Source organism: Petromyzon marinus, chromosome 59 (genome assembly GCF_048934315.1).
Source record: "Petromyzon marinus isolate PM22_M1 ecotype Great Lakes invasive population chromosome 59, UKy_Petmar_22M1.pri1.0, whole genome shotgun sequence".
Classification (NCBI taxonomy): domain Eukaryota; kingdom Metazoa; phylum Chordata; class Hyperoartia; order Petromyzontiformes; family Petromyzontidae; genus Petromyzon; species Petromyzon marinus.
In genome coordinates, this window is record NC_133725.1 from 5,257,832 (window position 1) to 5,359,224 (window position 101,393).

A 101,393-nucleotide genomic window follows, 5' to 3' on the forward strand; every position below is an offset into this window, starting at 1 on the left:
CACGCGGTGGAGGAGGCGACGGCTCTTTGACTATATTTAGACGTGGGCGTGGGTGTGTATATATATGGGCAACGTGAGTGGGCGTGGAGAGGCTGCAAGGAAATGGGCAAGTCCACCTCCGAAAGGAATTTCCGTCAGCCCCCGCCGCAGGGAGTGGCAGAGAGAGAAATACGGCAGCTGTTTCCTACTGCCCCTCCACCCTCCTTCCTTAGAGCCACACACACCAACAGCCACACTCGCTAACAGCCACACTCGCCAAGAGCCACACGCACACTCACTAACAGCCACACTCGCCAACAGCAACACTCGCTAACAGCCACACTCGCCAAGAGCCACACTAACAGGCACACTCACCAACAGGCACACTCACCAACAGCCACCAACAGCAACACTCGCTAACAGCCACACTCGCCAAGAGCCACACGCACACTCACCAACAGCCACACTCACCAACAGCCACCAACAGCCACACTCACCAACAGCCACCAACAGCCACACTCACCAACAGCCACACTCACCAACAGCCACACACACCAACAGGCACACTCACCAACAGCAACACTCACACACTCACCAACAGCCACACTCGCTAACAGCCACACTCACCAACAGCCACACTCACACACGTAGCCACACGCACACCAACAGCCACACTCACCAACAGCCACACTCACCAACAGCCACACTCACACACGTAGCCACACGCACACTCACCAACAGCCACACTCACCAACAGCCACACTCACCAACAGCCACACTCGCCAACAGCCACACTCACACTCACCAACAGCCGCACTCACCAACAGCCACACTCACCAACAGCAACACTCACACACGTGGCCATACTCACCAACAGCCACACTCACCAACAGCCACACTCGCCAACAGCCACACTCGCCAACAGCCACACGCACACTCACCAACAGCAGCACTCACACACGTGGACACACGCACACTCACCAACAGCCACACACAGCCACACTCACACACATAGCCACACGCACACTCACCAACAGCCACACTCACCAACAGCCACACTCACACACGTGGCCACACGCACACTCACCAACAGCCACACTCACCAACAGCCACACTCACCAACAGCTACACTCACACTCACCAACAGCCACACTCACACACGTGGCTACACGCACACTCACCAACAACCACACTCACCAACAGCCACACTCACCAACAGGCACACTCACACACGTAGCCACACGCACACTCACCAACAGCCACACTCACCAACAGGCACACTCACCAACAGCCACACACACCAACAGCCACACTCACACACGTAGCCACGCGCACACTCACCAACAGCCATACTCACCAACAGCCACACTCACCAACAGCCACACACCAACAGGCACACGCTCACACACGTAACCAACAACAACAACCGTCATTCGCCACTAAGTGGCGGTGACGTCACCATGGCGTTTGTGCCAGGCTATGTGCACCTTGAGGCCACGTGAAGTATCGAACGCCCGCTGGCAGGAATTCGCGGGGCAGACCCAGGTACCACGGGTCGACTAACTGAGATGACTGAGACGACTGGCTGATGCACCACCTGTGCCCCCTACTGTGCCAACCTGCTGTGCTTTAGCCACCCGGCGCTACCCTCGTTGTTGTGAGCGTTGCTCCTCCGCCCTCCGTTGTTGTTGGAGGGCGACTTCCTCCAACTGCCCAGTAGCGTCCATCACGAGCCTCCTATACAGAGGCCGATCTTGACACCGCTGGTAAAAGTCATCGGCAAGTCCACTCAGCTCCACATCCTCCTGTACCACATCACTCCATCTCTTCTCTAGCCCGTGCCGCGCCCGTTTAGCCCCTTGATCCGTGTTTAGGCATGCGGTGATTGGGCATGCGGGCTACATGACCCAGCCAATGCAGCCTTGTCTGCCGGAGGAGCTTACCGATGGGACTTTGCCCAAATCTTTCAAGGATTTTTGAGCTCCTCACACAATCCAGCCTGGTTAAACCCAGGATGGATCGTTGGCAGGCTAGCCTAAATGTTTCTATCCGGTGAAGATGTTCCATTAGGGGGGTCTGCGTTTTGCCAGCGTAGAGAAGGGAGGGAATGACCGTGGCCGAGAAGACCTGAAGCTTCATGCGGAGCGACAGACCAGGTAGCTTCTACACAGCGTTATGCAACCGATGAAAATATAATGCCGCTCGACTGATTCGCAGTGAGACCTGTGCTGTCAAACCGGAGCCGGTCATGAGCACACTGTCCAGGTATGAGAAACTCTCCACTCTATCCACAACTGCCCCATCACCAATTGGGAGTTGTGGGGGTGGAGTGTGCAATGGTACAAAATACCCAAGCAGGTGCTTAGTTTTGGTGGGGCTGATGGTAAGGCGCCATCTCTTAGTGGAACTCTCCAGGTTCAGCAGCAGCGCCTCCAACTCCTCCTCTGAGTGAGCAGCAATTACCAGATTATCGGCATACATAACGTGGTTGACCAATAGGGAGCCATCCCTTGACCGCACCCGAGCATCGATCAGCCTCCCATTGTATCTGTACCTGATGGGAATTCCTCCGGTACAGCCATCGGAGGCTTCACGAACTACGTGGTCAAAAAAGATGTTAAATAATGTGGGAGCCAGAGGATATCCCTGTCGCACCCCAAGGTGTACAGGGAATGGGTCCGACTCCCGGTCACGTAATTTTACCTGGGCCCGCTCACCATCATGAAGGTCCTTAATGATCGTGAGCAGCGGGTCAGAGACTCTGAGAGCACGAAGAACAACCCAGAGCCCAGGCCTACTGATGGTATCATAGGCATTGAACAGGTAAAAAAAGCAGAGATGTAGGTCTTGTTGGAATTTCCTACACCTCTGTTGTAGCAGACGGACAGAAAATATAGCATCTGTGCAGGACCGCCCTTTCCTGAAACCGCATTGGGGCTCCGCAAGCCTCTCCTCAAGCGTGCCTAGCAAGGCGATGTTGAATAATCCTTGCCAGGACCTTTCCCGGCACACTGAGGAGTGAGATTCCCCTGTAGTTGTTACAGTCAGTGCGGTCCCCCTTCTTAAAGAGGGGGACCAACAGGGCATCCTTCCAATCCTGCGGAACCCGTCCAGTGGTCCAGACTGTTGTTATAATGTCATGTAGGGCAGTCTGTGCAGAAACGCCACCCTCCCTGAGCATTTTGCTTGGGAGATCATCTCTGCCCGCTGCCTTTCCTGGTCTCAGACTCCGGATCGCCTTCAGTACTTCCTCAACAGATGGCACCTCAGCCAGCCACTCACAGGGGGTGACTTCTTCATTCAGTATTTAAGGCACCGCAGCCTCAGCAGGGTCATCCCTACTTTGTCCCACGATGTTTTCCATGCCGAGGGATTTCCCCTCCCCCAGGACTTCACAGAAATGCCCAGCAAATCTGCAAACCTGTTCCTGGGGGTCAGAGATTGGATCACCGTTTTTCCCCTAATGATGGTAATAGGTGTGGAGCTGCAGGTTACTTTTTTGATGGGGTTAAATAGAGATTTGTGATCGCGGGCCACTGAGGCAAACTCCATCTCCTCAGCAACCCGTGACGACCAACCAACCTTGCAGCGCCTCACGGCTCTCCGAACCTCCGAGCGAAGGCTGCGGTAAGCCTCCTCATTCTCTGACGTGGGATTCTGTAGCCGATGACAGTGGGCCTGTCGCTTTTTCTCAACCATCCTGAACACCTCCTCTGTCAGCCAGGGTCTCTGGGGAGGTCTGGACTGTGTACCCAAAGCAGCCATTGCAGCTGCATGAGTCACAGTCCTTAACCTCGCCCATTTCCCCTCGACATCTGGAGGAGTGGGGGACGATGCCAACCCCAGCCGCAAGCGATGATTAAATTCTCTCTTTCAACTTTCATCAGCTAGCTGAGACCAAGCCACCTTGGGTTTGAATGGGGTCCTGGGTGTACACCCACCACCGGAGTGGAAGAATGGCAGGCGCATCTTACAGATGACAAGTCGATGGTCAGTGGGCAGATCAGCTCCACGGTAGGTCCTGGTGTCAAGTACATGGGCCCGCATCCGCTGTTCCGTCACTACGTAGTCCAGCAGATGTTCTTGCTTGGACCTGGCATGCATCCATCATGTTATGTGGATGCGCCGATGCCGGAACAGCGTGTTGGTAATTACAAGCCCATGGGCTGCACAAAAATCTAGCAGCCTCCTACCGTTGTTATTGAGCTAATCTGGCCCATGCCTTCCAATTACTCCAGACCAGGTGCCAGCATCATGACCAACTCGGGCATTGAAGTTGCCCAACAGGATGACTCTATCCCGAGGCCAGCACCTGTGACAGGAGGTCATCGAAGCCATCTGACTCATCGGCCTTGCCTGGCATCCCTCCATGGATGTTCGTCTTCGGGGGGGGCATGAGTAACCACGACCACCACTCCTCGCCTCTGGTTGATGGGAAGGCGAGCCCAAAGTAGCCTGGGGCTTACCGATGCCCACACCTCACCGCCACGTTCCCACGCCCTCTCCATTATTTTGTTTAGAAGAAGAGCCACTCCCTGTTATTTGGTAGTCTCCTGCCCCGAGTTGAACAGGTAGCCACACACACACCTACATCCACACCCTCACCAACAGCTACACCCTCACCAACAGCCACACACCAACAGTCGCCCTACAACAGCCACACACACCAACAAAGACAAAGATCTCCCCGTATAGCCTGAGCAGACCGTTGGGGCAAGTGCTGTTAGCGAGCACCTATGAAGGCACACGAGGGGGTGGGTGGCCAGGGCCACGCCCGGCCGCCTTTGTCTCCCGAGTGGCGATGTTTACACATCGCACCGGGTGCTCATTTGAGGCTGAGTCGACCTAGGGGACGCCCGGGACCGGTTCAAATAATCGTCACTGGTGATGGCCGTGAGCGGGAATCGGACCCGGGTCGCCGGGTTCGTAGCGCAGTGTAGCGCTAACCGCGACACCACCACACAGCAACACACACACAAGCACACACAGCAACACACACAGCAACACACACAGAAACACACGCAGCAACATACACCACCGCTCATCCACAGACAACATATTTGCACACCCAGTCGCACGCACGCACGCACACACCCCACTCGCACCCCCACATCACCATGACAAACACAAAGCGAACAGCTGCCATCCACCGCACGCCAAGCTGAAAGGAAATTAATATCCGCTGTCGTTTGGCAGATCGCAGCAGCGTCCCATTCCTCGCCAGTTGCCCAGTCGCGGCGGACGGGCACCCCAGGATCAGTTCGGATCGCGTTCGCCACTGATGTGAGCCGGGAGGGCAGGAATAATGCCACCGGAGTCACCGCGTCCCTGGCTGTTGCGCCGTGTAGGCCGCGTGGCCCGTGACACTGACCCTTCCCCACGTGGCCCGTGTCACTGACCCGTCCCCACGTGACCCGTGCCACTGACCCGTCCCCACGTGGCCCGTGCCACTGACCCGTCCCCACGTGACCCGTGCCACTGACCCGTCCCCACGTGGCCCGTGCCACTGACCCTTCCCCACGTGGCCCGTGTCACTGACCCTTCCCCACGTGGCCCGTGCCACTGACCCGTCCCCACGTGGCCCGTGCCACTGACCCTTCCCCACGTGACCCGTGCCACTGACCCTTCCCCACGTGGCCCGTGTCACTCACCCTTCCCCACGTGACCCGTGTCACTGGCCCTTCCCCACGTGACCCGTGCCACTGACCCTTCCCCACGTGACCCGTGCCACTGACCCTTCCCGACGTGGCCCGTGCCACTGACCCTTCCCCACGTGACCCGTGCCACTGGCCCTTCCCCACGTGACCAGTGCCACTGACCCTTCCCCACGTGACCCGTGTCACTGACCCTTCCCCACGTGACCCGTGTCACTGACCCTTCCCCACGTGGCCCGTGTCACTGACCCTTCCCCACGTGGCCCGTGTCACTGACCCTTCCCCACGTGACCCGTGCCACTGACCCGTCCCCACGTGGCCCGTGTCACTGACCCTTCCCCACGTGACCCGTGCCACTGACCCTTCCCCACGTGACCCGTGCCACTGACCCTTCCCCACGTGACCCGTGCCACTGACCCTTCTTCACGTGACCCGTGTCACTGACCCTTCCCCACGTGGCCCGTGCCACTGACCCTTCCCCACGTGACCCGTGCCACTGACCCTTCCCCACGTGACCCGTGACACTGACCCTTCCCCACGTGACCCGTGTCACTGACCCTTCCCCACGTGACCCGTGTCACTGACCCTTCCCCACGTGGCCCGTGTCACTGACCCTTCCCCACGTGACCCGTGCCACTGACCCTTCCCCACATGGCCCGTGTCACTGACCCTTCCCCACGTGACCCGTGCCACTAACCCGTCCCCACGTGGCCCGTGTCACTGACCCTTCCCCACGTGGCCCGTGTCACTGACCCTTCCCCACGTGGCCCGTGCCACTAACCCGTTCCCACGTGGCCCGTGTCACTGACCCTTCCCCACGTGACCCGTGCCACTGACCCTTCCCCACGTGACCCGTGCCACTGACCCTTTCCCACGTGACCCGTGTCACTGACCTTTCCCCACGTGACCCGTGCCACTAACCCTTCCCCACGTGACCCGTGGGGAAGGGTTAGACTGCGCTGGAGTGAGTCTTCGAGACAGTCTGGTCCCTTCACCTGATGAAGGCCGCTTGTGTTGTGGCCGAAACGTCGTGATTTTTGTTGTTTTATGTTTTTTTTACCTACGTGACTTTACCGAATAGAACCAAAGAGTATGGATCCTTGCAGTCACGAAAGCTTCAAATCTAGAATTACCTGGTCAAATCAACAATAGTTTTACAGTACAGGAGTTAGCTTACCACGTGGCTTCACCCCACGTCACTGCCGAGTTCACGAACCACGTGATCAGCTGTCCTCATCACTACCGAATCAACGAGCCACGTGATCAGCTCACATTTGTGACGATGTGTGACGAGGAGGGGGGGGGGGGAGTTTGAGAAATGTGACGTCACATCAAAATGCGCAACTTTAAATAAATATAGACAACACGTTCTACTTAATTAAGTAGACTTTTTGATAAATGTTTTCTCCTACAACATCAGAGTGCAGCGCCACATTAAATACGCACTACAATGACAATACTTTAAAGCGATTTGAAGCATGTTTTTTTTTTGGGGGGGGGGGCGGGCAGAGCTTTGTGACGTCAAATTTGAGAGGGGGGGGGTCTGACTTTTCGTGACGTCGTGCGACGAAGGGGCGGGGGTCAAAAATCGTCCAAAATCGCGTGACGTCATTTATGGACGGCCCCATTAAGTAGTTAAATGTGCGCAGATCGCACCACGGTACCGGGAGGTAGTGCGTGCGACATGACGCCCGGTGTGTGCGTGGCGGTACGGGTTAGGGAAAGCACTGCCAAGCCCGTGCCAAGCACGTACTAAGCACGTGCCAAGCCCGTCGAATGCGGCACCACCATCTGCCGGTGGTGTTGGTGGGCACGGCCGGCGTCATCAGCTGGCGTGATGCGTCACGCCGAGCGCGTGGGATTGGATTTCACCGCAAACCAAACACAGGAGGCCCAGTGGAAGAACAAACGCAACCGCTGTGTGCCGTACTGGCAACTGATCGGCACGTTTTTTTTTGCGTTTTATTTTTTTACGTGACACAACCAAAAAACCAAGTTGGCTGTGTCGGGCGGTGGTGGCGGGTTTCACGAACGCATTTCTATTCACGGCGATCTGACCCCAAAAGAAAACCTCTGTTATGGAAGCGGCTTACCATCGCGTAGAGCAGCAGTCAAATGTATTCGGAACGCGCGTTCATTGTAAACTCGGAGCGGAAATAACCGGAGGACCCGGAGAAAAAATCCACCCGGCCACAGCGGGAGAGAGAGAGAGACACACCGCAAACTACAAATATACAGCAGGGGTCGGGATCGAAACCACGACCTCCTGTACACCGGGCGAGGTAGTCAACATCTCCTAGCCACCGTGATGATGATGAGAGAGAGAGAGAGACCACAAACTCTAAATATACAGCAGGGGTCGGGATCGAAACCACGACCTCCTGTACACCGGGCGAGGTAGTCAACATCTCCTAGCCACCGTGATGATGATGAGAGAGAGAGAGAGACCACAAACTCCAAATATACAGCAGGGGTCGGGATGGAACACACGACATCCTATATACCAGGCGAGGTAGTTAGCATCTCCTAGCCACCGCGGTGAACCATCAATGTGGGTGCGTCACATATCGACTCACATTCAACCCCTGCTAGAAAGTGACACGGTGGTGAATCTGTCTCGTCGCTCTCTTGTCCACGTCTCTCATTCATTTGACGACAGACCATCCAACGGCGAGGATGAACTCCAGGCACACCGCCGCATCGCGCCGCGCTTTCAGACGCGCTGCTTCTGCGGCCGTCTGGAACGCTCTTTCCGTTCGATGTTAGGAAGCCCAATGGGAGCTGTGTGTACTTTTATATCATCGTCGTCTAGATTGACAAACTCGTTTCCTTATAACTGCTTCTTGTGTTTAGTTTGTTGTCCTTCCCCCCCCCCCCGCACCTCCGATTAGCACGGTTGGCTACGTACGGTGCGAAAGAAGTTCAACGTATACACACACGCAAAGACAAATAGAACACCAAAGACCCCCCCGTATAGCCTCAACAGACTGTTGGGGCAAATGCTGACTGCGAGTAGCACCTACGAAGGCCGGAGGGGGTGGGTAGCCAGCACCACGCCCGGCCGCCTTTGTCTCCCTAGTGGCGATTTTTCTTTTTACACTGCACCAGGTATTAATTTGAGGCCGAGTCGACCTAGGGGAGCGCCAGGAGCGGTTCAGATAATCGTCACCGGTGTGGGCCGTGAGCGGGAATCGAACTCGGGTCGCCGGGTTCGTAGCGTAGCGTAGCGCTAACCGCTACAACCACCTTCATAGGTGCTGCTCGCTAACAACACTTGCCCCAACAGTCTGCTAAGGCTATACGGGAGATCTTTGTGTGTAGGTGCTCGCTAACAACACTTGCCCCAACAGTGTGCCAAGGCTATACGGGAGATCTTTGTCTTTGTGTGTAGGTGCTCGCTAACAACACTTGCCCCAACAGTCTGCTTAGGCTACACGGGAGATCTTTGTCTTTATGTGTAGGTGCTCGCAAACAACACTTGCCCCAACAGTCTGCTAAGGCTACACGGGAGATCTTTGTCTTTATGTGTAGGTGCTCGCTAACAACACTTGCCCCAACAGTGTGCCAAGGCTATACGGGAGATCTTTGTCTTTGTGTGTAGGTGCTCGCTAACAACACTTGCCCCAACAGTCTGCTTAGGCTACACGGGAGATCTTTGTCTTTGTGTGTAGGTCCTCGCTAACAGCACTTGCCCCAACAGTCTGCTAAGGCTACACGGGAGATCTTTGTCTTTGTGTGTAGGTGCTCGCAAACAACACTTGCCCCGACAGTCTGTTAAGGCTACACGGGGGATCTTTGTCTTTGTGTGTAGGTGCTCGCTAACAACACTTGCCCCGACAGTCTGCTAAGGCTACACGGGGGATCTTTGTCTTTGTGTGTAGGTGCTCGCTAACAACACTTGCCCCAACAGTCTGCTAAGGCTACACGGGAGATCTTTGTCTTTGTGTGTAGGTGCTCGCTAACAACACTTGCCCCAACAGTCTGCTAAGGCTACACGGGAGATCTTTGACAGACTAGACTCTGCACTATATCACAAACAGCACGACGACAACAACATTCACTGATTCCTTGACTGTAAAGTGGGGTGATTGAATGCGTGTGTGCCGTGCCAGTCTTAATGGGTGCTCGCTAACAGCACTTGCCCCAAAGGTCGGTCAGAGGCTATACGGGGGATCTCTGCCTTTGTGCGAATTAGGCCAATGCGTGTTCATGTGATTATGAGTGATCATTTGTGTCTGTGGGGGGGATCTTGTGTGTACGCCTGTGTGTGTACGCTTGTGTGTTGGGGAGCGGTGGTGCAGCGGTTAGCGCCACGCTGCGCTACGAACCCGGCGACCCGAGTTCGATTCCCGCTCACGGCCAACGCCACCAGTGACGATTGTCTGAACCGGTCCTGGACCTCCCCTAGGTCGACTCGGCCTCAAATGAGCACCTGGTGCGGTGTGTAGTAAACATCGCCACTGGGGAGACAAAGGCGGCCGGGCGTGGTGCCGGCCACCCACTCCCTCGTGTGCCGTGCCGGCCTTCATAGGTGCTCGCAAACAGCACTTGCCCCAACAGTCTGTTACAGGCTACACGGGGGGCCTTTGTCTCCGGTGAGCGGTAGTGCAGCGCGCTGCGCTAGGAACCCGGCGTCCCGAGTTCGATTCGCGCTCACGGCCAACATCAGTGGCGATTATCCGAACCGGTCCTGGGTCTCCCCTGGATCGAATCCACCTCAAATGAGTATCCAGTACAGATGTATAAATATCGCCACGAGGAAAGACAAAGGCGGCCGAGTCTTGGCGTTGGCCACCCGTTCCCGCCTGCGAGAGAACAGCCCTTGCCCCCCACGGCCTGTTGAAGACTATATGGGGGACCTTTGTCTTTGTGCGCGTGTGTGTGGGGGGTGGGGGGTGTGATCTGCGGTTCGGTGCGTGGGTGGTGTGGGTTGCGAATGCACGTGAGAGTGAGTAAGCAACTTTGTGTGACTTTGTGTGTGTGACTTTGTGTGTGTGTGACTTTGTGTGTGTGTGACTTTGTGTGTGTGTGTGTGACTTTGTGTGTGTGTGACTTTGTGTGTGTGACTTCGTGTGTGTGTGTGACTTTGTGTGTGTGTGACTGTATGTGACTGTGTGTGATTTTGTGTGTGTGTGTGACTTTGTGTGTGGCTTTGTGTGTGTGACTGTGTGTGTGTGACTTTGTGTGTGTGACTTTGTGTGTGTGACTTTGTGTGTGTGACTTCGTGTGTGTGTGACTTTGTGTGTGTGTGTGACTTTGTGTGTGTGACTTTGTGTGTCTGTGTGTGACTTTGTGTGTGTATGACTGTGTGTGACTTTGTGTGTGTGTGACTTTGTGCGTGTGACTTTGTGTGTCTGTGTGTGACTTTGTGTGTGGCTTTGTGCGTGTGTGTGGCTTTGTGTGTGTGTGGCTTTGTGGGGGGGGGGGGCTGTGTGTTTGTGTGGCTTTGTGTGTGTGTGTGACTTTGTGGGAGGGGCTTTGTGTGTGTGTGTGGCTTTGTGTGTGTGTGGCTTTGTGTGTGTGGCTTTGTGTCTGTGTGGCTTTGTGTGTGTGGCTTTGTGTGTGTGTGTGGCTTTGTGTGTGTGTGGCTTTGTGTGTGTAACTTTTGTGTGTGACTTTGTGTGTGTGTGGGGAGCGATAGTGTAGCGGTTAGCGCGCTGCGCTATGAACCTGGCGACCCGGGTTTGATTCCCGCTCACGGCCAACATCCAGTGACGATTATCTGATCCGGTCCCGGGCCTCCCCTAGATCGACTCAGCCACAAATGAGTACCTGGTGCGGTGTGTAAACATCGCCACTGGAGAGACAAAGGGGGTCGGGCGTGGTGCTGGCCACCCACCCCCTCGTGTACCGTTCCGGCCTTCATAGGTGCTAACAGCACTTGCCCCTACAGTCTGTTACAGGCTATATGGGGGATCTTTATCTTTGTGTGTGTGTGTGTGGCTTTGTGTGTGTCCGGCAAAAACAACCCCCTACCAATGCTGTGGTTGGCAGTGCCGTAGGGGGAGGGCCAATTTCGATTGGCCTTTCCCTCCATGGCCTTTGTAACCACCACAGAGGCCAAATGGGGGCTCTACTCAAACTGTAAATGTTGTGGATTCACTCTTCAACACACCGGTGGGCTAGAGTAGTGAACTAATTGTCTTTTGTCAACGTGACACTTTTTTGCTGATTGGCCGTGTCGGGTGGTGGAGGGTTACGACACATTTATAAATAACGCGATCTAACCCAAAAACCTTTATTATTAATTGCATAGTAAAGTAATTGTATTTTTTCAATGGCTATACAGCCGCATAATATGACAAATCGCTAACCTTAAACACCAGGTCGTTCATAACAGTTGAAGACGGTATAGTACTATAGTAATAGAGCAAGTGCAGAATCACTGAACCGGAATTAACAGCTTGAAAGCATTTAGCGCGGGGCCCTATCCATAGACTCAGCACTACCAATAGACTCAACACAACCCATAGACCACCACTAACCATAGACCAACACTACCCATAGACTAACACTACCCATAGACTAACACTACCCAGTAGACTCAACACTACCCATAGACTCAACACTTCCCATAGACTCAACACTGCCCATAGACCAACACTACCAATAGACCAACACTGCCCATAGACCAACACTACCCATAGACTCAACACTGCCCATAGACCAACACTGCCCATAGACTCTACACTACCCATAGACTCAACACTACCTATAGACCAGCACTGCCCACAGACTCAACACTACCCATAGACTCAACACTACCCATAGACCAACACTACACATAGACTCTACACTACCCATAGACCAACACTGCCCATAGACCAACACTACACATAGACTCTACACTACCCATAGACCAACACTGCCCATACACTCAACACTGCCCATAGACTAACACTGCCCATACACTCAACACTGCCCATAGACTAACACTGCCCATCGACTCAACACTGCCCTTAGACTCAACACTACCCATAGACTCAACACTGCCCATAGACTCAACACTGCCCATAGACCAACACTGCCCATAGACTCAACACTACCCATAGACCAACACTACACATAGACTCTACACTACCCATAGACCAACACTGCCCATAGACCAACACTACCCATAGACTCAACACTGCCCATAGACCAACACTGCCCATAGACCAACACTACCCATAGACTCAACACTGCACCATAGACTCAACACTGCCCATAGACTAACAGTGCCCATAGACCAACACTGCCCATAGACCAACACTGCCCATAAACTAACACTGTCCATAAACTAGCACTGCCCATACACTCAACACTGCCCGTAGACTCAACACTACCCATAGACCAACACTGCCCATCGACTCAACACTGCCCATAGACTAACACTACGCATAGACTAACACTGCCCATAGACTAACAGTGCCCATAGACCAACACTGCCCATAGACTCAACACTGCCCATAAACTAACACTGCCCATACACTCAACACTGCCCGTAGACTCAACACTACCCATAGACCAACACTGCCCATCGACTCAACACTGCCCATAGACTAACACTACGCATAGACTAACACTGCCCATAGACTAACACTACGCATAGACTAACACTGCCCATAGACTCAACACTGCCCATAGACTAACACTGCCCATACACTCAACACTGCCCATAGACTCAACACTACCCATAGACTAACACTACACATAGAATCTACACTACCCATAGACTAACACTGCCCATAGACTCAACACTGCCCATAGACCAACACTACCCATAGACTAACACTACCCATAGACTAACACTGCCCATAGACTAACACTGCCCATAGACTCAACACTGCCCATAGACCAACACTGCCCATAGACTCTACACTACCCATAGACTCAACACTACCTATAGACCAGCACTGCCCACAGACTCAACACTACCCATAGACTCAACACTACCCATAGACCAACACTACACATAGACTCTACACTACCCATAGACCAACACTGCCCATAGACCAACACTACACATAGACTCTACACTACCCATAGACCAACACTGCCCATACACTCAACACTGCCCATAGACTAACACTGCCCATACACTCAACACTGCCCATAGACTAACACTGCCCATCGACTCAACACTGCCCTTAGACTCAACACTACCCATAGACTCAACACTGCCCATAGACTCAACACTGCCCATAGACCAACACTGCCCATAGACTCAACACTACCCATAGACCAACACTACACATAGACTCTACACTACCCATAGACCAACACTGCCCATAGACCAACACTACCCATAGACTCAACACTGCCCATAGACCAACAACGCCCATAGACCAACACTACCCATAGACTCAACACTGCACCATAGACTCAACACTGCCCATAGACTAACAGTGCCCATAGACCAACACTGCCCATAGACCAACACTGCCCATAAACTAACACTGTCCATAAACTAGCACTGCCCATACACTCAACACTGCCCGTAGACTCAACACTACCCATAGACTCAACACTGCCCATAGACCAACACTGCCCATAGACCAACACTACCCATAGACTCAACACTGCCCATAGACCAACAACGCCCATAGACCAACACTACCCATAGACCAACACTGCCCATCGACTCAACACTGCCCATAGACTAACACTACGCATAGACTAACACTGCCCATAGACTAACAGTGCCCATAGACCAACACTGCCCATAGACTCAACACTGCCCGTAGACTCAACACTACCCATAGACCAACACTGCCCATCGACTCAACACTGCCCATAGACTAACACTACGCATAGACTAACACTGCCCATAGACTAACACTACGCATAGACTAACACTGCCCATAGACTCAACACTGCCCATAGACTAACACTGCCCATACACTCAACACTGCCCATAGACTCAACACTACCCATAGACTAACACTACACATAGAATCTACACTACCCATAGACTAACACTGCCCATAGACTCAACACTGCCCATAGACCAACACTACCCATAGACTAACACTACCCATAGACTAACACTGCCCATAGACTAACACTGCCCATAGACTCAACACTGCCCATAGACTAACACTGCCCATAGACTCAACACTGCCCATAGACTCAACACTGCCCATAGACTAACACTGCCCATAGACTAACACTGCCCATAGACTAACACTACCCATAGACACGTGCAGGGAGCCCTCCCACGTGGGTGGGGGGGAGGAGTCGACTTTTCCCCCCTTGTCGTCGATGGTTGGAGGGGGGAGGGCTGTAAATTCTGCGTCGTGGACGCGCGGAGTGCGAGCGGTGATCGTCGCTGTGAAATTTGCATAACCCCGACCCACCCACCGCCCCGTCTCACCCCCACCCACCCCCTTCTCACCCCCACCCACCCCCCTTCTCACCCCCACCCACCCCCCTTCTCACCCCCACCCACCCCCCTTCTCACCCCCACCCACCCCCCTTCTCACCCCCACCCACCCCCCTTCTCACCCCCACCCACCACCCCCCCAGAGCAGCTGTTGACCCGGAGATTCAGGCAACCCCCCCCCGGCACCACGAGTATAAGGGACTGGGGGTGGGGGCAAACGAGAGGGCAGCTCCTTACCCACGTGGTGGTGGGGGGGGGCAAACGAGAGGGCAGCTCCTTACCCACGTAGTGGGGGGGGGGGAAATGACGGGGCAGCTCCTTACCCACGTGGTGAAGGGGGGCAAACGAGAGGGCAGCTCCTTACCCACGTGGTGGGGGGGGGGGGGGCAAATGACGGGGCAGCTCCTTACCCACGTGGTGAGGGGAGGGGGGGCAAACGAGGGGGGCAGCTACTAGTCACATCTCGACATGCGTCTCCTAGTCACATCTAGACGTGATGGTGGGCATCTAGACATGCCGTGGAGGAGTGTCTCCTAGTCACTGCCAGGCATGTCGCGTGGCTGTGTGTCCGCACTCCGCCTGTACCGACAGGCGGCTGTGACTCCTGGGCGGTTACACCGAGACACGCATTTCGCGCTCGTCTGGTTTTTCACCACGTGGCAAAATAACAAAGACAAAGTATCCCCCCCTCCCCCCCCCCTAATAGCCTCAACAGACCTGTTGGGGCAAGTGCTGTGAGCGAGCAGCAGCACCCGATGAAGGCTCGAACGGCACAAGAGGGGGTGGCCCGGCCGTCTTTGTCTCCCCCAGTGGCGATGTTTACTACACATCGCACCAGGTACTCGTTTGAGGGCTGAGTCGACCTAGGGGAGGCCCAGGACCAGGTTCAGATAATCGTCACCGGTGTCGTTTGGCCGTGAGCGGGAATCGAACTCGGGTTATAGCCGGGTTCGTAGCGCAGCGTGGCGCTATCCGCTGCACCACCGCTCCCCACCAACACTCAAACCAATACCACCAACACCCGCCATTCGCCACTAAGTGACGGTGACGCCGCCACGGCGCCTGTGCCAGGCTAGGTGCACTTTGACCGGCAGATGCACCACCAGCTGTACCCCCCACTGTACCAGGCTAGGTGCAGGCAGAGGTCACGGGACAGACCCAGGAGGTGGCGTGGGTTGACTGACTGAGATGACCGGCAGATGCACCACCAGCTGTACCCCCTCTACTGTGCCAGGCTAGGTGCAGGAGGTCTCCGGACAGACCCAGTAGGTGCCGTGGGTTGACTTACTGAGATGACCGGTAGATGCACCACCAGCTGTACCCCCTCTACTGTGCCAGGCTAGGTGCAGGAGGTCTCGGGACAGACCCAGCAGGTGCCATGGGTTGGCTGACTGAGATGACCGGCAGATGCACCACCAGCTGTAACCCCCAACTGTGCCATGCAGCATTTTATCCGCCCGGTGCTCCGCTCGTGGTTGTGAGCGTCGCTCCTCTGCCCGCCCACCCACCAGCCACTGCTGTCGACCTCGTGGTCACAGCAGGGGCGGAGAGGGGGAGGGGCAGTGCCACATAGGAGGATGCTAAAAAAAGCCTTCAGTTAAAAATATTTACTTAAGGTGTGCGTAGCACCCGCCCACTCACCCACCCACTCACCCATCTACCCACCCACTCAACCACCCACCCACCCACTAACCCACTCACCCACCCACTCATCAACCCACCCACCCACTAACTTGCTCACTCACCCACCCACTCACCACGCAGCTCACCAGGAATTTCCCACCTCCACCGTGGGCTTTTTGGAATTGGGGAAAACACGGGGGCGGGGGGGGGTCATTGAGGTCACCGTTTTGCTCGGTGTTGAACCAACTGCTGCTAGGTACTCGCGGTGGGCCGCATGGATGACGTGATGGGTGTTGCTGGTGTCCTGTTCATGTGGAGGGACGGATGTGGGACGCAGGAGGGGGGACAAGAGTATGTCCGCCTCTGTGCCGGAGGGCAAGAGGGAGTGAGGCGGTCTTGGCGCCTCAGCGTCCCTCTGGGTCTGGGTGGTGAGATTCTAGGGAGGGTGACAGCAGCAGCAGCAGCAACGCGATCCCACAGGCGATGAGATCTGTCTACCAGAAGTGACTCACCCACCCACTCACCCACCCACTCACCACCCCACTCACCCACCCATTTACCCACCCACTCACCGAAACACTCACCCACCCACTCACCGTCCCACTCACCCACCCCACTCACCACCCCACTCACCGACCCACTCACCGGCCCACTCACCGCCCCACTCACCGCCCCACTCACCGCCCCACTCACCACCCCACTCACCCACCCACTCACCCACCCACTCACCGACCCACTCACCGACCCACTCACCAGCCCACTCACCGTCCCACTCACCGCCCCACTCACCGCCCCACTCACCGCCCAACTCACCGGCCCACTCACCGCCCCACTCACCGCCCCACTCACCGACCCACTCACCGACCCACTCACCGACCCACTCACCGGCCCACTCACCGCCCCACTCACCGACCCACTCACCGCCCCACTCACCGACCCACTCACCGACACACTCACCCACCCACTCACCGACCCACTCACCGACACACTCACCCACCCACTCACCGACCCATTTACCCACCCACTCACCGAAACACTCACCGACCCACTCACCCACCCACTCACCGACCCACTCACCGACCCACTCACCGACCCACTCACTCACCCACTCACCGACCCACTCACCGTTCCACTCACCGCCCCACTCACTGACCCACTCACCAACCCACTCACTGCAATGCAGGTCACAACACTCCACGCGTCTTCTCACGCACTGCTCCATTGTGGAATTCCCTCCTTCCATCATCATCATCATCATCTCTTCACTCCCCCACCCGTCAAGCTCTCATGAAACTAGACAACTTTAATAAACCTTTTTGTTATTTTACCCAGGTACGGCCCACTGAGCTGCGTAACTCAGAAGCGACCTGGCCATCACAAATGACAGCTCAATCAAGTGGCGTTATCATCATCATCATCCTCGTGTGGAAATTCTAGTAGCAGTCAAATACTCTAAACGCGTGACGTCGATTCTTACTGTGAAGGGGAGAAAACCGGACGACCACGGTGAAAGACACGCAAACTCCGAATATACAGCAGCAGGCGTCAGGGTTGGGATCGATCCCACGACCTCCTGTACACCAGGCGAGGTAGTTAACATCTCATAGCCACCGTGATGATGATGATGAGAGAGAGACGCAAACTCCAAATATACAATAGCAGGCGTCAGGGTCGAGATCGAACCCACGACCTCCTGTACACCAGGCGAGGTAGTTAACATCTCCTAGCCACCGTGATGATGATGAGAGAGAAACACGCAAACTCCAAATATACAGCAGCAGGCGTCAGGGTCGGGATCGATCCCTGGACCTCCTGTACACCTGGCGAGGTAGTTAACATCTCATCGCCACCGTGATGATGATGAGAGAGACACGCAGACTCCAAATATACAGCAGGCGTCAGGGTCGGGATGGATCCCAGGACCTCCTGTACACCAGGCGAGGTAGTCAACATCATCTCGTGGCTCAACTCAAAGCGTTACCTCGCACCCATTACAGTCTTCAACGGTGCTGTTTGCTGCCGGCCGTTTAGCGTTTTGGGTACAGATTCAAATTCACCGCACAGTACACAAAACAAGGTCGATGTTGTCGCTTTAATGACGTAACGAACTGAAACACACATTCGTCAACAATTAGATTGTGTGGCCTTAAAAGAACAAAACCGCCATAATATTCGACGTTTCGGGCACCGAACCCTTCTTCATAGCCCCACGCGACGTCATTTCAGTGTTGGGCCGTGGCCAGGCCAGCAAACTCGGAATCATAATATTGTATTAAAACTGCAGGAGGAATCCGATGAGCTATAAAGCTCTTTTACACAAATGCCCAGGTAGGAACCACGGGGTCAGAACGTTACAACAAACTATACAAGAAAAACACGTGATAGGAGGCCAAATTATAGGCGAGTTAAACAAATAAATATAGATTTGAAGTTTTCGTGACTGCAGGGATCCATACTCTTTGGTTCTTTCGGTAAAGTCCACGTAGTAGGTATAAAAAATAAAATAAATTTAATCACGACGTTTCGGGCGCAACACAAGCGTCCGTCATCAGGTGGGACAACCACAGCAAAAAACAAATACTGTAACATAAATAAAAAAAATACTGTAACTTTAAATATACTGAGATTCTATGGAGGCTGAAATATAAAAAAAACGATGGGTTTTTTTCATTTTACTAGATAAAGCCCCCATTGAGCTATATAAAAATATACACACACAAATCTAATTTAACTATTTAAATACGAAATATGATGTAAAGCTCTTTTACACAAATGCCCATACATATTTCGTATTTAATCCGCGCCTCGCACAGCGTCGTACCAAAATGCAAGCATTCGAGAGCACGCACACACAGACACACACCATAGTTCCATAGTTCCATTTATTTGGTATAGCCCTGTGAGCCATTCGGCTCTTGAATCTGGTGCAACCGCAACAAACAAAAACAAGAAAACATCTTAAAGTGATTACGTGACTGTGCAAACAGAAAATCCAGGGAAAAAAAAACATCACACACACAGACACACACGCACACACACACAGCGGTTACGTAACAAAAAAAACCACCCGTGACGCCGTTGAAGCACCGACACGTGGCCACTCCGCCAAGCGGTAACACCGCGTGCACATTCCGGCTCTTGCCAAACAACCCCCGACTACTGCTCCGCGCGTCTCGGAAAAAAAAGTTCCGCCCTGCCCTGTCCAAGGCCGTCTCCGTCGAACCTTGCCCCGACCGACAGCCGTGGCCATTCTACCCACGGGGAGTCACGGCCACTCCACGTGCTTCTGGCCGGGTGGGCGGAGGCGATTGGCGGGGAGCCCCAGCGTTGGTGACGTCACTTGCAGCGTGCGTAACGGTGACGTCACAACCCCCACCCACCCGCTCCTGGGTCACCATGCCCTTATAAAGGAACATCCGATTCGGTGTGACGTCATGCGTTTCCAAACATGGGGGGGGGGGGGGGGTGGTGGGGGAATCCACAAGATGCGGGCGATGCACGTCACGCCCATATAAGGAGTGTCGATCCGGCGTGACGTCACGGGCTGTGTAAGTCCACGCTAGGATCGAGAGTTAAAATAATGTGTTCGATCACAATGTTGATTTGTCGTGCTGGAGGAATCCGATAAGCTACGAAGCTATTTTTTTTCCTCCCACAGACGTCCAGTCGGGCCGGGTGAGAGTAAGACAGAGAAAAGTAAAGCAAGTAACTTAAACAACTTTGAATTTAATCTCGATTTGAAGCTTTCGTGACTGCAGCAATCCATACTTTTTGGTTCTTTCGGTAAAGTCACGTGGGTGGAAATAAAATAAAATGAAACAAATCACGACGTTTCGATCGCAACAAAAACGGCCTTCATCAAGGTGGAACAACCGCAGCAAGAAAAACTAATTTGAATTTATTTCACAAAGACAAAGCTTCCCCGTATAGCCTCAACAGACTGTCGGGGTCAAGTGCTGTTAGCGAGCACCTATGAAGGCTGGAACAGTACACGAAGGGGTGGGTGGCCAGCACCGCGCTCGGCCGCCTTTGTGTCCCCAAGCGGCGATGTTTTTACACACCGCACCAGGTACTCATTCGAGGCTGAGTCGACCTAGAGGAGGCCCATGACCGGTTTAGATAATCGCCACTGGTTGTTGGTAGAACCCGGGTCGCAACGCTATTGCTCGCCACACAGCCCAGATATTAGTTACGTAAGGGTGGTTACATAAGCCGTGATTGCAAACAGCGAGTATCAGCACAGCACAACGCTTTGCCAGGGCTGGACATGGGAATAAATTACGAGTGGGGAACTCATTAATGATTCCCCCTCACTCGATGTGGATCGCACACTGGATCTGAGCGGGAGGACGAGAAGGAACATCGCTCCGTGTGTGGGTACCTGTGCGTTCATGTGGAGCTTTATGTGTGTCTGTGGATCTTTGTGTGTGTCTGTGGGTCTGTCTGTGTGTCTGTGGGTCTTTCTGTGGGTCTATGTGTGTGTGTCTTTGTGTGTGTCTGTGGGTCTTTTTGTGTGTCCGTGGGTCTTTGTGTCTTTCTATGTCTGTGGGTCTTTCTGTGTGTCTGTGGGTCTTTGTGTGTGTGTGTATTTCTGTGTGTCTGTGGGTCTTTATGTGTGTGTGGGTCTTTCTGTGGGTCCATGTTTGTGTGTGCGTGGGTCTTTCTGTATGTATGTGGGTCTTTGTGTGTCTGTGGGTCTCTGTGTGTGTCTGTGGGTCTCTGTGTGTGTCTGTGGGTCTTTGTGTGTGTGTATTTCTGTGTGTCTGTGGGTCTTTATGTGTGTGTGGGTCTTTTTGTGGGTCCATGTTTGTGTGTGCGTGGGTCTTTCTGAATGTATGTGGGTCTTTGTGTCTGTAGGTCTCTGTGTGTGTCTGTGGGTCTCTGTGCGTGTCTGTGGGTCTTGCTGTGTGTCTGTGGGTGGTCTTTGTGTACACTGGATCTGAACGGGAGGATGACAAGGAACATCGCTACGTGTGTGGGTACCTGTGCGTTCATGTGGGGCTTTGTGTGGGTCTTTGTGTGTGTGTGTATTTCTGTGTGTCTGTGGGTCTTTCTGTGTGTGTGGGTCTTTTTGTGGGTCCATGTTTGTGTGTGCGTGGGTCTTTCTGTATGTCTGTGGGTCTTTGTGTGTCTGTGGGTCTCTGTGCGTGTCTATGGGTCTTGCTGTGTGTCTGTGGGTGGTCTTTGTGTGTCTGTGGGTCTCTGTGTGTGTATGTGGGTCTCTGTGCGTGTCTGTGGGTCTCTGTGCGTGTCTGTGGGTCTTGCTGTGTGTCTGTGGGTGGTCTTTGTGTGTCTGTGGGTTTATGTGTGTCTGTGGGTCTCTGTGCGCATCTGTGGGTCTCTGTGTGTATCTGTGGGTCTCTCTGCTCGTCTGTAGATCGCTCATTCTCCTAGTCTAGTGGGGGGGGGGGGGGGGGGGAGTTTATCCGTGAGTCAAATATATTTTAAAAAGATGAATCCTTGATTTCTTCTGTCCCACCATGGCGCCCCCCCCCCCCCCCCAAATTCCACACCACTGCACTTCTTTACACATTACAGAAACTGGTCGAAATCGCATTTTTTTGTTATTTGAAAACCACGTCCAGCCTTCTCCAAGCAATTAACGCCTCGGTTAGAAAGAGCATCTTGAGCTCCTGGAAGAATCACGGGGGGCCCCCTCATCCACTCTCTGGCAAAACTCCCCTATTCGCCCGAAGCAGCTTTAGAACACCCGAGTCTGAAACTGAGGAATGGGGGAGAAGGGGAGTTCACCCAGATCTGGGGCGGTGGGGGGGCCCTTCGTGACTGGCACTCCAGAGACCCTGACTTTGCTTGACTGAACCTAAAATGAGACCGACTCTCCCCTTCCCCCACCATCCCTCTGCCATCCCTTCCTTCCTTGCCCGAAGAAAAGGGGATCTGAAGCACCACGTGGTGCCACGTGGTGCTACACGTCCCCGTTGGTTGCCTGTCCGAGCCGCCTATCCCACTATGCACCGCTCATCTGTGTCGGAAGCTGGACACCCCCCCCTCCACCACACACCCCCCCTCCCCCCAACGTGGTTGTATCAATAAAAATGATTTACAACAAAAAACACACACACAGCCGAAACATTGTTTTTTTTTACGAATAACATTGAAGGAAAGTTAAAACACAAAATGCGTCATTCAACAAAGCAAACAAAATCGATTGCTTATGACACACACAGACTCGGGGTCACGGCCTCGCGGGCCAGCGCGTCGATTGCAAACCCCACAACAGTTCCACGAGAAGGAATTGTTGAGTTTGAGGAGTGAAACAACGGAGGAGTGGAATCGACGGAGAGGCGAAACGACGGAGAGGCGAAACGACGGAGAGGTTCCATTTCCATTTATTTGGTATAGCCCTGTGAGCCATTTGGCTCTTGAATCGAGTGCAACCGCAACAAGCAAAAAAAACGACGGGGAGGTGAAACAACGGAGGATTGAAACAACGGAGGATTGAAACCTCGGGGAGACCCAGGACCAGTTCAGATAATCGTCACCGGTGTTGGCCGTGAGCAGGAATCGAACGCGGAGCGCCAGGTTCGTAGCGCAGCGTAGCGCTAACCGCTACACCACCGCTCCCCAACGCACAAACACTCACATAGACACATACACATTAGTTTATTGTCGATTTATTTCACGAATGATCCCGTTTGGCCAGCTGCGCGGCAACGTGACACGGGAGATCCGTGGTGGCGTGAGCACAGCAGCAGCAACAACAACAACAACACAAACATCATCAGCATCATCATCAACAATGCATGTCAACGACGTTGCCATGGCCTCGCTAAGTTCAGCTGATCGAGGGGACGGACGGCCTCCTCCGGGCTAAATATAACCCGGGATGATTCTATTTCTGTACCGCAGGATGATGATGCTGATGCTGCTGATGCTGATGCTATATTTAGCCTGGCTAAGCACGGAATGTTAAGAGACTTACGCGGGTTGCGTAAGAGTGGCGGAACTTGAACCAGAAATTCGTGACCGCTCCTTGGCGCATCCCATTCGTCGCGCCGACCCGCCAGTGCCGGATGAAGCGATGTGCGGGGCCTGCAGCACATTGTTGTTATCAAGGGGCCCTAAATAATAATTTAACAAAAACACGTAAATATTAAAACACGTAAAAAAATTACTTGCACAGTATAGTAATTGTATTTTTGCAATTGCTATACAGCCAGATAATACGACAAATCGCTCACGTTAAACAACCCGGTCGTTCATAAAAGTTGAAGGGCGGTGTAGTACTATAGTGATAGAGCAAGCGCAGAATCACTGAACCGGAATTGATAGCTCGAAAGCATTTAGCGCGGGGCCCTTGAAAGTGCGGGGCCCGTAGCATAATTATGTAGCTACTTGTGCTACTAGGATAATCCGGCACTGGCGTGCACCCCCAGGTTAAGAAGAAGGAGGAGAGCCACTGCTCTAGGGGTACACATAAGGTGATACCCCCCCCCCCCTTTTATCCTCGGCATCAACGCAAACTCCATCGCCACGGAAGGGCGTTCTCACAACCCGTGCAGCACGCTCGCTGATGAGATCCAGAGGGCTCCGGTTCGACCTACAGAGATATATAGAGACCCACAGGGACACATATAGAGATAATAGACTCATAGAGATGCATAGAGACACATAGAGACCTATATAAATAGACTCGTAGAGGCCTTACAGTGAACTCACTGTGGTCTGCTCTCCTTGAACAGATGACGAGGAAGAAGGACACGACACGAATTATCTCTCTGCTGAAGCCCTCTCGCCGTGACATTGGCACATCGAGCTCGTGAACCACATAGTCGGTGGGTCCAGTGTTAGTCTGTGGGTCCAGTGATAGTCTATGGGTTCAGTGATAGTCTATGGGTCAGTGTTAGTCTGTGGGTCCATTGTTAGTATATGGGTCCAGTGATAGTCTATGGGTCAGTGTTAGTCTGTGGGTCCATTGTTAGTCTATGGGTCCAGTGATAGTCTGTGGGTCAGTGTTAGTCTATGGGCCAGTGATAGTCTGTGGGTCAGTGTTAGTCTATGGGTTCAGTGTTAGTCTCTGGGTCAGTGTTAGTCTGTGGGTCAGTGTTAGTCTATGGGTCCAGTGTTAGTCTATGGGTCCAGTAATAGTCTTTGGGTCCAGTGGTAGTCTATGGGTTCCAGTGATAGTCTATGAGTCAGTGTTAGTCTGTGGGTCAGTGTTAGTCTATGGGTCAGTGTTAGTTTTTGGGTCCATTGTTAGTCTATGGGTCCAGTGATAGTCTATGGGTCCATTGATAGTCTATTGGGTCCAGTGATAGTCTATGGGTCCAAGTGATAGTCTATGGGGCCAGTGGTAGTCTGTGGGTCCAGTGTTAGTCAATGGGTGTTAGTCTATGGGTCCAAGTGATAGTCTATGGGTCTAGTGATAGTCTATGGGTCAGTGTTAGTCTATGGGTTCAGTGATAGCCTATGGGTCAGTGTTAGTCTATGGGTTCAGTGATAGTCTATGGGTTCAGTGATAGTCTATGGGTTCAGTGGTAGTCTATGGGTCAGTGGTAGTCTATGGGTTCCAGTGATAGTCTATGGGTTCAATAATAGTCTATGGATCAGTGATAGTCTATGGGTTAAGTGATAGTCTATGGGTCAGTAATAGTCTATGGGTTCAGTGATAGTCTATGGGTTCAGTGGTAGACTATGGGTCAGTGGTAGTCTATGGGTTCCAGTGATAGTCTATGGGTTCAGTGATAGTCTATGAGATCCCACCAACAGCCTCGTCACACAAACCAAAAAAAATATTTCTGATTCAACCACATTAATTGATCAATCTAAACAGTTTTCGTTGAAACCTTCTGCTGCCAGGCCACCAATATTATACGGCTTACCAAAAATACATAAAGTAGATACACCCCTTCGTCCCATCGTCTCTACTATCAACTCCCCCACCTACAAACTGGCTCGTTTTCTGTCTGAATTCCTGCGTCCTTTCACTAGAAAAAAACATCTCTGCGGTACAAAATTCTACTCACCTGGTATCGACAATCAAGGGTATTTCCCTGTCCACAGACGACCTGCTTGTCAGTTTTGATGTAGTTTCCTTATTCACCAAAGTTCCTGTACCTGACACCACCACAATCATTGAAGACTTGGTTCATCAAGGACTAAACACTGAGGTACCCCCCCTGGTGAGACACTGCTTAACCAATACATACTTCACTTGGAATGGAACTTTCTACAAACAAAGTGAGGGCACCCCAATGGGCTCCCCCCTATCTCCGGTTATAGCTAACATTTTCATGGAGAAATTTGAGACTGACGCCATCCAGACTGCCACTCTGCGCCCAACCTTATGGAAGAGGTACGTGGATTACACTTTTGTCATCTGGCCACATGGCCGGCTTGCTCTAGACCAATTCTTCGACCACATCAATTCCATACACCCAGCCATCAGATTTACCATGGAAGTCGAAAAAGATGGCAAGCTACCTTTTTTGGATGTCCTAATAAAAAAGAGACCTGATGGTTCAATGAGCCACTCTGTCTACAGGAAAGCTACCCATATGGATGCTTATCTGAAACCGGATTCCCACCACCATCCATCACAGAAGAATTCTCTCATCAAGACTCTGTACCATAGAGCCCAATGCATATCTGACCAGTAACACATAGGCAGTAAACTCAAGCACGTACACCAAGCTCTTAAAGCTAATGGTTACTCCGACTATACAATCCGCAAAGCTATCACTCAAACCATGAAGAAGGACCCTCTTGAGGAGCCTTTCAAAACCATCACTTTACCCTACATTGCGGGGATCACAAAAAAGATCTCCAAAATCTTGAATAAACACAAAATTCAGGTCCGTTTCAACACATTGCATAAAATCCGTGATCTGGTTCCATCTGTAAAAGATGTGATTCCGGACATACAGTACCCTGGTGTCTACAAACTAAGTTGCCTTTGTGGTAGTAGTTACATTGGAGAAACCAAACGCCATGTCTCGGACCGCATTCGTGAACACAAAGCGGACCTTAAACACGGTAGGACCAACACCTCGGCCGTGGCATATCATTGTTATAATTCAGTAGGCTCACATGACATTGACTTCTCCAAGACAGAGGTTCTTTGTAAGCCATCTGGCTACCATGAGAGATTCGTTCATGAGGCTATCCACATATACAAGCACAGAGACAATTTCAACCGAGAAGATGGATTCTGGCTTAGCAATCATTGGAAGGATTTGATAAACCATTTCAGGCCTTCATTGATTGTTCACGCTTACAGTGGCTTTCAGACAGCATACATTAATTTTTCGTCTCCCCCCTCCTCTTTTCAGAACATAGATGGACTCGTCCTTCTAAACAAACTGCCAGATCGCTGCCCGTGGTGCTAACGTTTTTTTTTAAATAAAACAAACACCGTTTAAAAATAAATAAATACAAACCGCCACTTCTTTCAAATGTTTCTTGCCGTTGGGTTTTCACACCTGATGACGACCGTTTGTGTTATGGTCGGAACGTCGTGAGAATTTTATTGTTTTATATATATATTATTATTTTATTGTTTCCCTTCAACGTGACTTTACCGAAAGAGATAAGAATATGAGGCTGGTGGTGGCTGTTGTTGTAATCACCCCAAGGCCGTAGCCATGGAGTCAACATTGGGGGGGGGGGCAAATCTTCCAGGGGGTCTGGGGATCCCCCCCCCCCCCCCAGAAAAAAAATCTAAAATTGAAAACGAATTTCCTGCCTAAAATATTAAAAAAATGCACTAAAACATAGGATAGACTTTTATTTATTTATTTTGTACAACAATGTCTAATAGTGTATTGTATTACATTGCTCTGTTTTTTTACTTTTTCTTGTTTCATTGTATGTAATGGCAGAGATTAGGGATTTATAAAGTACAACCATAACCACAATCATATCAACATAAATCTATTATATAGCAATATATTGGGAGGGGGGGGGGGGCATTTTGAGCATATTTGAATATTGGTGGGGAGGGGTGTGTGTCCCCCCCCCCCAATATTTATTATAATTACGGCCTTGAATCACTCAGCGAAACGTCGCAGCGCTAGAAATTGTAAATGCTCGTAGTGCGTTGGTGACTCTCCATCTCACTGTAAGGGGCCGTCCATAAATGACGTCACGCACCTAGGGGGGAGGGGGTGGTCAGACATTTGTGACGATGTGTGACGAGGGAGGAGGGGGGTTGAGAAATGTGACGTCACATCAAAATGCGCAACTTTAAATAAATATAGAATTGTTATAACAACACTAGTTGTTATAACAACACTACTACAACATCAGAGTGCAGTGCCACATTAAATACGCACTACAATGACAATAGTTTAAAACGATTTGAAGCATGTTTTATTTCTAAAAATGGAAATATGGTTTGGGGGGGGGCAGAGCTTTGTGACGTCATATTTGAGGGGGGGGGGTCTGACTTTTTGTGACGCCATGTGACGAAGGAGGGGGGAGGGGCAAAAATCTTCAAAATCGCGTGACGTCATTTATGGACGGCCCCTAACATACACCTTACGGATTGGCTGTGTCGTGTGGATGGTGGGTTTAGCGACGCGTTTATTTTACTCACGCGATCCTCGTGAGACCAATTGCATGCCTTACGTTGCGCAACGCACGTGTGTACGCACGAAGGTTGTATGTACGCTGGACTTCTTTCGCACCGTACGTAGCCAACCGTGCTAATCGGAGGTGCAATGCGAAGTCTATGGGTAGTGTTGAGTCTATGGGTAGTGTTGAGTGTTGAGTCTATGGGCAGTGTTGAGTCTATGGTGCAGTGTTGAGTCTATGGTGCAGTGTTGAGTCTATGGGCAGTGTTAGTCTATGGACAGTGTTGAGTCTATGGGTAGTGTTGAGTGTGAGTCTATGGGCAGTGTTAGTCTATGGACAGTGTTGAGTCTATGGGCAGTGTTGAGTCTATGGGTAGTGTTGAGTCTATGGGCAGTGTTGGTCTATGGGCAGTGTTGAGTCTATGGGTAGTGTTGAGACTATGGGCAGTGTTGAGTCTATGGGCAGTGTTGAGTCTATGGTGCAGTGTTGAGTCTATGGGCAGTGTTAGTCTATGGACAGTGTTGAGTCTATGGGTAGTGTTGAGTGTGAGTCTATGGGTAGTGTTGAGTCTATGGTTAGTGTTAGTCTATGGGCAGTGTTGAGTCTATGGGTAGTGTTGAGTCTATGGGCAGTGTTGGTCTATGGGCAGTGTTGAGTCTATGGGTAGTGTTGAGTCTATGGGTAGTGTTGAGACTATGGGCAGTGTTAAGTCTATGGGCAGTGTTGAGTCTATGGGCAGTGTTGAGTCTATGGTGCAGTGTTGAGTCTATGGGTAGTGTTGAGTCTATGGGCAGTGTTGAGTCTATGGGCAGTGTTGAGTCTATGAGCAGCATGTGTGTATCTTGAACTTCTTTCGCACCGTACGTAACCAACCGCGCTCATCGGAGGTGCAACAACAACATCATCACAGAGAAACATCTCCAAGACAACAGCCGTCGCTACGTATCCCGACCAGCACGGCCGGGTTGCCATAGCGACCGGGGGCAGTGGGGGGGGGCGGAGCCGCGCGCCCAGTGACGTCGCGGGGCCGATGAGTAATGGGGCACGCGGTGGGGGATGGGCGGCGGTGGTGGCGGGGTGGGGCAGGGCAAGGCTCTGGCTGGGGCTTCCGTCACGGAAAGGGTCCCCCCCACCCCACCGCCCCCCCCAACCCACCCCAGTGGACGGAAGGGGGCGGGTCCGACCATCGACCCACCTCTTACCCCACTCGCCGGCACCTCCCACCCAACCCACCCCAGTGGACGGAAGGGGGCGGGTCCGTCCATCGACCCCTCCCCCCTCTTACCCCACTCGCCGGCACCTCCCACTCAACCCACCCCAGTGGACGGAAGGGGGCGGGTCCGTCCATCGACCCCTCCCACTTACCCCACTCGCCGGCACCTCCCACCCAACCCACCCCAGTGGACGGAAGGGGGCGGGTCCGTCCATCGACCCCTCCCACCTCTTACCCCACTCGCCGGCACCACCCACCCACCCCAGCACCTCCCCCCCCACCCCCACCGCGGCCGTGACGCCGGCTGCTTTATAAAGCCGCGACAGGGGTCAGTCGTCTTTGTGATTCTTTGTGCCGCTCGGGACCTCTCCGCTCCCGCACCTCGTCCACCTCGTCCACCGCCGCACCACTCCCAGGTCGAACGGAACGGCGGCGTCCCCGTGACCCACCCGAACCTCCTCCGGGACTTTCCACGTCGGAATCGACATACGATTTGTGCAGCCGGTCAGGCAAAGCGTTTCAAAAGTTTTGTCCCGAGTGCCGAACTCTTTTTCCCACCAACCCCACGAGACGGGCCACGACGAGCGGACGTAGAGCCCCCCCCCCCCCAAAAAAAAAGAGGTGAGAGCGGTGGAAAAGAAGTGAAATTCCCCGGACTGCTCGAGAGCGAGAGATGGAGTCGAAGCGCATGATCGCCGTTTCGCTCGCCAAGCTCCAAGGGTTTCGAACCCAGCGCGGCGGCATGCGACTCCACCGAGGACTCCTGGTCTCCTACGTCCTGCGGAACGCCAAGCAGGCTTACCTGGGGGAAAAGTACCGGCAGCTGTGCGAGTACCAGCAGTATCAGCAGCAGCAGCAGCAGGAGAAGGAGCAGCAGCAGGAGCAGCAGGAGCAGCAGCAGCAGTGGACTTGCGGTGATCGGTCTCCGAGGACGCTCGGCTGCTCTCATTCTGCCCCGCTCGCTGCCCCGGCCGTGCCCGCTGCTGAGACGACGGCTCCGGCCACCACCACCACCACCATCACCGAGAAGTCTATGGTGGTGTCAACCAGCGACTCGACCACCACCACCACCACCACGTTGGCAACTGAGCTGCCTGGCCCGCTCGCCAGGCTGTGCCGAAAGAGGTCCTCGTCGGAAGAGGGGGCCGATGATGATGAAGGCTCGCCTCCAAAACGACCCCGCATACAGCAGCAGCACTATCATCATCAGCAGCAGGAGCAGCAGCAGCAGCAGAAGCCCTCGCCGGCACGCGAAGTCTCGACGACAAAGGCCGGCGAATGGAAAGGACCCCACATAGTCCGCTACCACCCGCAGCCTCTGGGTCAACTCAGCCTGAACTGCATGGCGGTGGCGGCGTGCTGAGAGAGAGAGAGGGTGATGGTGGTGGTGGTGGTGCCGGGCAGCGTGCGAGCTGTGGGTGGAAGAACGAGCGTCGGGATGGAGGCGGTGGAGGTGGACGCTGCCTCGTTATCGACCCCGAACTGAACTCCAGTGTCGGTCCCGAGAGACTGCGAGAGACTTGAGTCGCGTGCGACTGTTGCTCGGCGCTGCGAAGGCGGTGACCGGAGCGATTGCATCGAGCGAGAGTGCCCGGTTGATCGGCGATTCGGTTTTTGTGTGTGTAGGTGTGTGTTAGTGTGTGTAAGTGTGTGTTAGTGTGTGTAAGTGTGTGTAGAGGGGACCCGGGTTCGATTCCCGCTCACGGCCAACACCAGTGACGATTATCTGAACCGGTCCCGGGCCTCCCCTAGGTCGACTGAGCCTCAAATGAGTACCCGGTGCGGTGTGTAGTAAACATCGCCACTGGGGAGACAAAGGCGGTCGGGCGTGGTGCTGGCCACCCACCCCCTCGTGTACCGTTCCGGCCTTCATAGGTGAGGCTCGCTACCAGCACTTGCCCCTACAGTCTGTTAAGGCTATATGGGGGATCTTTGTCTTTTTTGTGTGTTGGGGGGGGGGCGCCGCGGTGGGTAGGAGATGTTAACTACCTCGCCCGGTATGCAGGAGTTCATGGGTTCGATCCCGACCGAAACTGACTGCCTCTCTCCGTGGTCGCGTCGATTTCCCTCTTCGGGTCCTTCGGGTTTCCCCCACCTCCAGCCTTGCTGCTATAAATGTCCACGTGGCGATGATAAGTCGCTTTGTTGAGCCATCATTTGTGACGAGCCGGGTGGCTTCTGCAAGAGAGCCAACGTAGCTCGTTGGGCCTTGCATGGTAACATACAAAGCTCAATTTAAGTTAATGACTCTTGTTAAAGTTTCAGGGAATTTATTTGTTGTTACAATTGTCAGAGGACGCCCAGTGATCCCATGCCACGTGTCCCATTCTCGCGCCACGGCTAACATCAGTGGCGAGCGGATGAGCCAACGTGGTGAAAGTATGGTCAGTCCAGGACCGACGCCGCGTGCTGGAGGCCGAGGCAAGTCGCAGTTACCGGCGTGCTTTACAACACGTGGAGAGCGGTGGCGCAGCGGTTAGCGCAGTGCGCCTTCGAACACGGATACTCCGAGATTTTCCGATTAACTGCTCACGGACAACATCGGTTGGCGGAATATCTCGCACACCGACTGCGGGTTTGTGTGTGTGTATACACTGGGGAGACAAAGGCGGACGGGCGTAGTGCCTAGCCACACCACAACAACCTTTTGTCTGTGGTCTTTGTTTATAAGTGCGCGCGAGTGCGCTCCTAGGTGGACTCGTCCTCAGATGAGTGAATGCCCCGTGCGATTGTGTAAACGTCGCCACTAGGGAGACAAAGGCGGCCGGGCGTGGTGCTGGCCACCCATCCCCCACTCGTGTGCCGTGCCGGCCTTTATAGACATGGTGGCTAATCGCTCGCAGAACTTGCCCCAACAGTCTGTTAAGGAACTTAAGGCTACACGGGTAACCCATTGTCGTCGCGTGCGAGAAATAACGAAGAATGACCGACACGACAACCGGGACCATTCTCAAGACGCATCGCCACGTGAAGATTCCTTCGTGTGCGGGGACCAGTCAGTCGGTGGCGTGTGAAGGAAAGGGAAGGAAGGATTGAGACTGAGAAGAGACTTTGTAAGACGTCGCTGGTCTTGGGAAATCGGGAGACCCAAAGCCGAGCAAGACACGCGGTCCTTTGTTCGAAGAGGCGGAAGGGCACACGCCGCTCCAAAGTGAAACAATTTCTCCCGATTATTTTAATTTATTATTTTTTTACACATATATAAATACACACAAGAGATTGTTGTTACGAATGATCTAAAATGATGTCGTTGATCGCTGTGCGGTCTCGGAATTTTTTTGTTTGTAATAATATTTTTTTAACACGTGCTACTGTGTCGCAGTGAGTCAGTGAGGTTGAGTGGGTGAGTGAGTGAGTGGGGGTTGAGTGAGCGAGGGTGAGTCACTCGTGAAGTGTCCGAGCGAGTGATTGCGTAAGAGCACGTCGACAGATTTCAAGACATTTGTGGAGCAGAGCCGTGCGTCGCCGAATCGATAGGACGCCAACCCTAGGCTTAATCACACGATCGTATAACAATTGTAATCAGCGGCAGCTATGAACTTATCCACCGCTAGATGATTAAGGCCGCCACAGGAACTGATTTACTGAACATCTGTGGGGAGGGGGGGGGAGAAAGAGCTTTATAGCTCATCGGATTCCTCCAGTTTAAATATTCTGATTCGGATTAATTTCATAATTCCACAACCTGCACAGTGAATGTTGTGGATGTTGGACAAAGGTGATGTGCGCTCTGCGATCTTAATTCGGCAACGCTGCAATGACGCAACAGAATTGCTGTTGCTAATTGACCCCTGGGGTGGTGGGGGAGGGGGTCTCATGTGGCTGGTTACGGATGTTGAAATGCGAGTGGGGTGGGATCGCCATGTGCTGTGATGGGTGGGATTGATGGTTGCGACTGTTTTTTTGCCTGGCTAAGTTATTTTTGTTTTCACCGTGGTGCTATTGGCCGGGGTCCATGTTGTGGTCCTTGTCAATTCGCGTATTTTTTGTTAATTATAATTACTACAAACCCCCATTTCGCTTGGGGGGGGTGGTGGTGTTGGAGGAGGAAACTTAAGAAATAAACCAGCCCAATGGTAAATGAACACCTCGCTTCGTGTTGATATTTCCTTGTCAATTATCGCACCCATTGCTACACGTAACAAAGACAAAGGCCCCCGTATAGCCTCTGCGAGACTTTTGGGTCGAGTGCTGTTAGCGAGTAGCAGCTATGAAGGCCGGCACGCGTTCACCGCGCGTGGTGTGTCCGTCAAAGGATGAATATCGAATGGGGGGGGGGGGGTGGGGGGGGACTTTCTTCACGACACGTAAATCAAACGGTTTGAGGCCGCGTGATTTACGTCGCTACGAATAAGGGCCATCGCCCGAAACGTCGAGGTATCGCAGCTTAGAAATCTGGATATCTGTGAGAAAGAACAAAAAAACAGCTTCGTCTAAATAAATATTCTAAATGATTATGATGAAAAAAATAACATTCTGTTGAGGCCACAGGATGGTTGGTGTAAGAGATTGCGACGCCTTTTGGGGGGCGGGAGGGGGATGGGGGGCGGGAGGGGGATGGGGGGGGGGCCTTCATCCAGCAGTGGATAGACCACGGGCTGGTGTCGACTGCCCAAGTGACTCAATTCGCCTGTTTCTGAGAAACGGAAGCGGTGACGTCAGCGGCGCCGGATATCCCCAGCGGTGGTGACGTCACCGACCGGAATCCCCCCCGCCCACGCTCGTCGCTGGTGGTGCCCTTATAAGGCGCTTCCGGTCGGGGGGGGTGGGGTTGGGTAAGAGGGGGTGGTGGGGGTGAAGGGGGGTGGGGGGGTGAAGGGGGGTGGGGGGGGGTGAAGGAGGGTGGGGGGGGGTGAAGGAGGGTGGGGGGGGGTGAAGGAGGGTGGGGGGGGTGAAGGAGGGTGGGGGGGGTGAAGGGAGGTGGGGGGGGTGAAGGGAGGTGAAGGGGGGTGAAGGGAGGTGAAGGGGGGTGGGGGAGGTGAAGGGGGGTGGGGGAGGTGAAGGGGGGTGGGGGAGGTGAAGGGGGGGGTGAAGGGGGGTGGGGTGAAGGGGGGTGGGGTGAAGGGGTGGGGGGGGTGAAGGGGGGTGGGGTGAAGGGGGGGTAGGGGGGTGAAGGGGGGTGGGGGGGGTGAAGGGGGGTGGGGTGGTGAAGGGGGGGTGGGGGGGTGAAGGGGTGGGGGGGGTGAAGGGGGGGTGGGTGAAGGGGGGGTGGGGGGGGTGAAGGGGGGGGGTGAAGGGCGGGGGGGGGAGATTGGTGAAAATGGGATGGGGTGGTGTTGATGAAGAGTGGGTGAAGGGGTGAAGGGGGGTTTGCTGAAGTCTCCGCTTACTGCTCGCTGCTTACTGCTGCTGCTTGCAACGATGACACCTCATGCAACGTTCACTAAACGTTCGTCGCGAATACCCCACACACACACGTGTTTTTACCTCCTGGAGACGGTCATTACCTTTTTTATTCAATCAAAACCATCACCTTGCCATGCATAGCAGGGGGTAACCAAAACCATTTCCAAAATCGTGAACAAACACGATATCCAGGTCCGATTTAACACCGTGCATAAAATTCGTGATCTGATCCCATCTGTGAAGGACAAGATTCCTAACATGCAATATCCCGGCGTCTACAAACTAAGCTGTATCTGCGGCAGCAGTTACATTGGCGAAACTAAGCGACATGTCTCGGACCGTGTTCGTGAGCACAAGGCAGATTTTAAACACGGCAGGACCAATACTTCTGCCGTGGCTGATCATTATTTTAATGCGGCTGGCTCACACGAAATGTATTTCTCTAAGACGATGCTCCTTTGCAAACCCACTGGCTATCAACAAAGATTCGTTCATAAAGCCATCCGTATATACAGACACAATTTAAACCGCGGACGATGGTTATAAGCTCGGCAATGATTGTAAAGATGTCGTTGACCACTTTGGGTCGTGACTTGATTTGTGTGTTTTTGTCAACCTCCACCGTCCGGCAGTGTGGCTGTATGTAGCGAGGTGCAATGCTTTGGTGTAGACCTACTGCCGGTGTCCAGGGCCTGCTCCCACATCAACATTAGCTTCCCAGCCCATCTCTAAACCTTTATAAACAGTTTGCCTTCAGAGGATAACCACCCCCCTCCCGTTCCTGATGACGACCGCTTGTGTTGCGATCGAAACGTCGTGGTTTTTGACATTGGTTATTATTATTTTTTTATTCACTTTATTTTGTATTCATCTTCTTTGGTTCTTTCGGTAAAGTCACGTAGAATGAGAATAAAATAATAAATTAATAATATAAAATAACAGTCTCGTCCCTTCACCTGATGAAGGCCACTTGTGTTGTGGCCGAAACGTCGTGAGAATTTTATTGTGTTATTTTATATTATTAATTTATTATTTTATTCTCATTCTACGTGACTTTACCGAAAGAACCAAAGAAGATGAATCCTTGCAGTCACGAAAGCTTTAAATCGAAATTTATTTTGTTTTATTTTTTCATATTTTTCTAGCTACGTGACTTTACAGAAAGAACCAGAGAATACAAAAAAGTTGCATTTTGTATTTTTAACGCCATTTTTATCTACTTTACACTCCTATCGTGTTTTTTTCTTTGTAACGTTCTGACCCCTGTCCCCGCCCCCCCCCCCCTCCAGAAAAAGAGCTTTATAGCTCATCGGATTCCTCCCAGACTATTCTGCTGCTGCACCCCATGGATGCGACCATATCGCGAGGGGGGGTGGGGAGGGGAGTGTCCGTGGCACTTCTTCTCCGCGTGAACCTTGGCGACCCGAGTTCGATTCCCTACTAACGTCGGTGAAAAGTGACGTTTAGAGAGACGGTGAGCGTAATGGGGTTTCTGTTGTTTGGCACGAGGAACCGGTGAGAGGTGTGTGTGTGTGTGAGCCTCTAGGTCCACCCGTGTGAGATGAATCTCAATATTTGAGAGGGGGGGGTGGGGGGCATCTGGCTGATTACCGCACCATCTGAGCTGATGATGATGTTACTATGCCACTGCCAATATCTTAAAATAGCACCGTCTGATTTCAGATTGGAAGAAAATGTCATTGATCATTGTAATTGTTTTTTTACTGTTTGTTTCATTGTACTATCTCGTAATGGATTTTTTTTCAGTTGCGCGTAGTCTCTTTTTGAAGATCTTTGCTCACGTTTTTGTTTTGTTGCGATTGCACCCGAGTCGAGAGCCGCGTGGCTCACAGGGCCTCTATACCTAATAAATACAAACTGAACTAATGTGGTGTGGTGGTTTTTATTTTTGACTCCTTGCCAGGTCTCCCTTGCAAAATAGGTTTTTAACGTCCCAGGGTTCTTTTTTTCACCTGCTGAAATAAAAGTTTACTAATTTGATGCACTGGTGTGTTTTTATTGACTGTACCCCCCCCCACCCCCCTCCTCCACCACCTTAAGCTATTCAAGGCCGTGCGCTTGTGCATTGCATCAACCCACCCACGTTGACCACCGCCCAACCATCCACCCACCGCCTCGTCGTGTCTGGGCGCAGTTGCCGGGAATTGTTTCTGCTGCTTCCGCTCGCCCTCTGCCCCCCCTAATTCGTACACTCCAGTGCCGGATTCTCCTAGTAGCACAAGTAGCTACATATGTAGCTATGGGCCCCGCGCTTTCAAGGGCCCCGCGCTAAATGCTTTCAAGCTGTCAATTCTGGTTTCGATGATTCTGCACTTTGCTCTATTACTATAGTACTATACCGCCTTCAACTTTTATGAACGACTGGGTGTTTAAGGTGAGCGATTTGTAGTTTTATCTGGCTGTATAGCAAATGAGAAATGTTACTTTACTATGCAAGTACATTTTTTTTAATACTACTATTTCGGACCCCTTTATAACATACAGGCCCCGCACTGTGCTTAATCCGGCACTGGTCACCAGCGTGGTGAAGTATGGTCATAACGACAAACCACCACTTTTTTTTGGAAAGGGATGCCTTTATTCAAGCGGTAGATTGAGAAGTGACTACAAAAAATATTCAGCTGAAATGACTTCTCCTTAACTCGGTTTTACGAGTAAGTTTGTAGATTTTTGAAAGTTTATCTTGTGAGGGTGGGAGCGGTGGTGCATCGGTGAGCACGCTGCGCTACGAACCCGTGAAAACCCGGGTTTGATTCCCGCTCACTGTAAACGGTCAAGTTACCATTTATCCAAATCGGTCCTAAGGTCGACACAACGTGTGCCTTTTAGAGTATTTGGCCGCTGTACATTTCCACGCGATAAGCCACTCGTCATTTGTGGCCAGGTTGCTTCTGAAAAAAAGTTGCCTAGCTCAATGGGCCTTGCCTCGTAAAATGGTTCAGTTTTTTTTTAAGCAGTTAAGTGTTGCCTTACGTCCCTTTTCATAAAGGCTATACGGGGAGGTATTTGTCTGTGTACGAGTGAGATTTTCTGAGTGGGCGTGCGAACGTTTGAGAGCGTGGGTGTGTGAATCTGTGGCACTTCCAGTTCACTTTTTGGCCGTGTCCTGCCCCACAAGGCCACTTGAACAGGCAGGCAGCAACGCCGATGTCTCAAAATTTGCATCGATTCTCCAAGCCGTGCGTTCCCCCGCTTTCCGTGTCTCCTCCTCTTTGTGCAGTCCCCAAGCGCGCGCGTCTCTTCCACGCGTCCTTGCACCCGATTCGGCGTTTGTTCTGTTTGTTCGTGTCAATATTTCTGGGGAAACATACGGGAAGAGGGAGGGGGTGGACATACGATTCAAAACAACGAGGTGTGTGGTAGTGTGTGAGCAAAAGGGTGTCCAAGATAGACGAAGGGTTACGGCTCGAGACAAGTAGCAGGAAGAGGGATTAAAATGAGCACGCAAAAGTGTACGAGGAACAGGGCAGGTGGCGGGGGGTGTCGGAATATGTATTTATACTGGAGGGATCCGATGAGCTACCAAGCCCTATTTTCCAGGAGAAGGAATTCCCGGCGCAAGCTGTCGGGAATGGGAGGGTTGATGATGGTGATGATGACGAGCGGGGAGGGAGGCGGGAAGGAGCGTGCAGAAGCGAGTTGCGTGGAGGAGGAGCGGCGTCTGTTTTCACAGTGGGCGGTGGCTGAGAGGGGGAGGAGTTCAGTGGGAGTGGCCACACAAGGAGGTCGTGGGTTCGATATTACTCCCCGTATATTAAGGAGTGTACAGGTTCTTCCCGTGGTCGCGTGGGGGTTTTCTCCGGCTCCTCCGGTTTCCCCCCTCCACATGGAATCAACGTGCGTCTGGAGTACGGGATGTTTCAAAAAAAATGTTAACACTTAGATGTGATTACCCTTTTTAATGCAAAAAGAACGGATAATACATTGTAACGTGATTATAAATGTCATATTAATAGCTTCAAAAAGCAAACCTCCACTTGCTCGCCATCGTTGTCAACGCGTGCCTGGAATCTTTTCCAGGTGGTCCACCAGAGCTCGGAGGCAGCAAACATTTTGTGCCGTTGTTGCATATTCTCAGAAGTGTTAGAAAAAATGTTGAAGCACCTGTAATTTGGCTGCTGATATAAATGTCCACATGATGACAGGCCGCTGCGTTGAGCTATCGTTTGTGGCCCGGTCGCTTCTGAAAAAGATCTGTATAGTTCAGTGGGCCTTACCTGGTAAAATAAAAAAAAAGTTTAACTTTACGGGAGACGTGAGCTGATTGGGACGGCGTCACGTGCCATTGCACGTAAGGTACACGGATTAAAAACGCTTCGGCCTGAGGTCACAATCTCCGAGTCGCTTTCCCGAAATAAAGTTTTCCAAATAGGCCCTCCTCCTCGCTGTCGTCAGTGCCGGATTAAGCTAGTGTGGGGCGTGCAGCATATGTTGTTATATGAGAGGTCCTGAATTTAAATATTAAAAACACAACATTTTAACTTGTATAGTAAAGTAATTGCATTGTTTTAATTTGCTATGCAGCCAGAAAATACGTCAGATCGCTAACCTTAAACACCCGGTCGTTGGTAAAAGTTGAAGGCAGTCTTGTACTATAGTAATAGAGCAAGTGCAGAATCACTGAACCAGAATTGATAGCTTGAAAAGCATTTAGCGCGGGGCCCCTGAAAGTGCGGGGGCCCGTAGCTACATTTGGAGCTACTTTTGCTTCTACGAGAATCCGGCACTCGCTATCCGTACAACGATTGCCGAAAACGAATACATCAGAAAGGTCGCGCTCGTCACGACACACACGAGTTGCTTGCCACAAACGAACCACGCAACGCCTTTGCCGATGTCGTGGAGGGAGCGTGAATCATCATCGGGCGAGCTCCCGCTCATCCTCGTCGTGAGCGCGAGCTCACTCGAACTCTGCCCACGCTGAGCCCTAAAAACACGGCGACAGTGACGCGTGGTACACGCAGTTGGACTTTGGATTTTTTTCTCTCTCTCTTCTTTGTTGGTGATCCCAGACCTGTCAGAACCCCTTATCAGTGCCCTAACTTATCACAGACCAGTTTAGACATTATTCGTCACCCCGGTGTGCTTATAAATCTCAACGTTCATCCTGCAAGGTCCCATCACAAGGCAGAAACACAAATAGACACTCACCACTACGAACACTCACCACTACTACACTCACAACTACACACCTGTCAACCCCTTATCAGTGCCCTACCTTAGTACAGACCAATTCAGACATTATTGGTCACCCCGTGCCCCTTCTAAATCTCAACGTTCATCCTACAAAGTCCCCATCACAAGGCAGAAACACAAATAGACACTCACCACTACGACACTCACCACTACTACACTCACAACTACACACCTGTCAACCCCTTATCAGTGCCCTACCTTAGTACAGACCAATTCAGACCTTATTGGTCACCCCGTACCCCTTATAAATCTCAACGTTCATCCTACAAGGTCCCATCACAAGGGAGAAACACAAACAAATAGTCAAAACATGTTGTTTGTTGCCCGTATTGAAACGGCTGTACGCCGTGTGGACCTGAAAACTCAATTCCCCTGTACTGCAACACGGGGTAAACCGTGTGGCTTGACGGCTGTGTGATCCACCTGCCACAGGAGGCTTGGTGTTCACGCAGCAAATGCGTCGTGGGAGCTTTTGAAACTCGCAGCATCGACTTGGAAAACGGCCGGTCTCGTGTGGGGGAGCTCGGGTGGGGGGGAGGGGCTCGCGTGGGGGGGCTCGGGTGGGGGGGGGCATCGGGTGGGCGGAGGGAGGCCTCGGATGGGGGGGGGTCGCAGGTGGGGGGAGCCTCGGGTGGGTGGGGGGAGGCCTCGCGGGGGGGAGCCTCGGGTGGGGGGGGGCTCCTCGGGTGGGCGGGGGGAGGGCTTGGGTGGTGGGGGGGGGCTCGGGTGGGCGGGGGGAGGCCTTAGGTGGGGGGGGCTCGGGTGGGGGGGGGCTCGCGGGGGTGGGGGGGGGCTTCGGGTGACGAGTATCATGGGGCATTTTTGTTGCCAGTATCAAAGAATGAAAAATCGGCATAGGTTGTATTAACCTTTCTGGCGATAGAACCTTTGTGTTAAGATGTTCACACACCAAATGGAAACCTTGTGGTGGTGAACACGAAAACCTAAAATATGCTCTGATAAGTAGAAACGATGCATTGTCTTGGAAACTGATTGAGACAAGCAGACATCTCTATGGCCTGGTCTCACGAAATGTTACATTTAAAATCACAGTTCCTATGATTACTGTTGTTGCATTGTTTTTATAGCTTTATTTTGGTGATTCGAAAACATACGGTTAATCTAAATTGTCTTATGGTTGTTGTTGGCTTGCACCGCATTGTGATTTTTTGCACACAGCGTTTTAACACGTTTTTTTGTGTGTATGGAATATTTGCTGGCTTGTTCCAGGATGTTTCTGTTACGCGTTGTCGCTTCAAGATGTTCTGTGTTCAAATTTTGTTTGTTTGCGGTTGCACCCGCCTTAAGGGCCGCATGGCTCACAGGGCTATACCTAATAAATGAAAACTTGAAAATGTGAGAGCAGAGAAACAACGGCAAAAGGTCAAAAAGTCTGGGGAGTTTCTGCCCTCTGATGGACAGAGCATTTGTGCACCATACAACAACAACAAAAACAACACGAATTTGTAAAACTAAAACTACTATTCTTACTTGGTTACTTAGGGGGCGTCCATAAATGACGTCACGCACCTAGGGGAGGGGGGAGGGGTCAGACATTTGTGACGATGTGTGACGAGGAGGGTGGGTGGGGGGGTGAGAAATGTGACGTCACATCAAAATGCGCCAACTTTGAAGAAATATAGACAATACGTTCTGCTTAATTAAATAGACTTTTTGATAAATGTTTTCTCCTACAACATCAGAGTGCAGCGCCACATTAAATACACACTACAATGTCAATAGTTTAAAGCGATTTGAAGCATGTTTTATATATTTTTTTGGGGGGGGGGGGGGGGACAGAGCTTTGTGACGTCATATTTGAGGTGGGGGGGGTCTGACTTTTTGTGACGTCGTGTGACGAAGGGGTAGGGGGGAGGGTCAAAAATCGTCCAAAATCGCGTGAAGTCATTTATGGACGGCCCCTTACACACAAATAATGTCCCCATGATAAATGTGCTAGCCGTTTAAGAAGAGCCCAAGTTTGCGATTCCTCGATCAATCGAGTCACTGAATGTCGAAGCCAGTCCAGAGTTTGGTGTGTTGCTATTATTGTTACTTATATTGAACAAATGCTGCTGGCCGCGAAAGGGAGGGTTGTGTGAACAAAAAATGAAAAAAACAAACGCGGATGTATTTTTCAATGCGGAGATGCAAATATGGGAAGGCGTTCGTTTTGTGTGTCTGCTTCGTTATTTAGACTAACCCAATCCCGCGTGGATATTCGTCTAAACTTGGGTCGGGGAACCTTTTTTTCTGCCAAGGGCCATATATAACATCATTCGCGGGGCCATACAAAATGATCAACTTAAAAATTAGCCCGTTTATATTTGGTCAAAACATTTAATTAACTCGCCCCCTAATGCGATGGGCTGGAACTGCTTTCTCTTTGGGCGAGGCGTGGTGATGATGTTAGCCGGCTATTGACGATGTTGCTGCTACTCGCAACTGCTTGTCCAGGTTTTGCTCTCCTAGATTTATTGAATTTCGAGTCCCCCCTGCGGTTGCCTTGGCAGGGCCAGAGACCCAAATAATTTCGTGGTGCCTTATACGGCCCACGGGCCAGTAACCTGTCAACCCACATTTAGTTATCTTTTTATTTTAGTTTTCATGTCCGTACGGCGTACAGCCGTTTCAATGCGGGCAAAAATCGTGTTTTTGTCTTATTTGTTTGTGTTTCTCTCCTTGCGATGGGACTTTGTAGGATGAACGTTGAGATTTATAAGGGGCACGGGGTGACCAATAAGGTCTGAACTGGTCTGTAATAAGGTAAGGGGCAATGATAAGGGGTTCTGACAGGTATGTGAGTGTGTGCATCCACATATCAAGCAAGCATCAGCATGCAAGATCACAGACAGTATAGCATGATAAGTAGCATAATTTATATACATGATTAAAACTACACTTAAGTTACGCATTGGTTTTTTCGGTAAAGTCACGTATGTAGGAATACCATAAAATAATACTTAAATAAATCAATCACGACGTTTCGACCGCAACACAAGCGATCTTCATCAGGTGTAAAAAATAAATCACGGAGGTAAATACAACAAGAAGATGAGAGACGAGAATTCAACAAACCTAAGAAAAAAATATGTGATGCACAACCAGTCAGGTCCACAACACAGTTAGACACTCTTCTGAAATTCGTGGTTCGCCAGGTAAGTGTCTAACTGTGTTGTTGACCTCACTGGTTGTGCATCACATAAATTTTTCTTAGATTTGTTGAATTCTCGTCTCTCATCTTCTTGTTGTATTTACCTTCGTGATTTGTTTTTTTTTACACCTGGCGAAGATCGCTTGTGTTGCGGTAGAAACGTCGTGATTGATTTTTTTAAATAAAATTTTATGGTATTCCTACATACGTGACTTTACCGAAAAAAACAATGAGTAATTTATGCAGTCACGAAAGCTCTAATTCTTTATTGCATTCAAGTTTTTTTGGTACTGTTTCATTGTTGTAACTTTCTGACCCTGTGCCCACTCACTGGACATTTGTTGACCAAAAGAGCTTTATAGCTTATCGGATTCCTCTCTCCTGATGAAGCTGGTTGTGATCACTGGCGAAACGTCGTATTCAGATTGCAAATGTTGTGGCTTGGCTCTCCAACGCACCGGTGTGCTGTACTAGTACACTAAACACTATATACTACACTATACACTACACTATTACACTATACACTACTATACACTACACTATACACTACACTATACACTACACTACTGTACACTACACTATACACTGCTATACACTACACTACTATACACTACACTACTATACACTATACACTACACTATACACTACACTACTGTACACTACACTATAACTACACTATACACTACACTGTTACACTATACACTACTGTACACTACACTACTGTACACTATACACTACTATACGCTACACTATACACTACACTACGCGACTATACACTACACTACTATACACTACACTATACACTACTATACACTACACTATACACTACACGACTATACACTACACTACTATACACTACTATACACTACACTATACACTACTATACACTATACACTACTATACACTACACTACTATACACTACACTATACACTACACTATACACTACACTATACACTACACTATACACTCCACTACTATACACTACACTATACACTACACTACTATACACTACAGTATACACTAGTGCTGTACTAGTGACGAATTGTCCACGTTCTGTTTACGTGACACAACCCTTACTATTTGGCTGTGTCGGGTGGTGGCGGGTTTAACGACACATTCATATATTTACGCGATCTAACCCCCCAACACCCCCCACCTGTATCATGGATGATATTGGTAAAGGAAGCCTGCTGCTACGTGTTAAAAAAAAATACTAAATAAATGTATCTTGCAAACAACAACAAAAAACCTCCAGATCTAGAGGTTAAAAAAACCCTTCAAAACCTGGCAACGCTACCCGAGCCACGTGGGACAGCGGCCACACCCCCCTCACCGCCAATGCAGAGTGGGAAATGCGAAGGGCGAGACGCAAGTCTTTAAATACAGTAATGTGAGTTGGGGGGGTGTGTGTACAGTAATGTGAGTTGGGGGGGTGTGTGTACAGTAATGTGAGTTGGGGGGGGGGGGGTGCAGGGGTAAGTCGGTCACTAGGGGTGAAGTATAGCCGTGCGGGACACTAGGGGTGAAGTATAGCCGTGCGGGACACACACAACGTGGGTTTAGTCGTAGAGTAGGGGGGGTAAGTCGGTCACTAGGGGTGAAGTATAGCCGTGCGGGACACACACAACGTGGGTTTAGTCATAGAGTGTGGGGGGTAATTCGGTCACTAGGGGTGAAGTATAGCCGTGCGGGACACACACAACGTGGGTTTAGTCATAGAGTGTGGGGGGTAATTCGGTCACTAGGGGTGAAGTATAGCCGTGCGGGACACACACAACGTGGGTTTAGTCATAGAGTGTGGGGGGTAATTCGGTCACTAGGGGTGAAGTATAGCCGTGCGGGACACACACAACGTGGGTTTAGTCATAGAGTGTGGGGGGTAATTCGGTCACTAGGGGTGAAGTATAGCCGTGCGGGACACACACAACGTGGGTTTAGTCGTAGAGTAGGGGGGGGTAATTCGGTCACTAGGGGTGAAGTATAGCCGTGCGGGACACTCAACGCCTGTCTGCAGCCATGCTGCTGCTCCTGCTGCGACTTGCAAAGGTACCGCCATGGACACGAGGTCTAGTGGTAGTGTGGAGTATGTGGCTACTACTATACATGAGTCTTAGTGGTAGTGTGGAGTATGTGGCTACTACTATACATGAGTCTTAGTGGTAGTGTGGAGTATGTGGCTACTACTATACATGAGTTGTAGAGGTAGTGTGGAGTATGTGGCTACTACTATACATGAGTTGTAGAGGTAGTGTGGAGTATGTGGCTACTACTATACATGAGTCTTAGTGGTAGTGTGGAGTATGTGGCTACTACTATACATGAGTCTTAGAGGTAGTGTATAGTAAGTGGCTACTACTATACATGAGTCTTAGAGGTAGTGTGGAGTATGTGGCTACTACTATACATGAGTCTTAGTGGTAGTGTGGAGTATGTGGCTACTACTATACGTAAGTCTTAGAGGTAGTGTGGAGTATGTGGCTACTACTATACATGAGTCTTAGAGGTAGTGTGGAGTATGTGGCTACTACTATACATGAGTTGTAGAGGTAGTGTAGAGTATGTGGCTACTACTATACATGAGTTGTAGAGGTAGTGTGGAGTATGTGGCTACTACTATACATGAGTTGTAGTGGTAGTGTGGAGTATGTAGCTACTACTATACATGAGTCTTAGTGGTAGTGTGGAGTATGTGGCTACTACTATACATGAGTCTTAGTGGTAGTGTGGAGTATGTGGCTACTACTATACATGAGTCTTAGAGGTAGTGTGGAGTATGTGGCTACTACTATACATGAGTTGTAGTGGTAGTGTGGAGTATGTGGCTACTACTATACATGAGTTGTAGAGGTAGTGTATAGTATGTGGCTACTACTATACATGAGTCTTAGAGGTAGTGTGGAGTATGTGGCTACTACTATACATGAGTGGTAGAGGTAGTGTAGAGTATGTGGCTACTACTATACATGAGTCTTAGAGGTAGTGTAGAGTATGTGGCTACTACTATACATGAGTCTTAGAGGTAGTATAGAGTATGTGGCTACTACTATACATGAGTCTTAGAGGTAGTGTAGAGTATGTGGCTACTACTATACATGAGTCTTAGAGGTAGTGTATAGTATCTGGCTACTACTATACATGAGTTATAGAGGTAGTGTGGAGTATGTGGCTACTACTATACATGAGTTGTAGAGATAGTGTAGAGTATGTGGCTACTACTATACATGAGTTGTAGAGGTAGTGTAGAGTATGTGGCTACTACTATACATGAGTCTTAGAGGTAGTATAGAGTATGTGGCTACTACTATACATGAGTCTTAGAGGTAGTGTATAGTATGTGGCTACTACTATACATGAGTCTTAGACGTAGTGTATAGTATGTGGCTACTACTATACATGAGTTGTAGAGGTAGTGTATAGTATGTGGCTACTACTATACATGAGTCTTAGTGGTAGTGTGGAGTAAGTGGCTACTACTATACATGAGTCTTAGAGGTAGTGTGGAGTAAGTGGCTACTACTATACATGAATTGTAGAGGTAGTGTAGAGTATGTGACTACTACTATACATGAGTTGTAGAGGTAGTGTAGAATATGTGGCTACTACTTTATACATTTACAAACGATAATGACAAGGAGACCACTTTCTATGCGCTATTATCGTTAGCGATATCCAAGTGGTCGCTTCTGAAAACATTTAAAGGTAGTAGCTCAATTTAGGGATGGCCTTAAGGCAAGCCCTTAACACACCTGGTAAAGTAAACAAAAATATAAAGTTTCGATTTAAAGCTTTCGTGACTGCAGGGATTCATATTATTTTCAAATTTTCTTTGTTGTGGTTTTTCACACCTGATGATGATTGCTTGCGTTGCAATCGAAAAGTCGTGAGAATGTTATTGTTTTCTTTTTATTATTTTCCTTCTACGTGACTTTACCGAAAGAGCCAAGAATATAAAAATTCTAAGTTTACGGTTTGTTTATATATCATCACCAACAGCAGCAGCAGCTGCTGCTAGCCATGCTCGATCCACTGCTGGATGGTGAAGATGCCAACACGGCCGGGTGTGATGATGTGTGATGATGTTGTGTGATGTTGTGTGTTCAACTCGGGTGTCAAACACCCAGCCGCCCGTGGTCTATCCACTGAGTGCATCACAGCTGTCAAACCATCACGGTTTACCCCGTATTTTTGTACAGGGAAACATTGGAGTTTTCAAATCCACGCGGCGTACAGCCGTTTCAATGCGGGCAAAATAATATTTTTTGTTTGATTTCTTTGTGTTTCTCTGCTTGTGATGGGACTTTGTAGGATGAACGTTGAGATTTATAAGGGGCACGGGGTGACCAATGAGGTCCTGAACTGGTCTGTGATAAGGTAGGGCACTGATAAGGGGTTGGCAGATGTGTGCGAGTGTTGTCCATCCACATATCAAGCAAGCAGCAGCATCAGCAAGCAAAATCGCAAGACAGTAGCGTGATTAGTAGCATCATTGACACTATCAAAATTAATACGTAAAAAAAGTTTTTGTTTAGTAACATAGTTTTTTTGTCGTATTTTTGTGTTTCTCCCTTGCGATAGGACTTTGTAGGATGAACGTTGAGATTTACAAGGGGCACGGGGTGACCAATAAGGTCTGAATTGGTCTGTACTAAGGTAGGGCACTGATAAGGGGTTGGCAGGTGTGTAGTTGTGAGTGTAGTAGTGGTGAGTGTTCGTAGTGGTGAGTGTCTATTTGTGTTTCTGCCTTGTGATGGGACTTTGTAGGATGAACGTTAAGATTATAAGGGGCACGGGCTGACCAATAAGGTCTGAATTGGTCTGTACTAAGGTAGGGCACTGATAAGGGGTTGGCAGGTGTGTAGTTGTGAGTGTAGTAGTGGTGAGTGTCGTAGTGGTGAGTGTCTATTTGTGTTTCTGCCTTGTGATGGGACTTTGTAGGATGAACGTTGAGATTTAGAAGGGGCACGGGGTGACAAATAAGGTCTGAATTGGTCTGTACTAAGGTAGGGCACTGATAAGGGGTTGGCAGGTGTGTAGTTGTGAGTGTAGTAGTGGTGAGTGTCGTAGTGGTGAGTGTTTATGTGTGTTTCTGCCTTGTGATGGGACTTTGTAGGATGAACGTTGAGATTTATAAGGGGCACGGGGTGACCAATAAGGTCTGAATTGGTCTGTACTAAGGTAGGGCACTGATAAGGGGTTGGCAGGTGTGTAGTTGTGAGTGTAGTAGTGGTGAGTGTTCGTAGTGGTGAGTGTCTATTTGTGTTTCTGCCTAGTGATGGGACTTTGTAGGATTAACGTTGAGATTTATAAGGGGTCACAGGGTGACCAATAAGGTCTGAATTGGTCTGTACTAAGGTAGGGCACTGATAAGGGGTTGACAGGTGTGTAGTTGTGAGTGTAGTAGTGGTGTGTGTCGTAGTGGTGAGTGTCTGTTTGTGTTTCTCTCCTTGTGATGGGACTTTGTAGGCTGAACGTTGAGATTTAGAAGGGGCACGGGGTGACCAATAAGGTCTGAATTGGTCTGTACTAAGGTAGGGCACTGATAAGGGGTTGGCAGGTGTGTAGTTGTGAGTGTAGTAGTGGTGAGTGTTCGTAGTGGTGAGTGTGTATTTGTGTTTCTGCCTTTTGATGGGACTTTGTAGGATGAACGTTGAGATTTACAAGGGACACGGGGTGACCAATACGGTCTGAATTGGTCTGTACTAAGGTAGGGCACTGATAAGGGGTTGGCAGGTGTGTAGTTGTGAGTGTAGTAGTGGTGAGTGTTCGTAGTGGTGAGTGTCTATTTGTGTTTCTGACTTGTGATGGGACTTTGTAGGATGAACGTTGAGATTTATAAGTGGCACGGGGTGACCAATGAGGTCTGAATTGGTCTGTACTAAGGTAGGGCACTGATAAGGGGTTGGCAGGTGTGTTGTATAGTTTCTTGTCGAACTGGGACCCCTAATAACATCTGGCAATTCCAGCAACATTGCATCTCAAGCTACAAGACACGCCAACCACAACGCTACACAAGCGAGGCGCGACTGCCGACAAAACCCTGAACGTCGAAAACCGCTCTAGAGAGTTTTGCTTGTACTGAAGCAATTGCTGCCCAACATTAGTGCACTTCCAGAAGGCCCCTTGAGGCTCATGGGCCGTGTAAAGGAAAAAACATGTTTACACACCGCACCAGGTACTCATTTGAGACCAGATCGACCTAGGGGAGGCCCAGGACCGGTAGACACACACACACATACACGGACAAAGATGAATGCTGAATGAATGCTGCTGCAAGTTTGTACTTCCAGAAGGCCTGATTGGGTTGTGTAAGAAATAATATCACGCATTTTTGTTGTGTATGTTGGGAGACAGATACATGTGAACCAGACGACATTTGTCTGTTTGGCTGGAAAGCATTTCATCAGCGTCCAAACATTTCTGTCCGTGCAGATGTTACGTCTGTTCAACACGTAGGCTTTCGCGACCAATATTATCCATATATGAATAAGGGTTATGGTTTAAGGGTGTATTATATGGATAATATTGGTTAACATTAACCTTGTATAATATCAATACGGATAATATAGATGTTGCGTCTAATTCTAGAGCAGATGTTCATTCAATCACAGGCCCTTTCTGTAAGCACTGCTCAATTATACGTCTTCACATGTAATTAAGTTAATACATTTAACACGTAGGCTTTCGCAACCACATCAGCACCTTTATATAAGGAACGAAACAGGTGGACTTCTCCACAAATCTGGCTGTCGCCTGATGAAGCTGGTTGTGATTACTGCCAAAACGTCGTACTCAGATTGCAAATGTTGTGGCTTGGCTCTCCAACACACCGGTGTGCTGTACTAGTACACTATACACTACACTATACACTACACTACTGTACACTACACTATAACTACACTATACACTACACTACTATACACTACACTACTATACACTACACTATATACTACACTATACACGACACTATACAATACACTATTACAGTATACACTAGTGCTGTGCTAGTATACACTACACTACTATACACTACACTACTATACACTACATTACTACACACTACACTATACACTACACTACTATATACTATACTATACGCTAGTGCTGTACTAGTGACGAATTGTCCACGTTCTGTTCACGTGACACAGCCCTTACTAGTTGGCTGTGTCGGGTGGTGGCGGGTTTAACGACACATTCATATCTTTACGCGATCTAACCCCAAAAAACCCTTCTTATGGAAGAAAAAACACACTTACTCTTTGTTTCTTTCGGTCGATCACCACGTTTCGATCGCCACACAAGCATTCGACGATTGCTTGTGTTATAACAGGGTTTTTCCCCTTTTTTCTGGCAACAAAGCTGAAACCTTTACGTGGATTCATGTCTGCATTAACCACAATACCTGCAGTCAAAATGCAAAAAAAAACATACTATGATAATATATGCATTGTCCTTGAAACTGATTGGTCCACACCAAGGGACGGCTTTCTTTTGAGCCTCGACCAGATGGTGTGGACCAATCAGTTTCAAGGACAATGCATATATTATCATAGTATGTTTTTTGTTTGCATTTTGACTGCAGGTATTGTGGTTTTAATGCAGACATGAATCCTTGTAAAAAGGTTTCAGTTTTGTTGCCAGAAAAAAGGGGAAAAACTCTATTATAACATTTTGGTACTGGCAAAGGAGGCCTAATGATGTAGATTGCTTGTGTGGCGATCGAGACGTCGTTATTTCTTCTACCCACGTGACTTTACCGAAAGAACCAAGGAGCGTGGATTCCTGAGGTCACGAAAGCTTCAAATGAAGAGTAACTACTGGACGATGTTGTCGTCCAATAGCGGCGCTGTAGCGGTTACACACTGCAGTGGTTTGGAGTTAGGATTTGGAGGTTCGGGTTTGGAGTTATGGGTTAGGAGTTGGGTTTCTGGTTAGGTGCCGTTCATAAATGACGTCACGCACCTAGGGGGGGGGGGGGGTCAGACATTTGTGACGATGTGTGACGGGGGCGGGTTTGAGAAATGTGACGTCACATCAAAATGCGCAACTTAAAATAAATATAGAAATGTTATAACAACGCTAATTGTTATAACAACACCCCTACAACATCAGAGTGCAGCGCCACTTTAAATACTAACTACAATGACAATAGTTTAAAGCGATTTGAAGCATGTTTTATTTTCAAAATGGAAATTTGGTTTTGGGGGGGGGGGAAGAGCAGAGCTTTGTGACGTCATATTTGAGGGGGGGGGTCTGACTTCTTGTAACGCCGTGTGACAAGGGGGGGAGGTGTAAAAAATCGTCAAAAATCGTGTGACGTCATTTATGGACGGCCTCTTAGGGGTTTACGGTTTGGGGTTCAGGTTACAGTTTAGGGTTTATGGTTAGAGCTTACAGTTGGGGTTAAGGTTTATGGATTTCGATTTAAAGCTTTCGTGTCTGCAATGATTCATCTTCTTTGGCTCTTTCGGTAAAGTCACGTAGAATGAGAATAAAATAGTAAATTGATAAAATAAGAATATTATTGTGTTATTTTATTTTATCAATTTATTATTTTATTCTCATTCTACGTGACTTTACCGAAAGAACCAAAGAAGGTTTATGGATTTGATTAAGGTTTTAGGGTTTATAGTTAGTGCTTATGGTTCGAGTTTACATTTGGGGTTCAGTTTCATGGTTTTGATTTAAGGGTTATGGTTTCGGGTTTACGGTTAGGTTTTATGGTTAACAGATGGGTTGAGGGTTTATGGTTTGGGTTTATAGGTTATGGTTTAGGGCTTAGGGCCATGGAGTTATTATTAGGGTTAAGGATTACAGTTTAGGGTTGAAGGTTCGTGTTAAGCTTAAGGGTTACGGTTATGGGTATTAGAGTTATGGCTTAGGGTTTAGAGTTGGGAGTTAGGGCTTATAAGTAGGGTATAGAGTTGGCGATTCGGGATCAGCGTTTGAGCAAACGGCTTGGGGTTTACTGCTTGTGGTTTTGTGTGATGGGTTAGAGTTTAGAGTTGGGGGGTGCTGTCACATCACCTGACACATCACCTGACACATCACCTGACACATCACCTGACCTCTCAATGTTCACAGGTTTCCGCGTGATCTGCCCTCCCTTCTGCTGCCCGGAGCAGCTGCCCTTTCGCTGTCCTCTAACCCAGCGTTTTCTTCTCTGCCGCCTCCTTTAAAAAAAAACATAAATTCCCCGACCGCCATCGCGTGTTATCCTCTACGTCGTCTTCCTCCTCGTCGCCCTCGTCGTCCTCGTCATCCTCGTCGTCTGCGCGCCGGTGAACGAAAGCTTCGGCAAGCCGTCGCCAAACCCTCGCAAACGTACGATGCAACACAATCGGTCCCGCGCCTCCTTTCATGCGCGCCAGACGATCTCGTCGCTCCGTCTCCGCTGTGGCCGTGCTGCTCCTCCTCCTCCTCCCTCCTCTTCACCCCTCCTCCTCCCTCCTCTTCACCCCTCCTCCTTTCTCTCCCCTTGGCTGCCAGCCACTCGGTCGCCAGCCTCAAACCGTGGCCGCCAGCCGTGGCACGTCCTGCCCCCCGCACCGCCAGCATGCGCGCCTTTCAAAGTAACAATCTGTTGATCAGAATCGGAATATTTATTTGTAACCGGAGGAGGAGGAATGCGATTGAGCTATGAGTCTTTTGTTTTTTTTTCCCCCACAGATGTCCAGTAGGGGCTGTTAGGGAATGTTACAACAACAAACAATTAAAAAAAATACGATACGAGTGCAAAGTATGGAAAAGGTAAGCAAATTACTTTTTAAAAAATATATATAAATACAACTGAACTATTTTTGTATCTTTCCAAGTAAGGCCCACTGAGCTATTAGCTTCTTTTTCAGAAGCGACCTGGCCATCACGAATAACAGCCCAACGAAGTGGCTCGTCACCGTCGCGTGGAAATTTATCACAGCCGAAATGATCCTTAAATAATCTTAAACACGTGTTTCGCCTATCCTGTTTGCGCATTAAACCGTGCTTGTGAAAAAGCATTTTTATTTTTTAAAACGCGGCGTTTTTACACTTCAACACGCGAGCCCGCCGATCTAAAATTACTCCGCTGTGCTTCCCCGCTCGCCGAGGGCTTTTAAAATCGTCGGTAACCGCGATCGCGAAGGTGAGAAACCCCAAACCCACCCCTCCAAGCCACGCCCCGCGTGACGTGCGTTGGGACACGGGGGGTGGGATTCCTCTGTCTTCAGCTGGTTTAGCAGGTGATCTGATTTAGTCGCGTAAGCGTAAAAAAATCGATGTGGAGTCATCGATTCATTTAACCGATCGGATAGCGCGGCTCCTGGGGGTTTTGTTTTTTCCGCCCAAATAGTTCCCGGGTCTCCGGCCGACCCTCGAGTAGGGGGCACGTCCCGTGACCCGGCAGTAGCCGCAGCCATTGCGGGGAGGGTATACAGGACGTGGTGTGCCGAGCGTGGGGATAACGTCCGTGGCTCCGACCCAGACACGCCTGGCCGACGTTAATTTCTGCATAAACTGCGCTCCTCAAAGTGCCCCATCAGCTGTTCCGTTGGCCCCGCTCACAATCCGCTGGGATTACTCTGCTCAGCGCTGTGTTAAGTCTGTCAGCGGTTTTGATATTAGACGAGTCTCTGATTCACTGTAAGAGTGCAGTGACAGTTTTGTAAACATTCTTTCATGGACTTGCCCCTGCCTCCTACCTCTCTCAGCTCATCCTACTCCCCTCCACGCACTCTCCTACCTTTCCCCTCTCATCTCACCCCACTCCCCTCCACGCACTCTCCTACCTTTCCCCTCTCATCTCACTCCACTCCCCTCCACGCTCTCTCCTGCCTCTCCCTTCTCATCTCACTCCACTCCCCTCCACGCTCTCTCCTACTTCTCCCCTCTCACCCCACTCTACTCCCCTCCACGCACTCTCCTGCCTATCCCCTCTCATCTCACTCCACTCCCCTCCACGCTCTCTCCTGACTCTCCCCTCTCATCTCACTCTACTCCCCTCCACACACTCTCCTACCTCTCCCTTCTCATCTCACTCCACTCCCCTCCACGCTCTCTCCTGCCTCTCCCCTCTCATCTCACTCCACTCCCCTCCACGCTCTCTCCTGACTCTCCCATCTCATCTCACTCTACTCCCCTCCACGCTCTCTCCTACCTCTCCCCTCTCATCTCACTCCACTCCCCCCCACACACTCTCCTGACTCTCCCCTCACATCTCACTCCACTCCCCTCCACACACTCTCCTACCTTTCCCCTCTCATCTCACTCCACTCCCCTCCACGCTCTCTCCTGACTCTCCCCTCTCATCTCACTCCACTCCCCTCCACACACTCTCCTACCTTTCCCCTCTCATCTCACTCCACTCCCCTCCACGCTCTCTCCTGACTCTCCCCTCTCATCTCACTCTACTCCCCTACACGCACTCACCTGCCTCCCCGCTATCATCTCACTCCACTCCCCTCCACGCACTCACCTACCTCTCCCCTCTCATCCCACCCAACTCCACTCTCATCTCACTCCACTCCCCTCCACTCACTCTCCTGACTCTCCCCTCTCATCTCACTCCACTCCCCTCCACGCTCTCTCCTGACTCTCCCCTCTCATCTCACTCCACTCCCCTCCACTCACTCTCCTGACTCTCCCCTCTCATCTCACTCCACTCCCCTCCACGCTCTCTCCTGACTCTCCCCTCTCATCTCACTCCACTCCCCTCCACGCTCTCTCCTGACTCTCCCCTCTCATCTCACTCCACTCCCCTCCACGCTCTCTCCTGACTCTCCCCTCTCATCTCACTCCACTCCCCTCCACGCTCTCTCCTGCCTCTCCCCTCTCATCTCACTCCACTCCCCTCCACGCTCTCTCCTGACTCTCCCCTCTCATCTCACTCCACTCCCCTCCACGCTCTCTCCTGACTCTCCCCTCTCATCTCACTCCACTCCCCTCCACGCTCTCTCCTGCCTCTCCCCTCTCATCTCACTCCACTCCCCTCCACGCTCTCTCCTGACTCTCCCCTCTCATCTCACTCTACTCCCCTCCACGCTCTCTCCTACCTCCCCCCTCTCATCTCACTCCACTCCCCCCCACACACTCTCCTGACTCTCCCCTCACATCTCACTCCACTCCCCTCCACACACTCTCCTACCTCTCCCCTCTCATCTCACTCCACTCCCCTCCACGCTCTCTCCTGCCTCTCCCCTCTCATCTCACTCCACTCCCCTCCACGCTCTCTCCTGACTCTCCCCTCTCATCTCACTCTACTCCCCTCCACGCTCTCTCCTACCTCTCCCCTCTCATCTCACTCCACTCCCCCCCACACACTCTCCTGACTCTCCCCTCACATCTCACTCCACTCCCCTCCACACACTCTCCTACCTCTCCCCTCTCATCTCACTCCACTCCCCTCCACGCTCTCTCCTGCCTCTCCCCTCTCACCCCACTCCCCTGCACACACTCACCTGCCTCCCCGCTATCATCTCACTCCCCTCACCGACGCGATGCTGTTTCCGATTCAGCAGCAATAGAGGCCTCCTCCTCGCAAAGCCGCCCACGGTCTTCATCAAACCTTCGTTTCATGGTCGCTCCTGTCTCAGCTTCTACTTCCACTCTCCAGAATTCTCCTCCTCCTCGAACGCCGTGCGGTTGAGACCCTGCCATTCCAAGTTCACGGCGAGACCTAAGACCCCTTTTGATTTACACTCGCATTGACGATCATTTATTCGTCTTCCTCCTTGCGAAGCGCCTGGAAGCAGTGCCGGATTAAGCTAGTGCGAGGCCTGTAGCATATGTTATAAAGGAGCCCTACATTAACAAAAAAAACACGCAAATATTAAAACGCACGCATTTTTTACTTGCATAGTAAAGTAATTATATTTTTTTCATTTGTTGGTACAGCCAGATGATACGACAAATCGCTAACCTTAAACATCCGGTCGTTCATAAAAGTTTAAGGCGGTACAGTACTATAGTAATAGAGCAAGTGCAGAATCACTGAACCGGAATTGATAGCTTGAAAGTATTTAGCGTGGGGCCCTTGAAAGCGCGGGGCCCGTAGCTACTACTACATATGTAGCTACTTGTGCTACTGGGATAATCCACCACTGGCCTGGAGGCGCGATCGTATTTAGACACTACTATAAATGTTTACTTGCGTTGTAGTGTCAGCCGATAATCGCGATTTTTTTTTAGTTAGATCGCGTAAATACATAAGTGATTTTTTTTTGGGGGGGGGGTTAGCTCGCGTCAATATTGACACGATCTAACCCCCCCCCCAAAAAAAAACCTCTTGTGGGTAATATTTGTCGCGAAAGCCTGCTGCGTGTCAGACCGCTGTCAGCCGAGTTGACGAATAGGCCGTGGAATTTTAGTCAAGCCTGAGCCTGTCCTCTGTGTGTGGGTCTCGTGGAGAAATTTATGTCAAGTGCAGCCGACTCGAGCAGTCGGAACTTCAGTCGGACACTCACGGTTATTCTTACGCACCGTATGTAGCCAACCGTGGTAATCGGAGGTGCAGAGTCTATGGGTAGTGGTGAGTCTATGGGCAGTGTTGAGTCTATGGGCAGTGTTGAGTCTATGGGTAGTGTTGAGTCTATGGGTAGTGTTAGTCTATGGGCAGTGTTGAGTCTATGGGTAGTGTTGAGTCTATGGGCAGTGTTAGTCTATGGGCAGTGTCTATGGGCAGTGTTGAATCTATGGGCAGTGTTGAGTCTATGGGCAGAGTCTATGGCCACACGTGTGTATGTGTGATGGACTTGGTTTGCACCGTACGTAGCCAACCGCGCTCATCGGAGAGTGCGGGGGTGGAGGACAACAAAAATTCAGTGCAGAGGCTTCTTGGCGCTAATTTCCACCCCCACCCCATCCCCCATACGATTATCTGAGCCAATTGGTGTAAACTCCACAAGCCCGTTACGTACGTACGTATGTACGTATCCAATTGCCGCGTTTGGTGTCCTGCAGTGTCCGGTGAAGTTACCGCATTGTCCAGTCGTGCGGTTCGCCGCCGCCGGCGGCAGTGATCCGAGCGAGCCTGACTGCCGACGAGAACCTTGAACTGTTGACGCCGTTTTTTTGTGTTTTTATGCCTGCATCAAACGAAATGTTCGCCGCCGCTCCGATGCACCCCCCCAAGGAGGCCGTGTGGGCAATGGCGTGCGTAGGAAATACTATTAACACGCATAATAGAGGAGGTTTTTTGTTCTTTCAAATTTGCCTGTCGCCTGATGAAGCTGGTTGTAATTACTGGCAAAACGTCGTACTCAGAATGTAAATGTTGTGGCTTGGCTCTCCAACACACCGGTGTGCTATACTAGTACACTATACACGACACTATCCACTACACGACTATACACTACACTACTATGCACTATACTATATACTACACTACTGCAGTATACACCAGTGCTGTACTAGTAACGAATTGGCCACGTTCTGTTTACGTGACAACCCTTACTAGTTGGCTGTGTCGGGTGGTGGCGGGTTCTAACGACACGTATATTCACGCGATGTAACCCAAAAAAACACTTTCAAGGGACAGATGGACGGACGGACAGACAGACAGACGCACAGACAGACAGACAGAGCGATGGAAACAGACAGATGGACAGACGAAACGAATGCGTAGAGATACACACAGACAGATGGACAGGCAAAACGAATGGCCGGGCAAGCGAATGGACGGACAAAATGAATGGACGGACAGAGAGATGGATTGAGAGAGAGAGAGACACAGACAGATGGACGGACAAGGCAAATACTAAACACTTGGGTTGACGAATACATTCATTTTTTTTATTTAAAGCTTTCGTGACTGCAGGGATTCATATTCTTGGTTCTTTCGGTAAATAATATATTTGTATTATTTTATTGTTTCCCTTCTACGTGACTTCACCGAAAGAACCAAGAATAACATTCATTTTTGTTGCGGATGTTGCTGACAAAGCGAGCGCTGCACCCCGCGCAGGCTCCACGCCGGCTGGGCCTGCAGGCCGCCACGTGCTCCCGGCGTCGCGATGGCCTCTCAGCGCCGCCCCCCCTCCTCTTCGCGACCTCGTCATCGTCGTCATCGTCGTCATCATCGTCGTCGTCGGAGCCGGGAGTCAAGTCTGTGCTGGGAGGAGAGGACGGGGGGCACTCCCTGCCCAGACTGCCCGTACCCCCCCTGCGCCAAACCCTGGAGCGATACCTTAAGGTGAGGGGGTGGGATTATATTTTACATTATTATTGTTATTAATGATTGCAAACTCGCCAAGCCTACGGGACGTCTGGCAAAAAAAAACATCGGCAGGCCGCGGCGCGCACGGAATCCTTTGGTACGAGTCGTGGTGGGCTTACCGCAAGGTCAGACCGTGGTCACGACACACAAAGTGCTCGCAACAAATGAACCACAACGCCTCGCTCGATGTCGTCAAGAAGCATGAACCTTCGTGACGCGACACTCCGGTCGGCCTCGCGGAAGGTTTTGGCCAATCGCGGTCACCGCTGCATCGCGTGGCGCTTTCGGGATTCGCTTCTGCGGCCGTCTGGAACGTTCTCCCTTACGATATTAGGAAGCCACTGGCCGCTTTGCACTTTTAAAATTTCGATTGCAAACTCATTTATTTTAGAACTGTGATTATTTTCTTGTACCTGCACCCGCACATCTTATTAGTGCGGTTGTCTATAGACTCAACACTACCCATAGACTCAACACTGCTCATAGACTCAACACTGCACCATAGACTCAACACTGCCCATAGACTCAACACTGCCCATAGACTCAACACTGCCCATAGGCTCAACACTACCCATAGACTCAACACTGCCCATAGACTCAACACTGCCCATAGACTCAACACTGCACCATAGACTCAACACTGCACCATAGACTCAACACTGCCCATAGACTCAACACTACCCATAGACTCAACACTACCCATATACTCAACACTGCCCATAGACTCAACACTACCCATAGACTCAACACTGCCTATAGACTCAACACTGCCTATAGACTCAACACTGCCCATAGGCTCAACACTGCCCATAGACTCAACACTGCACCATAGACTCAACACTACCCATAGACTCAACACTGCCCATAGACTCAACACTGCACCATAGACTCAACACTACCCATAGACTCAACACTGCCCATAGACGCAACACTACCCATAGACTCAACACTGCTCATAGACTCAACACTACCCATAGACTCAACACTGCCCATAGACTCAACACTGCCCATAGACTCAACACTACCCATAGACTCAACACTGCCCATAGACTCAACACTGCCCATAGACTCAACACTGCCCATAGACTCAACACTGCCCATAGACTCAACACTACCCATAGACTCAACACTACCCATAGACTCAACACTGCCCATAGACTCAACACTACCCATAGACTCAACACTGCCCATAGACTCAACACTACCCATAGACTCAACACTGCCCATAGACTCAACACTGCCCATAGACTCAACACTACCCATAGACTCAACACTGCCCATAGACTCAACACTGCCCACAGACTCAACACTACCCATAGACTCAACACTACCCATAGACTCAACACCGCCCATAGACTCGACACTGCACCATAGACTCAACACTACCCATTGACTCAACACTGCCCATAGACTCAACACTACCCATAGACTCAACACTGCCCATAGACTCAACACTGCCCATAGACTCAACACTACCCATAGACTCAACACTACCCATAGACTCAACACTGCCCATAGACTCAACACTGCCCATAGACTCAACACTGCCCATAGACTCAACACTACCCATAGACTCAACACTGCACCATAGTCTCAACACTACCCATAGACTCAACACTGCCCATAGACTCAACACTGCCCATAGACTCAACACTGCCCATAGACTCAACACTGCCCATAGACTCGACACTGCCCATAGACTCGACACTGCACCATAGACTCAACACTACCCATAGACTCGACACTGCCCATAGACTCAACACTACCCATAGACTCAACACTGCCCATAGACTCAACACTGCACCATAGACTCAACACTACCCATAGACTCAACACTGCCCATAGACTCAACACTGTCCATAGACTCAACACTGCCGATAGACTCAATACTGCACCATAGACTCAACACTACCCATAGACTCAACACTGCCCATAGACTCAACACTGCCCATAGACTCAACACTGCCCATAGACTCAACACTGCCCATAGACTCAATACTGCCCCATAGACTCAATACTGCATCATAGACTCAACATTGCCCATAGACTCAACATTGCCCATAGACTCAACACTACCCATAGACTCAACACTGCCCATAGACTCAACATTGCCCATAGACTCAACACTGCCCATAGACTCAACACTGCCCATAGACTCAGCACTACCCATAGACTCAACACTACCCATAGACTCAACACTGCACCATAGACTCAACACTACCCATAGACTCAACACTGCCCATAGACTCAACACTCCCCATTGACTCAACACTGCCCATAGACTCAACACTGCCCATAAACTCAACACTGCCCATAGACTCAACACTCCCCATAGACTCAACACTGCCCATAGACTCAACACTGCCCATAGACTCAACACTGCCCATAGACTCAACATTGCCCATAGACTCAACACTACCCATAGACTCAACACTGCCCATAGACTCAACATTGCCCATAGACTCAACACTGCCCATAGACTCAACACTGCCCATAGACTCAACACTGCACCATAGACTCAACACTACCCATACACTCAACACTGCCCCATAGACTCAATACTGCATCATAGACTCAACATTGCCCATAGACTCAACACTGCCCATAGACTCAACACTGCCCATAGACTCAACATTGCCCATAGACTCAACATTGCCCATAGACTCAACACTGCCCATAGACTCAACACTGCCCATAGACTCAACACTGCACCATAGACTCAACACTGCACCATAGACTCAACACTACCCATAGACTCAACACTGCCCATAGACTCAACACTCCCCATTGACTCAACACTGCCCATAGACTCAACACTGCCCATAAACTCAACACTGCCCATAGACTCAACACTCCCCATAGACTCAACACTGCCCATAGACTCAACACTGCCCATAGACTCAACACTGCCCATAGACTCAACATTGCCCATAGACTCAACACTACCCATAGACTCAACACTGCCCATAGACTCAACATTGCCCATAGACTCAACACTGCCCATAGACTCAACACTGCCCATAGACTCAACACTGCACCATAGACTCAACACTACCCATAGACTCAACACTGCCCCATAGACTCAATACTGCATCATAGACTCAACATTGCCCATAGACTCAACACTGCCCATAGACTCAACACTGCCCATAGACTCAACATTGCCCATAGACTCAACATTGCCCATAGACTCAACACTGCTCATAGACTCAACACTGCACCATAGACTCAACACTGCCCATAGACTCAACACTGCCCATAGACTCAACACTGCCCATAGGCTCAACACTACCCATAGACTCAACACTGCCCATAGACTCAACACTGCCCATAGACTCAACACTGCACCATAGACTCAACACTGCACCATAGACTCAACACTGCCCATAGACTCAACACTACCCATAGACTCAACACTACCCATATACTCAACACTGCCCATAGACTCAACACTACCCATAGACTCAACACTGCCTATAGACTCAACACTGCCTATAGACTCAACACTGCCCATAGGCTCAACACTGCCCATAGACTCAACACTGCACCATAGACTCAACACTACCCATAGACTCAACACTGCCCATAGACTCAACACTGCACCATAGACTCAACACTACCCATAGACTCAACACTGCCCATAGACGCAACACTACCCATAGACTCAACACTGCTCATAGACTCAACACTACCCATAGACTCAACACTGCCCATAGACTCAACACTGCCCATAGACTCAACACTACCCATAGACTCAACACTGCCCATAGACTCAACACTGCCCATAGACTCAACACTGCCCATAGACTCAACACTGCCCATAGACTCAACACTACCCATAGACTCAACACTACCCATAGACTCAACACTGCCCATAGACTCAACACTACCCATAGACTCAACACTGCCCATAGACTCAACACTACCCATAGACTCAACACTGCCCATAGACTCAACACTGCCCATAGACTCAACACTACCCATAGACTCAACACTGCCCATAGACTCAACACTGCCCACAGACTCAACACTACCCATAGACTCAACACTACCCATAGACTCAACACCGCCCATAGACTCGACACTGCACCATAGACTCAACACTACCCATTGACTCAACACTGCCCATAGACTCAACACTACCCATAGACTCAACACTGCCCATAGACTCAACACTGCCCATAGACTCAACACTACCCATAGACTCAACACTACCCATAGACTCAACACTGCCCATAGACTCAACACTGCCCATAGACTCAACACTGCCCATAGACTCAACACTGCCCATAGACTCAACACTACCCATAGACTCAACACTGCACCATAGTCTCAACACTACCCATAGACTCAACACTGCCCATAGACTCAACACTGCCCATAGACTCAACACTGCCCATAGACTCAACACTGCCCATAGACTCAACACTGCCCATAGACTCGACACTGCCCATAGACTCGACACTGCACCATAGACTCAACACTACCCATAGACTCGACACTGCCCATAGACTCAACACTACCCATAGACTCAACACTGCCCATAGACTCAACACTGCACCATAGACTCAACACTACCCATAGACTCAACACTGCCCATAGACTCAACACTGTCCATAGACTCAACACTGCCGATAGACTCAATACTGCACCATAGACTCAACACTACCCATAGACTCAACACTGCCCATAGACTCAACACTGCCCATAGACTCAACACTGCCCATAGACTCAACACTGCCCATAGACTCAATACTGCCCCATAGACTCAATACTGCATCATAGACTCAACATTGCCCATAGACTCAACACTACCCATAGACTCAACACTGCCCATAGACTCAACATTGCCCATAGACTCAACACTGCCCATAGACTCAACACTGCCCATAGACTCAGCACTACCCATAGACTCAACACTACCCATAGACTCAACACTGCACCATAGACTCAACACTACCCATAGACTCAACACTGCCCATAGACTCAACACTCCCCATTGACTCAACACTGCCCATAGACTCAACACTGCCCATAAACTCAACACTGCCCATAGACTCAACACTCCCCATAGACTCAACACTGCCCATAGACTCAACACTGCCCATAGACTCAACACTGCCCATAGACTCAACATTGCCCATAGACTCAACACTACCCATAGACTCAACACTGCCCATAGACTCAACACTGCCCATAGACTCAACATTGCCCATAGACTCAACACTGCCCATAGACTCAACACTGCCCATAGACTCAACACTGCACCATAGACTCAACACTACCCATAGACTCAACACTGCCCCATAGACTCAATACTGCATCATAGACTCAACATTGCCCATAGACTCAACACTGCCCATAGACTCAACACTGCCCATAGACTCAACATTGCCCATAGACTCAACATTGCCCATAGACTCAACACTGCTCATAGACTCAACACTGCACCATAGACTCAACACTGCCCATAGACTCAACACTGCCCATAGACTCAACACTGCCCATAGGCTCAACACTACCCATAGACTCAACACTGCCCATAGACTCAACACTGCCCATAGACTCAACACTGCACCATAGACTCAACACTGCACCATAGACTCAACACTGCCCATAGACTCAACACTACCCATAGACTCAACACTACCCATATACTCAACACTGCCCATAGACTCAACACTACCCATAGACTCAACACTGCCTATAGACTCAACACTGCCTATAGACTCAACACTGCCCATAGGCTCAACACTGCCCATAGACTCAACACTGCACCATAGACTCAACACTACCCATAGACTCAACACTGCCCATAGACTCAACACTGCACCATAGACTCAACACTACCCATAGACTCAACACTGCCCATAGACGCAACACTACCCATAGACTCAACACTGCTCATAGACTCAACACTACCCATAGACTCAACACTGCCCATAGACTCAACACTGCCCATAGACTCAACACTACCCATAGACTCAACACTGCCCATAGACTCAACACTGCCCATAGACTCAACACTGCCCATAGACTCAACACTGCCCATAGACTCAACACTACCCATAGACTCAACACTACCCATAGACTCAACACTGCCCATAGACTCAACACTACCCATAGACTCAACACTGCCCATAGACTCAACACTACCCATAGACTCAACACTGCCCATAGACTCAACACTGCCCATAGACTCAACACTACCCATAGACTCAACACTGCCCATAGACTCAACACTGCCCACAGACTCAACACTACCCATAGACTCAACACTACCCATAGACTCAACACCGCCCATAGACTCGACACTGCACCATAGACTCAACACTACCCATTGACTCAACACTGCCCATAGACTCAACACTACCCATAGACTCAACACTGCCCATAGACTCAACACTGCCCATAGACTCAACACTACCCATAGACTCAACACTACCCATAGACTCAACACTGCCCATAGACTCAACACTGCCCATAGACTCAACACTGCCCATAGACTCAACACTGCCCATAGACTCAACACTACCCATAGACTCAACACTGCACCATAGTCTCAACACTACCCATAGACTCAACACTGCCCATAGACTCAACACTGCCCATAGACTCAACACTGCCCATAGACTCAACACTGCCCATAGACTCAACACTGCCCATAGACTCGACACTGCCCATAGACTCGACACTGCACCATAGACTCAACACTACCCATAGACTCGACACTGCCCATAGACTCAACACTACCCATAGACTCAACACTGCCCATAGACTCAACACTGCACCATAGACTCAACACTACCCATAGACTCAACACTGCCCATAGACTCAACACTGTCCATAGACTCAACACTGCCGATAGACTCAATACTGCACCATAGACTCAACACTACCCATAGACTCAACACTGCCCATAGACTCAACACTGCCCATAGACTCAACACTGCCCATAGACTCAACACTGCCCATAGACTCAATACTGCCCCATAGACTCAATACTGCATCATAGACTCAACATTGCCCATAGACTCAACACTACCCATAGACTCAACACTGCCCATAGACTCAACATTGCCCATAGACTCAACACTGCCCATAGACTCAACACTGCCCATAGACTCAGCACTACCCATAGACTCAACACTACCCATAGACTCAACACTGCACCATAGACTCAACACTACCCATAGACTCAACACTGCCCATAGACTCAACACTCCCCATTGACTCAACACTGCCCATAGACTCAACACTGCCCATAAACTCAACACTGCCCATAGACTCAACACTCCCCATAGACTCAACACTGCCCATAGACTCAACACTGCCCATAGACTCAACACTGCCCATAGACTCAACATTGCCCATAGACTCAACACTACCCATAGACTCAACACTGCCCATAGACTCAACATTGCCCATAGACTCAACACTGCCCATAGACTCAACACTGCCCATAGACTCAACACTGCACCATAGACTCAACACTACCCATAGACTCAACACTGCCCCATAGACTCAATACTGCATCATAGACTCAACATTGCCCATAGACTCAACACTGCCCATAGACTCAACACTGCCCATAGACTCAACATTGCCCATAGACTCAACATTGCCCATAGACTCAACACTGCCCATAGACTCAACACTGCCCATAGACTCAACACTGCCCATAGACTCAGCACTACCCATAGACTCAACACTACCCATAGACTCAACACTGCCCATAGACTCAACACTCCCGATAGACTCAACACTGCCCATAGACTCAGCACTGCCCATAGACTAACACTGCCCATAGACTCAGCACTACCCATAGACTCAACACTACCCATAGACTCAACACTACCCATAGACTCAACACTGCCCATAGACTCAACACTGCCCATAGACTCAACACTGCCCATAGACTCAGCACTACCCATAGACTCAACACTACCCATAAACTCAACACTGCCCATAGACTCAACACTCCCCATAGACTCAACACTCCCGATAGACTCAACACTGCCCATAGACTCAACACTGCCCATAGACTCAACACTGCCCATAGACTCAACACTGCCCATAGACTCAACATTGCCCATAGACTCAACACTACCCATAGACTCAACACTGCCCATAGACTCAACATTGCCCATAGACTCAACACTGCCCATAGACTCAACACTGCCCATAGACTCAACACTGCCCATAGACTCAACACTACCCATAGACTCAACACTACCCATAGACTCAACACTGCACCATAGACTCAACACTGCACTATAGACTCAACACTACCCATAGACTCAACACTACCCATAGACTCAACACTGCACCATAGACTCAACACTGCCCATAGACTCAACACTGCCCATAGACTCAACACTGCCCATAGGCTCAACACTACCCATAGACTCAACACTGCCCATAGACTCAACACTGCCCATAGACTCAACACTGCACCATAGACTCAACACTGCACCATAGACTCAACACTGCCCATAGACTCAACACTACCCATAGACTCAACACTACCCATATACTCAACACTGCCCATAGACTCAACACTACCCATAGACTCAACACTGCCTATAGACTCAACACTGCCTATAGACTCAACACTGCCCATAGGCTCAACACTGCACCATAGACTCAACACTGCACCATAGACTCAACACTACCCATAGACTCAACACTGCCCATAGACTCAACACTGCACCATAGACTCAACACTACCCATAGACTCAACACTGCCCATAGACGCAACACTACCCATAGACTCAACACTGCCCATAGACTCAACACTACCCATAGACTCAACGCAGCCCATAGACTCAACACTGCCCATAGACTCAACACTACCCATAGACTCAACACTGCCCATAGACTCAACACTGCCCATAGACTCAACACTGCCCATAGACTCAACACTGCCCATAGACTCAACACTGCCCATAGACTCAACACTGCCCATAGACTCAACACTACCCATAGACTCAACACTACCCATAGACTCAACACTGCCCATAGACTCAACACTACCCATAGACTCAACACTGCCCATAGACTCAACACTACCCATAGACTCAACACTACCCATAGACTCAACACTGCACCATAGTCTCAACACTACCCATAGACTCAACACTGCCCATAGACTCAACACTGCCCATAGACTCAACACTACCCATAGACTCAACACTGCCCATAGACTCAACACTGCCCATAGACTCAACACTACCCATAGACTCAACACTACCCATAGACTCAACACCGCCCATAGACTCGACACTGCACCATAGACTCAACACTACCCATAGACTCAACACTGCCCATAGACTCAACACTACCCATAGACTCAACACTGCCCATAGACTCAACACTGCCCATAGACTCAACACTACCCATAGACTCAACACTACCCATAGACTCAACACTGCCCATAGACTCAACACTGCCCATAGACTCAACACTGCCCATAGACTCAACACTACCCATAGACTCAACACTGCACCATAGTCTCAACACTACCCATAGACTCAACACTGCCCATAGACTCAACACTGCCCATAGACTCAACACTGCCCATAGACTCAACACTGCCCATAGACTCAACACTGCCCATAGACTCGACACTGCCCATAGACTCGACACTGCACCATAGACTCAACACTACCCATAGACTCGACACTGCCCATAGACTCAACACTACCCATAGACTCAACACTGCCCATAGACTCAACACTGCACCATAGACTCAACACTACCCATAGACTCAACACTGCCCATAGACTCAACACTGTCCATAGACTCAACACTGCCCATAGACTCAACACTACCCATAGACTCAACACTGCCCATAGACTCAACACTGCCCATAGACTCAACACTACCCATAGACTCAACACTACCCATAGACTCAACACCGCCCATAGACTCGACACTGCACCATAGACTCAACACTACCCATAGACTCAACACTGCCCATAGACTCAACACTACCCATAGACTCAACACTGCCCATAGACTCAACACTGCCCATAGACTCAACACTACCCATAGACTCAACACTACCCATAGACTCAACACTGCCCATAGACTCAACACTGCCCATAGACTCAACACTGCCCATAGACTCAACACTACCCATAGACTCAACACTGCACCATAGTCTCAACACTACCCATAGACTCAACACTGCCCATAGACTCAACACTGCCCATAGACTCAACACTGCCCATAGACTCAACACTGCCCATAGACTCAACACTGCCCATAGACTCGACACTGCCCATAGACTCGACACTGCACCATAGACTCAACACTACCCATAGACTCGACACTGCCCATAGACTCAACACTACCCATAGACTCAACACTGCCCATAGACTCAACACTGCACCATAGACTCAACACTACCCATAGACTCAACACTGCCCATAGACTCAACACTGTCCATAGACTCAACACTGCCCATAGACTCAATACTGCACCATAGACTCAACACTACCCATAGACTCAACACTGCCCATAGACTCAACACTGCCCATAGACTCAACACTGCCCATAGACTCAACACTGCCCATAGACTCAACACTGCCCATAGACTCAATACTGCCCCATAGACTCAATACTGCATCATAGACTCAACATTGCCCATAGACTCAACACTACCCATAGACTCAACACTGCCCATAGACTCAACATTGCCCATAGACTCAACACTGCCCATAGACTCAACACTGCCCATAGACTCAGCACTACCCATAGACTCAACACTACCCATAGACTCAACACTGCACCATAGACTCAACACTACCCATAGACTCAACACTGCCCATAGACTCAACACTCCCCATTGACTCAACACTGTCCATAGACTCAACACTGCCCATAGACTCAACACTGCCCATAGACTCAACACTCCCCATAAACTCAACACTGCCCATAGACTCAACACTGCCCATAGACTCAACACTGCCCATAGACTCAACATTGCCCATAGACTCAACACTACCCATAGACTCAACACTGCCCATAGACTCAACATTGCCCATAGACTCAACACTGCCCATAGACTCAACACTGCCCATAGACTCAACACTGCACCATAGACTCAACACTACCCATAGACTCAACACTGCCCCATAGACTCAATACTGCATCATAGACTCAACATTGCCCATAGACTCAACACTGCCCATAGACTCAACACTGCCCATAGACTCAACACTGCCCATAGACTCAACATTGCCCATAGACTCAACATTGCCCATAGACTCAACACTGCCCATAGACTCAACACTGCCCATAGACTCAACACTGCCCATAGACTCAGCACTACCCATAGACTCAACACTACCCATAGACTCAACACTGCCCATAGACTCAACACTCCCCATAGACTCAACACTCCCGATAGACTCAACACTGCCCATAGACTCAGCACTGCCCATAGACTAACACTGCCCATAGACTCAGCACTACCCATAGACTCAACACTACCCATAGACTCAACACTGCCCATAGACTCAACACTGCCCATAGACTCAACACTGCCCATAGACTCAGCACTACCCATAGACTCAACACTACCCATAAACTCAACACTGCCCATAGACTCAACACTCCCCATAGACTCAACACTCCCGATAGACTCAACACTGCCCATAGACTCAACACTGCCCATAGACTCAACACTGCCCATAGACTCAACATTGCCCATAGACTCAACACTACCCATAGACTCAACACTGCCCATAGACTCAACATTGCCCATAGACTCAACACTGCCCATAGACTCAACACTGCCCATAGACTCAACACTGCCCATAGACTCAACACTACCCATAGACTCAACACTACCCATAGACTCAACACTGCACCATAGACTCAACACTGCACTATAGACTCAACACTACCCATAGACTCAACACTACCCATAGACTCAACACTGCACCATAGACTCAACACTGCCCATAGACTCAACACTGCCCATAGACTCAACACTACCCATAGACTAACACTGCCCATAGACTCAACACTGCCCATAGACTCAACACTACCCATAGACTCAACACTGCACCATAGACTCAACACTGCACCATAGACTCAACACTGCCCATAGACTCAACACTGCACCTCCGTTTAGCACGGTTGGCTACGTACGGCGCGAGTAAAGAAGTTCTACATTCACACACAAACGTTATCACTTGAGGACCCGGTTCAATCGCACGCGGTGGCTGAACCTGGGTTGGAACCCAGGCTCTCGGCGGTGCCGGCTCCCCCCTGTCTCTAACCTCCGAGCTGCCCCCCGGTCACTTCCGGGCAATTTGTCTCTATTGTTTGAAGGGCCGTCTTCTGCCAACTTTCTGTACTGCCGCCGACTGCAGGCATCCACTTCGCTGCCCATGGCGTGGTTTACTGGCGTGGTTCATAGTCGTCATCCTACAAAGTTGATATGAGGCGCACTGTGTCACTGTCTGACACACACTCTGACAACAACAACAACCGCCATTCGCCACACTAAGTGGCGGTGACGTCATCACGGCGCTTGTGCCAGGCTAGGTGCACGTTGAGGCCACGTGAAGTGTCGAACGCCCGCTGGCAGGAGGTCACGGGGCAGACCCAGCAGGTGCCGTGCGTTGACTGACTGAGATGACTGGCAGAAAGCTCGCACGCCCTGACAGCCGCCCTGACACCCAGGCCCTGGAGCCGCTGGTGCCTCCTGAGGAGCTGGTGTACACGCACCGCGTCGTCGAGAATTTCGGCAAATCGGGCGGCCTGGGTGAGGTGCTGCAGGCTCGGCTGGAGCGCAAGGCTCAGCGCTCCGACAACTGGGTGAGTCCGCGTCCCCGTGCGTGTCCCCGCATTCCCGTGAGTGTCCCCACGTCCCTGTGCGTGTCCCCACGTCCCCACGTCCCCACGTCCCCCACATCCCCGTGTATCCCCACGCAGTCCTGTGTCCCGTGTTCCGCTCTTGTTCCCCACGTTCCCCCTCCTCGCCCCCCCCCCCCCCCCCTCTCTCCCTCCCATCTCCCCGCACAGCTGCGGGAGTGGTGGATGAAGACGACCTTCCTGGAGAATCGCTGCTCGCTGGCCGTCCACTCCAACCCGGGCGTCGTGCTGCCCAGACAGGACTTCCATGACACGCAGGGCCAGCTCAGGTGCGGCCTCCTTCAGCACTCCCGAGACAAAATCCGTCGCTTTCCCTCCCGGCTTTCAGAACTTTCCGCATTAGAGGCGTGACATTTTTTTCCTTTCTTTCAGTGGGGGCATTTTTTGTTGTTCCGATTTTTGTCCCGAGTCCCGCAACGAGCATCCTTCAGCGGCGCCCGGCCGTGGGTGGCGGTGGCCGACTTGGCGGGCGCCGCCAAGTTGGGCGGGCGACACCACCCATGGGGGACATCGCCAGGTCGCCTCTCATAAAGGGCTACGCAGCTCAGTGGGCTGCACCTGGTTCAAATACAAAACAGTTGAGTCCTTAGTTGTTCATATTCTTAGCTCTTTCGGTAAAGTCACGTTGAAGGGAAACAATAAAATGTGCCGACCGTTTGTGTTATGGTCGAAACGTCGTGAGAATTTTTCTTGTTTTATATATATATTTTATTATTTTATTGTTTCCCTTCAACGTGACTTTACCGAAAGAGCTAAGAATATGAATTACTGCAGTCACGAAAGCTTTAAATCAAAATTTCCTTAGTTGTTGTTAAAACTCCGACCCCCCCCCCCCACCCAGACCCAGAGAGGCCCGCGGGCAGCTGTGGGCGAGAGAGAGGGGGGGGGGGGCGCCCCACCGACCTGGAGATGGAGCGACGGAATCCGTCGATCGCGTTGCGTCGCGAGCGAGACGGCCCCGTGACTCCGGCGTGCGCGTCTCTCCTCCACCCCCCCCCCCACGTCGTTGTGCAGGTTCGCGGCCAAGCTCATCAGCGCGGTGCTGAGATTCAAGGCCCTCGTCGATGGGTGAGTGGACGAGCAAAAACGGAGAGATCCCTTCCCCCCCCCCCTCCCCTCTCTCCTCTTCCTCTCCCGCCTCCCCCGTGTAGCCTTTGACGCTTTCCCGTGCCGACGACGTACCAGTTCTTCTGATATGTCGTCGGGGGGGGTTGGGATCAGAATGTGCCAACCGTTGCCGCTCTGTGCCAGCGTCCCCCCGTGCGGGAGTCTCTCCGTACTCGTCGGGGTCTCCGCTGACCGTCTACACCGCCGCAGTGGTTCCTCGCTAATCTTCAGACCGGGGGGGGTGGGGGCAGTTTCGCCGGTAAGACATCATCGGTGCGAGAAGGGCCGCCGCGTTATTTGAAACCACTGGGAGGCCACCGTGGGGCCTGCCAGCGGGAACCTTGCGGCGAAGAACGCCGCTCTGCGCAACACGACGGGGTTACCGCCCGCCCGCCCGCCCGCCCGCCCGTCGTGTGCGAATCCACGACCCCCTGACTCCCTCGTACGCCCACTCCGCCCCCCCCCCCCCCCCCCACCACCACCAGCGAGACCCTGCAGGGGAACCTGCACCGGGGCCGCCCCCTCTGCATGGACCAGTACCGCCGCATCTTCTCGTCGTGCCGCGTGCCGGGCCCGCGCCACGACACCGTCGTCAACTACGCGCTCCAGCGCGGCGGCAACAAGCCGCAGCACATCACCGTGGCGCACAACTACCAGGCGAGCCCCCCACCCCCAGCCCCCCACGCCCCTGCCCCCCCGGTGTTGCCAGAGAGAGGGAGCAGCTGGGTTCGACTCTCGGTTTGGGTCGTGCACATTTACAGCCGCTTGGGGAACCCGGTTTAACCGCGCACCGCTCAAGTAACACTGCCGGGTAATGCGGTGGTGGTGGTGGTGGTGACGGTGACGGTGGTGTAAAGATTATAACCTGCAAACGAGTTTTAACGATTTGCACGCGAAACTGCAAGCTGAAACTGAAGATTCAACTATTCTTTTTTCTGCCCGGTGAGTTGCCGCACCGAGCCATATTGTTTTTCATGCAAGCGACCTGGCCATCGCAAATGATAGTTCAACCACGTGGGGAAAATTTTCGAGCTAGCGGCGAGGTGCTCCAGACGCGTGCTGTTGATTCTTAACGTGGGAGGGGAAAACACACGGGAGGACCCGGGGAGACCGCCGTCCCCTCGTTGACGACCGCACGTGAACTCGCCTCTCAGCCCTGCAGCGGCGTGACCTTGCTAGAAGGGTGGGGGGCAGTGTGGCGGGAGGGTGGTGGGGGGGGTGGCATAAAACCCAACTCCCTTGCCTCTCTCCTGCTCCTTGAGCACCTTGGCCTCGGGATTTTCGTCCGTGGAATATCTGTACCACCCACCCCTCCCGCCACAGCTCCGCCCCACTTCACCACTCTCGCTCTCGACCGGGCTCTTGTTCAAGTAAATCAATCAAAGGGGGGGGGGCTTACAAAGGGGGGGGGGGGTGGGGTGGGTGGCGCCGCGGTAGGCGAGATGTTGACTACCTCGCTTGGTATGCAGGAGGTCGTAGGTTCAATCCCAACGGTGCCGCCTGCTGTATATTTGGAGCTTGCGTGTCTCTCTGTCTCTCTCTCCGTGGTGGTGGTCACGTTGTTATGTTTCCGAGTCCTCCGTTTTTGTTTTTCCCCTCTGCGTTGAAAATCGAGCGTCTGTATTATTTAGATTCGTTCGCTGCGACGAAGTTCCACACGACGGCGATGACGACGACGATGATGATGATGAGCCACTGCGTTGAGCTATCGATTATGATGCCCAGGTCGCTTGCGAAAGTGCCGTGCAGCTCAGTGGGGCCTTACTTGGTGAAATTTTAAAAAAAGTTTAAAGGGGGGGAGATGGGGAGCGGGGGGGGGTGGTGGGGGGGTGGTTGTGACGTGTTGGCCACCCACACCCTTCGTGTGCAGTGCCGACCTTCATAGGCGCTCCTCGCTTACAGCACTTGCCCCCCCCCAACGGTCTGCGAGCGAGTGAGTGTGGTGTAAGTTGGTGAGCGCGTGGAGTTGGTGTATTCTCTCCCCGTTCTGTTGCTTTCTCCGGTTTCCACCCGTAGCTAAAAGACAAAGAGCAAAGCCATACCGCGCCACTGGTATTGTCCCAGAACGTCCCCAGTGTTGCTCAATGACGCCGCTAATTAAACTCATCTCTCTTCTTGGTTCTTTCGGTAAAGTCACGTAGATGGGAAATAATGAAATAAGAGAAAAATAAAATGAAATTCTCACGACGTTTCGGCCACAACGCAAGCAGCCGTCCTCGGGTGAAGAAACGGAACTGTCGGAAAGACAGCGCTCCAATCATTTGTGGCTGTCTTTCCGACAATTCTGTTTCTTCACCCGAGGACGGCCGCTTGCGTTGTGGCCGAAACTTCGTGAGAATTTTATTTTATTACGTTTTATTATTTCCCTTCTACGTGACTTTACCGAAAGAACCCAAGAAGATGAATCCCTGCAGTCACGAAAGCTTTAAATCGAAACTAATCTACGTTGTATTTTACCAGGTAAGGCTCACTGAGCTATGTACAGCTCTTTTTCTCGTAAGCGACCTGGCCACAAATGATGGCTCAGCGTAGGTGGATTATCATCATCGTCGTGTGGAAGTTTCTAGCAGCAGCCAAATAACTCAAAACTTATGACGTTGACTCTAAATGTAGAGAGGGAAAAACCGGTGGACCCGGAGAGAAATCCACACGACCACGGGGAGAGAGAGAGAGAGAGACACGCAAACTCCAAATATACAGCAGGCGTCAGGGTCTGGGATCGAACCCACAACCTCCTGTATACCAGGCGAGGTAGTTAACATCTCCTAGCCACCGTGGCGCCCCTAATTACTCAAATAGGATCACGCCACAGCAGTTAGCAACATCGCCCCCCCCCCCCCCGCCCCCTAACCCCTCCTGAAATATAACCAAGTGTCTTGTGACTCAGCGGGGGTCTCACCTGGACAAGAAAGTGTCACGACGAACAGTCATAACACAGTCACCCGTGCTTGCGTGCGTGCGTGCGTGCAGTTCTTCCAGCTGGACGTCTACGACAGTCAAGGCGTGGTGCTGACCACCGAACAGCTGTACTGGCAGCTGGAGAAGATCTGGAACCTGTCCATCAAGACCACCAAGGAGCCCATCGGCATCCTCACCGCGGAGCACCGCAACCGCTGGGGCACCGGCCACGACATTCTCATTCGAGGTACCAGCCGGGGCGGCGGCGGTGGGTGGGGGGGGGGGGGGGGGGGGGGCAGCTGACGGGGAGACAAAGGCGGCCGGGCGTGGTGCTGCTGGTCACCCCACCCCTTCGTGTGCCGTGCCGGCCTTCGTAGGCGCCGCCACTCGCTGGCAGCACTTGCCCCTGCGGTCTGGTTCAGGCTACACGGGGGATCTTTGTTTTTGTGCGCGTGCGCTTGCCCCGCGACGCTTCGCCGCCCACCTGCCCCCCCCCCGCATCGCTCCCCCCTTCCCCCCCCACCCATGCTGCCCCCCGCCCCGAGCGAAGTCTTTCGGTCGTCCACCGTCTGTCCCACGTGTACGTGCGTAGGTACGTGTGTTTGTCTTTGTGTGTACGTGCGTAGGTGCGTGTGTTTGTCTTTGTGTGTACGTGCATAGGTGCGTGTGTTTGTCTTTGTGTGTGCGTGCGTAGGTGCGTGTGCTTGTCTTTGTGTGTACGTGCATAGGTACGTGTGTTTGTCTTGGTGTGTACGTGCGTGCGTAGGTGCGTGTGTTTGTCTTTGTGTGTGCGTGCGTAGGTACGTGTGTTTGTCTTTGTGTGTGCGTGCGTAGGTGCGTGTGTTTGTCTTTGTGTGTGCGTGCGTAGGTAGGTACGTGTGTTTGTCTTTGTGTGTACGTGCGTAGGTGCGTGTGTTTGTCTTTGTGTGTGTGTGCGTAGGTGCGTGTGTTTGTCTTTGCGTGTACGTGCGTAGGTACGTGTGTTTGTCTTTGTGTGTGTGTGCGTAGGTACGTGTGTTTGTCTTTGTGTGTGTGTGCGTAGGTACGTGTGTTTGTCTTTGTGTGTGTGTGCGTGCGTAGGTACGTGTGTTTGTCTTTGCGTGTGCGTGCGTAGGTGCGTGTGTTTGTCTTTGTGTGTGCGTGCGTAGGTACGTGTGTTTGTCTTTGCGTGTACGTACGTGCGTAGGTGCGTGTGTTTGTCTTTGCGTGTGCGTGCGTAGGTACGTGTGTTTGTCTTTGCATGTGCGTGCGTAGGTACGTGTGTTTGTCTTTGCGTGTGCGTGCGTAGGTGCGTGTGTTTGTCTTTGTGTGTGCGTGCGTAGGTGCGTGTGTTTGTCTTTGCGTGTGCGTGCGTAGGTACGTGTGTTTGTCTTTGTGTGTAGGTGCGTGTGTTTGTCTTGGTGTGTACGTGCGTGCGTAGGTGCGTGTGTTTGTCTTTGTGTGTGCGTGCGTAGGTACGTGTGTTTGTCTTTGTGTGTGCGTGCGTAGGTGCGTGTGTTTGTCTTTGTGTGTGCGTGCGTAGGTGCGTGTGTTTGTCTTTGCGTGTGCGTGCGTAGGTACGTGTGTTTGTCTTTGTGTGTAGGTGCGTGTGTTTGTCTTTGTGTGTACGTGCGTAGGTGCGTGTGTTTGTCTTTGTGCGTAGGTGCGTGTGTTTGTCTTTGTGTGTACGTGCGTAGGTGCGTGTGTTTGTCTTTGTGTGTAGGTGCGTGTGTTTGTCTTTGCGTGTACGTGCGTGCGTAGGTACGTGTGTTTGTCTTTGCGTGTGCGTGCGTAGGTACGTGTGTTTGTCTTTGCGTGTACGTGCGTAGGTACGTGTGTTTGTCTTTGCGTGTACGTGCGTAGGTGCGTGTGTTTGTCTTTGCGTGTACGTGCGTGCGTAGGTACGTATGTTTGTCTTTGTGTGTACGTGCGTAGGTGCGTGTGTTTGTCTTTGTGTGTACGTGCGTAGGTGCGTGTGTTTGTCTTTGTGTGTGTGTGCGTGCGTAGGTACGTGTGTTTGTCTTTGCGTGTACGTGCGTGCGTAGGTACGTGCGTTTGTCTTTGCGTGTACGTGCGTAGGTACGTGTGTTTGTCTTTGTGTGTGTGTGCGTAGGTACGTGTGTTTGTCTTTGTGTGTGTGTGCGTGCGTAGGTACGTGTGTTTGTCTTTGCGTGTGCGTGCGTAGGTACGTGTGTTTGTCTTTGTGTGTGCGTGCGTAGGTACGTGTGTTTTGTCTTTGTGTGTACGTGCGTAGGTGCGTGTGTTTGTCTTTGCGTGTACGTGCGTAGGTACGTGTGTTTGTCTTTGTGTGTACGTGCGTAGGTGCGTGTGTTTGTCTTTGTGTGTGTGTGCGTAGGTACGTGTGTTTGTCTTTGTGTGTACGTGCGTAGGTACGTGTGTTTGTCTTTGCGTGTACGTGCGTAGGTACGTGTGTTTGTCTTTGTGTGTACGTGCGTAGGTACGTGTGTTTGTCTTTGTGTGTGTGTGCGTAGGTACGTGTGTTTGTCTTTGTGTGTACGTGCGTAGGTACATGTGTTTGTCTTTGTGTGTGCGTGCGTAGGTACGTGTGTTTGTCTTTGTGTGTGTGTGCGTGCGTAGGTACGTGTGTTTGTCTTTGCGTGTAGGTGCGTGTGTTTGTCTTTGTGTGTACGTGCGTAGGTACGTGTGTTTGTCTTTGCGTGTACGTGCCATGCGTGGGGAGCGGTCGCGTAGTGGTTCGCGCCACGCTGCGCTATGAACCCGCCGGCGCTGGTTCGATTCCCGCTCACGGCCAACGTCGGTGACGGTTATCTGAACCGGTGCTGGGTCTCCCCTAGGTCGACTGGGCCTCCAAATGACTTACCCGCTACTGCTGTGTGCAAACATCGCCGCTGGGGAGACAAAGGCGGGCCGGACGTGGATGCTGACCACCCACCCCCCTCGTGTGCCGTGCCGGTCCTCATAGCTGCTCGCCAGCAGCACTTGCCCCCCGCGTGTGACACGTGCGCTCTGCCCTGCGTGTGACACGTGCCCTCTGCCCTGCGTGTGACACGTGCGCTCTGCCCTGCGTGTGACACGTGCGCTTGCCCCGTGCGTGTGACACGTGCCCTCTGCCCTGCGTGTGACACGTGCGCTTGCCCCATGCGTGTGACACGTGCGCTTGCCCCGTGCATGTGACACATGCACTTGCCCCATGCGTGTGACACGTGCGCTTGCCCCATGCGTGTGACACGTGCGCTTGCCCCCCGCGTGTGACACGTGCCCTCTGCCCTGCGTGTGACACGTGCACTTGCCCCATGCGTGTGACACGTGCCCTCTGCCCTGCGTGTGACACGTGCACTTGCCCCCGTGCGTGTGACACGTGCCCTCTGCCCTGCGTGTGCGCGTCGCAGACAAGCTGAACCGCGAATCGACGCGCGTCATCCAGCAGAGCATCTTCGCCGTGTGCCTGGACGCGCCGATGCCGCCCACCACGGGCGAGGAGGACATGCAGCTGAGCCGCATGTCGGCGGAGATCCTGCACGGGGGCGGCAGCCACGCCAACTCGGGCAACCGCTGGTTCGACAAGACGCTGCAGGTGCGTGCGTGCGTGCGTGCGAAGCATGTCTGTCGGCATCGTCTTCTGTCGCACGGGCTGCTGATGTGGGTGCCGAGCAGTGGCTGCGTTTCTGACAGAGTCACTACTTCAGCACACCGGTGCGTGGCGGAGAGTTAAGCCGCGACATTTACAATAAGCGCGCTGTGACGTTTCGCGGGTGTGATTACGACCGGCTTCGCCAGAACGATGGCGATGACGGCCATCACTTGGTGGTTTGAGGAGAACGTGACGACGACGACGATGGAGAGATGAGGGCTGTGACGACCGGGCCTCACCTGTGTCCGTGCGAGATAATGACGGCGATCTTCATCTTCGTGTCATGAGGCTGCTGATGTTGACGCAGAGCCAGCAACTTACAATGTCACATTCAGGTGGTCAAGCCAGCGGACAACCGCATCGGGAGCCGGCGGAGATGTTTTATCATCATCATCATCATCATCGCTGTGATGTCGCCTTCTTCGTGTTTGTGGCTAGGGGCATTGCACCATTACATGTTGCACTACGGTCTCTGTTATGGATGACCAGTCGCACGACACTACTACTGCTGGAAAATCTAGATAGATACTACTGCTGGAAAATCTAGATAGATACTACTGCTGGAAAATCTAGATAGATACTACTGCTGGAAAATCTAGATAGATACTACTGCTGGAAAATCTAGATAGATACTACTGCTGGAAAATCTATATAGATACTACTGCTAGAAAATCTAGATAGATGCTACTGCTGGAAAATCTATATAGATACTACTGCTGGAAAATCTAGATAGATACTACTGCTGGAAAATCTAGATAGATACTACTGCTGGAAAATCTAGATAGATACTACTGCTGGAAAATCTAGATAGATACTACTGCTGGAAAATCTAGATAGATACTACTGCTGGAAAATCTAAATAGATACTACTGCTGGAAAATCTAGATAGATACTACTGCTGGAAAATCTAGGTAGATACTACTGCTGGAAAATCTAAATAGATACTACTGCTGGAAAATCTAGATAGATACTACTGCTGGAAAATCTAGATAGATACTACTGCTGGAAAATCTATATAGATACTACTGCTGGAAAATCTAGATAGATACTACTGCTGGAAAATAAATAGATACTACTGCTGTAAAATCTAGATAGATACTACTGCTGGAAAATAAATAGATACTACTGCTGTAAAATCTAGATAGATACTACTGCTGGAAAATAAATAGATACTACTGCTGTAAAATCTAGATAGATACTACTGCTGTAAAATCTAAATAGATACTACTGCTGTAAAATCTAGATAGATACTACTGCTGGAAAATAAATAGATACTACTGCTGTAAAATCTAGATAGATACTACTGCTGGAAAATCTAAATAGATACTACTGCTGGAAAATCTAGATAGATACTACTGCTGGAAAATCTAAATAGATACTACTGCTGGAAAATATAGATAGATACTACTGCTGGAAAATCTAAATAGATACTACTGCTGGAAAATCTAGATAGATACTACTGCTGGAAAATCTAGATAGATACTACTGCTGGAAAATCTAGATAGATGCTACTGCTGGAAAATCTAGATAGATACTACTGCTGGAAAATCTAAATAGATGCTACTGCTGGAAAATCTAGATAGATGCTACTGCTGGAAAATCTAGATAGATACTACTGCTGGAAAATCTAGATAGATACTACTGCTGGAAAATCTAGATAGATACTACTGCTGGAAAATCTATATAGATACTACTGCTGGAAAATCTAGATAGATACTACTGCTGGAAAATCTACATAGATACTACTGCTGGAAAATCTAAATAGATGCTACTGCTGGAAAATATAGATAGATGCTACTGCTGGAAAATCTAGATAGATACTACTGCTGGAAAATGTAGATAGATACTAGTGCTGGAAAATCTAGATAGATACTACTGCTGGAAAATCTATATAGATACTACTGCTGGAAAATCTAGATAGATACTACTGCTGGAAAATCTACATAGATACTACTGCTGGAAAATCTAAATAGATGCTACTGCTGGAAAATATAGATAGATGCTACTGCTGGAAAATCTAGATAGATACTACTGCTGGAAAATCTAGATAGATACTACTGCTGGAAAATCTAGATAGATACTACTGCTGGAAAATCTAAATAGATGCTACTGCTGGAAAATATAGATAGATGCTACTGCTGGAAAATCTAGATGGATACTACTGCTGGAAAGTCTAGATAGATACTACTGCTGGAAAATCTAGATAGATACTACTGCTGGAAAATCTAGATAGACACTACGGCTGGAAAATCTAAATAGATACTACTGCTGGAAAATCTAGATAGATACTACTGCTGGAAAATCTAAATAGATACTACTGCTGGAAAATCTAGATAGATACTACTGCTGGAAAATCTAGATAGATACTACTGCTGGAAAATCTAGATAGATACTACTGCTGGAAAATCTAAATATATACTACTGCTGGAAAATCTAGATAGATACTACTGCTGGAAAATCTATATAGATTCTACTGCTGGAAAATCTAGATAGATACTACTGCTGGAAAATCTACATAGATACTACTGCTGGAAAATCTAAATAGATGCTACTGCTGGAAAATATAGATAGATGCTACTGCTGGAAAATCTAGATAGATACTACTGCTGGAAAATGTAGATAGATACTACTGCTGGAAAATCTAGATAGATACTACTGCTGGAAAATCTATATAGATACTACTGCTGGAAAATCTAGATAGATACTACTGCTGGAAAATCTACATAGATACTACTGCTGGAAAATCTAAATAGATGCTACTGCTGGAAAATATAGATAGATGCTACTGCTGGAAAATCTAGATAGATACTACTGCTGGAAAATCTAGATAGATACTACTGCTGGAAAATCTAGATAGATACTACTGCTGGAAAATCTAGATAGATGCTACTGCTGGAAAATATAGATAGATGCTACTGCTGGAAAATCTAGATGGATACTACTGCTGGAAAGTCTAGATAGATACTACTGCTGGAAAATCTAGATAGATACTACTGCTGGAAAATCTAGATAGACACTACGGCTGGAAAATCTAAATAGATACTACTGCTGGAAAATCTAGATAGATACTACTGCTGGAAAATCTAAATAGATACTACTGCTGGAAAATCTAGATAGATACTACTGCTGGAAAATCTAGATAGATACTACTGCTGGAAAATCTAGATAGATACTACTGCTGGAAAATCTAAATCGATACTACTGCTGGAAAATCTAGATAGATACTACTGCTGGAAAATCTAGATAGATACTACTGCTGGAAAATCTAGATAGATACTACTGCTGGAAAATCTAGATAGATACTACTGCTGGACAATCTAGATAGATACTACTGCTGGAAAATCTAGATAGATACTACTGCTGGAAAATCTAGATAGACACTACTGCTGGAAAATCTAAATAGATACTACTGCTGGAAAATCTAGATAGATACTACTGCTGGAAAATCTAGATAGATACTACTGCTGGAAAATCTAGATAGATACTACTGGAAAGTTTCAAATTTTCCATTTCTGCATCCGGTATCATCCGCGGCTGCTGCTGCTGCTGCCGTGGTTTGTGCGGTTGCGGTTTTAGGGTGGACCATGAGCTTCGTGAAAGATCAAACACAGGACGTTTGTGTGTCTGTAGTTTGGCACAGCAGGTGGCACAGGTGGTGCACCCTGCCAGCCATCTCAGTCGGTCAACCCATATCACCTGGGTCTGTCCCGTGACCTCCTGCCGGCGAGCATTCGACACTTCACGTGGCCTCGGGAGTGCGCCTGGCCTGGCACAAGCGGCGTGGTGAAGTCACCGCCACTTAATGGCGAATGGCTGGCTGTTCTTGTTGTTGAGTGTGTGCGTGTGTTGAGCGGTAGTCCAGCGGTAAGCGCGCCGCGCTACGAACCCTGCAACCCGAGTTCGATTCCTGCTCACTGCCAACATCAGTGACGATTATCTGAACCGGTCCTGGGCCTCCCCTAGGTCGACTCAGCCTCACACGAGTACCGGCTGCGGTGTGTAGTAAACATCGCCACTGGGGAGACAAAGGCGGCCGGGCGTGGTGCTGGCGACCCACCCACTCGTGATGCGTTGCCGGCCATCATAGCTGCTCGCCAACAGCACGTGCCCCGACAGTCTGCTAAGGGCTACACGGGGGATCTTTGTTTTGCCACGTGTTGAGATGGTATCGCGATCGACCCGGCGCACCTGCCCATGAACTCATTGCTCCATCGCCGTCTCTGTGTGTGTGTGTCTGGCCTGCGACGTGCTGCCCCGTCGCCGCACCCCCCCATGCTGTGCCACCCCCCCCCCCCCCCCCCAGTTTGTGGTGGGCGAGGACGGCACATGCGGGCTGCTGTATGAGCGCGCCGTGGCCGAGGGCGTGCCCATCATGCGCATTGCCGACTACGCAGTGGCCGACTGGTGAGTAAGCACGATGGGCTAGGACGATGGGGCGCTGCGATGGGGCCTATGGCAGGGCGTGTTTGATCGGCGTGCGTTTACTTCCTGACGCGACGGCGCGGTTCGGAAATGCGCGTATACCAGGCGAGGTAGTCAACATCTCCTAGCAACCGTGATGATGATGATGATGAGCGAGAGAGACACGCAAACTCCAAATATTGAGCAGCAGGTGTCAGGGTCAGGATCGAACCCACGACCTCCTGTATACCAGGCGAGGTAGTCAACATCTCCTAGCAACCGTGATGATGATGATGAGAGAGAGACACGCAAACTCCAAATATACAGCAGCAGGCGTCAGGGTCAGGATGGAACCCACGACCTCCTGTACACCAGGCAAGAGAGTTAACATTTCGCCACTGCTGCGTCCCAACGAGCACACCGGTGCCTCCTGCCCCCTCCCGACTCCTCCTCCCCACCTCCAATGGGCAGGGGGGAGGTGCCTGCCCTTTGGAGTCACGATCGAAACCACGACCTCCTGTATAGCAGGTGAGGTAGTTACCATCTCCTAGCCACGGTGGTTCCCCCGCCTCCCGGCCTGGCCGCCAAGCCCTGACCACCGCGTCGCTGAGGAGTTCCGCCCCCCCTCCCCCCCCCCCCCGCCCACCTTTCGTTCGCAGCCAGCAGCAGCAGTGGGAGGAGCCGCAGTCGAGCGCGACGAGCCTGGAGACGCCGCGGAAGCTCTACTTCAACATCAGCTCGGACGTGAAGGACCTCATCGAGTCGGCCAAGGTCCACCTGGACATGTGAGCGAGCCCCAGTCACCGCCGTCGACCTCATTGGTCGCGGACATCGTCGTCGTCATCGTAGCAGCAGCAGCAGCACCGTCGGCTTTGTCGTCCGTGGCCAGCTGAACGCGGTGGCTATGAGATGTTGACTACATCGCCTGGTATACAGGACGTCGTGGTTTCGATGCGGACCCTGACGCCTGCTGCTGCTGTGTATTTGGAAGTGGATTCTTTTTCTCTGGGTCCTCCTCCTCCGAGGGGCCCCACGTGCTTACGTCAAATACAATCCGTCAATGGATTTATTTTTCCTCGGGTGCTTGCGTCTTTTTCCCGTCCGCATTTAGAATCAGCGTCACGCGTTCAGAGTATTTGGCTGCTATGAATTTCCACGTGATAAGCCGGCCACCTCTTTGAGCTGTCGTCTGCGACCAGGTCCGTTTCTGAAAAAGAGCTATATAGCTCAGTGGACCCTTTCCTAGTAAAATAGTTTGGTTTAATAATCTTCTGCACCATCAGCAGCAAGAGCATCTTGATAATTATCAGCAGCAGCAACAGCAGCCAGCAGGAGCAACGTTTGGGACAGCAGTACCATCATCATGGTCATCACAATCATCAGAAACATCAGCAGCAGCATCGTCATAATCATCACCAGCAGCAGGGACCAATTTATCAGCGACGTCCGCATCACAGTCATCGTCACCGTGGGTATCATCATCAGCAGCAGCATCATTACTCCCTGCAGAATTATTGTGGTCATCATCATCGTCATTGTCGTCATTGTCATCTTCATTGTCATCGTCATCATCCTCTTCATTATCAACGTCATTGTCGTCGTCGTCATTGTTATAATCATTGTCATCGTCATCATCGTCATTTTTCGATTTAAAGCTTTCGTGACTGCAAGGATTCATCTTCTTTGGTGCTTTCGGTAAAGTCACGTAGAATGAGAATAAAATAATAAAAATAAAACAATAAAATTCTCACGACGTTTCGGCCACAACACAAGTGGCCTTCTTCAGGTGAAAGGAACAAACCTGTCGGGACGAAAGAACCAAAGAAGATCATCGTCATTGTCGTCATCATTGTCGTCATCATTGTCGTCGTCATCATTGTCGTCGTCGTCATCGTCATTGTCATTGTCATCGTCATCATCGTCGTCGTCATCCCACAGTGCCGTGCGGTGGCGAGGATTAATGCCTTCCGGGCGGACCCCTACAGCCAGGTGGGCGACCTGGACATCCGCTGCCTGATCTACAGGAGGTTCGGCAAGGACTTCCTCAAGCAGCAGGGCCTCAGCCCGGACGCGTTCATCCAGATGGCGCTGCAGCTCGCATACTACAGGTGACCTGTAGTGTGTATGTGGGGGTCACGGGGTGAGTGGGTGAATGAGTGATTATGTAAATCGGTGCGGGTAGGTCGGTGACCGAATGAGTGACGGAGAAGAGGGTGGGTGGGATGAGCGAATGAGTGGCCCAGCGAGTGATTCGGTGATTGGGTGGGTGAGTCCGTCAATGGGTGGATGGTGAAGCGAGTGAGTCGGGGAGTGACTCTGAGCGAGCGGGTAGATGAACTGAGTAAGTGAGTGCGTGAATGAGTGATTGTGTAGGTGGTGGACTGAGTGGGTGAGTGAGTTTCTGGGTGAGCGAGTGGGCGAGCGAGCGGGCAAGTGGGCGTACGAGTGAGCGGCTGAGTGGGTGGGCGAGTGGGCAAGTGAGTGAGTGGGCGAGCGAGTGGGCGAACGAGTGGGTGGGCGTGCGAGTGAGCAGGCGTGCGAGTGAGCGGGCGTGCGAGTGAGCGGACAAGTGAGTGTGGGCGAGCGGACAAGTGAGTGTGGGCGAGCGGGCGAGTGAGTGTGGGCGAGCGGGCGAGTGGGCGAGCGGGCGAGTGAGTGAGCGGGCGAGTGAGTGAGTGGGTGGGTGGGTGGGCAGGGAGGTGAGCAAGCGGCTCTGGTGGCTGTGCGCAGGCTGCACGGTGGAGTGTGCTCCACCAGCGAGAGCGCCACCACGCGGATGTTCCACTTGGGCCGCACCGACATCATCCGCTCCACCTCCTCACACTCGCTGCGCTTCGTGCAGGCCTTCGACAACCCAGACACTCCGGTACATGTTGTTGTGGTTGTGTGTGTGTGCTGGTGATGCTGTTTGTGTGTGTGCTGGTGTGATGTCGTGATCGTGTGCTGGTGACGCTGTGTGTCTGTGTGTGTGCTGGTGACGCTGTGTGTCTGTGTGTGTGCTGGTGACGTGTGTGTGTGTGTGTGCTGGTGTGATGTCGTGATCGTGTGCTGGTGACGCTGTGTGTATGTGTGCTGTTGATGCTGTATATGTGTGCTGGTGACACTGTGTGTGTGTGCTGATGATGATGCTGTGTGTGTGTGTGTGCTGATGATGATGATGATGCTGTGTGTGTGTGCTGGTGACGCTGTGTGTCTTGTGTGTGTGCTGGTGACGCTGTGTGTGTGTGTGTGCTGGTGACGCTGTGTGTGTGTGCTGGTGACGCTGTGCGTCTGTGTGTGTGCTGGTGATGCTGTGTGTGTGTGTGCTGGTGACGCTGTGTGTGTGTGTGCTGGTGACGCTGTGCGTCTGTGTGTGTGCTGGTGACGCTGTGTGTGTGTGTGCTGGTGACGCTGTGTGTGTATGCTGGTGACGCTGTGTGTGTGCTGGTGACGCTGTGCGTCTGTGTGTGTGCTGGTGACGCTGTGTGTGTGTGTGCTGGTGACGCTGTGTGTGTATGCTGGTGACGCTGTGTGTGTGTGTGTGCTGGTGTGATGTCGTGATCGTGTGCTGGTGACGGTGACAGTGTGATATAGTGATGGTGTGACGGTATGATGTCGTGATTGTGTGACGGTGACGGTGTGATGTCGTGATGGTGTGACGGTCACGGTGTGATGGTGTGATGTCGTGACGGTGTGATGTCGTGACGGTGTGGCTTCTGCATTGCACCATCTCAGGACGCCGAGAAGCTGGCGCTGCTGAGGGCGGCGATCCAGACGCACGTGGAGTCCACGGAGCAGGTGAGGAACCGGCACGGGTTAGGGGTAGCGCCGGTGCAAAAGAAGTTCAACATACACACTTACACACACATACACACTTACACACATACACACTTACACATATACACACTTATACACATACACACATACACACTTACACACATACACACTTACACACATACACACTTACACACATACACACTTACACACATACACACATACACACTTACGCACATACGCACATACACACTTACACACATACACACATACACACTTACACACAGACACACTTACACACACACACACACAGACACACTTACACACATACACACACACTTACACACATACACACACACTTACACACACACATACACACTTACACATATACACACATACACACTTACACACATACACACTTACACACATACACACTTACACACATACACACTTACACACATACACACTTACACACATACACACACACTTACACACTTATACACATACACACACACATACACAGATACACACTTACACACATACACACATACACACTTACACACATACACACTTACACACACACACATACACACTTACATACTTACACACACACATACACACTTACACACATACACACACTTACACACTTACACACACACACATACACACTTACATACTTACACACACACATACACACTTACACACTTACATACACACTTACACACATACACAAAGATCCCCCATATAGCCTTAACAGACTGTAGGGGCAAGTGCTGTTAGCGAGCACCTATGAAGGCCGGAACGGTACACAAGGGGGTGGGTGGCCAGCACCACGCCCGACCGCCTTTGTCTCCCTAGTGGCAATGTTTACACACCGCACCAGGTACTCATTTGAGGCTGAGTCGACCTAGGGGAGGCCCGGGACCGGTTCAGATAATCGTCACTGGTGTTGACCATGAGCAGGAATCGAACCCGGGTCGCTAGGTTCATAGCGCAGCGCGCTAACCGTTACACACATACACACACACATACACACATACACACTTACACACTACCCATCGACTAACACTGCCCATAGACCCAACACTGCCCATCGACTCAACACTGCCCATCGACTCAACACTGCCCATAGACTCAACACTGCCCATAGACTCAACACTGCACCATAGACTCAACACTACCCATATACTCAACACTGCCCATAGACTCAACACTGCCCATGGACTCAACACTGTACCTCCGATTAGCGTGATTGGCTACGTACGTTGTAAAAGAAGTTCAACACAGACACAGTTGAGGGGCGGGGGGAGGGGGGGGTGCCTCCCCATTGGCCCTAAGCACAAATTCGTTTTATGGGTCCGACCACCTTTCAAATTACAAACCCCGCGGTGTCTTTTTGCGCACGATGATGTCAGCAGCATGATGTCGAGGAGATCGATGTCCAGTGTCCAGCTCTGCTGCTGCTGCTGCTGCCAGGACAAGAGGGCTTCAGCAGTTTCACTTTTTTCAGCTTTCATTTATTAGGATTTACCCTGTGAGCCAATTCGGCTCTTGATTTGGGTTCAACTGCAACAAACGGTAAAAATTACAAGATGCACCTAAAATTCATGGTACACAAGTCTAAACATCACCACGTACCTCTTCTTTGGTTCTTTGGGTAAAGTCACGTAGAATGATAATAAAATAATAACACACAATAATATTATTGTGTTATTTTATTTTATCAATTTATTATTTTATTATCATTCTACGTGACTTTACCGAAAGAACCAAAGAAGATGAATCATTGCAGTCACGAAAGCTTTAAATCGAAATTTAATCACCACGTACGTAAACAATGAAATACTGCAGAAAAAAGCACAACCCGGTCCATGCTGCGTACAAAAAGTGCGAAAAATTCCATTTCAGCAGACGGAGAGAGAGAGAGAGAGAGTCGTGTTCATCTTCCTCTGTGGGTGTGCTGTTTTGTCCACAGCTCGGGTGGCACGGCCACAGTCTAACCCTACAGGGTTAGCCACTCCCTCGTGTGCCATGCCGGCCTTCGTAGGTGCTCGCTGACAGAACTTGCCCCAACAGTCCTAAGGCTATACAGGGGGGATCTCTTAGGCTTTTGTGTATGGGGAGCGGTGGTGTAGCAGTGCGCTACGGAGCCGGCGACCCGGGTTCGATTCCCGCTCACGGCCAACACCGGTCACGATTATCTGAACCGGTCATGGGCCTTCCGTAGGTCGACTCAGCCTCAAATGAGTACCCGGTGCGATGTGTAGTAAACATCGCCACTCGGGAGACAAAGTCGGCAGGGCGTGTGCCGTTCCGGCCTTCACAGGTGCTGCTCGCTAACAGCACTTGCCCCTACAGTCTGTTAAGGCTACACGGGGGATCGTTGTCTTTGTGTGCGTGCCAGGCTATGATGGGCCAGGCTATAGACGCCCACCTGCTGGGCCTGAAGCTGCAGGCCATCGAGGACGGCCACAGCGTGCCACAGCTCTACATGGACACCTCCTACGCCATCGCCACGCACTTCCGCCTCTTCACCAAGCAGGTGCGGAGCACATCGGGCACAGGTCACAGGTCACGACCCTTAATTGCAGTTTGTATTCTCTAACACTGCCCATAGACTCAACACTGCCCATAGACTCAACACTGCCCGTAGACTCAACACTGCCCATAGACTCAACACTGCCCATAGACTCAACACTGCCCATAGACTCAACACTGCCCATAGACTCAACACTGCCCATAGACTCAACACTACCCATAGACTCAACACTGCCCATAGACTCAACACTACCCATAGACTCAACACTACCCATAGACTCAACACTGCCCATAGACTCAACACTGCCCGTAGACTAACACTGCCCATAGACTCAACACTGCCCATAGACTCAACACTGCGCATAGACTCAACACTGCCCATAGACTCAACACTGCCCATAGACTCAACACTGCCCATAGACTCGACACTGCCCATAGACTGAACACTGCCCATAGACTCAACACTGCCCATAGACTCAACACTGCCCATAGACTCAACACTTCCCACAGACTCAACACTGCACCATAGACTCAACACTGCCCACAGACTCAACACCGCACCTCCGATTAGCGCGGTTGGCCACGTACGGCGGTGCTGACGGAAGGTGACCTGCAGATTACTCAACGACATCGTCCCCCCGCCCCCCCCCCAGGTCCCCGCGCACATGGAGGCGGTGATGTGCCAGGGGCCGGCGGTGCCCGACGGCTACGGCGTGTGCTACAACCCGCAGGCGGAGCGCGTCTCCATCAGCGTGACGGCGCTGCACTGCTGCCGGCACACCCACGCCTCGGCGCTGGCCCTCGCCGTCGAGGCGGCGTTCGGCGACATGCACGACGTGCTGCTGGCGCCCACGCCGGGCGCCGGCGGTGGCGCCGGCGGCGGCGACGGCGGCGGCGAGGCCGCGGCGCCGCCGCCGCCGCCGCGGCGCGCGCCGTGGGAGGCCACGCGGTGGTGAGCGGCGGTGGCGGCCGAGGTCCTGCTGCGCGACCTCGTGACCTTGCGATCTCGCCACCTTTGCGAGCTCGTAACCTGGCGACCGTGCGACCTCGCGGCCCGGTGACCTTGGGACGTCGCGACGCCGCGACCTCGTAGCCTTGCAACCTTACGGCCTCGTGACCTCGTGACCTTGGGACGTCGCGACCTCGTAACCTCGCGACCTTACGGCCTCGCGACCCTGTGACCTTGGGACATCGCGACGCTGCGAACTCGCGACTTCGTAACCTTGCGACCTTACGACCTCGCGACCTTGGAACCTTGCGACCTTGTGACCTTGCTTGAAGGTAGTGGGAAGGGAGGCGGGGGGGGGGAGCAGTTTACATCAGCGCCACGGGTAGTGGTGGTGGTGGGGGGTGGTAGGCGGGCCGTGGTTTGTCTGCGTCGTGTCGAGGGTTGACCATACTTCACCGCACCGGTCCGTGCCGCTTCGTGTGGGCGGGACCCCCTGTCCACTGCTGGAGCTGCCCTCCGCCCCTTTCCCAACCCCCCCCCCCCACCTCTCCGGCCCCCCACCACCGCAAGGCGGCGCTCCGTCGGCGAAGATCAGACCGACGTTGCGCTGACGTTTGTCTTCTCGAAGCGCGTACAAAGGTGGTGGTGGGGGGGGGGGAGGGGGATCTGCTAAGCTAAGTTCATCCGAGGAGGTTGGGGGGGGGGGTGGGGGGGGTGGTTGGGTGAGGTGGTCCTCAAAGTTTTTTTTGAAGGGTTCTGAATGCGCAGCGAGTTGAGGTGCCTCAGCCGGGCCGCGTCCCAATTTGGTTTCCCACGCTGCATTCGGGCTCGCGTCCAGCTCGGAGGTTCTCGCGACACGAATACCGGTCTGACGTGTCGGGTAGGGAGAGCGCTGCCCCCCCTCCCTCGCTTCCTGGGGCACCCCCCTCCCACCCCCCCCCCCCCCCCCCCAGCGGTCGCACGAAGCGGCATCGGAGGAGGTCCTCGACGCCCGAAGGGGACAAATGTTGTCGACGGCGTTTCTCTCTCGCAGCAGTGCCGGGTGGGAAAGTGGCTGTGCAGCCATTGCGTCGCTTGACGCACAAGAGGCGGGGGGGGGGGGGATCTCGGAGGTGGCTCTGTGATGTCCGCTTCCGCGGGCCGTTCTGTGCGCGCCAGAGCGTCACTTGAAGAAGAAGAAGAAGAAGAAGGAGTAGGGATCTCGGAGGTGGCTCTGTGATGTCCGCTTCCGCGGGCCGTTCTCTGACGAGACGGGAGGGCTGCCGTGCTCTGCGAGATTTCCCCAACGGGTCCCTGGCCTCGCGACGCCGCCGATTGCGCGGTCAGGATGAACGTCGGGCAGAGAGAGAGAGACAGGCAGACAGAAGGGTCGCAAGCGGTTTTTTGGCGGGTTCTGATTTAACTCTTAAAATGCGCGCCTATACGGGGCGGAGGGGGTAAGGGGGGAAGGGGGGAACGGCAGCACGGTGATTAGCGCACCGCGACTCCCGGCCGTGGTTAGGCAAGGTGAAGTCCGAACCGGTGCCAGGACCGACCCCCCACCACCCCCCCCCCCCCCCCCAACGCCTCGCAAGCCTCTCGACCAACCGGCGCCGAGCGGCACGGTTGACGGGCGTTCACGCGACCGGCCAAAACGTCGGCGGGAGGGCCTCCGTCCAGCGGCGGGACTGACCGTGGGTCCCGTGAGGTTTTCGTGGGTTTTTTGTTTTTTTGTTTGCTGCTGCTGCTACACAGGGTGATGCTGTTTGAGTATCGCCGTTAGCGGCCCCGAGCGGGGCACGTGGGGCACGCAGCGGATACGGATGCGAGCAAAGCTCCCGGGGGCTTGCGCGCGAGCAGCCATCGCTGCGCACGAGCGCGGCAAGTGGGAGCGGAGTTTGTTTTCAAAGGGGGCGGCGGCCGCGGCGCGGGGGGAGGGGTTTCGGAGTTGGGGCGGGGGCGGGGGCGGGGGCGGGGGGGCGTGGCAACGCACAACAGGAGCCGCGTGCAATCGTGGTCGGTGGCGGAGGCTTCGGGCTGATTCCGATAGCCGTTTCCGCGTGACCCCATGCGGCCGCAGGAGAGGCCAGTAGCAACGCTGGCAAGCGTTTTCCGAAAACCGAATTCGCGGCGGTTCGTCGCAGCGGGGGGGGGGGAAGATTTCGTTTCGTCCTGCACGGCCTGCACAGCAAAAACCGGAGGCTGCTGCACTCACCGCGGTATGTCAACGGCGACAAAAATGTACGGTGACGTGTGGAGAGAGAGGGGCGGTGAAGGGCAAGGCTGCCCCTGGCTTTCCGCACCGCCCGCTAGGCTCCGTCGCCGCCGCCGCCACGCTCGCTCGCTCGGTCGCCCGGCCTCGACCACCTCGGGAGGTTGTCGCAGTGGCAGTGGGATATGTAGACCGGAGAGAATCCAATGAGCTGCGAAGCTCTTTTCTCACAGGTGTCCGGGGGGGGGGGGGTGGGGCACAGGCTCAGAATGTTACAACAACAAACGGTACAGGAGTGTTAAAGTATAGGAAAGGTAAACGGATAACTAAAAAAAAACATATCTACAAATAAATCTGAACTTTTTAAAAAATAATTTTACCGGCTAAAGCCCACCGCTGACCGTCACCCTCTTTTTCAGATGCGACCTGGCAATCACAAATGATAGCTCAACGTCAGCGGCTTATCGTCAGCGTCGTGTGGAAATTCGTAGCGGCGGTCAAATGCTCCTAACGCGTGGTGACGTTGATTCTATAAATGTGGAGGAGGGGGGGGGAACCGGAGGTCCCCGAGGGAAAGGAAACAAATCGATGGATTGAATGATTGGACTGGACGTGAGCACGCACACACACGGCCGCTCCCGTGACGCTCCCCGCACGTGATCGATAGCCCAGCGTCACGCTGTGTTGCTACTCCCCCCCAATTCTCCCCCCCCCCCCATTCTCCCCCCTTTCTCACCACCCCTCATCCCCCCCACCTTTCCCCCCCCCCCCCCACCACCACTTCCCCCCACCACTTCCCCCCACCACTTCCCCCCCTCCACTTTCCCCCCACCACTTCCCCCCACCACTTTGCCCCCTCCACTTCCCCCCCACCACTTCCCCCCACCACTTCCCCCCCACCACTTCCCCCCCACCACTTTCCCCCCTCCACTTTCCCCCCACCACTTCCCCCCCTCCACTTTCCCCCCACCACTTTCCCCCACCACTTCCCCCCCTCCACTTTCCCCCCACCACTTTCCCCCCACCACTTTCCCCCACCACTTTGCCCCCTCCACTTCCCCCCCACCACTTCCCCCCACCACTTCCCCCCCCACCACTTCCCCCCCACCACTTTCCCCCCTCCACTTTCCCCCCACCACTTCCCCCCCTCCACTTTCCCCCCACCACTTTCCCCCACCACTTCCCCCCCTCCACTTTCCCCCCACCACTTTCCCCCCACCACTTCCCCCCACCACTTTGCCCCCTCCACTTCCCCCCCACCACTTCCCCCCACCACTTCCCCCCCCACCACTTCCCCCCCACCACTTTCCCCCCTCCACTTTCCCCCCACCACTTCCCCCCCTCCACTTTCCCCCCACCACTTTCCCCCACCACTTCCCCCCCTCCACTTTCCCCCCACCACTTTCCCCCCACCACTTTCCCCCCACCACTTTCCCCCCACCACTTCCCCTCCACCACATCCCCCCCACCACTTCCCCCCCACCACTTCCCCCCCACCACTTCCCCCCACCACTTCACCCCCTCCACTTCTCCCCCCACCACTTCACCCCCTCCACTTCTCCCCCCACCACTTCACCCCCTCCACTTCTCCCCCCACCACTTCCCCCCCACCACTTTCCCCCCACCACTTTCCTCCCACTACTTCCCCCCCACAACTTCCCCCCCCCACCACTTCCCCCCACCTTGACGATCTCGTCCCCGTGCCAAATTCACCGTCGCTTCCGCTACCGCTGCTGGACATCTGTGGGAAAGAGCTTCATAGCTCATCGGATTATTTCCTAACTAATAAATATTCTCGATTCTGGCAAGGCTGCCCAGCGCCGGCCTGGGGGGTGGGAGTGGGGAAATGTTAGAATCTTGGACAATGAGAATATTTCATTATGCTGGAGGAATCTGATGCGCTATAAAGCTCTTTTTGTTCCACACGTCCGGTATGACCGGGTCAGAAGCTGTGCAACTGCAAACAATACAAAAAAAACGCAATCGGAGTACAAAGTAAAGGGAAAAAAAAATCACGCGGCATATTTTTTTTTAACGCATTTTATTATACCAGGTGAGGCCCACTGAGCACATGGAGCCCCCTTGTCCAGACGCGAGCCCGGGCCATGCCATACGAAGCGGCTCATCATCGTCGCCGTCACGTCGACATTTATAGCAGCGGCCCAAATAACCTTGCCCTCCCCGCCACGCCGCCGCCGCCGCCGGGTTATCCTCCGGCACCGCACCGAGTTTGCTGCGCGGAAGTCTGAAGCGCACCGCGCGTCGCTGCTGACCTCGTCCGCGTGCCCTTGGCTCGAGCGAGCGCGCGAGCGTGTGTGTGTGTGTCTGTGTGACCGCTGGGACGCCGAATGTCAAAATCCAGTCCAGAGTTTAGGGATTTTTTTTTGGCTTGTGCTGTGGAACCGATGATACTGCTGCTTCTGCTACTGCTAATACTGCTACTGCTGCTACTACTGCTGCTGCTACTACTACTGCTACTACTGCTGCTACTACTACTGCTACTACTGCTGCTGCTACTGCTGCTACTACTACTGCTGCTACTACTGCTGCTGCTGCTACTGCTGCTGCTACTGCTGCTGCTGCTTCTGCTGCTACTACTGCTGCTGCTGCTGCTTCTGCTGCTGCTACTGCTGCTGCTACTGCTGCTACTACTACTGCTGCTACTGCTGCTACTACTACTGCTGCTTCTGCTGCTTCTGCTGCTTCTGCTATTGCTGCGTTGCACTCCCGAGAAGGTCGTGCGGCGGATGCGTTCACGTAAAACAAAACGTAAAACAACAAAAGACTTGTTGTGTTTGCGCAGAGACGACCCTGGGGAGACGAGGAAGGTGTAGTGCAGCGGTCCCAAACCTTTTTGCTACCAGGGACCGGTTTCGTGGAAGATAAATTTTTGACGGACTGGGGGTGGGGGGGTCGGGGGGCTTCATCATTGGGTCTTTCCCCTTTTTAAAGAAGCTTTCCAGCGACGTTTGTTTTTGTATTCATTTTAGCCACTGGGGGTTAGAGCTTGTGGGCTTACTCATTGTGGCTACTAGGGGTTAGAACTTGTGGGCTTACTCATTGTGGCTACTAGGGGTTAGAGCTTGTGGGCTTACTCATTGTGGCTACTAGGGGTTCGAGCTTGTGGGCTTACTCCTTGTGGCTACTAGGGGTTAGAGCTTGTGGGCTTACTCATTGTGGCTACTAGGGGTTAGAGCTTGTGGGCTTACTCATTGTGGCTACTAGGGGTTAGAGCTTGTGGGCTTACTCATTGTGGCTACTAGGGGTTAGAGCTTGTGGGCTTACTCATTGTGGCTACTAGGGGTTAGAGCTTGTGGGGCTTACTCATTGTGGCTACTAGGGGTTACAGCTTGTGGGCTTACTCATTGTGGCTACTAGGGGTTAGAGCTTGTGGGCTTACTCATTGTGGCTACTAGGGGTTAGAGCTTGTGGGCTTACTCATTGTGGCTACTAGGGGTTAGAGCTTGTGGGCTTACTCATTGTGGCTACTAGGGGTTAGAGCTTGTGGGGCTTACTCATTGTGGCTACTAGGGGTTACAGCTTGTGGGCTTACCAACACCACGTGACTGAGACTGAGTGCGCAGTGCGGGAAAGAGGCGCGGACGGAAGTGGTAAATAATAAAATAATGGGGGCGGGCCACGTGCGGACTCACCGCTCTCACCTCCTGCTGCTGCTGTGCGGCCCGGTTCCTAACAGGCCACGGCCCGTGACCGGTCCCCTAGTGTAGGCCACTTGAGCCTGGGACGCGACGCAGGCCCAAGTTCCGCACCTCCCGTTAGCGCGGTTGTGCTGCCTACGGTGGCGCGAAAGAAGTTCAACGTCAGTTTAACACGCGCTCGGCTTTCGCGACCAATTTCATCCATAACAGAGGGTTCTATTCGTGGGGGGGGGGGGGAGTTTGATCGCGTAAATATATAAATGTGTCGTTTAAACCCGCCGCCACCCGACGCGGCCAACTTAGTAAGGGTTGTCACGTAAACAGAACGTTGACAATTCGTCACTAGTTGAACGTCCAGAACACACACACGCACGCGGTGTTGTGACAGACAGCGACGATGTTGGGTGGAGTTCGTTCTGCTGCTGCAGTTGCTCAGATCGGCACGGTTGGACTACGTACGGCGGTGAGAAAGAAGTTCAACCTGCAAAGACGAAGATCCCCCGTATAGCCTTTAGCAGACTGATGGGGCAAGTGCTGTTAGCCAGCACCTATGAAGGCCGGTGGGTGGCCAACACCACGCCCGGCCGCCTTTGTCTCCCTAATGGAAGTGTTTGCACACCGCACCAGGTACTTATTTCAGGGTGAGACGACCCAGGGGAGACCCAGGGCCGGTTCAGATAATCGTCACCGGTGTGACACTACACTACCGGGTCCACACGTACACACACAGACATACACACAGACGTACACATACAGACACACACACAGACGTATACACACAGACATACACACAGACGTACACACACAGACATACACACAGACATACACATACAGACATACACACAAATATAAACGCAACCGCCAATCGCCACTTAGTGGCGGTGACGTCATCACGGCGCTTGTGCCAGGCTAGGTGCACACAGACACAAACGCACAAAAAGACAAAGATACCCCATATATTCTGAACAGACTGTCGGGGCAAGTGCTGTTAGCAGGCACACACATACACGCACAACAACAACAACCGCCATTCGCCACTAAGTGGCGGTGACGTCACCACGACGCTTGTGCCAGGCTATGTGCACCCTGAGGCCACGTGAAGTGTCGAACGCCCGCTGGCAGGAGGTCACGGGGCAGACCCAAGTGCCACGGGTTGACTGACTGAGATGACTGGCTGATGCACCACCTGTGCCCCCTACTGTGCCAACCTGCTGTGCTTTAGCCAACCCGGCGCTCCACTCGTTGTTGGGAGCGTCGCTCCTCCGCCCTCCGTTGTTGTTGGAGGGCGACTGCACACACATATACACGTACACACGTACACACACATATATCCACACACACGTACACAACGTCAGCGCCGTGGCGCTGACGTCACCACGGCGCTTGTGCCAGGCTATGTGCACCTTGGGGCCAAACATACACAAAGTCACAGACACATACACGCATACATACACAGACACATATACACGCATACACACACAAAGACACAGACACACATATACACGCGTACACACACACAAAGACACAGACACATATACACACACACAAAGACACAGACACATACACGCATACACACACACAGACACACACACACAAAGACACAGACACAGCTGATGTTGCCAGGCTTCACTCCACCGTTGTTTTTTCTCGCGCTTGTTGCTGCTCCACAGCTCGCCGGTGTGGTCCCCCCCCCCCTTTCTGCGCGTTGTTGTTTGCGGCACGATGTCCGACGTTTCGCTCCACGCGCCGGCGGCGATGCGTCTCGACGACGAACAAGCCTCGGCGCCGCTGCGGACTCAAATTTGTTGTATTTTTTTGCTGCTGCTGCTGATGCTGCTGCTACTGATGGTGCTGATGGTGGTGCTGCTGCTGATGTTGTTCAAAATTGGAAAGCTAAAAAGGCGCTCGGCTCTGACTTTGCGGGCGTCGCGGTCTTCGCGTTGGCGACGTTCACTCGGCTTGGAAGCGCAAGCGACGTTCGACTTTGCCGCGAGAGGAGAATGTTGCTTCTGCGTTCGCTAATAAAGGCGGGGAGGGAAGACGCTGCCCCCCCCACCCACCCCGTTTACTCGACGAAGAGGAAAGCGATGCCGCACAAGCGCCGCTCTCTCTCGTGCTCGCACGCAGCCTGAAGAACGGGGGGAGAGACCATACCAAATCACTCGCACTCTCATTCATTCACTCACACTCACTCTGAACAGCGGGGGTCCATACCAACCCACTAGCACTCATTCATTCACTCTCACTCACACTCAATCATTCACTCTCATTCACTCTCACTCATTCATTCACTCACTCACTGAACAGGGGGGTCCAGACCAACTCACTCACTCTGAACAGGGGGGGTCCATACCAACCCACTCGCACGCTCACTCACACTCACTGAACAGTGGGAGACCATACCAACCCACTCACTCTCATTCATTCACTCTCACTCACACTCATTCATTCACTCTCACTCATTCATTCACTCACACTCACTGAACAGGGGGAGACCATACCAACCCACACTCACTCTCACTCACACTCACTCGCACTCACTCACTGAACAGGGGGAGACCATACCAACCCACTCACTCATTCTCACTGAACATGGGGGTCCAGACCAACTCACTCACTCACACTGAACAGGGGGAGACCATACCAACCCACTCTCACTCATTCATTCACTCACACTGAACAGGGGGAGACCATACCAACCCACACTCACACTCACTCACTCTCACTGAACAGGGGGAGACCATACCAACCCACCCTCACTCATTCACTCTCACTCACACTCCGTCACAATGAACAGGGGGAGACCATACCAACCCACTCAATCACACACACTCACTCTCACTCACACTGAACAGGGGGAGACCATACCAATCCACTCACTCTCATTCACACTCACTCACACTGAACAGGGGGAGACCATACCAACTCATTCACTCACTCTCACTGAACAGGGGGGTCCAGACCAACTCACTCACTCTGAACAGGGGGGGTCCATGCCAACCCACTCACTCTCATTCATTCACTCACACACTGAACAGGGGGAGACCATACCAACAAAGATCAAGGATCCCCCAAATAGCCTTAACAGACTGTAGGGGCAAGTGCTGTTAGCGAGCACCATACCAACCCACTCTCACTCACTCACTCACACTCATTCACACTCATTCACACTCATTCACACTCACTCGCACTCAACTCACTCACACTGAACAGGGGGAGACCATACCAACCCACTCATTCAAACTCACTCTCACTGAACAGGGGGGTCCAGACCAACTCACTCGCACTCACTCGCACTCACTCTCATTCAAACTCACTCACACTCACTCACTTTCACTCATTCAGACTCACTCACACTCACTGAACAGGGGGAGACCATACCAACTCCACTCACTCGCCCTCTCGCACATCAGCAACCCTTACGAACGAGGTCAGACCATACCAACTCCACACTCCTCACACGACAGAGCCGGAGAGTGAACAACAAACCCCCCCCCCCACACACACAAAGGCGCCCGAGACCGCAATCGAACCCAGGCGCATCTTGGTGCGAGGATGACCCCACAGGAACACGCGAGCAATGGCCTGGTGCTGTCCCGCATCAGAATGTGTGTTTATTTGACCAGGAAAGGCACCGCTCAGCTCTGTAGATTTTCTCAGAGGCGACCTGCCCATCACACGTGATGGCTCTACGAAGTGGCTCATCGGCGACATCGGAGGAAAGACGACACGCGACTACGGGGAGAGGCACCGCAAACTCCAAATACACAGCAGGCGTCACGATCGGGATCGAGCCCACGACCTCCTGTACACCAGGCGAAGTAGTTAACATCTAGCCACCGTGATGATGATGAGACGCAAACTCCAAATATACAGCAGCAGGCGTCAGGATCAGGATCGAGCCCACGACCTCCTGCATACCGTGCGAGGTAGTTAACATCTCGCCCGGGACATGCGGCGGTCTCCTGCACCGAGGAACGAGCAGTGACGGCTCACGCGCAGGACGCCTGCGGTAGCCAATCTCGCATCACGTAGTGGCCAGTGGGAGGGGGGGGGGGTATGTGTGTGGGCGCGTGCGTGTGTGCGCGCGTGTGTGTGTGTTGCTTGGGGCGTGCGCGCGTGTGCGTAGGGCTAAGCGCGTGCCTGGGCTGTGCATATCCCTCCGCACATGCACACGCCTCTTCCCAGCATCCACCACATCGCCCCAGCATCCACCACATCGCCCCAGCAGCTGAGGCAGCAGCAGCACCACCACCAACCACCACCGCTCGCTACGGAACCCTCCACGGGACACTTGAGCTAGGGGGGTGGGAGGGTGTGGGCTTCATTCATGGTCTCCGCAATCCGTCCCAAGTGGCGCCCAGAGCACGCGCCGTGGTGGCGTCCGCGTGGCGCTGTCCGTTCAGCACCCGCGTGGCTGCCCTCGCTGCTGCTGCTGCTACTGAGCGGTCCGGTGGGGGCGCCAGGCGGGGCGGCCGCCTTCCAGCTGCACGACACGATGGGCGCCCTGCGAGAGGAGAACGCGGCGCTCAAGGCGAGGGTTGAAAACCTGACCCAGGTCGTGCTGGCGCTCAGGACCGAGTGGTGGAGGGGTGCCCGCAACACAGGTAGACGCCCATACACGGCCCCTGCGGCGTCGTCTCGGCCACCGACGCCACCCGTGGCCTGCAACACACACGAGCTGAATGTTTTGTTACTGGAGGGAATCCTATTTGAGATGTGTTAACTGCCTCGCCTGGTGTGCAGGAGGTCGTGGGTGCGATGCCCGACCCTGACGATGCCTGCTGCTGTATATTTGGAGTCTGTGTGTGTGTGTGTCTCTCCCCGTGGTCGCGTGGAGTTTTCTCCGGGTCCTCCGGTTTTTTTCCATCCACATTTCAGAAATCAACATCACGCGTATAGAGTATTCGACTGCTGCTTTAAATTTCCACGCGATAATGATGATGAGCCCACTCCGTCGAGCTATCATTTGTCGCCAGGTCGCTTCAAGTGGTGCCTTAACTGGCAAAGTAAAACATAGTTTTGTATCATTGTTTTGGAATAATACGACTGAGATGGTACAAACGAGACAATTGGCACAATCAAATCGAGACCTAGAATCGTGACGATTCCTTCCAGTCATCCACAAGAAGTTTTTGTTT

The 101,393-nt window shown here is 51.7% G+C and overlaps 2 protein-coding genes across 3 annotated transcripts; both read left to right on the forward strand.

Annotated features, from left to right (window-relative positions):
• The first annotated feature begins 29,695 nt into the window (after window positions 1-29,695).
• On the forward strand, window positions 29,696-33,453 carry LOC116955379 (uncharacterized). The gene has a single exon (XM_032976410.2). The coding sequence runs from the start codon at window positions 30,042-30,044 to the stop codon at window positions 30,729-30,731; it is 690 nt and encodes a 229-aa protein (XP_032832301.2). The 5' UTR covers window positions 29,696-30,041; the 3' UTR covers window positions 30,732-33,453.
• An 11,098-nt stretch (window positions 33,454-44,551) lies between these two features.
• On the forward strand, window positions 44,552-98,298 carry LOC116955344 (carnitine O-acetyltransferase-like). 2 transcript variants are annotated; one of them, XM_076053040.1, is made up of 15 exons: window positions 44,552-45,132; window positions 58,001-58,249; window positions 70,973-71,107; window positions 71,315-71,433; window positions 72,179-72,232; window positions 72,757-72,928; window positions 75,242-75,416; window positions 78,520-78,704; window positions 83,065-83,165; window positions 83,822-83,947; window positions 85,148-85,270; window positions 85,893-86,028; window positions 86,877-86,939; window positions 89,320-89,457; window positions 90,107-98,298. In XM_076053040.1, the coding sequence occupies exons 1-15, from the start codon at window positions 45,103-45,105 to the stop codon at window positions 90,407-90,409; spliced, it is 2,109 nt and encodes a 702-aa protein (XP_075909155.1). In that variant the 5' UTR covers window positions 44,552-45,102; the 3' UTR covers window positions 90,410-98,298. The 2 variants fall into 2 exon arrangements, with proteins under 2 accessions (XP_075909155.1, XP_075909156.1); XM_076053041.1 differs by having other exon boundaries at window positions 44,553-45,132; window positions 58,022-58,249.
• The last annotated feature ends 3,095 nt before the right edge of the window (window positions 98,299-101,393 follow it).

Excerpts from the sequence above, each read along its gene's own strand:
- LOC116955379 (XM_032976410.2), top strand. The coding sequence starts at position 30,042 with ATGGAGTCGAAGCGCATGATCGCCGTTTCGCTCGCCAAGCTCCAAGGG.
- LOC116955344 (XM_076053040.1), top strand. The coding sequence starts at position 45,103 with ATGCTGCTGCTCCTGCTGCGACTTGCAAAG. Across the intron at positions 58,250-70,972 it reads CCCTGGAGCGATACCTTAAG|GCCCTGGAGCCGCTGGTGCC; the intron begins GTGAGGGGGTGG and ends CCTGACACCCAG. Across the intron at positions 86,029-86,876 it reads TCGACAACCCAGACACTCCG|GACGCCGAGAAGCTGGCGCT; the intron begins GTACATGTTGTT and ends GCACCATCTCAG.